Source organism: Felis catus, chromosome B2 (assembly GCF_018350175.1).
Source record: "Felis catus isolate Fca126 chromosome B2, F.catus_Fca126_mat1.0, whole genome shotgun sequence".
NCBI lineage: Eukaryota > Metazoa > Chordata > Mammalia > Carnivora > Felidae > Felis > Felis catus.
In genome coordinates, this window is record NC_058372.1 from 52,391,748 (window position 1) to 52,526,651 (window position 134,904).

A 134,904-nucleotide genomic window follows, 5' to 3' on the forward strand; every position below is an offset into this window, starting at 1 on the left:
GAACGCTTTTCAAGGTAAATCCAGGCTTGTCACAACATAAAGCACACATCAGAACAAGATATGTTTTCATTTCTCCTTATTTACACTTCTAGTAAAGAGTGATGATTAACTGCAGGTAGAAAATTTAAAAAGAGTGGATTGAAGTATAGGTGAGTTGAAATATCACACACGTAAAAACACTGAGTACTTAGAAAACAGCATCCAGGGTCCTTATTTGTGTTTTGTCAATGACAAAAAATTTGAAGATATCACAGAATATAGATTGCAACTAAAGTAGCAACAGCCTTTCCCATTTTGAAAATAATAGTACATGGGAGAGGAAAACAACATACATTAATCAGAGGGACACATTATGCCACAGAATAAAGTTAGCACATTTGTATCGGAGAACATGAATGAAACCACAGAAGGCCTGCTTGTCAAATTCACTGATGACAAGAGGTCTGGTGAAATGGCTAATTCTTTGGATAATAGCATCAGTATTTAAGATCTGGTGAAACCTCAAATTAGAAAAATTAAATTAATATGTGCATACATCATGGGAGTATCCTACTTATATGTTACTCTTCGCACAGGCCTTTTGACCATCTGTTTCTAACATGGCCTTTGGGACTCTCCACTCACCATCACTTCACTGGATTTTGTTTGAAAACATAAGATTTATCCCTTCCTAATATTCTTCTTATGTATTTATTAGTCAATTTGTTTCCTTTCCGTCTTCCCTAGAAAGTAAAGTGCATGAAAGCAGTAACCTTGTTTAACTTGTATCACTGACAATGGAATAGAAAAATTAAGTAAATATTTGTCAGACGTATCAAATGCCCATTTATTTTTCTTCTCTGAAGTGACTAGTACAGACTGGGAAAATATAATAATACTATTTCTTGTGAAATATGACATCTGTAGAATAATGGAAACCCCAAGCTGGGATCAGAAGAACAGAAAGGTCTTGCTGCAGATTAGTCACTTGACCTTTGGTAAATCGTTTAACTTCACCAGAACCGTTTCCTCGGCTGTAAAACAGGGCTAATCATAGTCAACTCCTCAGTGGTTTTAAAATAATGTGAATGAGGGACTTTTATCAGATGTAAATTAGAAAACAGATGTGAAGAGTTATGACTATGGCAGAGTCAGGAGGATTGACTTAACACTAAATGTGAACTAACAGTGTCTTGTGACATTTGAATAAACAAATTAATGATAGGCGTTGGTTGCATCCACATGATAATGTACATTTTGTACCAGCAAAACCCATCCAAATTACTGTATCTCCTAGTTTCCTATTATGCAAGGCATTGACAACTGCCTAAAGGAAGACCAAACGGCCGGAGGTTGTGGGGTAGTGTCATTTGAAAAACAGTGGAAATAATTAGAGGAAAAGTGGAGGAAAGGGAACAGGGCTGTTATACTTATTTTGAGTATGTGAAGGATTGGCATATGGGAGATTTATTCCATGTAGCACCAAGATGCAAAGTAGGAATTGAGAGTAAAAGACTAAGAAAGTTGTATATTGGTTTAAAATCTTATCTTAATGTAACGAAGAGTTCTCTAAACCTTAGAACAGCCCCACGATGGTGGAAGTCAGAAACTGAGGTGGTCCATCCAAACTAGGTGGGAGAACATCAGCAAAGTTATTAGAAGGCTAAAGTTCAGGCTAGATGCTGTCTGAGGTCCTTCCCATGTACAAAATTATAATCAAATGCAGTATTCCTATCACAGTTATTGAGAACAAAAGGGTCCTGAACTCATACTACGACAAATCCCAAAATACTATTCTTAGAGACAAAATCAGTTTCATTAGAGACTGGTAGGTGACATCAGTCCTGGGTCAATAAGAAGAAAGACCAGTGGGGTGTGGTATTAACCAGAGAGCATTTGTGTGCACACCACTACATCCTTCTAAGAAGTTCCTTTCACCCTGTTTGATCTGTAACGTTGCTTGAACAACATCAACTATGAGCACACATATGACCCTAGCGTCCTTCAAGGAATCGCTGCTGTTTTTCCTGTGACACTTGGTAGTGCAAGTACAATGCCAGCTAACTATATCCTTCGATTCAAAAATGGTCTCCTTCTCCACTTTGGAGAATGGGGAGAGGAGGTGCTATGTTCAAGATTCAGCAAGTGCTAAGCTGGCAAAGCCAAACAAACGTTACAGTGTTTGCCTGAGATGACTTTTGCATGGACCTACTTGAGGAACACAGTGCCCCCCCCATTCCTTTTATGTTTACATTAAAAAGACAAATCCTATATTAACAACAAATCCTATATTAGCCATGTGTTCACATGACTGTCATGTCAATAGACCTACACGTGTCTGTGTATGGGTCATGGGAACTGCACGTGAGAAATGGAGGAGAAAAGTAGAAAAGGGGGAGAAACAGGTTAAAAAGATTTTCAGGAATACCCCCACCCCCACCCCCACCCCCCCAGCTTGGGCTCTCCCTCAGCGCGGGCGGAGGCTGTGGGCTGCGGACTCAGTGCTGGAATGAGGAGTAATTGAGCCTGAGCCGAGCCCGAGGTAGCTGTCTCCTCCCGGTGTCATTGCTGCAGCCTCCAGTGCCGGGTCCCCAGTTCCTCAGCCGCCTCTCTTCAAAATCGTCTGCAAAGACAGCGAAGCCGCCGCAGAAGTTGCCGGGCACAAGACTCCGGAGGCATTGGCTCAGTAACTTTTCACGTCATTTTCTGCTCCGAAGCCCCTTCTCGCGTCTCCGCGCCGCCTTTCCCACCGCAAATCACAGGGCTCATGGGGCAGGGGAAGAGCGGCTTGCGGCACTGAGCGGAACCGGACTCGAGCCCGTGATGTCCGGTACCAAACTGGAGGACTCCCCCCCTTGTCGCAACTGGTCATCTGCTTCGGAGCTGAATGAAACTCAAGAGCCTTTTTTAAACCCCACCGACTATGACGACGAGGAATTCCTGCGGTACCTGTGGAGGGAATACCTACACCCGAAAGAATATGAGTGGGTCCTGATCGCCGGCTACATCATCGTGTTCGTGGTGGCTCTCATTGGGAACGTCCTGGGTGAGTCTCGTCCAGGGCAGCCCTCCAGAGGGCTGTCACGTCCCCTCCACCCCTGGCTGCAAAGGCTCAGGAGACCCCTCCCTCCCCTTGGGATGCAAACAAAGAGGTCGCTGCTCTCGGGGTGGGGTTTGGTTTTTAAAAAGAGAAAAAGAAAAAAAAAAAAAAAAGAAAAGAAAGAAAGAAAAAAAGTTTTCTGATTTTAGGAACCAGGACCCAGCCCTGGAGTCGTAATTCCTTTTTGCATCTGCAGGGAGAAGCAGGGAAGCGTGTTTCTTTTGCAAACACCTAGGTTACAAGCCCCAAGAGAGGGGCAGCGACTGGGTCTCAGGTGGATTTTGTTGAGTATGGGGAAATTAGTCATCCTTTTGTGTAACGTAGCCGGCTGTGTGGGGGCTTTCCGGAGAGGTGAAGCTGGCAAAATGCAAAGCTCTGCTCCTGAGGAGCAAGCTGTCTTTGGCCGTTGGAGTCACAAAGCATTTGTGAGCTAGGTAGAGTGCCCTTTGGCGCGGAGGCTTCGGCTCTGTCTAGAGGTGGTGATGAAAGGGCAGTGAGTGGAGACAGAGGCAAAACATAGAGATGCACTCACACGCTGAAGCTGAATTAAACAGAAACCCTGCCAGGAGCAAGCAAGAAGGAGGGGCATCTGAGAAAAGTACCAAAGAGATCGCATTCATCCACCTATCCATTCATTCATTCATCCACTCAACCTGTGTGTGTGTGTGTGTGTGTGTGTGTGTGTGTGTATGTATGTATATATATATATATATATATATATATATATATATATATTCCCCCCCCCCCCCCCAGAACATGCTTGTTGTCAGGCTTGGAAAAAAAAATGTAATTTTTTTTTTTCCCCTTCTGAGAGGAGATGGTGAGCTTAATGCTAAGCTCTATTTGCTCCTGTCTGGGTTCGTATGCAGACATAGATTTCCTCGTCCATTTCCCACCTTAGCGTAATTTCTGAATGTTGCAGGGGGAGGGCGGTGGGGTCGTGGGGGTGGGAGGTACAGTGCTGTATGAGACTGGTGGTGGAGTTTATTAGGGCAGCTGGGGAATCCACTTAAAGAAAAGGAGCTTTGGAAGGGAGGGACGACTTAACATAAATTGTGAATGGAAGGAGCATGTACCTTGATGAATGGAGAGTGGGAGGCGTTTCAAATGCAGAGGGCAGTGTGGAGGCAATCTGTGTTGAAAATGACAGGAGATGGGGGAGGCTACAAGATTGCTGCTCTTGATTTTCAGTTATAAAAAGGGAAGAAGACGGGGTGAGGTGAGATAGGTTGAGTGGCTTTGAAGTCCAAAGCAAAGAATTTGTAGCTGCAAGGGAGGATGATAAGGAACTTATCAGGCTTTTAGCATTAATCTGATTTTTACCTTCTCTCCCCAAGTGTGTCATTCTGGGTAGGAAGCATTCAAAGTAGTCTCTCATCAATTCAAAAGACAGAGTAGTTGCTAAGTATGTGGCTGAGAAGCATTCTGGAGAGAGTTGGTAAAATGTTATTTTTGAAGGGAGATAAGAATCCTCTGAAAACTTTGTAGTTGTTTTTTTTTAATGCTTACTGTGTTATTTTCAGGCTACTCTCCTTTTGTTGATTTTTAAAAAGGTAAACATGAGGGGAATCTTTGGGTGATGCAAATAAGGTGGATGAGGGTAAAAATACACACACTTGGGGTACTTTGCTATAAGGATAAGTCTGTTAATAATGATGCCTTTCTTGTTTCCCTTTTTGACATCCCTTCTTAGAGTTTACAGCTATTAAAACATCTGGCCACTAGCATAGAAACCTATCACTGTATTATGCCAATGCTTAATGAAAACTAAATAATCTGAATTGAACATCCATTGAGTACCTACCAGTATGCCAGACCTCTCTGCCTACATCCTCACTTAAACCTCAAAGTAACCCACATTTGACAGGAGGAGAAACAAGACTTAGAGAAATGAAATGGCTAATTAAAGAACACTATTCAGATTCAACTCCATTTCATCTGATCTCAGATCCAGAATTCTCCATTGATATTCCACTCTAGAGCTAGAAAGCATAGAGAGAATGAATTCTCTGCTCTTTGCTGTCTGCAAGCCTATTAAATGTACTTCCTGTTCTCTCTTGCATCTATGTCCACTGTTAATAAATTACCATGAAGGGTTAATGGCTCTGTCATTGTCTGAAGCAAAATCCTATCCAGAGAGGAATGTTATTGCATTGCAGTAAAAATTTGACCTGTTTTGCAGGAATAGCTGCAAATCATAACTAATTCCCTTCCTTAATATTTATTTCACACTTAATCTCTGTGATAAAATTTGTTTCCCTTTGCTGTTACTTCATTCTGACTTTACACAGGATGTTGATGCATAGTCTCCATATTCTAATTGCATAGTTTAGGAGTATAGGTTTGTTAGCCTGGAGAATGTTTTAGTTTCAAAAAGGAAACACCTCTACAGTAAGACTATGTGTTTCATAATACAAGGAAGAGAACACTGTCCACAGCCCCAAGTGCTGAAATGGCCAATTCCATTCAGCTTAAAAAGAAAATTTTACTCAGAGCATTAGGCTCTCAAGATACTAACAGCTATTTTCTTCAGGACTAAATAACACTGAAATCCTCTCTGGCTGAACGGAAACCCATTCTTTATGGACATATTCCCTGAAAGTTGACGAAGTTTGACATTTAAACAAATGATCAGTGTCATTACTCACAGACAACTTCCTGCTCTTTAATGTCACTGTCAAATTTGCAAAACGGATTAGATTGAGAATTACTTTTTTGCCCCTTTAGTGTAAGTAATTTTATGCATAGAGTGGCAGAACGAGGAATCACATTATTCATGTAAGATAAAGAGGTAACATTAGGCATGAAGGTGAAAGACCACAGTGTTGGCAGCAGATGTAATCCCTGACCCTTCGGGTCCATTCACCGTTTGCACTTTTATGTAACTGACTACTTGGAAAATCTCAACCTTGTTGAACTTACAAATATAATGTGATCAGTTAGAAGTCATTTCTCCCACACTGTCACTTTGTGAAGTGATGTAACAGGATATGCCCTAAGCAGAATGACAAATTCTTGATCATCTCTACCTCTTTTTCTTCTCTCCACAGCCCATCTCTTTCATTGTGTCCCTTCTCCCATATGTATCAGATATTTCTTCCCTATGATGGAAAGTAGTTTTCTGGAAAAAAAAATGCAACACAAGTCATTCAAACTAAGACAAAAGTTACTCTACATTCAATTTCATGAGTATATGCATTCTAATAAAAGACATGTGCATGTCTACTTATAGAATTTTAGGTCATAGGAAGAAAGGTAGGACAGAGTTCTTTTTGGAAGCAGTGTTTTTCCAGTATCTTCAAAATTATGCCATATATAACCTATTCCTAAGTATGTCTTGTACTATAGCCAAGTAGATGCATTCAATTATTTGACCAGTACATTTTGAGCAATGTTTTTAAAATTAATGTGTGATGAGGGGAGGGTTCTTAGGGACACTCAAAGTAATATAGTTGATGTTATACTTATTTCTTTTCTCTTGAGTTGAAACTGGGTGGAGTGATGGTGTCTGGTCAATTGAAACATTAAACATCTGGAGAAAATGAGCAAATCTCTGCCTCCCTTAATTTTGCATTCAAAGATATCATGATTTTTCACCTAGAATGTTTCTATCTTCCCTGTTGCTGTCTCCATGTGAAAGATGACGAGAACATTCAACACATGACATCATTCTAGCTGTGCTTCTTGCTTCTTGTGTGATCATTAGCAAGTTATTGAATTCTCTCTGTCTGTTTTTTCTAATCGAAAATTAAGGTTAATACTACCTGCCTTGTAGAAATTTATGAGAACATCACATATACAGGGGTATATACACACACACACGTGTGTGTGTGTGTGTGTGTGTGTGTTTTACCTGACATATAGTAGACAATAATGCCAATTTCTATCTCTTCATTCCCACTATTGAGATCTACCCCTGATGTAGTTTATAGCCATCCTCTGCTTACACAGCCAGTCTGTAGCTTACAGAGCTCTTTATGACCTCTGCTCTAGCCTTTTTATCATTCGAGAGGTTTCCTAAAAGCTATTAGTAAAATGGAGTTTGCACATGTTGTTCTCCTTTTCCATACCAGCTCCACCCACTCACCCTAACAGGTGTTTAGTGCGCTTATATTAACTACTTAACATTGCCTTCTCAACTCTCAGTGAAGGGCATTGCTAACTATTATGATAATTTTCTGTCTTTTAGTTTAAATTTGCTTGTATTGGGTCCCATTTAGTGAGGTATGGGTTGTAGTTGGGTTGTTTTGGTCTATTAATGTTTTCCATAGCATGTGTGTGTGCGTGCGTGCATGAGCGCGCATGTGCATGTGCGCGCACGCGCACACACACACACACACACACACACACAGAGGTAATATGTTGATTTAACTTAGTTGAAGCACAGTGCCTATTACAAAATTTACCCAGTAACAGTTAAGCTAATTTGGGTGGATAGATGGACGAATATCTGTAATGGGTTGCTTCTTACAGAGCTAATCATATGTCCCAGAGATGGAACTGGCAGAGTTACAAGTTCCCACTACTCTTAAGCCTAAGAAACATTTCTTTCCTGCTTCTCCTAATGCCCAGTTCACATTCATGGGTGTTTCTAAACCCACCCTTTCCTTCACAGGAGACAGAATAGGTTAGAGATAATACATTACTCATTTCTTCCAAGACCTGATAGAAGTCATGAATGATTCCTATAAAAGCTTATACTAGCCACTGAGCTTTAAACTTGTGTGTTTTTAGTTACAGAGTGTAAAATATGCTTATCTGAATATGAATTAGACAGATGCCTCCACACTTTTACTAAACTCATAACCACCTAGTTTTGTTGGGTAAAATAAATCATGTTTTTGATTTGAACAAAATCCCAGTGATGACTTTTTAAATGGCTATTTCATAGACAACAGCAACATTTATCATGTACAGAAATAATGAGATAACATGTGCTACTGATAATTTAAATGTAATGAATTCTTCCTATATTTGAAAAAAAATGAGGAAAATTAAATAATGAAAATACCCATTTTCAAAAGAGGTGAAATCTAACACTCAAATAAAAATAGAATATTCTAGTTTTTACAATTTTTATTGGTTTAATTAGGACATATATATTTTATATCTTTACACTAATTTTCATCATTTTATATTCTAGAATATATTTGCAAATCCTCATGTACTATGTTAGCAGCTATGTTAGCAGTTCAAAGTTCCTGAATTCTCATTCGGCTCCCCAGAGTATCCATTGCTTGTGTTATTTTATAGGTGAAAGAAGATTTTGCCATCTTTCTTCTTATAGCATTATGACATAGCCCACTCCCATAGGCATGCAGGTTCTGTTAAGTAGTGGCTCATTAATAGGAGTCAGTCAGTGACCTGTGTTGGGGGAAGCTGAGGATTCATCTCTAGTTCCCTTTCTCACTGCAAAGAAAAATGAAGAATATTTATTGAGTACTATATGCCAGGTTCTGAATACTAAGCTCCACAACAAATATATGTGTTTTATTGATGCCTCATAACAAACTTGTAAGGAGGAGATTAATAGCTTCACTTTACAAATGAGTAAAATGAAATTCAAAAGCTATTTTAACTTGTTCCAAAGTATATTCAGACAATAAGTGGCAGCACTAAGTTTCAAATCTGGATTGAGCAGGTCCCATGGCCCACCTGTTTTCCATTACTTCATCCTGTCTCCCTTACTTCTAATCCTGACTCAGAAACACAGACGAAAAAAGAGTGGAAATGATGCTTAGATGTGCCCTCTAGACGATTTACAGAGTTGTTCTGGCATGTTGCCATGCCATATCTCTGGTAGACTACAATTCTTCAGCTATGGGGATGAGCTCATTTGATAAGCTAATCAAGGTCAGGCTAGGGTTACTCTACAAGAGAAATTTTCAAAGTAAACTAGGTGATGACAAAAACACTTTTGCCTGTTCAGGGTGTGTGTGTGTGTGGGGGGGGGGGGTGATTCACTGGATAAATGTTAGATAATTGTGGCCAAGGATTATTTAGTTATTGGGTGTGCTGTCTTTAGACACACACACATTCGGTCTTAAGACAGAATCTAGATATTTAATGTGTCAAATAATCTAATTTTTTTTCTTTTTTGGTTTTCAAACCTACTCATGTATTTTATTTTTTCTTTTTCTGATATAACTGTTACTTTTTTAAAAATCATACATTTCTACTGATTTAACTGAATAGGTCAATCTTTATGTCAAATAATGATGTTCCTAGAGCATAATGGTGTTATATATGTCCAAAGAACATTGCCCTTCACACCAGGCATGAAATGACCTTTAAACACAGACAATAGAACACTTGGAGATGCTACTGGATAAGACACATGAAATATATGTCCAGTGTTGAATTGCTGACTCTTGGGGCTGCTTTTATTCATTTTACTTTTGTTCTCAATGAGATGTTATCTTTTAACCAAGTAAATGGATATAGGATATATATTTTAAATAGCATGAAGTTTGTTTCCAACAGAATATGTATTTTATTCTTAAAAATATTTTGAGATTATCATCACTGAGCTTTTTCTAGTAATGTTCTTTAAATATATAATATATATGAACAATGTTTAACAATTATATAGTATTTTACTCTTCAGAAGACATTGTTACATTTATATATTGTCTGATTTATTCTCCACAACATTATGAGGTATGTCTTATTTAGTGGATCAAGTACTTGAAGTGAATTATAATTACTTTAAAAGAAAAGTTTGCATACATGGAAATATCAAGGGGTTATGTGTCAGCTTGGGAAAAGCTTGCCAGTCTTGTATTCCAAGATCCCAGGATAAGACATGCTAACTAACTTTGTCTGGCTTTTAGCTATGATGTCTTTAATATCTGATTTTGTCAGTTTTCTGAATAAAGATTAGCCAAATTCATGAGCCTGGCAAAAAGAAAGAAAGGAAAGAATTCCTGTGTTTTGATTTAAAATAAGAACTTAAATTTACAAACCTTAGAATCTTTGAAGTCCTTTGAATCATCATAGTCTCTTTCAATAGTCATATATACAGAAAGAGCTTTATTGGTTGGAATAGCTAGGCTATGCCAAAGTAGCAAATAAACCCTGGATTTTCATTGGGTTATTGTCACAGAAGTTTATTTATTGTTTGTTTAGCATTTAATATGGATGGGAGCGTCTGTTTCATACAATGACTCCTGGTTGAGGGGTCCTTCATGTTTCATGCACCACTTTGACATGTGGCCTCCGTTGTGACCAGCCTCTAAAATGGTTCCCAATGTTCCCCCATCAACTGATCAACTACAACCCTGTGTAGCTCCCTTTCACACTGTGCAAGAATTGATCTGGGTGACCAACAACATACAGCAGAAGTGATTGTATATCACTTTGAATATTATAAAAGGTTGCAGCTCCTGCCTTGAGTTCCCATTCTCTCTCATTCTTGTATATTTTGCACCCTGGAGAAAATAAGCTGCCTTGTTATAAGCAACCCACATGGTGGGAAATTAAAATATCCATACAAAAACTGTACGGTAAATATGCCCTGCAAACAACCACATGAACTTGGAGACAAATCCTTCAGCCAGAGTCTGAGATAACATAATAGCATCCTCCCCCAATCCCCTAGCTTGACCAAAACTTACTGACATACTCTGAGACAGATCTCACTAAACTCTTCATAGACCCTTTAGAGGCTGTGAGATAATAAAATTACCTTGTTTAAAATTTTTCAATTCATGTATGAGTTATTAGGTGGCATATAAAGTATCTAGCACCCTCATGGTAGGAGAAGAGTGAATTGGAAAAATATATTGGCTCTAAACTACCTTTGCCTAATGTCAACACATGTCAGTTATGCCTTATGATCATTTGGCCAAAACCAATCAAATTTTGTCAACCTAACTCCAACTAGTACTGGAAAGGGTAAAGGAACACTGTCTCTGTTACAGAAACCATGCAATGGTTAAAAATATATTTAATGCACATAGACTGAGAATAAGAAAAATTAGAGGAATCAAATACCTATTGGCATAAGCCTAAGAGAAGCTGATAGGTATATCCATTTCATATTGTGGATCTCTGCCAGTGGAAATAACACAATATTGGGAGACTTTGTGCCAATTACTGTGCTAAGAATCTAGGGTACAAAGGTAATAGAAACCAAGGAACTTACACTTCAGCTAAAGACAGACCTATTAACAGATAATCTCAATATAATGTGACAAGTGCTTGATAGATGGGTTACAGGATACAGTGGAAGCATACAAGAAGGACGCTTAGTTCCATTTGGGGGATTACAGAAAGATTCAGGAGGAGATGTCACCCACACTGAGTATTAATGCATGAATTCAAGTTGCACAGGTGAAGAAAATTGGGTAAGGATGTTCTAAGCAGAGGAAACAACACGAGCAAAATCAAAGAGGCGTGAAATAGCATGGGCTATGAAAAGAATGCTAAGTAATTGAGTAACTCCAGTGTAAGTGCAGATGAGGAGAGTCTAGGGATAAAGCTGAACAGTCGATGGGGATTGTGTACCATACTGAAGATCTCAGCTAGTTTTGACACCACAGTTTAGAGGGAGCCCTTTGAAGATTTAAGGAGAGCACCATCTTAGTTGGCGTTTTTCATCAGAGTGTTGCAGGGATAATGTAAAGAATAAAACCAAAGGGGGAAATATTTGTGAAGGTTTTCACAGTGGGATTTCTGTCCTTTTTGTGTCTCATTTAATGAAGCTTCCTTTAATGAAAACAAAAATTGATAATAAAAGACGTGATCAATATTTTCTAGATAATTACTTCTAGGTGACTAGAAATGCCACTTTCAAGATCATGTTCCAAAACATTACAGCTTCTGTCTTGAGTTCCCATTCTCTCTCTTATTCTTGGATTTCTTGCTGTTATGTTGCATAAGGAAAGAAAAGGGAAAAGGAGAGAGTGAGAAACGAAGAAACAAATAAAGGGAAAAGGAAGAAGACTAAAATATAGCAACTGTTGCTATGTTTGCTTTGTAGAATATTTCAATTTGAGAAGTATTTCTCTTTAAAATAATTTTCATGTCTTTTCTGAAATCAGTACTTATGATTCTTTTTTTTTGTACCTTATGACTCTTACATGCCATAGCTCTATTAGCATTTTCCAGTATTCTGTATAGCTTTTCACTAAAATAATGTTTGTAATAACTTATTTTTGAGATTTTGGTTGGTTGCTGTACTCCTAGCTATCCATCTTTTTGGACTTTAAATCATGTTTTGACCTCACACTGAGGTCAAAAGATAAAAAATTAGGAACATAATGAAAATGTTTTATATTTTCCAACTAAAGCCTCCAAGTTTTACTCTAAGTTAGTTGCAACTTTCTTAAGATGTTCATTTGAAATTTTATCTTAAATGGGAGTTTTTGTCATTCAAATAATCAAAGATGATAATACACTGACCCCAGGGGAGCCCTTAGGGAATTACAGGGAATATTTCTCCACAAGTTGACATGGTAACACTTCAAAATTTTTAAAACTGTGGTTAGTTTAAAACCTTTTATTTGCTATTCCTAGCTCCACAATGGGAATACGGCAGTGATTATAAATTATAATATCCTTTCCTAGATTTTCAGTGAGTTTTTATTACTACTCAGTGACTATATAAGATGAATTTATAAAACACATGGGTTACAACCATGTGGGGCTTTGATTTTATCATTACATTGCTAGAAATGGGGTCAGAAAGCCATTGTCTATAATAATTTATTTTATTAATTTAGAATGAATTTAATGAGTCATCCACTTTGGTAGAGAACCATGTTCCTCATAAATATCATTTTGAAGCCAATTTGTCTTTCTTAAAATGTTCAGATTGTGCTAATCTTTCAGAGACAGAAGTAGAGAGATATGGTTAAGTGCTTATGAAACAGTTTTGTCATTGGGTGAAACTAAGAAAATTTTTGGTTATAAAAGAACAGCTAAAAATCTAGTCTCTCTGATGAAAATACTTACTATAAAAGTTTCCCAGTCTTAGAAAGCTCAAAAAAAAAATACATTAACAAATTTCACCAGCTGGTGCAGGAAAAAAAGACTTCATAATTATTGGAACATTTTATGTACTTGGGCTTGATTTATATTTTAGACATAGGAAAGCCTAGAAAGACCTTGTTCTTTGAAGTCATCAGAGATGGTGATGGTGACTCATAGATTCCTGAAAGTAAATAACAGTACCTAGTATATGAATCTATGTGTGTTTTTTTTCCCCCAGACATAATGAATTTTGCAACTGGTCACTGACAGGAAGCAAAACTATCTCAGTGGAAAAGGGGAAAATAAGAATTTAAGAACTTAAAAATACATAAAAATTAAAAAAAAACACATAAATCAAAAATAAAAACACTTGTATATACACACACAGGTATTTGCATTATATGACTAATATGATTTCAATACACCCTAGTTTTTTCATGCAGGATTAAGAAGCTACCTTTGAAATGTGAAGAATTCTAAAAACTTTGTATAAGGCCTTTACTTTGACAAAGTTAAGAGATACTTTCAACTACCCCATGAGTAATTGAACTGGCCTTTAGGGAAGCAAAAAGAATAAATACACAGACATGAGTAAGTCCTTGAATGAACATTCATGTAAGAAGGAATATCCCTTGGGTGATTGATCATTGTAGCATAATTTCTTTTCCTTGAACTGATTCAGGTTATTCTTGCTTTAGAGTCTTCACAATTTCCAGCCCCCTATGACCCTCTCACAGCTGGCTCCTGCTAAGTTCACCTGTCACATCTTCAGAGAAGCCTGTAAGAATGCCCATTCTATATCACTCTGAATCCCTCTTCATATTATGATACTGTCCCCTTTTATTTTTGTCATAGAATTTACTACTATTTGAAATTATAGTGTTGGTTTGTCAATTTTTCCATTGTCTCCCTCAAGTAACATCCAAGTTCCATGAGAGTATTTTCTTTTTTTTTTTCTTTTTTTTTTTTTGCAAGTACATGATCAGTTTCTAGAACAGTGCCAAGCATATGATTTTTGGCTACCAATTAAAGTATTAGATTTCTATCAGGAGAAACACTTTACATATAAGTGTATATATGCTTTGTAAATTAAACATTGCAGGTTTTAATTTATTTTAGATAAAATTAAAATTAAAAACCTTAATAATTTGAGTTTTCAAATATCTTAAGGAGCATACACATTAAAATAAATATATAATTATGAAATTAATGATTATGAGAGACCAGTGATAAAATTTCTCTCCAACACTGGACTCACCTTGATATCACAATGAAACTATTTTGCTCTTCCCATGAAAAGCAAATGAGATTTACAAACTGTGGCAGGTTTGTTCATTTTTTCTCAAGGTAGTTGTATCAAGATCCTTCCAAATAACATGCTATATTTCTGTGATAACTGAGAAGAACTTGTAATATACAAAATCCTTACTTAAGCTGTGTTTGTTTCAAAGTAACTTTTAGTTATTTTTATATTTAATGAAAGTCTAAGGAAACATTTGACCATTTGCACCCCAGATGAAGTAAGAGAGCTGTGACTGAATGTTATCTTGATTCCATATTTTCTGCTATTAAAAGGACCAAACATATCCCCATCTGAGCCCAGGATACTTGGGAAATGCCCATGAGGTTTCAGGTTTAGGAATCCTTTGTCATTCTCTTCCATTGCCAGTGACTTATGCCAATTCTGGTACACTCTCCTGTCCAGACAATTTAAAAAAAAAACAACAATTTATAGTTTTAGGTGGAGTGCAAAAACATTGTTGGGAATAGCTGGGTAGTTCTAGATATTTCATTTAATAGGGGAGTAAGGGCAACAATAAACCCTTTGGACCAACTTCAGTCTTCAGTTTCCTGAACTAGCCATCAAATTACACATTGTAAAAGATCGAAGTTCAGTCTTGCCCAAAGTTGGGAGGTATTGCTCTTCTAGCAAACCCTTGACCTTTTGAACTGACTTTATTAATATTTCTCATGAATGAAGTGAATTGCAGTAGAATTTACATTTTAGGCTTTTTGGAATTGTCATATTGCCCTAGTTATATAACTCTTCAACAAAATATTTGCTATCCATTCTCTTAGTTAATCCTATAACAACCTGTGTGATACGGTTACTATTTGCTCCTATTTCCCAGACAGTGAAATTTAGTATTAGAGAGCTATCATGTTAGTTGTTTGAATAGCTTTATGTATTATCGCTTGGCTTGCCCACTTCTGAACAGCAGGTAAATACAAATCTTTTCTCTATTTCTATTCCTCCTTTTATAGCACAGCTCTTCCAGTATGCATACCAAGTTGAAGATATGTGCATAATATAAGGAAAATGAAAATTCTCATGTACATTATTTTGTAAAGTCAACTGAAGTTTCAATGTCTAATCAGCACTGCCTTAGTGATCTATAACTCGTTGTCAGTACCTGGCCACAGACACTAGAGGGGAAGAAGAGCAATAGCAAGTCAAGCTTGGCATAGATTTTCTCTCCTGGTAAATAGGAGTTCATTTAGCCTCTCTAAGTGCTGAGTCACCATCGGCAACAATGGCAGTATCTACAGACTGTTAGTTTGAAGTCACGCAAATACATCTTTATGATCCAAATGGAGGTAAAAGCAGCATAGAAAATCAGTGGTCTCAGCCCAACTATAGCTGCAAAAGTTACATACACCAAAAAATAAAGCCGCCTAAGCCAACACACTGGTTTTCTAAGGCTTATCTAATTTGAAGCTATTTCCTTTTCTTATTTCATTCAGCAAATATTTATTGAACATCCACAACGTGTAATCTGTTCTATTACATTCTGTGGAGGAAATACAGAAGTGAATGAGGTATGGTCCTTACCTACAAGGAATTCCTAATCTTGTAGGAAAGACTAACATGTAAGCAATAGACTATAATATGAGTGTTACTGAAGAGGCATATGTTAAATGTTAGAACGCAGAAAATAAAAGTTGGATCTTACTTGGGATAGGAGGTACACCTTCACTGAGGAGGTAGCATTTGAGGTATTTTTGACATGTGAGCATAATTTAGAAAATTCCAAAGGATGAAAAGGAAGTTGGGGCACCTGGGTGGCTCAGTCGGTTGAGTGTCCGACTTCAGCTCAGGTCATGGTCTCACAGCTCGTGAGTTCGAGTCCTGTGTCGGGCTCTGTGCTAACAAATAGCTCAGAGCCTGGAGCCTGCTTCAGATTCTGTATCTCTGTCTCTCTCTCCATCTCCTGCTCATTCTCTGCCTCTCTCTGTCTCTCAAAAATAAATAAATGTTAAAAAAAATTTAAAAAAAAGAAAGTACACCTAAGTTGATGATGTAGTAAGAGTAAATTTATGATTGCTTATAGATATATAAATAGCTGCGCTGAAATGTCCTTCAGGGAATTCCATTAAAACACAGGGTTTCATGAACTTTTCTGGGTGGTTTCAAAAAATAGAAACTTTAAGTAATCTCCTTTGATGCTTTGCATTACTTACATGGTCTTCTTTATTTGGTAGGTATCTGCCACAGTCTTACCTGCAGTGTTATATCACGCTGAATTAGATTTAAAAGTGTGAAAGCTCCAAAGTTATTTGAAAATGAGTTCTAATATGTCAGAGCTTCCTGAAGGAAAACTAACCTGGGGCAATGGTAAGAATGGGTTGAAGATATGAAAGACCAGATACTGGGAAGATAGAAGTCTGTTGAGACTTTTCAGGAAAGTGGTTATGAGGGTAAAACCAAGGCAGTAGAATTGAATATGGGAGAAGAAGGAAACAAATCTGAAAGACATTTTGGAGATAGAAATTAGCAACTCATCAGATGCAGAGGTTGATAGGAACAAAAAAGAATCTTCTGATTAATAGAAGTTTTTAGTTAAAGAAAGTACAGTGATTGGGGCACCTGGATGACTCAGTCAGTTAAGCATCTGACTTACGCTCAGGTCACAATCTCACGGTTTGTGGGTTCGAGCCCTACCTTGGGCTCTCTGATGACACCTCATAGCCTGGAGTCTGCTTTGGATTCTGTGTCTCCCTCTCTATCTACCCCTCCCCCCACTTGCATTCTGTCTCTCACTCTCTTTATCTCAAAAATAAATAAATATTTTTAAAAAGTACACTGATTATCCTATTTGTCTTTTTCTTAACATAGAATATGTGGAAAGAAATTCAAGTGTCTTTAGTGAGAGGACATGATGAATTTGACAAAGGCAGGTCTGAGTTTGAATTGCTAGAGGAGTATTCACGAATAGCTGTTCAATAGGAAGTAGGGCTTCCTCCCCCACATGCCATTCACAATTAGTTTACTACTCTGAGTGATGTTTTTCTTTGTGCTATGCAAGCAATGTATACAGTTTATGTGAGAATTTCTTAGACAATGTCTTCTGGAATAATAAAAGTAATAATATGCTTTTAATAAAATATGATTTTAAATAAATGCTTTTAAAAATAATAGTATGGTTTTAATAAAAGCATACACAGAATATAAACTTCTCAAAGGGTACATTGAGTGATAAGACCTTTTTTGCAATACTAGTTAAATTCACTGGTTCAAAAAATATTTATTGTGTGCCTATCGCAACAAAGAAAATAGACAAAGCTGCTTCTCTTAGGAAACTTACATTCTAGTGGTGATATTTAGGGTATATATTGATAATAAAATCAACAGGATTTGCTGAGGGATTGCATATGAGAGTGAGTGAAAGAGAGGAGTCAACATTTTCATATCACGATGAAGGATGGTACTATTTATTGAGATATGGAACCCTAGGGGAAGGGGCAGTTTTGAAGCAGGGAAGGAGAATCAAAAGTTTGGTGCCACACATTCTAAGTTTGAGGTAATAAAGCTAGGTATATGATGAGCACTTGAATATGAAGTCAGGAGGTTAAGTAAGTCAAGCCAGGTGAGATAAACCTGAGATTTATAACCAATATAAGTTTTTATGCCCATATCTTTTTACATATTCCCCATAGATATGAAAGACTATGGAAGGAACTGCATTAGGGAATAAAAAAAATATGTTTTACAGATTATTTTACTCTTGGCTTCCTCTTATTTGAAATCATCACAGCTGTGTTTTCTTAAATCTTGAAAAGGATCACTTTGAATCATGTATCAAAAAACAAAGCCAACAAACAAAAATGGGTACATGGTAAAAATTTTTTATTTTAAAATCTGTGTCTGACTTATTAAGTCAGAATTTCAGGGGGTGGAGACTCTAGAATCTACATTTTAAATAGGATTCCAGTACACTGAATATGAGAATCCTTGCCATGGAAAAAGTGAAGGTAAGCTTCCTATTATTTGAGGCCTCCTATTTTTGGAAGCCAACTCGAAAGCCAGGTGCATATACAGTTGACATAAATATCTCTATAAAGAGATATCAGAGGCGAGAAGATTAAAAGACCTGCTTTGAAATGAGATTAAGCAGAAAGACAAGAAAATGTAGCTTGGTGGCCAATAAGAGGAATTAGAGGAGAAAAAGGAAGGGTTAAATGTGCCAGAGACTTCCAAATTCTGTCAGTGAAAACTTTGAAATCGTAGGGGTGAAAAACATTTCCCTTCCCCCCTTTTAAGTTCTTCAGATGTTCTAATAATTAATTTCACATAAAACAGATTAATAAGAGAAAAGCAAATTTAACTTCTTATGTATGAGAGCCCCAAATATACGTGACCCAAGGGCATGTTGGGCAATTGAGGCTTGTATGCTGTCCTGAACTAAGGAATGGGATAGAGGCCTGGGGCTTCACAGGGGAAGAGGGTGAGTCACAGGGCAATAAGAAGAACAGATGTTTGGAAATTAGATGTTTGTGCTGCCATACAGATAGGCCTTTCAAATAAAAATTTATCTCTGGTCATAGATCTCTTTCTGAGCCTAGCCCCCTATCCAAATTCTTTTAAGTAGTTAAGGAAGAGGTAAAAAGTTTTTACGAGTCTTCTGTGTCTTGATTGTCTTTAGCTCAAAAGAATCCACATGCTAGTAGTAGCCACATATTTGGGGCCACATATTCTGCTCCTCCTCAAAGTGATATTTAGTAATGTAACATTTTAAGCAGAGATATTAGTGGGTACATTGGCTTAATTTATTATTATAGTAGTTAGTATGCAATTTTTGTTATACAGCTTTTCCAAAAAAGAACATATCAGAAATCTGGCATGTTGAGCAGAATTCACTACATATAGAATTAGTAATGCAAAGTTCTGGAAAATATCTAAAGAAAGAATTAGTAATGCAAATTCTTTTTTGTAGTTTCTAATTTATGATTTTCTATATGAAGTCATTGCTTCAGGATTAAAATGAAATTTTTTTTCTCCTGCTGTGTGTCCCTTGAATCATTAAACAAAATCCTCACAAATATTGTTAAATATAAGAAAGGTAGTTAATCAATTATGTCATGGAAAGAACTGGAGGGTTGCTATGAGAATAAAAGGTGTTTGACCATGCAAATGCATTCAACAAACTGGCTCTGATTTAGATCTAGTGGTGCTGATTTTTAAATAATAAATACCAGGAATTGCTGGTCACTGAATAGATACTAGGATTATGTGAAATTCTAAAATCATCAAAAACATTTTGGCAGTAATATCAAAGATATGGAAATACTGGATGGATATGGATTAAGTCAAGGAAGAAAAACTCCCCTCCAAGGACTTGTCCATACGGTGGTTTTAGAAATACAGTTTTTCACTGAGATATCCTTAATCATCTGAATGGAGACAACGAGTAAACCTAAGACTCTAGCAAGCTCTTTGTATCCATTGTAGCCAGATGCTTCCTACCTTTTCCTACAATATTCTAGAGTTTATAGAGATCCCACCTCCAAAGAATAGGTGTCACAAATATTGGAAAAAATTTATAAGACTTGAGACATATTTGGCTATAGTAGGTTAGAAAAGAGACATTTTTTTTGCACTATAATAATTCAGATTTGGAATATGTAAGTCTAATTTTTTTCATGTAATTGTGTATATATTATATATATATACATAAAAACTTGTGTACGCTAATATGTATTTTGAAGCGTTATTGATGTCATTAGTTGCAGATAATTTGATTCTCCCTTATATTCAGGTCAAGTAACTCAATTTTAGAGCTTCCACTTTCATTTCAAGAAAATATTTTGGATCTTTTTAAAAAAAAACTATCTTGACTTTATCAAAGAAGGAGAAGGAGAAGCAGAAGAAGCAGAAACAGAAGCAGAAGAAGAAAAAAACAGATAAAAAGAGAAAATTTTCTGCAACTGGGTTCCAAGTTATTATTTTGTGGTTACTTAGAGTATTGATAAGATAAGTACAGATTGATAGAACATCTTAAATTCATTCTTTAAAAAATCTAGTTGTCCTCCTCTTTTGTAGGTAATCTCTAAGTATTATATATTCATCTATATACCCTGAATATAACACAGGAACAGGATATATGTTTTAGTATTAAGCTCATTTTTCTATTTAGAATTAAGTGCTAAAAGTTCTATTTTTAGCATTGTGTGAATATAAGAGAATATAATCTGTGCCCGTATTTAAAAAGTGAAGAATTTACTGAAGGCTTCTGGGTAATGATTGCAAGTTCATAAGGGCTAATTCCTTTGGAAGGTCATGGACTACCATTTTCTCAAAAGAAAATGTCAGTATCCTACAGCCTGGATACCCATGTTCTCCAGAGATCTAATCTGGGTGGTATGCTACTGTTGAAAGAGTTTAATTAAATCTGAATAACGAGAGAATATTCATTCATTTGGTCATGAAATAATTATTGAGCATCTGTTTGTTACCATTCTCCTTGACACTAGAAGGAAGAAAAATAAAAAAAAAATACTATTATTTTCCTCAGAGTTAATGGTCTCCTAGAAAGGACAGAAATGCAGTATATTACATAAAAACACAATGTGTTATGTCCTATTAAAGAGATATGAATAATGTACTGAAATATAGAAGCATATGCATAAAATTAACTTAATGGATAGGAAGGAAACAGTAACAGAAGATGGGGCATCAAGAAGTAAATAGCGGAATGACAAAAGATGAAGCAAAAAGTGCTATAGAGAGACAACACAAACAAGCAAACCTCTAGCAACCTTTAGCTTTTAGTGTCCTCAAAAACACCCTTGTCCTTGAGAATTTTTTAAATTAGTTTATTTAAATTCAAGTTAGTTAACATGCAGTGTAGTATTGGTTTCAGGAGTAGAACCCAGTGATTCATCACTTACATATAACACCAGGTGCTCATCCCAACAAGTGCCCTCCTTAAGACCCATCACCTATTTAGCCCATCACTCCCCACCTCTCCTCCAGCAACCCCCAGTTCTCTGTATTTACGAGTCTCATATGGTTTACCTCTCTATCTGGTTTTATCTTATTTTCCCTTCCCTTCCCCTATGTTCATCTGTTGTGTTTCTTAAATTCCATAAATCACGAATAAGTGAAATCATATGGTATTGATCTTTCTCTGACTTTTTTATTTACCATAATACCTTTCAGTTCCATCCATTTTGTGGCAAATGGCAAGATTTCATTGATTTTGGAGAATTTTTTCCCCTTCCACCCCAAGTGGTATATCCCGGGATTTAATTACCTCTCAGGCAAACCACAGACTATGGAGGAATTCACACTGCCCCTATCCTATCTTCCTGTTTACCCATGAGACTTGATCCAAGGATCAGTGTCTCCAAATTTCTCAAACTATGACTAAAATGAAATAGTTTGGTTGTTTTATTATAACTTTTTTAAAACTTGTTTTTTTTTTTTAAATAAGTCATTCAGAGTTAGTATCACTAATGTTATCAATGTAGGCCTGCAGTAGTACAAAGGTAATTCCTTTAATGGATACATTAATGCCATTTGTTTTCTGACTTTTGCATGTCCTTTCCTTCTCTATTGCTATCTTAGTATGGGTTCTCAGCTTGTTATCACATCAGCAATGGAACATAAGTGAGTGCAACATCTCAAATTGATTGTCTGCCCCTGTAACACTGGTAAAGTTTTACTTTTTTCATAACAAAATTTAAAATAGTGTCATAAAATTTTTATTTTATTTTCTAAATTCCCTTTGTTTTTCATGGTCATAGAGAGATGAGCTAAAAGGACAATATCTCCTATGTTTGTTATTAGTAACTTAACATTAGTAAAGGGAAGTAAAATCTCACAAATCTTAAAATGGGTGTCTCTATAGCTAGCTTAAATGAATAGATTTTCCTTCTTTGCAGTAACTTTAGGAATCACATGACGTTATTGGAGACATTTGCCATTTGCAAGTTCATTTAATTGAAATTCGAGTAGGAAAAATATGTTGCTAAGTTTTAAGTCACTCCGTGACTTCTCTTTAAAATCAAATAATGCTTTATATTTGAACAATAATAGTAAAAGAAGTAGAACTTGTTTTAAACATGTACTTTTATATCCTAATGCATTCTGTTTGAAAAATAATGAGTATGTCATGTGAAGACCCTACTCATGTAGTGGAATTTTGAAAATTATTCAATATATAATTAAATAGGGACGTTCATTTTCAAGTTTCAAATTATAAAATATATCTGCGATGATAACTCTACTATCAACACTATAAATCTTAAAATATTAATATTAGAATCTAATTTTATAATAACCACGTTGAACAAAGTCAGAAATAAACTTGAGATTTACTTTGGGAGATTCTGTTCTGTTCAACTTCATAATATTCAGTTTCTGAAAGTTTGGTATTTAATTATGTGTCTGTGTCACTGAGTGGGCTGAAATGTGACTTTTGGGACACCAAAACAATGAGATATTAATGACAGTTCTTTATCATTGAATCTGGGTCCTTTTTAATGAAAGAGACATTGCTCTCTTGAATTTCTATAAAACTAAAAATTTTATTGCATTTAATGAAAATGTAATCATCTGTGAAGACAAAATTAGATTAAAAACAAACATGGAGTGATTCATGTGAAATATTTTAAAATTTAATAATGCAGAGACACGTTGTTTCTAGCAGTCTTGTTTTCCAGTAAAATTATCACCAAAAGCACTGTGAAAATGGTAAGTTTGAAGTCATTAACTTTCAGAATAAATGGAAGGAAAAGAAAAGAATGAATGAAGAAGATACCCAGTAACAATATAGAACAGAAAGGGTAAATGAAGAGAAAACAAAAAATCAATAGGATATTGACTAAAAAAAAAAAAAAACAGAAACATCACAATATAAAACACCTCAGGGAGGGAAACACACACACACACACACACACACACACACACACACACACACACACACAGAAAATGAAAGGGAAAACATACCAAAATGACTTGAAGACTAGCTTAAAACTTTTAAAATGTATTTAGGTAAAGATATCATAGAAAAATGTATCAAGTTGTTCTAGGTACCTAATGAAGATGAAACAAGAGGAAATCCCTTAAATTAAAATCAGAGAGAATGAAAGTAGTGGAAATAGGCATAGAAAGAATATTGAAGTTAAAAAAGGAACACAGTCCTATGTATCTCAACAATGCCTAAAATGGCAAAATTTTTAAATTTACCATATCATAGGGATCTGTAATAGATAGCTGCTTTTTGTCTTCACAATAACCACATTTGCCCTTTATTGACATATCAATATTACTCCTTCCTTTCAGAAACTGTCCTTCTTCTGTTTCATGTAAATGTGGTGGGGAGAGGGAAGAAACTGTCAAAGTACTACCCTGCCCTCAAGATCAGAGAAGTAATGGGCTAATCATTTCTCATCCCCCAACTACAGTGCTTCGCAAAGAATGATAATTTGATCCAAATGGAAACAGAATTTGTCTGTTGGACTTTGCATGTCACTTATGAGAGATAAATGAACTTTTTTTTACCTAAGATTTTGCTACTTGGGATGATTAGACCTAGAGATGCCTAAGATCTTCCCTTTTGCCACATAGAAAAAAAAATTATCTACAGTTGGAGAGTTAGGCTATCTTCCAGGGATAGAGACCAGGAAATGGAGAGAACCCTAATGATGTTGTTGGAATTCCTAGAACTAGTGAGACCACTCCTTCCCAGGTATATGAGTTTCATTTTGTTTATATTCATTAGAATTGGATAATCAGGACTGGAAAGTACTGATTAAAACAGGAACCAACCTGCATTATATTAGTAAGTGAGAAGGAAGAAGGAGAGAGAAAATGAAAGTAAAAGGAGAAAAAAAAGGAAAAAATGGAGAAGGAAGGTGAGAAGCTGTGATGGCCTTTATTCTCTGACAGTTTATACTCCTCAGAGATTGTTCTTCTCTGAGTTTGTGTACAAGGATGAAAATGATACATGTGCTTGTAGCCTGGGTAGTCCTCCAAGGAGTCCTGACTGTGTCAAGGAGTATGTTGTTTCTTCAGGAACCTCAAATCTGCCTTTAAACCTAACCATACTGTAACATTAACAATTAATCTGAACCTTCCTGTATACCTATCTGTACCCTAGTGTTAACAATCCTACCTCTAAGTGTAACCTAGCATTAAACCCCAAACTAATGCTGATTCTGATTATAGCCATAACCCCATCCTAACTGTAACCCCAAAACCACCTGTAAAATTAAACCCAACCTTATGTCTAAAGCTAAACCTGAAAATAACCACAAATCTACCGCTGTACCCAGTCATAAAACTGGCCCCAACCATATCTCTTACCCAAACCCTAACATCACCCCCATACCTATCTCTTACCACTAACCATAACCCTCATATTAACCCCAAACCTACCTAACACAAGCTCTAACCCTAACTACAATCTTGACCCCAAACTTACCTTTGATTCTAGTTATAACTCAAACTCCAACCTTAGTTATTGGCTCAAAGAACTGTAAAATCCAGGATTGCATTTCACAGCTACCTGGATTCAGAGGTCCCAATGCTGCCATCAGGAACTGGTCTGTCTCCAACTCCAGACTCTTCTCTCTTCTCTTTGGCTTCATTTCCACGTTCCCCGTGACAAGATGGCTGCCAACAACTCCAGTCCCATAACATAGTAGGATCAACTCCAGTGGAAAAGTCTTCCTCTTCTTCTGGTTGCTCAAGCCTAAATCCCAGGATTGGTTTAGACAGAACCTAGTTGACTTTACTTGGGTCAAGGTGCAATCCTTAATTAATGAAGACTAAGTTGAAATGATGCTGTGATTGGCCAGCTCTAAATCACATGTCCACTTCCAGAGATAGGAACAGAGAGAAGCAATGCCACTGGATCCAGTTAGTTAGAGAGGGAGGAGTGTGAGGGGTTCCCCCAAAAGAAAAATCAAGTCACTGTTCATAGGAGAAGGGGAAATGGATACTGGATAGCAAAAAGCATGAATGTCCAATACAAATTTTGAGAAAAAATTTCCCTTCATTATCATTCAGCCTAACTTTCTAGTTTTAGGAATGAGGATATTGTATGTTTTACCTTTTTTTTTTTTTTTTAATGCAACATGCCACAAAGTTAGGGATGGATCAGCATCTTCCAAATGTAAAGACTGCTAACTAAAGATTTTTAGAAAGGGAAACATTGAATACATTCAGGAATGTGAACCTTCTATCTTGGGCAACACGGATGTTTGCTAGGAAAAACTGATTGATGACTTTGTTTTGTTTCTAGCTCTTGAATACTAGTTATGATTTTAAGTCTGTAAAGCTATCTCCTTTTTGTCCTAATATATCTACGCTGAGTACACATATCCAAATTAATATATTCAATTGATTTTTCTAATAATATATTGCATCTTAAAAAAGGCAATGGGAAGAAAATACAAAATGCAGTTATGCATTTAAGGATAATAGTGTTAAATGCCTCTTATGTGCAGTTTAAAATAATTACATTTGTCTTATTTTGGAAAAAAAAATTAGCGGGAGCATGTAATTTGGCTATAATTTAAACTATGAAAAAAACATTCAGAATAATTGATGATGTGGGAAAAACATTAAAATTTCAGGTTTCTCCCATTTGTGTGGATGAAGTCAAAAATTCATAAGTCAGTCAAAAATCTAAAACCATCAAAATGTTATTCACTGCATACTCTCAATGTGTTCAGGACTTGAATGAATACATTTAAAAAATCTACATTCTGAGCCATGAATGTGAATGAGTACAGCATAAGAGTTAAGGTTGGTCTTAGGTACCTGGTAAACATGGGCTCTGGCACTTACTGCTACAGGTGAGCATTTCCATCCATCTGATTTTTCCACCTGGAAGAGCCACTTTGATTGCAGCAATCAAGATGAAAATGCATATAATTTAAGATAGTTTTGTAAAAAATTTTAGCTTAATCTAGGTGTTCTTTTACTATTTATTCCTCTCTATTTAAGACGTCTTTTTCCCTAATTTTACTGTATATGTTTTTTATGCTTGTTTATTTTCTTGTTTTTTAAAAAAATTAGTGATTTTGAAAGCAGGTCTCACAAGCTTAATTCTACAATGGTTATTTTTAAGTCTATCAATCGTTGAATTAGTAAAGCCATTCACTGCTTCCTCTCCTTCTTCCCTGCTTATAATTTTTCATGATTCCGTATACTTCTTTATGATTTCCTTGATCCTGTTCTCAAAATTAAAATCTACAGAATAATTTGTGATTTTTGCCATTCATGACTAGACATGAAGTACAATTTTGATTCTTCTTGTCTGCAATTACAGGCTTACTATATCTTATACAATATTATTTTATATTCCATAAGTCTTATTTTATGCAGTAGTTTTCAGTTTCTTTTATGTATGTATTTTCATTTTTTTTAATACTTATTTTCAAGAGAGAGAGAGAGAGACAAAGTGCAAGCTGGGGAGAGGCAGAGACAAAGGGAGACACAGAATCTGAAGCAGACTCCAGGCTCTGAGCTGTCAGCACAGAGCCTGACACGGGGCTCAAACTCACGAACCGTGAGATCATGAGCTGAGTCAAAGTGTACAGTTAACCAACTGAGCCACCCAAGCACTCCTAGTTTCTTTTAAATTCTGTATACATTTTTATAAATTATTTGTTATTCTATGATATAATTGGTTTCAATATTCAGGTTTAGTTATTCATACTTTGTTTTTCCAGTGTTGATGTCTTGATTTTAATATTTGTATCAGTTTTATGAATCCAAATTCTCCTTTCCCTGCAGAGTATAATTTCACTAGCTTTGCAGATGAACATAAAAAATTGATCAGGCATAAAGTTTTAAAATCTAATTGTATATACATTTTTCCAAAGGTCTTTGCATGTTAGTTCTGTGAGGAAATAATTTTAGTCAAGTCCTAATCATTTTTCTTTTTGAGATGTAATATGTTTTCTTCCCTCCCTGGTAACCACTCATATCTGAAATCATAGGGACATATTTCATCTGATTTCATTTTTATAATTAGAAAGCGTATGTATTATTTCATATATTCTATATGTTTATTCTTGAATTTTCTTCAATAGTATATCCAATTCTTAAACTGTTTATCTGTTCTATTTATTATCTTGTCTTATATAGGTTTTGTTTTTCTTTTGAATTTTGGGATGTTTCTTTGCACCGTGTTGGTTCTAGTTTCTAGTACCTCTTGCTTTTGAAGTCTTCCACTGAATTTCAAATTTCATTGCACTATTTTATTTTTAATTCATCTACATTTTGTTCAACCTATTTGTGAGCCCTTTCTCTTCTTCCAAAGAGGCCACCGTACTTTTCCATTTTGGGAAAAATTCAAGCAAAATGTTTCTCAAGATTTTCTTCTGCTTCTTGGAATAACTCTTAACTAAGCTCTGATTTTGGTCTTCAGTCCATCTTTACTCATGTACTCCCCCCTGCCCCCACATACACCCTTGTCATTCATTTTTAATTTTGAGGAGTGATATCCAATTCCCCCCAGTGGTGAGTTCCAGAGGAGTGCTATCTCCCCTTCCTGCCCACTTGAGTGCTGGCAGCTCTTCTTTCTCAGATTCAATCTATAGTGTCAAGTTTATTAACACAGTAACCATCTAAATCTAGGCAATACATAATGCCGATTTGGGGGGGATAGTATTGAAATTTTTTCTCTACAGTCTATGACATATTCTAACTCAAGTAATTAGTTATAGTTTTTAACTCTTGAAATAAATTTGAGCCTAAAAGATAAAAGAGATTAAATCACCCAGCAAACATTGATTCTACTTTACTCTTCTTTGCTCTATACCTATTTGCAATTTTTTACTTCCGTAAATAAGATTCCTATCTTCCTTCTGCTTGCTTACATGCTGTGTGTTTGCATGGACATAGAAAGAGTTGAGCTGATGACAGGAGCAATTAAGGTAGATGTTTGGTGAGTTTTCCCAAATTTTAGAGGATGACCATCTTCATTTCCTTCTTGGTCATTGAAGCTCCTTGTATATTGGAATTAGATGCAGGCAGAACAGCCCTATCAGACTTTCTCTGTCTTCCTTGGTGTCATTTGTTCTTTGTTTCTGCTTAGGTCATACTAGTAATTATGGAAACCCTGAACAGAAAACTAGAAAGGTGCATCAAAATACACATACGTTCATTTCTAAAACACATATGTGTGAAATTCTAAAAGTAAATTTCAGTGACACAGTTCTAATTTACAATGGAAAAAATGAGATGATTTTTTGGTGCATTTCTAAATACATTTTTTAATTATAGATATAATTCATAAATTATCCTTTTTCTTTTTTAGCTGCACTGATTTATTAGTAGCAAGGAAAAAGCCACACAAAACTAATTTTTCAAGAGAATAAATAAACCCATATACAGCACATACACTGTTTAGGCAGAATTTACATAAGTCTAAGAGTTACATTTCACCTTCTACCTAACAAGAATTTAAGTTAATATCCTATACCTTGGGAAAATTTTGGGTAGAACCTAGGGTTTGCAGACTATTTAGATCCACATACCACAAACACATTTTTTAGCAAGTATTAAAAAATTAAGCTAGAAACGCCTACTAACATCTGCTTATATTGTTCAAATTTACGATATGATTACTGTTTCCATTGATTTCAAAATGTTTCTTGACTACATATCTAAATAATAAATTTATTCAAGAAGCAATTTTAAGAATCAAATATTAGAAAATAACTTGAAATAAAACAAGATTAAAAAAGTAATTGAATGTCCCTGCAATTACAACAGGGGTGAGTTCAAGGTTATATGAAAGCCCATAGGCACTCATATTTGGAAAGAAGAGTAAACTTTTCAAATCAAATAACATATTAATTAAATTTTAAAGAAAAGCTTTGATAATCTGGATACTTTTCTTTTTCATTTCTATGTTTGCTTTTAGGCAAGAAATGATAGCTACTAGATACTTAGATTGGTTTCTTTTCTTTCTACCATTGATTCTTGCTAATTCTTTTTTGCCTTTTCACAAAATTAAATATCACTGGAAATAGTTATTGAATATTCATAAGTAAGATACCTCTTTTTTGTGGAGGTGATAGACCTCATTAAAGGAACAATCAATCTGAATCCTAGACTTCATGATCTTTGCCTTATATATGTCTAACTTTGGGAGCTGATCCATCTTCCTAGACTGACTTTTTCTTTGGATTATGGCCCTGTCAAAAACATGGCGAGGAAATATAGTATGGGAGGCAACATCCCTATACACACACAAACATCAAAGTTGCTTAAAATATATTTGAATTTCTTTAAAATGTGAAAACAACTGGTTTAGAAGGAATAGTTACCTTTTATTATTCAGAATTCTCCAGGTTTTAGTGGTATGTCAAAATCAGAACCAGGAGGGGCACCTGGGTGGCTCAGTCACTTGAGCATCTGACTTTGGTTCAGGTCATGATCTCACCGTCTGTGAGTTTGAGCCCCACATAGGGCTCTGTGCCAACAACTCAGAGCCTGGATCCTGTTTCAGTTTCTGTGTCTACCCCTTCTCTTTCTTCCCCTCCCCTGCTCATGCTCTGTCTCTCTTGCTCTCAAAAATAAATAAAACATAAAATTTTTTTTAAAAAATCAGAACTAGGAAAGCAACATAATTAGATCAAGGTATGCTAAACCCTCCTCTAAAATCGTCTCTATAAATAGGGGTGCCTGGGTGGCTCAGTCAGTTGAGCATCCAACTTCAGCTCAGGTCATGATCTCGTGGTCTGTGAGTTTGAGCCCTGCGTCGGGCTCTGTGCTGACAGCTCAGGGCCTGGAGCCTGGAGCCTGCCTCATATTCTGTGTCTCCCTCTCTCTCTCTGCCCCTCCCCTGCTCATGCTCTGTCTCTCTGTCTCTGTCTCTGTCTCTGTCTCTCTCTCTCTCTGTCAAAAATAAACATTAAAAAAAGGTTTTTTTTAAAGTTGCCTCTATAAAGAGATAAACTATGTGCCCTAAGCTTTATGAAGATAATATCTATATGAGTGTATAATATAAAATTTTTCTCAAGGATGGAATTTTTCCCTGTCGTGTGTGTGCGTGTGTGTGTGTGTGTATACACAAAAACCCTTTGACAAATAACCTGCATAGTTCACACTTGAGAAATATTTCCTTTTTCTTGAATATTGGCTATCTCTCTTATTAAACAATGATATTCAATAGTATTCAATACTGTAGTCATGGTTGAGGGTTTTTGTTTTGTTTTTATTTATGTCATGGTGGATCTATTATGTGCCCAGTTGTATTAGAAGTGTGGGGAGTAGAGAAATGAGCTAGACAAAATAGTTGCTGTCCTTGTGGAACTCATTTCTTTTGAGAGTTGAGAGAACATCAACAAATGTGATAAGTAAAATATGTACATTAAAATTTTAGATGCAGTTAAGTTCTATGGAAAGAAAGAAAATGGGAGAAAGTTTAGGGAATACATAGGAAGGTATGGGCTCCCTTCAAGATTGGGTGGCCAGAAAAGTTCTCTCTGAAAAGTAAGATTTGAGCAAAGATTTTCAAAAGGGAGTGAGAACCTATGAAGATATCCTAGGAAAGAACATTACCAACAAAGGACACATCTGTTGTAAAAAGCCCTGATGTTGAATCAGGTTATAAGGGTAATATGAGGAAGACTAAGGAGTTAGTGGCAGGGAAAAGAGAGTTAGTTGGGAAACAGATGGAATATCTGATAAGAACTTACAAGGCATTGTAAAGACCTAAGATTTTTTTTTCTCCAGGTAAGATAGGAATCCGTTAGAAGAATTTGAGCAGAAAAGTGAAGGATCTTATTTACCTTTCCCAGGATCACTCTGTGGCTGGGTTGAAAATATACTTTGAGGACATGTAACAGATGCTGTATTGACTCTACTTTTGTCTGTTCAATGCTTAACTCCCAAACCTGACTTTCAGTTCCTATGATGTTTTGCATAAAGGCTTTTTCTTCGTTCTCTCATAAAGGCTGTAGGAGCCTAAACTCCCCACATATCTAGTAGATACATGATATCTTACTCCATGTCATAATTTTTAATTAATTTTCCTCTTTCCAACTCTACCTCTTTATCTCTCAACAGTTTTTCTGGGGAATATGTCCCAAATAAACTAAATTTGTTTGATTTCTTTTCTTAGAATCTTCTAGGGAAACCTGAGCTATGACTAGGGCCAGGAGTGGTAGCAGAGAAATATTTTGTAGGCTTTTGGAATGATATAGGAAAAAGCATGTTAGCTTAAACGAAGGTGGGAGCAATGGCTTGGAGATAGTGAGAATTATCATACTGGACATATTTTGAAGGCAAAGCCAACAATATTTGTTGACAAATGGATGGTAGAAAATGATTTAAAAAGAAAGAAAGAGAATTAAGAATGTTACCAAAGTTGTTGTCATAAGCAAGTGGAAGCTTGGATTTGGGAGAGCTCTGATCAAAAATACTAAAATTTTATCTTCACGTATTTGAGTTTGAGATGTGTATTAGCTATCCAACTGGAGAACCCGAGTAGGTACTTAAATGTATGAGCATGGAATGTGGTAGAGAAGTACAAGTTGAAGATATTTTTAGGGAAATATCAGCAGGCACTTGGTATTTAAAGTGGTGAGCTTGGATGATGAGATCACTAGGTGAATATAAAGCAAAGAAAACATGTCAGGACTGAGATATGAAATATTCCAAAAAATGTTAGAAAAACAAAGAAATTTTGAGAGGAGACTGAGAAGAATGGTCAGTGAAGAAGAAATCCAGGGGAACCAAGATCTTTAACTATTTTAAGGAGAGAGTGATTGGCTGTTTTAAGTGCTACTGATAAGTCAAATGAGATGGGAGAAGAGAATGAACCATGAGTTTCATTGATGACCTTCAGGAGAATGTTTTTGGTGCATTATGGGGTAAGGAGGAGGATAGGTAGAGTGGATTTAAGAGAGAATAGAAGAGAAATTAGAGGTATTGATATAGAAAATTCCTGTAAGTTTTACAATTAAAGAAAATAAAATAAGAAATAAGAGGTGCTTGCAGAGCAGAACACCCTCAAGAGTCATTTCTTGATTTGTTGTTGTTGTTGTTGTTGTTGGTGGTGGTGGTGGTTGGTTCATATGTTTGATTTTTAAGTAGGAGAAATATCATCATTTGTATTCTCATCCATGTGCTTATCCTTGCTTTGGCTGCCTGGTATAACACATCTCTATTGTTCATCTGTTGTAGTTTACTTAGCCTGAATTTTCTCATATACTTATTATTATATTTGCATTTTCAATTTTAAAAAAATATGACATTTTTATATTTGCTAAGTAAACATAGCAATATGAGTGGTGCCTAGGTGGCTCCATCGGTTAAGCATCTGGACTCTTGATTTCGGTTCAGGTCATGATCTCACAGTTTGTGAGTTCAAACCCCTCATCTGGCTCCACGCTGTCAGTGCAGAGCCTGCTTGGGATTCTCTTTCTCTCCTTCTCTTTCTGCCCCTCCCTGCTTACTCACTCTCTCAAAATAAATAGACATAAAAAAAAAAGACTTTGAGAAGTGCTTAATAAGGCTAAAAGAAGGCCAAGTATTGGTTGAAGAAAATTTCAGATATTTTGATGATAGAAAGGACTAAGTTATGGCTCACACCATTTTAATACAAAGATGGGTGCAATTATACAAATTAACAATTAGTTTTTATAAAGAAAATATTTGAATTCATAATATTTGAAACAATTTGAAAATTAGAAAGTCACTATGAATAATTATAATAATGTAAAATTGCGAGATAATTATACACAAGAAATGATCTCTTGACTGAGGTTACACCTGAACATTTTCTTCATCTTTGAAAGAAAAATATTTAATCTCCTATTTATATTTATTTTATGAGCTAAGGTAGAGTGTGGGAAAAGATACAGATTTTCAAACAGAAATTGGACGTTATGGAAACTCTGTGAAGCTATTAAGAATTTAATAAGCATTTGATATATTTTAAAAGAAAAATGAGCACAAGGAATATGCTGAAAAGTAACATCTACCTATCAGGATTTGCAAAGCCACTGATGTTTTTAAAAATAGCAACAAACTGAGAGTTAAGTTTCATGTCCTTGCCTCGTCATAATTATACTAAAAATAATGGCTGCAAAAATATGATATGTAACATTTACTGAAAACATGAAAGGTTTTATATGCATTATTATATCAGAAAGATTTTATCATTTAATTAATTTCAGAAACTTTTAACATGACCTATTCCTCTTAAAAAGATCACATCAGAAAAGGCAAAAATAATTGAATGATTATTATAAAATAAATTTTGTATGTGTGAGAATTATCATTGACTTGGGATAATATTTCAAGTTCAGGATTTGTCATGCAGTAAGAAAAAAAATCTGGTTGAAAAGACAGGAGATTTCATGGTATTCCTGTCTTTACAACTAATGGATGTGTGATCGTATATAATATGCTTCACTTTCTTGGCCTTGGTTTGCTTTTCTATAAAATGGGAGAACCGAAGATAACTTCCAAAGTTATCTCGTAAGTCAAATAACCTTTGCATTTAAATATAGAAATTTGTAGTGGCGCCTGACTGGCTTAGTTGGTTAAGTGTCAGACTCTTGATTTAGGCTCAGCTCATGATCTTACAGTTCATGGATCTAGCCCAGCATCAGGCTCTGTACTGGCAGCACAGAGCCTACTTAGCCTACTTGGGATTCTCTCTTCTCTCTCTGCCCCTTCCACATTCTCTCTCTCTCTCTCTCTCTCTCTCTCTCTCTCTCTCAATTTAAAATCTATTAAATTTAGAAATTTTTAGATTATGAATTAAGTCCTCTTACCAGATTTTATAGCAGTGTTGAAAATTAGTTCCGAATTCTCTCCAAATTACATTCGTGAATAAATAAATACATTTCACTAATAACATAGGGACAGATGATTTTACAAGGATGTGCGCCTAGTCTGTAAAATAAAAACACTCAATTTCAAAGCATTTGTTGGCATTCTTAATGAAATATATATAAAACAAAATGTTTTCTTTGCCTTGCACTCAGTTAAATGTAGAAATTAATAAGTTAAGGATTTGATTTCCATGAATTTAATGATTCTCTCTCTCTTTCTCTCTCTCTGTCTAATGTTTTCCATATCAAGTCTAAAACATATGCAGGCGATTTCTTTTAAACTTGACATTTGCGGGTGCCTGGGTGGCTCAGTCTGTTGAGTGTCTGACTTTGGCTCAGGTCATGATCTCACAGCTTGTGAGTTCGAGCCCCACGTCAGGCTCTGTGCTGACAGCTCAGAGCCTGGAGCCTGCTTCTGCTTCTGTGTGTGTGTCTCTCTCTCTCTCTGCCCCTAATCCACTGACATTCTGTCTCTGTCTCTCTCAAAAATAAATAAACATTAAAAAAATTTAAAAAATAAACTTGACATTTGAAATAAACCTAAAAGTCTTATTAGATTATGAGATGTAGGAAACAAGGACCATATTAATACTCTTGTGGAATTGTATTAGGACAAAAGGGAGAAAATTTTAGCTTCCAATAGAGAAGAACATATAAGAATTGATGATATTGATAGAAAAGTTTGAAATGATGACATCATTACCTAAACACTTAAAACGTTTAAACAATTCACTGTAATAGGACTCTTGGACTAAAGATTTTTGTCTTGAGTGGAGGTCAGACCAGGTAACCTATCAAGTTTCTTGTAACAGTAAAATAGCACAACTCACTTTTTTTTCTATCCTCTAAAAGTATCTACTATTAAGAGAGAGCATGCAATAAACTATTGCTGAATGTCTCTCTGTATTCATTTAAAAAATATGCTATAACTCCAGGTATTAAAAGAAATAGTTTGTAGTCTGTGTGATCTTAGAACAAATACAGCTTTTAAAATCATGCCACCCTTTCTTGTTTTAATGTATCTTCCTTGGATCTAGGTGAGCTTTAGTGGCATCATCTTGGGATATGGCTTAAGATTTATATTTGGAAAACCTGTGAACAACCATGGACTGCTACCTTAATGAGGTGACATTCAATCTCTTTAACAAGAGCTATTTTTTGTTTAACACCCCCCACTTAAGAATGTATTACTCATAAATTTGCCTCATTGCTGATAGATCTAATCCTGCAGAGATATGTATTTTGATGGAAACAGTAAGGTTATTCCAGGGTGTTATCCATGTCATCTCTTGATTTCTGCTCTGATTCATATGGATGAAGTTGCACCTCACATTTTAAATGGTAGCAGTCTTGCCATTTTCTGCTGTGATGTGCCTTTCAGGACCTCCAGATTAAATCTGCAATGGAATTCAGCCGTGATAAATATGTATAGGTGTTTTTAGATGGACTCAGTGATGAGCTGTGTTTTAATCAACATCAGACTTAGATGAACTACGTAAATGAAAGAATCATGCATTAAATTGTCATTTGTGCAAAAGCATTACTTGCTAGGGTCCTCAATGAGCTAAGCAGAGTACTTAGAATACAAGACTATGTTGAATTACACTGTCATTTTAATCATGTCTTTTGGGCCTTGACTCAAAGCCCCAAAACAGGTACTACTACTGAAGCATGTCTCAGCAAAAAGATGTGAAGTACTGAAAAATGTTTGTAAATTGAAAAATTGTTTTTATGTTACTCACCATGATTCTTTTATTATAGATGTATTTTTGAAGTTAACTCTTTGCATATTAAGTTTTGTGCTGTGCTAACATAATCATAACATACATCAGACTGTTTTCTAAATCTATTACAGTAGAGCCCCCCCTCAGGGAGTTCTAAACAATTATATTCTTCAATATGTCATTGGCATGCTTCATGAGATAATGATTTAATCTCTAGGCTACCTGAATTCATGTACTAATGAGTCAGATAATAAAGGATACTTCATCATGTTATTTAACTGCCAGTGAAAAAGGTTTAGTGATCAAGAAAATTGACTTAGAGAAAGATTATAGAATACCTTATTGAATGTAGCAGTTCTCCCACAAATGTCCTTTGGTTTATCTTTCAGCATGGCAACTTTCAAAACTATCTAACTCAGGATAGCTGCTCTTATTTTAACAAGTAAAATACATAGATACAGAGGATTATTAGAAATGTGTTGTATCGTAGGCAGGTATTATCATAGGTATAGTATGGCTACATAATTTAAATTATTAATATAATTAATAAAACAGTTATTAGAATATGAGAAGTCTTTAGTCTATTAATGCTATAATATAATTTTGTTTTGTTTAATTCCTAGCTCAAAATGACATATTTTGGGGGGACTTGTTCCCCAAAACTGTAGGCCCTGGATGGCCAGCAGATATCAACTCTGTAGCCCTGTAGTTCTGATCTTCACTGAATAGACCAGGGGTGAACATCTGCCGTGGTGCCACTCAGATGGTTTCTTCTTAAAATTTATCATATGAACTGAGAAGCTGTAGCTTGTCTCTGACATCAGTTATATTAGAATAAGACAGGTACTCATATTCCGTTGTTGCAGGGGGGATCTGAAAAACCCAGTCCACAGAGAGAACAAAGAGAATAAAATATTTAAGTAAGAACTGGGTAGAAAATAAGATACGCAGAGATAGCCCTGATGGTTTTCCATTTTCTGAATACAGTCCCTCTTGGTGGCCAGATATGAACATTCTCTGGATTCTGTATGACATGCTTGCATTCTTACAACACATCTCTACTTCTTTTCATATGCTAGAATTGGTTTCCTTTATTTACAACAGAAAGACCTTGACTGGTAAAACCTGATTTTGCCACATTCTTCTGCATTTGAGAGACGTCTTTAACATTGATTGACATTGTTTTTTTACTTCTTAAGAGTATTATTATCTATTTTATTTTATAGAATTTGATCAGGAAGTCATAAAAATAAATAAAAATTTTGAAGGTATTTTAAATTTCAAACTATGAATATCCTGGGCCTTCAATTTCACGAGTATCTTGCAAGTGATTATAATTCATATCACTGCTAAAATGCCTGCAAGTAATAAATACCCTGCTTGTTTCTGGAAAAGACATATTGTCTAAATATTGATAGAAAGATGGACCATTTTTTTCCTATTCCTACCATCTTCATTTGGCTCAGTGGTTCATTTAATTCAAGGCCTATGTGTTGCCTGTCCCTTTCTTTTGTAAGTGGGGACCAATTACAAGTGCCTTGTTATTTTTGAAAGCCCTTCATGATCTAGTCCCATCTTTTATGACTTTCCTTTCTAACTCTTCCATCCAGCTTTATCTGATTTCCCTCAGATCCGCGAATGCACCATTTTTCCCTGATGTTAAGCCTTTGCACGTACAACGTTCTTGATGTGGAGCTGCTTGGCCAACTCCTATTTCTTCTTTAGGTCTCAAATTGAATATAACTTACTCTGAGAAGCTTTATTTTTAATGTTTATTTATTTTTGAGAGACAGAGACATGACATGAGTGGGGGAGGGGCAGAGAGAGAGGGAGACACAGAATCTGAAGCAGGCTCCAGGCTCTGAGCTGTCAGCACAGAGCCTGACACAGGGCTCAAACTCATGAGCCATGAGATCATGACCTGAGCTGAAGTTGGACACTCAGCCAACTGAGCCACCCAGGCGCCCCTCTGGGAAGCTTTGGTAATCCCCCAAGGTACTGGGATGTGTACTCACACAGCATGCTGAACTGTGTACCACAACAACACCTACTTTTTTTATTGTTATTATTTGTTCAATGATATCACCTGGCCCATGAGTACTGTGAGAGTAGAAACCATGGCTATCTTATCTCCTTTTAGTACAAGTTCTCTCTATAAGTACTTAACAACAACAACAACAAACAACAACAACAACATGTTAAATTAATCCCTGACACAGAGAAATACCTGTCTTTACAGGTATCTCTATGCTAAATGTCCATCATTTGATCATAAATTCCTATGCCAGTACTGAGGATGGAAGATGAATATGACATGTCGTAAGAAGTTCTCAGTGCCTGCAGTTCTATCTTGATTATGAAGTTTTCTTCTAATGTGAATGGAGAAATTTTGACCCCTCAAAGCAATACATGTTTGGAAATGACACTGAGGTGGACTTGGGTAGAAAACTACTCATGTCATTCCCCATTTTTCCTTACTATAGATAGGCATCCCAACTTTGTTCAAGTAGCAGTACACTCAGTTTTGGTGATGAGTCATGAGTTTTCTAAAGTAACCATATAAATCCTGTTTCCCTTTCCCGATGATAGGTATGGAGGTGGACATGACAATAACTTTTAGCTAATGGGATTTAAATTTTGGAGATTGTATTAAAGGTTTTGCTCTCTAACAAAAAGCAAAAGCAGTACCAGGAGATGATCCCTTTTGTAATGCTCTTCTCTTTCTGGCTTGGATGCAGTTATAAGAGAATATGATACCAAGATTTGAGATAGGTATTTTATAATTATCCGATAACTAAGTTTAGGATAAAAGCCATATGCTGAAATGATAGAGTGGAAGAATAGAAAGACACTGGGTCCTTTTTACTTTACAAAGTGTTGGCCCAACCCTGAGACAGAATTTGTCTGGATTCTTGTTAAATAATAAGTGTCCTTGTGCTTTAAGCTATTCTCTCCTAACAAACATCATAACTGACACTATATTTCCTTGGCCTAGTCAAAATTACCTGAGAAAGGATTACCTAGTTTAAAAGTTCAACTATTTAGGCATCTTAAATAAAGTCAGTTCCTCAAAAAGATACTACAAACATGCTCATTTGTTCAATGGGGGTAAGTTTTCATGCTCTTTCATTGTCATTATAACTGTGAATCTTGGTTTTCATTACAGTCTGGATCAGATTATACCTGGGTGATTATCAGGGCAGAGAAGAAAATTAAAGTACAAGAAAGGAAACAGAGGTAGGAGGAGAGAGGGCAGACAAGAAAAAAGAACAGCAGAATATGGTCAGACCCTGGGTAGGAACAAGAAGGTGCCAGCATAGAACACAAAAGCCTGATATATTGGAGAACTTGGGAAGGTAGAATAGAATAAAGAAGAAAGAACATGAAATGACAACATGTGGAGTCTTGGAAGATACAAAGGGTACTGGCTGTTTATTAAAGGTCAGATTTCAATACAGTGATAATCTTATGACATCTTAAGATTTTTAACATAGAAAGAAAACACTGGTTATTAAATTTTTTGCCGAGTGTTACTACTTACTAAAAATGTGGGGAGAATTTGATATGAATGAGTAACTGTATGGTGACATCAGCAGGTTGTAAAATAGAAAGCCCCAGACCCTCCTTCTTCATCCTACAGACATACCAACTCAACAACAACACATGGACCAATTCCCTTTGTGAGAAATTCAGAGACCTGTTAAAAGACTCCTGCATCCCAGACAATCATGAAATGAGTCACATCAATACTGATAGGAAAATTTGTGGCACTCACTGACCATAGCCCATCTTCACAGTATGCCACAGAGCAATTGGAAAATAAATTTCTTGTTCAAGACTTTTCTTTAGGAGAAAAAAGGAGACTAAAATATATGTCTAACATTCATATTCAGGGGCCTGCTGAAGGGATATGTTTCTGTCTTGCCTAAATCTAAGCACTGACAGGAAATGGCACCAGGTTGAGGGCCACTGAAAAAATAGACAATGTTTGGACTAGCATCCACTTACTCACCAGAGTCCCTCCCCGTGGTTTAGTGTGGAATGAGCAGGGGAAAATTTCAAGCACCCAGTTTCTCTCTAAGGAAAGAAAGAGTTGGGGCATGTGTATAAAGTTCCAGATTCTCTGGTGACTGCTAGAGGCACTAGTTTTTGCCTCACTTGTCTCAGAGCACTGATGGAGCCCCACATACTCTAGATGCCTAGGGACCACTGAGAACAAAAGAGAGGTTGGCAGCCTGCTACTGCTCCAAAATATCCAGAGTACCATAGATAGGCTCCAGAAAGAATAAGAGATTCCAGTCACCTGAAATAAAAGCGGGTTGGATGGGGGGGCGGGGGGAGAGGGAGGCAACTATTTCTAATCAGGAATTTACACACAAAGTCCAGAGAAGACTCATACATATACAAGGTTGGAGAGGTCCCCAGAGTCTCCAGTTTGACTGATGGGTGAAGGCCATTTCCTCTACAGAGCCAGTCCATAAAGATTGGATGAGATGGATTGTTTTTTGTTTGGTTTTGGTTTTGGTTTGTTTTAATGTGTGGATGCCAACACAAATTTACAAGACATGAAGATACATGGAAACTTGGTCCAACCAAGGGTTTTAAATAAATTTCCAGAAACTGACCTTAAGGAACCAGAGGCATATGATTTATCAGAAAAAGAATTCAAAGTAACCATCAGAAAGATGCTCAATGAGCACAGGAAAACCATGCATAAAAAATTATAATATAAAAAAAAAGGTTAAACTTTTAAAAGAACCAAACAAATTCCAGAGATGAAGAAACAATAATTTAATTAAAAATTGTTAGAGGTGTTCAGTAATGAACTCAATCAAGCAGAAGAAAACGTTAGTGAACTTGAAGACAGGTCATTTGAAATTATCTAATCAGAAGAGCAAAAAGATAGAATAATGAAAAAGAGTAAAGAAAGCCTAAGGGATTTATGGGGCACCATCAGACAGATCAGTATATGAAAATGGAAGTCCTGGAGGGAGCAGAGAAAGAGACAGGCAGAAAGCTAATTTAAAAAAAAAATGATAGCTTCAAACTTCCCAAACTTCACTTTCCTCTGGGGAAGAAAATGAACGTCCATATTCATTATGCCTAAAGGATTTTAAATAGGAGAACCCAAAGAAGATAACACTGAGAAACATTAAACTGTCAAGTCAAAGGCAAAGAATTTCAAAAGGATCAAGAGAAAAGTAACTCATGTAGAAGAAAGCCCCATAAGACCATCAGTGGATTTCTCAGGAGGAATCTTGCAGACCAGAAGAGTGTGATAATGTATTCAAAGTATAGAAAGATAGAAACTACCAAGAAAAAATGTTATACCTGGCAAAACTGTTCTCCAAAAATGAAGGAGAGATAAAGACTCCCAGAGAACCAAAGACTGAGGGAGATCTTCACCACTAGACACACCTTACAAGAAATGCTAAGAGAAGTTCTACAAGTTGAAAGAGCATTAGACAACATCACAAAAGTATGTATAAACATAAAACTCACTAGAAAAGATATATAAATAGGCAAAATGAATAATTCAATACTGCAGTAGTAGATTGTAAATCATATTAATTCTAAGTTAAAAGATAAAAATAATAAATATAACTACAAAATATGTTAATGGATACATAATGTAAAAAAGATGTGTAATATCAACAACAGAAAGTGTGTGTTGGAGGGGAGAAGTAAAAATATAGAGTTTTTGCAGGCAGTTGAAGCCGTTATCAGCTTAAGATGGACTTTAATAACCATAAGCTGTTTTATGTAAGCTTTATAGTAATTGCAAAGAAAATACCTAAAGAAGATACATAAAAGAAAAGCAAAAAGGAATCACAGTATATCACTACCAAAAAAAAATCAACAAATCAAAAAGGAAGTCAGAAAGAGAAAACAGATAAATAAACCCTATAAGACAGAAAAAAATAATCATATTATAAAATAGTAGTAGTAAGTCCTTCCCTATAGCAGTTACTTTAAATATAAATGGATTAAACTCCCAACAGAAAGACTAGCTGAATGAATTAGGAAAAAAACAAGATGTCTACAAAAGACTCAATTTATATTCACAGATACACATAGAAATGAAAGTAAAGGATGGGAAAAGATATTACATGCAAATGTTAACCAAGAGATCCTGTGTAGCCATACTTATATCAGACAAGGGGCTTTCAGTCAAAAACTGAAGACAAAGGACATATAATGATAAAAGGGTGAATTCAACAGGAATATGTAACAATTATAAATATGTATAAACCCAATATCAAAAATAAAAATATATGAAAGCAAACATTGACAGAAATAAAAGGAAAAATAGATAGCAACATAATAGGGTATTTCAGTACCTCATTTCAATAGAAGTAGAACATGAATAGAACATCCATAGAGAAGATCAAATAATAAACAGAAGACTTGAACAACACTGTAGATCAAAGGCACCTAACAGACATATACAAACAATTTCCCTGACATAGCAGATCACATATTCTTCTCAAACACAATTTGGAACATTCTCCAGGAGAGAGCATGTGTTAGTCCACAAAGCATGTCTTAACAAATATGAGATTGAAATCATACCTAGTATCTTTTCTGACCATGGTGGAATAAAGCACAAAATCTAGAAGAGATATTTGTGCTCACATTTTTATTGCAGGATTATTCTCAATATTTGCAGCATTTATTCTCAATAGCCAAGAGGTAGAAGACATTTAACTGTGCATTGATGGGTGAATGAATAAATAAAATGTGAATTATATATACATTCATTCATTCAACAATGTTCGAGGAGCTGGTAATGCCAACACAGTATGTTATGATTCCATAATGCATGTATTTTTCAGATGAATGAAGAATGATGCTGTAATAAAAAAAAACTGTAAGTGCATTTAAACATTTTAGCACAATTAAATTGAAATTATAATTATTTTCTTAATCAACAGAAACTAAAATATAATTTCTCTTAAGTATAATGACTTAAGTATAACTACTATTAAATGCTTTTGACATTCTTTGCCTGATATAAGAGTTTTTATACTCAAAATGCTTGGTGAGCCCTACTTCGTCTGCTTGTCATTAACATAACATTTTCATTTGGTGCCTACCACACTGAGAGAGAGACAGGCCAGACTGTTTTGTCATTACTTAATTGTGCCTCAGTGTGTAATGAGAAGGGTAAACAAGATGATTTTAAGTTCAGGGACATTGAGTTATGGGATCCTTGGGAGATTTATAAGAGCAGCAGTTATCAAATGTCACCATGCATATATCTTCAGAGACTGTGCTGATCCTGTGCCTCCTCCCTTTATCTGGATTTTCTCCTTTCTTATTCTCCTCCTTTTTCTTTTTTCCTCTGTAGTTTCATAAGCGTCACTAAGCCCATATTACAATAAAAGATGAATTAAAGTGCTCTAAAATGCTTTCTATTTGTTCAGTATGGAGTCAGAAAGAAAAAAAAAAGATCGATATGCATAAGGGAAGTTTAAGGACACCTAAACTCGTTGTACTTATGTTGAGTCTCTGAGCTGCATGAGCGTATTGGGTGATATCAAATCCCAGAAGACTGTGTGCAGTAGCAAAGAACTCATGAAAACAGGATGTAGATATTACTGAAGCATTTTTTTTCATTAAAAAATGAGCTCTTCTTATTTCAAATTTAATGTATCTATTTTATAAAAGTGATAGAATTTAGATTTTAATTATGGGTGAAGTAAAATATGGAAAAATTATCATAATCTAATAATAATTATAATTGATGTTTACAGAGTATTTCTTTTAGATACCAGGCATTGTTCTCTTATTTGGATTTCCTCATGTAGCCCTAACAGCATTCTATGAGGTCAGTCCTATTTTTATCCCAGGGTTACCTTTAGTGCTTAAGAGATTTAAATGATATGGTAAGATTATGCACTAGTAATAAGTGGTTGATAAACACTCAGCTGGCAAATATTTATTGACTGTTTACTGGGAGTCAGGCCCATGGAGATATCAACAGGTGTTATATCCATTAATTTTTATATTAATTCTATGTGGTTGGAACTGGTGGCCCCACTAGTTTTAGCTCTTTGAAATATGTTGATTGAAGTCACAGAGATTACATATTGGAATCAGAATTGGAATTCAGTTCTGTCTGATTCTAGTTTCTCTTCCTCGTTTTTTGAGTGTGTGTGTGTGTGTGCGTGCACACACGTAAAACCCAGCCCAATTTTCTGTAACATAAAAAGCATTAATGTTCTAAGATGTGTGTTTGGATTGGGAATTTGATACTGCATGGAAAGCTGTTCTTGTACAATATATGTAGCCAGTCACACAGAATTAAATATTTGAATATTGATTGTATGTTTCTATGATTGTTTTCTATTCCTATGGAAACTGGGTTATTCTGAGGACAGGTACTGCATCATATGCATCTCTAGTTTCTCCATGGTGCATAGTACATGGTTCAAAACCCATGCTCTTAGTTATACTTGGTGACAAGACATGGAGGAATTAAAACTGGAGAGTCAATTTCTATTGTGAACAAGGAAAGGAGAAAAAGGAAAGATGAACAGAATTAAAATTAAGTTGAGATTTAGGAGGATTGATAAATCCATATAATGAAGATATCAATGTCAGACCGTGAGTTCAGAGAAGATATATAAAGGTGGACATAACAATTATTATCTATCTAAATAAGTAATAACTTGACAATTGGAAGACAGGAGGTTATTTAGTCTCTGGTTAGAGTCTGAAAGAGATTTCAGTAGGTTAGTTTGTTTGGGCCTAAGGCACTGTGGTGCAAAGAGATAGTGAGGGAGGAGTCAGTTAAGACTTAGAACAAGTACAGAAGTCATGGTTGAAATAGTGAGAGGATTACCAGGACAGTGATGAATAACAGAATTATAGCAGAAAGAGCATGTGGACATGTAGCATAAAATGAGTAATGATAGACCAGGGGAAGATAAGACAAGCAGAATGGGGGCAAAGACAAGGTTTGAAATTTGTATGTAAGAGTCCGAAGAAGTTAAAGCGTGGAAAATGAGAATTTTTTACTTTCAATTTGGAAAGAAAATAAGATAGTTTAATTGGCAAAAATCAAAATGTGGAAGTTCGATATATGTGATATTGTAGGGTTTGGCCACCCTTAGCTTGTGAATTCAGTTCGTGATGCTGTTTAAAGCATCTTTAGCTTGAGGTGTAGATTGAAATATAAGACTTCCCATGTTGTATAGTCTGTGACTGTTGACAAGTCAGGGCCATAACATTCATGACATGCATTATTTTTTCATCAAAACCTCAATGATTTCTTCAGCACACCACTAGTTATAATGTTGATAGACATTATAAGTGAACCAAAAATTTTTCCAGTAACATGTCCTGATACTCTCCTGCAAACAAATAGCCCTGAGGTCGCATCTACATTCCACTTTCCTTTTGAGATCTCATTCAATTTGCTTTATCAAGTAAAAACAAATTTATTACACACTAAGTTCATTTGTATTATTAAACCTTTTTAGATTTAATAATTTAATTTCCTTATCTTTATCCTAAAGTGACACCTTTAACTACAAAACAGCTAAAACTTTTTCAATATCTCTCCATTCCACTTTAAATTCTGTGGTATAGATCTAGATATAACAAACAACTCAGATTTGACCAATGGCCATAAATTTCATAATTTGTAAATAATATATTAGTGCAATATTATTGTAATAATAACAATGGCAACAACAAGGAAGAGTTTGAGATGACAGGATCCTAAGAGCTTCACTGCTCACAGTCTAGGTCATATAGACCAGCAGCAGTCATGACTTCATGCAGAAGTTTCAAGAATTTTTTCAAAATTCATAAAATAAAGATGAGTTTATGCATGAATTTAAAGGGAATTCATTTAAATGAACTAAAATGAATTTAACATTTACAAGATAGTTTACAGAGATGAGTTAGAGAAATTATATTAGTTTTCCTGAATTGAACTATCCCAGCATGTGCAGGGGGAAGGAAGTATTGAAGGAATGGCATTAGAACATTTTCACCAGCACCCATCATAGTGCCTAACACATAATAGTTACTCTATAAATCTTCACTTAATATGAATGTATGCACAAATACTTGAAAACAGATTAAAAGAATTCAAGCCACAGTACATGGTTTTGTATTTTCCACAAAACGAATGATCATATGGCAAAACATGTGTAGATTATTTCTGCACACTGAAGTATTATCTTTAATAAATACATGCTGAAATAATGAATTAATGAATAAGAATTCAGGCAAAAACTCCAGTATAGTGCAATCATCTGAATGCTATTACCCAGGGAAGTAGTTCAAAGACTTCCTTTCTAGTTCATTTTTAGCCAAAAGGACCAAGGCCCATACCACATATTAGCCTCTGTATCTTTTCCTTTTTCAGAACCAATCACTCCCTCTTACTCTAGCCTATGTCTGGAATGGCAGAGAATTTGCTTCAGTCCTGTGCATACCCTGAACTGGGGACTGTGAGTTGGTGAGAGAGATCAGGTAATCTCATATTTCCATGATTAGTCCAGGCAATTTCTACTTCTGCATCTAGGTTCTTTCCCATGACACTTCTAGACTATAGTGTCATTCAGATGTGGTATGGGGAAGCCCCGAGAAAAAGACACAATTTTGTTGAAAAACATAGTTTCCTCAATGGTCTACTTATAGTGTCTACACACATTTCAGTAACTAAGCAAAATGCATGAAATTATAAATAGCACTCACTTATAATAATTGGCATAGACTTAGGTGTTCTATAAGAACCCTTTTAATCTTTGACCATCAGAAATTTCAATATCCATTTTCATTTTTTAAAGTAACTGTAATGAAATTAAACATGTGTGGAGAAAATACTCTCTTGTAAGAAGAGATGCAAGAACAAAGTATCAGTATGAAATTATACACTGGATCCTTTTCTCAGTTTTAATGGAGAACAGAATTAAAAAAAACACTCACTTTAACAATTAAAAGTGTCAACGTTGTTGGTTTAACATTTAAACTATGGAACTTACATTTTTTTAAGTAAAGGAAGTAAGAATTGGTAACGACAAATGTCTATTTCGTGTCTTTTCAAATTAGAAATGTACGACCCTAACATAGCAGGTTGTTATTATGAAGTATTATTTGACCAAAAAAAAAAAAAAAAAAAGAAAAGAAAAGAAAAAAAGAAAGGAAAAGAAGAAAAAACAATAAACTCAGGCATTAAAAGGAAAAGATGGCCAAGGCGTGCAAAATTATGAGGTGGGGAATGACAAACTGTGAGACAAGACGTTGTGGGCTTATTTTGACAAGGCTTCCGTGTAATAAATGTTGTATCATCTTAGGTGACTCTATCTTCAAACACTTTTTGTTGTTGCTCTAAATTTAACTACACCACAGCACATTTCCTGATGGATGATCCTTCCGCACATCAAATTTAACATTTTCAAAATGAAACTATGATCTTCTCACCTCTACCCTGCTCCTCCTACTGTGATTGCTTTCTCCATCTTTGTTAATTGTCCGCCATCTTCCACAGAACAGATGTGTCCTAACCCATTTCACTAAACATATTTTTGTGTATCACATTATTTCCTTTCTGTATTTTCAAAGTTCCATTCTGACAGAAACATTTAGTTTCAGCATATAATTAAAAACTTAACAATACTAATAGTTGCTTCAGAGTATCCTCTCTTCGTCAGTGTGCAACTATTTACATTAATTTGCATGTAATTCACTTTCATATCCATTCACTGGGGTATGAATATTACTTAGTCAAATGAACAATTAATTAATTAATACAATCTTTACATATTCACTTATTAAAATGCACCACACAGTTCTTATTTTCGTGGGAGTTCTCCCCGAATCCATGGGATGTGAATTTGGAACAGCTGCAGGCATTTATGCCATTGTTCTTGTCTAGAGGAGCCAGGTCGACATTCTTTTTTTTTTTTTTTCTCACATTGAGTTAAAATAAAAAAGAACTTTATCTGACATGCTGTCTAAAAGTATGTCATCTCACCTTACCCAGTGTAAGCTCTAATACTAGGAAATGTTTACCGATCACTGATTACAGGTCAAGTTTTATCTCCTCAGTAGAGTAGATTCTCTAATGAAAATTTAAAAATACCCAGTGTTAGAAGTCTTTGTTTTTGGATAACAGAGATAATTTGGGGAGAATTTTATTAAGCTTCCCTCTACTGAAAACCATCTAATTTTTAGTGAACATCTATTGTGCATTTATGTTGTAAGCTCTGTGCCAAGTACATTCATGTTCATTAAAATAATCCTATGAGATAGAGAAAAGTATCTCAATCTTACATATGTCAAAACTGAAGCACAAAGAGGTTGAAAACTTGCCAAAGGTTAAAAGGCATTGAAGCTGGGATTTGAATTAGGTGTTTTAATTCTAAAATGTATGACCTTACCATCATAACAGTATTTTTGTTTGAAGAGAATAATTTCAATACAAATAGACTGATTATTTAAAAAATAGGCTATTTTCTTTCAAAAACAGTATTTTATACCACACCAGACTTTTAGCAGGGATTAGGATAATTCAGTGTCTTATGATCGAAGAAAAGTGAGATACATTTTATATAGCCAAGTGGGCAACAAAGATATATTCTTGAGTATTAATAAATCTGTTTTTTTTTTCAAAAAGTTATTATACAATATTGTCAAACTTCATCTGAATGTCATAATCTGGGACAAGCAGAAAATTAGTAATACTTGAAAAGATGCAAATAGTCCTTCTTTCCACTTCTTTGCTTAGTTATTGTGGCTATATTCAGTGGTGGCAAGTGAAATATGGTTTTAAATTATTCAGTAAAGTTAAATATATAGTAATAAGTAGCAGATCTACATATGTTTGTTAAATAAAAATTACTATAAAGTACAAATCAGTATGCTTGTAGCAGAGAATGGCCTTTTTATAATTATAATGTATCTATGCCTCAACAGAAAGATTTTCCTTCCGTCACTAGCTTAGGTGAAAACATAGTTAATGTAGTCCACCCTGTTATCCAGAAGGTCATTCTATTGTTTTCAGTCTCCATCTAAGACACTCTCAGACGCTAACTCTTCCAGGGATTTATGTGAGCAGAATGAGTGTCAAAGTAGAAGTGCCAAAGTATAAGTAGGTACTATGATTTACCTATATTGAGTTCTTTTTCTTAATATCTCTTCCATTTTCAAATAGCCAATAAACAGATAAAAATGTATTATACCTGACCCAATGGACATCTAACATGAAAAAAGACTGACAGTACCAAGTGTTGATGAACATGTAAAACAACTGAGACATTCACACCTGCTGGTAAGAGTAAAAACTGGTACTGCAACAAGTATTTGGGAGAACTCTTGGGAAATTATGTGGTAATGGTGGTTATATATATGCATATTCTATGATTGCAATTTCATCTTAGATATGTAACTGACAGAAACCCATATGTATGTCTGTCAAAAGGTATATACAAGAATGTTAATAGAAGCCTGCTTTATAATAACCCTGAATTAGAACCAACCAAAATATCCATCAATAATAGAGAAGGTAAATGATAACCTAATTATGCATTGGAATACCATACAGTAATGAAAATTATATAGCTATAGTTACACATACAATATGAATGAACTTGCAAACATAATGGTGAGTGAAAGAAGTAAGACAAAATATAACACATGCCTCTTGATTCCATTTTAATCAAGTTAAAAACAGGTAAAATTATTCTCTGGTATTACAAATCTTTTTGGTTGCAGGGGCATAGTGGTAGAGAGGAAATGTGAATAGAGCTTCTGGGATTTGAGTCTGAGTAGTAGTTACAAGGGCATGTACAATTTGTCTTGTGATATATTTACAGTTTGTTCATTTGCATATTTTAAGACGTGATAGTTCAATAAAATATATATTACAAGCAACAACAAAAACAGAAGCAACAAGAGACCTCATTAACAACAAGGAATAATGATACAAATTGACCTTTTACAATTAAATGAATTGGAAATGTCCACTCTTACTTTGTGGCTCTTTATGCTCTTTTGAGCATAAAGGGTTGTTTAGCTGGTCAAACTTTTCCTTTATGTTTAATATTTTTAAGAGAACCTTTTCAGGACATGCTTATCTATCTCAAGCTCATAATGATGGGAGATTTGTTAGTCTTCAACAAAAAATGCTGAGATTTTGATAGGAGTGCATTTCAACTATACAAGTTTAGGGAGAATTGACATCCTTATAATAGTTATTCTTCTATGAATATGGTTTTATCCTCCATTCATTTGTTTTTCAGTCATTCTCATGATATTTTATAATTTTTTTGTAGAAGTTATATGTATCTCTCACTAAATCTTTGCTAGATTTTCAATACTTTTATGCTACTATAAATGTTTTCTTTTTACATTGCATTTTCTAGTTGTGGGTGATTTATAGAAACAAAATTTATTTCTCTCTATATGTTTTGTATGTTGATTTACTATATTTTATGTATTACTTCATGCCCAAATGTGATAAATTCATTTAGTAAGATTATTAGTTTATCTTCTGATTCTTCTACCCTTTTACTTATAAAATTATGCCCTCTGTAGATAACAGTAGGCTTTATTGCATCCTTTCTAAATTGTATGCCTTTTATTTCTTTTTACTACTTTATTGTACTTGCTCCAGCACAATGCTGAATTGATATGGCCATTGGAAGGAATTATTTACTTATTCCTGATTTGGGGGAAAGCCTATGAGAATTAGTAAATTTTGTTGTTGTTTTTGATGGTATTTTTCTGATTGAGGGAGAGCCCTTCTATTCCTACTGTGCTAAGAATGTATTTATTAGTGGATGCTGAATTATAGTAAATGCTTTTCCTGCATTTATTGAAAGATCATATAAATTCTGTGCATTTTTTCTATTAATATAGTGAATTACATTGAGTGAATTTTGTTCATTAAGCCAAATTTATATTCCTGCAGTAAGCCCATAATTGGTAGTAATGGATTATTCTTCTTACACATATCACTAGATTTGTTCTGTTGGTATTATGTTCACAATCTTAAAATTTATTTTCAAAGGATTTCATGAGCTCATGACTTTCTTTCCTTGAAATATCTTTTTCAGGTATGTAGTACCAAGATTTTATTAGCCTCATAAAATATGAGGCTTTAATTTCAAAATATTTAATTTATACTTTTAATGTTTAAAAGAATTCATCAGTGAAGCCATAGGGAGTTTTCCTTATGGAAAGTTCTTTTTTTCTCATTATAGATTCAATTTTTTCAAATTGATAGGTCGCCTCAGATTTTCTTTCTTTTTGTGTCAGTTATGATGAGCTGTATTTTTAGGGAAAGTATCTAATTGATCTAAATTTTTAATGACATATTTTTCTTACATTTTCTATACTTTAATGCTCATAATAAGTATAGTAAAGTCACATTTTTTTAAACCCTGATTTTAGTATTTCTGACTTATTTCTTTTTATTCACCTTGATATGAAACTTTTAATTTTACTAGTTTCCGAAAAGAGCCACTTTTGGCTTTTGGTTCTAGTTCTTGTATATTTATTCTATAATTGATTATTTCAGTTCTTTTTTTCTACTGTCTTTGGCTTTAGTTTTCTGTTTTCCTTTCCCATTTTGAAATGGACACTTATATCATTGACTTTCAGCTTTTGTTTTCTAATAGATTAATTTAAGGTTATTAATATCCATTCCATGGATTTTGATAGTTTGTACAGTATTATTCAGTTAAAAATATTTTAATTTTATTTTGATTTAGTTTGTCTCATGCATTATGTAGAAATTCAATATCTAAAATTCAAATATCTGTTTTTTTTTCAAATTTTTGTTTTTGAGTTTTAGTTTAATTTTACTAAGTTCAAATATGATATCCGTTATGATTTTCATTCTTTGAAGTGTGTTGAGACTTACTTTATAGTCACAAATATGAAAAATTTTAGTTCAAATATAATTCATACTTTAAAATAATGCATATTCTTCAGTGTTGAGATATAGTATTACAGACAGATTGAGATTGTGATTGAAATTTATAGATATATTAAGTCAAGTTTGGTATTTATTTTTTTATTTAAAAACAATTTTTATTATTTTTTTAAATGTTTTTATTTATTTTTTAGAGAGAGAGAGAGAGAGTGTGTGTGTGACCAGGGGAGGCACAGAGAGAGAGAGAGAGGGAGACACAGAATCTGAAGCAGGCTACAGGCTCTGAGGTGGCAGTGCAGAGTCTGATGCAGGCCTCACACTCATCAACCATGAGATCATGACCTGAGCGAAAGTTGGCACTTAACAGACTGAGCCACCCAGGAATCCCCCAAGTTCAGTATTGAAATGAATCTGAAATGGATTTTGTTTTGTTCTATCAGTTACTTAGAAAGATATTTTGTAACATCCCTGAGTCCCACTTTGGCTATATTATCTTTAGTTTTTATGTATCTTTGAAGTTATGATAGTGGAAATGTTGTATCTTCCTGGTGGATTGACTCATTATTATAAAACTTTCCCTCTTTCGTAATTCTTCTTGTCTTAAAATCTATTTTGTTCAAAATTGATTTAGCTACATCACCATTATTTAAGTTAATATTTGCAAAGTAAATGCTCTCCCCCATTGCATTTCCAGTTTTGTTGCTTCCCTTTATTAAAAGTGTGTTTCTTATAAGCAGCAGATGGTTGAGTTTTCTTTTTATCCTCTTTAATAATCTTTGTCCTATAATTGGAGTTTCAGATCCATTTATATTTAGTGTAATTACTGGTATATTTGGATTCAAATCTATCATCCTATTCTTTGTTTTCTCTTTGTCCCATGTGTTCAATTTGTTTGGTTGACTTTTACCATTAAAAATTATTTTTCTCCCATTTAACTTGTTAGTTATATATTCATTTGTTACTCTTTTAGAGATTTCCTAAAGATGACAACACTGTCACTGATAATACGTTTAATATAAATTAACGTATATTTTAATATAAATATAAAATACGTTAATATAAAATAACGTACTTTTAAAAATTATTAAACACTGCAATAAACTTGGAACACTCACCTAACTTCATTTACCCCTGCTTCTTTTATCCTTTGTTATTAAAACTTCACAAAACATGATGATGATGATGTGATGTTATTATTATTTTATATAGTCAATCATGATTAATGTTTATTCACATATTTATCACTTCCGTTATTCTTAATTGCTTTCTGTGTTTTTATATCTCCACCTGAGATGATTTTTCTCCTCACTCCCTTTAGTTTTTTTCTTTGATTTCAGAATGTAGTTCACAAATTCTTTCAGCTTTTCTTTGCCTGAAAACAATTTTATTTCACCTTCATTTACCAAGTATATGTTCATTGAATATACAATTTTAGTTTTAGTTTTTTTTTTTACTTTGAACATGCTGATGATGACATTTTATTGTCTTTAGCTTCTTATTTTTTTCTTTTGAGAATTTAGCTGTTGATATCATTATAATGAATTGATGATGATGATGCATTTTTTTCCCTTGAATTAAGATTTTTCCCTTTGTTGCTGTTTTCAGCAGTGTTGCTATAACTGTGTGTACTTTAATATTTACTGTGTTTGAGCTTTGTAGTACTTCTGATATCTATGGATAGATGTCTTTAGTATTTCTTTTCTTTCTGGGAAAATATAATGTACCTAAAATGGCTTTTTGAACATAAATTCAGGACTAGTTATTTCCATGATAGCTCATATTAAGTTTTCCCCATTATTCCACCCTGACAGGAACTTTTGAGTCATGTGGAATCCAAAATATTAATTATCTCTCCCAGATTTGTGCCATCTTATGTCATTTTTTAAGTAACTGTTTAAAAGATTGAACAATAAGATAGTGTAATATTGATTCATTACTAATTTAAATCTTGAATGAGATCTCTAGTGATGTGTCCCAAAACTCTACCTTTGACTTTTAATTAGTTTTTTTTAAAAATACTGGATAATATATTTTCTTGGATAATTATTTTGTACATGCTTCACCTTACTTTTCACATATTGAAAACCCAATTACATTGTTTTAGAATTTGCCCTATGAATTACTCATACTTTCCTGTATTTTCATTTTTCTCTAGTTTTTAGTTTGGATATTTTTCTGTTAGATTTAGTTTGGATAGTCCTATTAGGTAGCTCTGTGTATCTAATCTTCTGTTAAATCCATTATCAGTTAATGTATTTTTTAAGTTCTTCAGGTCCCTTTGAACATTTTCCCAATTCCTTATTAATATTCTATACAATATCATGTAATTTCTTGAACTTATTATTTCAATTCTTTTAAAATTTCTGGAAAATTTATCATTTACTTATTTTTGTACAGACTTGGGTCAAGAGGTATTGCCTTCTTGCATGCCTGATGATTTTTTTTTTATTAAATGAGTAACATTTTATATGAAAACTTATAGAAATGATTGGATGTTATAGATACTATTTTCTTCTTCCATAGGGAATTTGCTTTTTGCTTTGGCAGGCTGTTAGTGTTGGAACAAAAAAAAAACTTCTATCTGGTCAGTAAATGAAGACATTTGAAGTTAGGCCTCATTCTTTAAGAGAGCTTATCTCCTTGAGGTTCATCCAGACTAGAGTTTGCACTTTGGGGTTGTGTCTGAAGGTCAGAGTTGTTTACCTAGTTGATAGACTGAGCTCCAATGTTGCTGTCTGTTTAGAGGACTATTCAAGTTCCTGCTCAACTTCTCTTATTATTGGTTGCTGCTTTTTCTTCTGTACTTAGCTAGTGGTTGCAAATTGCTAAAGGCTTTGAAAAGAAAAGACATGCTAAATGTAAGGGGAACATCTGTCCTCTTTTGTCTGGGATATTGTCCCTTCAACTCCTTATTGCAAAGGTAGTGTCCAAAGTCTTAAAGGCATGTTGGTTGTTTTAGAGGAGAGGTTTGGTCTACAGCGAGGTTATCTGTCATTATCAGAAATGTGAACTATTTTGTAATAGTAAAACCAGTGTTTTCTTCACTATTATATTTAGTACTTAAGAGGAGAACTGACACTTCCTGGATATTTGCCATCCAAGAATATGTGGCTAAAATTGCATAGTCTCTAGACATGACTTAGGCCCTTCCCTTCTTATTCTAGTTCAATCCTTGATTGATCTTATTTACTCATTTGGCTTTTATTGCTATCTCTATCCTGATTAATTCCAAGTATTTATAACTGAAATAGATCTCCTGAAATATAGACCCGCACATCCAAATGCAAAATGGATATTGACAATGGGATAGCTCACAAGTGTTTTAAACTCACATATATAAAAGGGAATTCCTCATGTTTTATCCATACTTCCAGGTGTATCCACCTTATTTTCCTTTATTCCATAGCTCAGCGAACAGGATGATCTCCCCCCTAACCAACCAGTGTACCTACCTGGTTATCATCCTCAGTTTTTCTCACTCCATCATCCTCATGCCTAATCCCTCATGAAGGCCTTATATTTCAACTTCATTATTGTTTCTTGAACTCATTCATTTTCTCCTCATTCTTTCACTGCCACCTTGTTTCCTTAGAATTCTAAAACAGTCTCAAAATTGGTCCCCCTGCTTCCAGTTTAAAGAGAAGAAGAAGAAAAAAAAAAGAGGTTAGAGAGGGAGAGAGCCAAAGCATAAGAGACTCTTAAAAACTGAGAACAAACTGAGGGTTGATGGGGGGGGAGGGGGGGAGGGAGGAGAGGGTGGGTGATAGGTATTGAGGAGGGCACCTGTTGGGATGAGCACTGGGTGTTGTATGGAAACCAATTTGACAATAAATTTCATAATAAAAAAAATAAAGGCATGAATAATTTCCACAATCTAAGTCATCTTTGAAAAAGATGGGTTCTTCTCTTGCACTGTTGGTGGGAATGCAAACTGGTGCAGCCACTCTGGAAAACAGTGTGGAGGTTCCTCAGAAAATTAAAAATAGACCTACCCTATGACCCAGCAATAGCACTGCTAGGAATTTACCCAAGGGATACAGGAGTGCTGATGCATAGGGCCACCTGTACCCCAATGTTTATAGCAGCACTCTCAACAATAGCCAAATTATGGAAAGAGCCTAAATGTCCATCAACTGATGAATGAATAAAGAAATTGTGGTTTATATACACAATGGAGTACTACGTGGCAATGAGACAGAACGAAATATGGCCCTTTGTAGCAATGTGGATGGAACTGGAGAGTGTGATGCTAAGTGAAATAAGCCATACAGAGAAGGACAGATACCATATGTTTTCACTCTTATGTGGATCCTGAGAAACTTAACAGAAACCCATGGCGGAGGGGAAGGAAAAAAAAAAAAAAGAGGTTAGAGTGGGAGAGAGCCAAAGCATAAGAGACCCTTAAAAACTGAGAACAAACTGAGGGTTGATGCGGGGTGGGAGGGGGGGAGGGTGGGTGATGGGTATTGAGGAGGGCACCTTTTGGGATAAGCACTGGGTGTTGTATGGAAACCAATTTGACAATAAATTTCATATATTGAAAAAAAAAGATGGGTTCTTGCCATCTTTTGCCCCCTTGATTAAAATCCTTCTGTGATCCTCCATAATCTGCAAGACAATGCCCATATGCTTTAATGTGAGGTAAAGATGGAAAAACTAGAAGATAAAAAATGTTATTAGAAATTCTAATATGAAATGCAAAAGAGAGCCAAGAACTAGAATCATAACTTTGGGAATTAGTCTCCTAGAAATGAGAATTAATCTTGTGATAGTAAATAACTACAAAAGTGGGAGGAACATGGGGAAAAACACAAGAGGGTTGAAGATATATATGATGTAAAAGAAGGAAACAGTTCTGCAAAGAAGACCCAAAAATAAGTTCACTGTAGGCATTGAGATAGACATAAGCCACATCATGGGAAGGATAGGTTGCTTGTGTGTTAAGTGGTGCAAAGGGGCCAAAGACAAGTTCTGAGGACAAGGTAGAGATCCTGATGGAATTCTCAGAGTCTGCACTGGGAACAGGAGCTTCTTCTAGTGATTTACCTGTAAAGAGTAAAAAGACATGGATAACAATGAATTTGTTATGTCCCCCGAAAAGAAATTCCACTGAAGTGAAGTTCCAGCTATCGAATATAGTCATTATTAAAAACGCAGATGCCAAGACAATGTTGTCTTCCACCCTTGTAACCTTCCTCTAGGGCAGTCATAAAGGCTAAGCAATATCTATTAATAGCAGCATTGTTTTGGTCTCTGGCACCTTCCGTACAAAGCCTTGGTGTCACTTTGTGGTTGAGCTTCTCCCTGAAAAAAAAAGTCATGTCATTCACACACAGCTGAGAAGTCAAACCTAGTTTCCTACTTTCCTCTCTGTTCCTCTCTGAAGAATTTCTTTTGGACTTGATTCCTGTAAATTATTATGTCCTTTGTCTTTCTGTTTTATAACATTCTCCTATATACAGTTCCTTTCTGCAATTTTGTGTTTGCGAAGATACAGTCTTTCTAAATCTCTTCCCAAGCAAATTATTAATTGTGGTTTCTTAATTATTTCCCACACTGCCTCACTGGTATCAGCACCACAGTGACATCATCAGTATCCATGAGAATTACGCTGCCTGTGTTAACATAGTGAGCAGGTGCCAGTGAGAACCTATTTGTCAACTTACAGACTTTTATATTTTCTTGAGTAAAGAAAAAAAGAAATACATTTTAAACATATTGTTATATATGCATATATATAGTAACTTTTTTTTGAAAATTTGCTCCTGATTAATATTAGATAACCTTTTGGGTGGCACATTTCATACCACAGATGTACTTCTTGGCAGTCTCCCGTCTGTCAGACTTGCAGAAAAAGAAGTGGCACATTTGCATCCTGGTCTTCTGAGTACAGACAAAGAGATTTATAGACAACCTGGCCAAGGTGTGGAGGTGGAGAATGGGAGACTGAGGTAGGTATATTGACACATGGGCCCAGGAAGAGAAGAAGGCAAAACTAACAGTAGGAAGGAGGGTCATTACCAGAGTGGTGAAGTGCAGTGAAGGTGAGATAAACCTCAGGATTTCATGGATTTTTTTTTTTTTTTTTTTTTTTTTTTTTTTTTTTTTTTTTTTTTTTTCCCTCATAGGATCATACCAATGATCAGTGTCCCTGCTTCTTAAATTTACACTCTGTAATGATTCTGGATGACCCTATTCCATGGCCTGCTTTCATGATAGATTCCTTATGGAAATTAAATATTGACTATCTTCCATGTGTATTCAATTCCTTTTTTTGTTTTTGTTTTCGTTTAGAAAAATGGTTTTATTTCACCTAACACGTTTATTTGTATGTTGTTTAAAAGATGTTGGGTATTTTATCCTTTCTTAAAAATTCTTTTTGGACTAGGAAATCCCAGTTGAAATAAATATATATGTATATCTACATGATAAATAATTTTGTAGAGATCTTAACGTTTAAAAACCCCAAGTAATAGGGCAAGCCACTTCAAGGGCTTTCACTGACACTTTGTGGCAAAGAGTGGAACTACAATATTTTTTAAGGTTTTCTGAAATGCTTACAATCTTCTATGTATTTAATGTAGTCAAGGAATTGTCTTCTTACATACCCATGTATATTAAATAAATAAACTACCAAGAAACTAACAGTATTTCATTAAGATAGTATCTAAATTATAATATCACAACTCCTATAAATAATACTTTGGTTTTACAAACAAATAATAAAAAATCTTACATAAAACCATTTGATTATAGTCTTTAACACTGCCATTAATATATTAGAACTACAATATTTGTGAATAATTGTGTTTTCGCTATTGAGCTCTTCGTTTTAAAAATGTATAAAATGAATAACCAAGATTGTTCCCTGGCATTTTCTTTCTGTGTTCAAGAATTTTTTTAAGTTTTTTTAAGAGAACGGGAGAGAGATAATCTCAAGCAGGCCCTGCGTTGTCAGTGCAGAGATCATGAAGCTGGATCCCAAGAACCGGGAGATCATGACAAGCTGAAATCAAGAGCCGGACGCTTAACGGGCTGAGTCACCCAAGCACCCTGTGTTTAAGATTTTTGACGGACATCATTATGGTTCAAAAGTTTATTTTACATTTTATGGCCTCCTTTATCATGGAAAATTTTTAAATTTTGGTAAATTATACATAACTTAAAGTTGACCATTTGAGTCAGTTTTACGTATGCAGTTCAGTGGCATTAAGTATATTTACACTGTTGTACAATAATCATCACCATCTCCAGAATATTTACATCTTGCAAACAGAAACTCTCTTCCCCTTAAAAATAATACTCTATTCTCCCTTCTTCCCAGCATCTGGAAATCACCATTCTACTTTCTGTCTCAATAAATTTGACTACTTTATGTACTTCCTATTAGGAGGAATCATACAATTACTGGCCTTTTGTGTCTGGCTTATTTCAATTAACATAATGTCTATACCTTGTTTTAATGTTACAAAAATTAAAATTGAAAATGCTTAAAGGGAAGTTGCTCTAAGTTGTACAGGTCTTTGCAAGGTCCTCAGTAACACACTATTATACATTATGCACAGTCACCTCTTAATATCATAATACCAGCTGTTGATATTTCAAGGCCCAAGTGTATGTTCAATTAGAGATGTGATCTAATTTATATGGTTTACATATTCTTAATCAGGTCATATCAACAGCAAATTAACAGTGTATCAATTCAGTTTAATATTTTTCAAGTGTAAGTACTGATGTACAAGAGAAAATAACTTTGTCCATGTATGTGCCTGATCAAGATATTGAAAGCCAGTTTATTACGAGTGCAGATTAAAATGGCAAAGTCCTTATTTAAACTAATATTTTATTTTCTCATTTGAAAGTCAGTTTAATTTTGGCCCATATAATAGCATGCAAATATCTCAGGTTATTTCTAAAGACTATATATTATTTTAAAAATTCATCTAGCATCACAAGCTGCAGATGTCCCATACAGCTTGAATCACTTTCCATCCGTCCATCCTGTAGACAATAATTGGGAGCCATATATCATCAGATTCTTACAGAGGTGGAGTTTCACTGAATCCTCATTCTTGCTTTCTGTTATTCCTTCTATTTTATTCCTCTATGCTCAACTCTTACTCACTTGTTCCTGGTTAATGGAGACAAACATATAACTGCAAACTAGCTATAATGGACTTTAATATTGGTGTATCATGATCATTCAGGGAACTGATCTAAAAAATAGTACCAAGTTCATGTCTAGGGACCTACCAAAGTTAATAAGAAGGTAATGGATCAAGAGAATACATTATTCTGCTATTGGGTCCCCCCCTTTTAAGGGGGCTTATTGGTAAATGTACCATACCAATGGCAGCCACGTACTATAAATTTATGAACAACTCAGTTATATGAATATTTATTCTTTGTAAAATATGTTTTAGGAAATATTTGTGTTAGAAGAAAAGCTATAAAAAACAAGGAGAGTAAGAGAAAGTAAAAGTCCAGTTCAAATTGATAAAGAGCCTTTGTACCGGTAGACGGAAATAAAAAAAAATATAAATACCCACCGTAATGCATAATAATTTTAGAATGTGATTTACAACAGGAAAAGAAAATGTGTGATAGGGTTTCAAAAATGAAAGAAAGAAAGAATGTTGAGCTAGGTTAATTATGAGAGACTTTGTGAAACAGAAATTTTTGTGTGGTTGGTTTTGAGTAGAATTTAGTGATTTGAAAAAGGGATTCGAATGCAATATGGGCATTTTTCAGACAGAGGAATGGTATGAGCAATGGGGTAGGGGGTTGGGTATAGATATAAAATGAGATACCAAACTTATCCTGGAACTATGAGTATTTGATATGCAACATTACAAAATATAGAGGGGGGATGTTCAACTGGAAGTCAATGGTAAAATAGCCTTCTGAGGATTTTCTACTTAATCTAGATGAAAAGAAGAGCTCCTATTGAAATGAAAGACTTAATATAACTGGAGTGAATGAAGGGTTGATGGATAAAATGTATAGAAGTAAAGATAGGCAGGTGAACTATTACAAAGTTACTGCAACACTCTAGCTAATGTTTTCTACAGTATGACATCAGGCATTTGCAATAGGGATAGAAAGAAAATGATAGAGGTAGGGCATATTTGGGGAGTTTCAAACACAAGTTACTGGAGATATAAAGGAAGGATATTATACTTCAGAGAAATATAAAGTCCAGAATGAAAATATAAGAAAAGATAGTGAGTGTAACTTTGCATAAATTTGATGCACTATCAGAAGATGGTGTTTACTTTATGCTTTTAATACTTTCAGTGGGTGAATGAATGAATAAATATATATTTGTTCAACACAAATTTAGAAGACATGCACTTAAAGATGCGTAGGCAGTTCCGGATAGCTCCTTTGGAGATATGTACTGATAATCTGCAACACTTTCAGAGTAAAGAGACCACGGTGATCATAGGGAAAGTCCTGCTCTTACATATGGTTGCTCTGGTGGTGTTCAGCCCAGAGAAGTAAAGTCTTGGGAAATAGACATAACCACAGTCGTTATTATTTGAATGTACATAATGTGAGCACCATACTTAAGGTGTTTTAAAATGACAAAGTAACATTATATAACATAAAGCCCAAATCCAGATTTATCCAGTTGTCTTAATAGTAAATTGGATTAATTTCTTTTTTTTTCCTTTTTTCCTTCCCAAGATTCAAATGTAAAGATTTAATCTAATATCCACACAAGAGAACACGTTTCCAGTAATTATGCACCTGTATAATCCAAAAAAGTGACATGGCTGTTAAGAAAGCTAACAAAGTTTAGGCTTTCTAAGTAATGGCCCAGCCAATCATCCTGTTTTTTGCTGCCTTGGTTAGACTGCACCTGGGAACATGTGAGCAGTTACAGACGGCTCATTTAGAGCCATTGCTGATAATCCTGGAGAATGTTCAGAATAAGGGATCAGGCGGATATGAGATGCAAAACCCTGCAGTTGCATATGAGGTTCTAGAGATTTTAGATTGTGTAAGAAGGGCTTGGGGAATGGTTAGAGCAAAAGTCTTCAAATATTTGAATGAGTACTGTTATGGGTTGAACCGCATCCTCACAAAAAGATACAATAAAGTCCTAACCCTGGAACCTCAGAATTTCAATGTATTTGGAAATAGTACAATTGCAGATATAATTAGTTAACATAAAGTCATACAGGGGTAGGTTGGGTCACTAATCCAATGTGACTGATGTTCTTATAATATAGCTATTCGAAGATATAGATCCAGGGTAACGCCATGTGATGATGAAGGCAGAGATTGGTGTTGTGTAGTTGCAAACCAAGGGACACGAAAGATTGCTAGAAAACCAGAGAAGCTGGGAAGAGGCAAGGAAAGATTTCCCTGCAGGTTTAGAGAGAAGGGCCAGCACCTGGGGTTGGTTGACTGGTTGGAACTACCATCCTCCTAAGCTGGGAGACAGAGCATCAGGCCACAGAGAATTGTTCTTTAGTCTTAAAACCTAATGGAATTTGCCCTGCTCAATTGCAAACTTGCCTTAGCCGAGTGACCCTTTTCTTGTTTCCAATTTCTCCCTTTTAGGATGGGACTATTTAACCTATGCCTGTCCCATCATTACATTTTGGAAGTACATAACCTGTATTCTAGGTTTCACTGGTCCACAGATGGAGAAATTAGCCTCAGCAAGGAACATACCCTGAATCTCACCCATAGTTGATTTAGATGAAATGTAGAAGGGATTTTGAATTTAGAGTTGATGCTGGAATGGGTTAAGAATTTGTGGCATGTAGTGATGGAGTGAATATGTTTTGCATGTGGGAAAGACATGAAGTTTTAGGGGCCAGAGGGCAGATTACTATGGGTGGAATTATGTCTTCCTCAAAAAAGATGTTGAAGTTCCTTGGAATTTTATTTCATTTGGAAATAGGGTAATGGCAGATTTAATTAGTTAAGGTGAATCATACTGGAGTAGAATGGAGCCCTACTCAAACATGACTGGTCTCCTCATAAGAAGACAGCCATGTGAAGACAGAGACACAAAAGAACACAATGCGATAATGAAGGCAGAGATAGGAGTTATGCAGCTGCAAACAAAGGATTGTCAAAGTTTACCAGCACACCGCCAGAAGCTAGGCAACAATCAAGGAAGGATTACTCTACAGGTTTCAGAGGGAGCTTGGCCCTGTTGATTCCTTGATTTTGGAACTTTAGAATCCAGAACTGTGGAACAGCAAATTTAGGTTGCATTAAGATATACAATTTGTGGGGCGCCTGGGTGGTGCAGTCGGTTAAGCGTCCGATTTCAGCTCAGGTCACGATCTCGCGGTCGGTGAGTTCAAGCCCCGCGTCAGGTTCTGGGCTGATGGCTCAGAGCCTGGAGCCTGTTTCCGATTCTGTGTCTCCCTCTCTCTCTGGCCCTCCGCCGTTCATGCTCTGTCTCTCTCTGTCCCAAAAATAAATAAACGTTGAAAAAAAAAAGATACACAATTTGTAGTACTTTGCTACACCAGCCCTAGGAAACAAATACAGGTACAATGTAGAAAAAAATAGATAAGGTTTATTTCTTGAGTTCTAGGAAAGAATTATGAAACCATGAAAATGAAACAGAATCAGATATCAACTTAACATGAGCAAGAACTTCCTATAGCTAAAACCATCACAAAAAGAGCTCAAGGGCTACAGCAAGCCGTGAATTCCCCACTATTAAAAATGTTCAAGTGGAATGGGTGCAGAGGTGATTTATCCATCAGATGTCAAGTTAGACTGAATGATCTCCAACTCCAAAATTTCATGGACCTTTGTTAAAACCCTATCAGTGATGTGACAGCTTCCTTTTCAACTTCTGTTTCAAAGATATATTAAGATGGTTGCTTCCATATCTTGCTACTGCTAATAATGCTGCAGTAAACATAGGGGTGTGTATATCTTTTTTGAGTTAGTGTTTTCATTTTATTTGGGAAATACCCAATAGTGGAATTGTTGGATCATATGGTGTTTCTATTTTAAGTTTTTGGAGAAACCCCCATACTATTTTTAATTGTGGCTGTACCAATTTACATTTTCACTAACCATGCATGAGGATTCCTTTATCTCTGAATCCTCGCCAACACAAATGTCTTGCTTTTTTTTCTTTTGGCTTAAGTTTTTATTTTAATTCCAATTGGTTACCATATCATGTTATATAAGTTCCAAGTATACAATGTAGTTATTAACACTTACATCACCCAGGGCTCATCACAAGTGCACTCTTTAATCCTCATCACCTATTTCACCCATTCTCCCACCACCCTCCCCTCTGGTCATCATCAGTTTGTTCTCTATAATTAAGAGTGTGTTTCTTGATTTGTCTCTCCTTTTTTTGCCTTTGCTCATTTGTTTTGTTTCTTAAATTCCACAGATGAGTGAAATCATATGGTATTTGTCTTTCTCTGACTTTTTTCACTTAGCATTATACTCTCTAGCTCCATCCATGTCATTGAAAATGGCAAGATTTCATTCTTCTTTATGGCTGAATAATATTCACACACACACACACACACACACACACACACACACACACCACATCTTCTTTATCTATTAATCAATGGGAACCTGGGTTGCTTCAACAATTTGGCTCTTATAAATAATTCTGCTATAAACATAGATGTGCATGTATCTCTTTGAATTAGCGTTTTTGTGTTCTTTGGGTTAATACCCAGTAGTGTGATTGCTGGATCATAGTTCTATTTTTAACTTTTTGAGCAACCTAAATACTGTTTTCCCCAGTGGCAACACTAGTTTGCATTCCCACCAATGCCCGAATGATCCTTTTTCTCCAAATTATCACTAACATCTGTTGTTTCTTGTGTTGTTGATTTTAGTTGTTCTGGCAAATGTGAGGTGAAATCTTATTGTAGTTTTGATTTTCATTTTCCCTGATGGGAAATGATGATAATCATTTTTTCATGTGTTTCTTGGCCATCTGTATATCTTCTTTGCGTAAATGTCTGTTCATGTCTTCTGCCCATTTGTTAATTAAATTATTTGTTTTGGGGATATTGAGTTTGATAAATTAATTGAAACTTGTTTTTAAGTTCACTTATTTACTTTTTAGAGAGAGAAAGAGCTAATGGGAGAGGGAGGAGAGAATCCCAAGCAGGCTCTGCCCTGCCAGCATGGAGCCTGGTGTGGAGCTCGAACTCCTCCAACACATGAACCATGAGATCATGATCTGAACGCAAACCAAGAGTCAGAGACTTAATTGATTGAGCCACCAAAATGCCTGAGTTTGACAAGTTCTTTATAGATTTTGTATACTGTTTGTTATATATTCATTTGCATATATCCACACCCATTCTGTAGGTTGCTTCTTAGTTTTGTTGATTGTTTCCTTCACTGTGCAGAAGCTTTTGATTTTGATGTAGTCCCCAATAGTTTTTGTTTGTTTGTTTTTGCTTTTGTTTCTCTTGCCTCAAGAGGTATACCTAGAAAAAAGTTGCTACAGCTGATGTCAAAGAAGTTACTGCCCGTATTCTCTTCTAGGATTTTTTATGGTTGCAGGTCTCATATTTAGGTCTTTAATCCATTTTGATTTATTTTTGTATATGTTGTAGAAAGTGGTCTAATTTCTTTCTTTTTGCTGTTGCTGTCCAGTTTTCCCAGAAACATTTGTTGAAGAGACTTTTTTCCCATTGGACATTGTTTTCTGTTTGTTAAAGACTAATTGATCATATAGTTGTGGGTTCATTTCTAGATTTTCTAGTCTGTTCTATTGATCTTTGTTTATTTTTGTGCCAGTGCCATACTGTTTTGATTACTACAATTTCGTAACTTGAAGTCCAGAATTGTGATGCCTCCAGCTTTGTTTTTCTTTTCACAATTACTTTGCCTACTCAGATTCTTTTGTGGTTCCATACAAATTTTAGATTTGTTTATTCTAGTTCTGTGAAAAATGCTATTGGTATTTTGATAGGGTTGCATTAAATGCGTTGATTGCTTTGGGTAGTATAGACATTTTAGCAATATATGTTCTTCCCGTCTATGGAACGTCTTTCCATTTCTTTATGCTGTCTTCACTTTCTTTCATCAATGTTTTATACTTTTCAGACTATAGGTCCTATCTCTTTGGTTAGGTTTCTTCCTAGGTATCCTATTATTTTTGGTGCAATTTTGAATGGGATTGTTTTCTTAATTTCTCTTTTAACTGATTAATTATTGTTGTAGAAATGCAACTGATTTCTGTACATTGATATTGTATCCAGTGACTTTACTGAATTTATCTATCACTTCTATCAATTTGGGGGTCGTATCTTTTGGGTTTCTATTTTTGTATCATGTCATCTGCAAATAGTGAAAGTTTGACATTTTCCTTGCTGATTTGGATGCCTTTGATTTCTTTTTGTTGTCTTATTGCTGAGGCTGGGACTACAAGTACTATGTTTGATAAGATTGATTAGAATGGGCATCCTTGTCTTGTTCCTGACCTTAGGGGAAAGGCTGTCAGTTTTTCCCCATTGAGGATAATGTTTGCTGTGGGGTTTTCATATATGGCCTTTATTATGTTGAGGTATGTTCCCTCTAAACCTACTTTGTTGAGGGGTTTAATCATAATGGAGCTTATAATTTATTAAATGTTTTTTCTACATCTAGTGAAATGATCATATGGTTCTTATTCTTTCTCTTACTGATGTGGTGTATCACGTTGATTGACTTGTGAATATTGAAACACCCTTGCAACCCAGGAGAAATTCTACTTGGGGCATCTAGGTGGTTCAGACAGTGAAATATCCAACTCTGGGTTTTGGCTCAGGCCATGATCTCATGGTTCATGAGATCAAGCCCTGCACTGGGCTCTGTGCTGACAGCAAAAAGCCTGGTTGGGATTCTCCATCTCCCTCTCTCTGCCCCTTTCCTGCTTGTGCATGCACTCTCTCAAAATATAATAAACTTTTAAAAAAATGTCAGTTGATCATGGTGCATGACTTTTTAAATGTATTGTTGGACTCAGTTTGCTAGTATTTTGTTAAAGATTTTTGCATCTATGTTTACCAGGGATATTGGCCTGTAGTTCTCTTTTTTAATGGTGTCTTTATCCGATTTCGGTATCAGGATAATGCTAGCCTCATAGAATGAATTGGGAAGTTTTCCTTCATTTTCTGTTTTTTTAGAATAGTTTGAGAAGAATAGGTATTAACTTGTATTTAAATGTGTGATAGAATTTTCCTGTGAAACCATCTGGTCCCAGATTATAGTTTGCTGGGAGTTTTTTGATTACTGATTCAATACAAAAAAAAATTAATGTTTATTATTTTTGAGACAGAGAGACAGAGAGAAAGCAGGGAATGGGAAGAGAGAGGGAGACACAGAATCAGAAGCAGGCTCCAGGCTCTGAGTTCTCAGCACAGAGCCCTATGCAAGGCTTGAACTCACAAACCAACAGATCGTGACCTAAGCATAAGTCAGAAGCCCAACCAACTGAACCACCCAGGTGCCCTGGTAATTGGTCTTTTCAATTTTCTATTTCTTAACGTTTCATTTTGGTAGTTTATATGTTTCTGGGAATTTATCCATTTCTTCTTGTTGTACAATTTGTTGGCATACAGTTTCTCATAATATTTTCTTATATTTATTTATATTTCCCTGGTGTTGGTTGTTATTTCTCTTCTTCAATTTGTGATTTTGTTTATTTGGGTCCTTTCCATTTTTTTTCTTGATAGGTCTGGCTAGAGGTGTATCAATTTTATTGATTTTTTTCAAAGAACCAGCTCCTGATTTCATCGATCTGCTCTGTTGTGTGTGTGTGTGTGTGTGTTTTTAAGCTTCTATATCCTTTATTTCTGCTGTTATCTTTATTAGTTCTTTCCTTTTGATGGTTTTAGGTTTTGTGTGTTGTTGTTTTTCTAGTTCCTTTAAATGTAAGGTCATGTTGTTTACTGGAAATTTTTCTTACTTCTTGAGGCAGGCCTGTGTGACTATAAACTTCCCTCTTAAAACCACTTTTGCTACATCCCAAAGGTTTTGGACCATTGTGTTTTCATTTTAATTTGTTTCTATGTACATTCCTATTTCTTCTTTTATTTCCTGGTTGACTCATTCATTGTTTAGTAACATGTTATTTAACCTCCATCTATTTGTGGTCTCTTCAGATCTTCTCTTGTGATTGACTTTTAGTTTCATAGCATTGTGGTCAGAAAAGATGCATGGTATGACTGTGATCTTTTTGAATTTGTGGAGGCTTGTTTTGTGGGCTACTATGTGATCTATTCTGGAGAATGTTCCATTAGAACTTGAAAAGAATGTGTATTCTGCTGTTTTAGCATGGAATGTTCTGAATATATCTATTATATCCATATGTTCCAGTGTGTCATTCAAAGCCAATGTTTCCTTGTTGATGTTCTGTTTAGAAGACCTGTCCATTGATCTAAGTATGGTGTTAAAGTCTCTTACTATTATAAGTATTATTATAAATTAGTTCTTTTATGTTTGTTATTGTTTAATGTATTTGGGTTCTCCTATGTTTGGTACTTACATTGTTACATATTTACAATTGTGATATCTTCTTCTTGGATTGTACCCTTTGTTATTATATACCGACCTTCTTTGTCTCTTATTACAGTCTTTGTTTCAAAGTCTATTTTGACTGATGTAAGTATTGCTACTCTGGCTTTATTTTGACAACCATTTGCATGGTAGATGTTTCTCTATCTCCTCACTTTGAATCTGCAGGTGTCTTTAGGTCTAAAACGAGTCTCTTGTATACATATTTTATTACTTGTTTGTGGTTGTTTCTGAAGATTTTCTCTGATTCTTTTTTGTCTTTTTTCATGGTTTGCTGATTTTCTTCGGTGATATATTTGGATTTATTTCTCTTTATTCTACGTATGTTTATTACTGGTTTTTGATATATGGTTACCTTTAGGTTTGTATCTCCTGCATAGAAGAGTCTATATTAAGTTGATGTTCATTTAAGTTTAAGTCCATTCTTTACTCTTGCCCTCCCCATGTTTTAGATATATAATTTTATGTTTTACATCCTTTAGTTTTGTGAGTTATTTGATTTTTTAGAGAAATATTTATTTTAACTGTTTTGTGTTTCCTTCCCTTGTACTTTCACTCTTGGTCTGTCCTTTCCACTCAAAGAGTCCCCTTTAATATTTCTTGCAGGACTGGTTAATTGGTCATGAACTACTTTAGTTTTTGCCTGTCTGGGATTCTCCTTCTTTCTCCTTCTATTCTGGATGGTAACCTTGCTGGATAGAATATTCTTGGATGCAGATTTTTCCCATTCAGCACTTTGAATATATCATGCCACTCCCCTCTGGCTTGGATAGTTGCACTTGTACCCCAATGTTTATAGCAGCACTTTCAACAATAGTCAAATTATGGAAAGAGCCAATGTCCATCAACTGACAAATGGATACGGAAGATGTGATTTATATATACAATGGAATACTACTTGGCAATGAGAAAGAATGAAATCTGGCCATTTGTAGCAACATAGATATAAGTGGAGAGTATTATGCCAAGTGAAATAAGTCAGGCAAAGAAATACAGATACCATATGTTTTCACTCATATGTGGATCCTGAGAAACTTATCAGAAGACCATGGGGGAGGGGAAGGGGGAAAAATAGTTACAGAGAAGGAAGGAGGCAAACCATAAGAGACTCTTAAATACTGAGAACAAACTGAGGGTTGATGGGAGGTGGGGGAAAGGGGAAAGTGGTTGGTGGGCACTGAGGAGGGCACCTGTTGGGATGAGCACTGGGTGCTGTATGGAAACCAATTTGACAAAAAAAAAAAAAATATATATATATATATATATATATATATATATATATATATATATATATATATATATAGTGAGTTAAGCTTAAAAATAAAAAAAGAGAAAATCCTCTGCTAGCCTTCTGGGTTTTCTCTTGAAAGTTGCTGACTTCTTTTTGTCTTGCTGCTTTGAAATTTTTTATCACTGTATTTTGCCAATTTAATTGCCATCTGTCTTGGTGTGGATCTGCTCTTGTTGGTTTTGATGGGAGTTCTTTGTGCCTCCCAGATATGGATATCTATTCTTCCCCAAAATTAGGGAAGTTTTCAGCTATTCAATGAGTTCAATGAGCATCCTGTGATCATTAGTTTATGTTCTCTATCAGGCAGTTACTTGTTTCTGTTTTGCTAAGATCTCCAGCTGTGGCCTTGTCCTATTCTTTAATTTGGGATACACTTCTCTGTATTCCCATTTTGTATAAGTCTCTGTGCCTTTTTCTCCATGTTAGAAAAGTCAGCTACATCTCCAATTCTTGAAGGTAATGCCCTTATGAAAAAGAGATCATGTGGTGCCATGCTGTGTAATGTCCCCTGTTCTCTAAGGCCTAGTACTTCCAGGAGTGTCTCCATTCTGTGCTGCTTGTGCTCTGCTATTTTGTCCTGGCTGCCTGATCCTTCAGGCCTGTCATCTGCAAAGGTTCTCTTTGCCCATTAAGGACAGGGCTTGGTACCTGGCCTGAATGTGGCATGTTTTAACCAGGTGTGCTCTGGTCTGTTTGTGAAATGAGACCTATCACTGTGGCATCTGGAACTGAGGCTCTGCAAAACTCCTACATTGGGAGATGTAGTGTGAGCCAGTCTTCTGGGGGAGGAGAACTACTACAATGGGTCTGAGGCAAGCATGATTGGGAGGGGCATTTCCACTAGAGTGTGGTGGGTCTTAGCATAAGCAAGTTAGGTAGTGAGTGTAGACATTGCACTGGTTCCCTGTAAAGTCAGCGTAACCCTGTACTTTTGCTGAGGTATGGGTAAGGGAAAGGCCCTGGCCAGTTCCTCTGTTCCAAGAGAGGTCTTTCCATTAACACTGCCTCTCTGGGACATGCTCTGAGGTGAGTGAATGACCTCCCCAATATGTGTCCCAGACACTCTTCAGATTGCTCTTTCCATGCTGTATGTCCACAGGCTATTTGCCCTTGCTTTTCTCCAAGAGCAGCCCCAATGTCCTCTTGGCTGTATCTTAGTCAAATGTCCTGCCCTTAAAACTTCAGACTTTAAGCCCTGTTGTTTGCAAGAACTAACAAAATCCAGTTTCTCTTGCTTTCCAACCCAATTTCTGTGGGAGATTGTTTTCCACATACACTCCCCTGTGTGCTAGTTTGTCTGTAGCCCTTCGTGACTGTGGCTCTCTCCCCAGCACAACTACCATGATCTATTTCTCTCCGAAACTGCATCTCTGCATTTCCTATCTTCTTTGATGTGGCCTCTTCCCTACCTTTAGTTATGGAGTTTGTTCCTCCAGTCTTTAGGTTGATTTATGGGATATGTAGGATGATTTGATAATTATCTAGTTGTATTTGTGGGACAAAGTGAGCCTAGGATTCTCCTACTCCACTGTCATCTTCCAACCTCTACCTCTTGCATTTTTTACGTTAGCCATTCTAACAGGTATAAGACAATATCTCACTGTGGTTGTTCTTTTTATTTCACTGACAATTAGTGATGTTGAGAATGTTTTCATGTGTCTTTTGACCATTTGTATGTCTTCTTTGTAAAAATATCTATTCAGGTATTCTGCCCATTTTTTAATCAGATTGTTTATTGTTTTGGTGATGAGTTGTATAAGTTCTTTATATATTTTAGATATTAACCCCTTATAAGATATAACAGGCCTCCAGTTATGGAATGAGTAAGTCATGGGAATAAAAGGAAAAGCATAAGGAATATTCAATGGCTGAAAAATGATACCAGCTGAAAGTATACTTTTCTCATATTGGCTAGTCATAATTCATCAATACTGTCTTTCCATCTTTGTCTCACCTTCAAAATATAGATACTTGGGAGTAAATCTAGAACTGGTTGTATTTTTTTAAGTCTTATTTTCTTTCCTAGATCCAAAATTGCACCATTTGAGTCATTTCTTGACCAAGTTTTAACAGTGTGATACTTATATCAATTTCCTTGTAACAAGTTATGATAACATGTTACTCAAATACTAGTGTGCCTTTGTGTATGTGTGTGTATGTTTGTATGTCTTCAAGTGTTTCTGGGGAAAAATCATTCAGTTGTATCACTTTCAAATAATAATGATTACAGTTTACCTTAATAAAATTCATCTGGATTTTTGGATACTAGTATACTGGAATTAGAGAAAGATGTGAAGTTTTGAAAATTCAGTCCTCAGGAATTCAGGTATTTTATTAACTTAGCATCTGTTGGTGACTTAAAGGTAATTTAAGCTTCAGGAGTGACTGAAAACATTTTCAGCATATGAAACTCTTAATAAATGGTATAAAATTGTCCAAAAGAAATCCTTATTTAGTGACTTAAGTTTAACAAAATGTGCTTTTATTTATTCACTACATAAGGTTACTAATCACTGCATCATTTGGGTGCATAGGTGACAGCTCTGACAGTTTAATGATACCCAAGGCAAATTCAGTTACTTTTAGTGAAGCAAACCGTCAATAGATGTGGGTAGCAGTGCTTACACCTATATAGTTCTTGAGTCAGTGGTTATGTAACTTTTGGATACACCACACAGAGGAGGACAGAGAATTGAGGAACTGGATGTTCTTTTCATAAAGAGCAACTGAATAATATAAGAACAGCTTTTAAAAATGAAGATACACTGAAAAGCAATGAGGAAGGCTCGACTCTGAGAGTATTGAAAAATGTGTTTGATAGGAGGTGATGTTTAGAAGCCATCAAGAGTAACAGCAAGGAAAGAGGATTGAGTCTCTGGAAGTTATACGTACTTTGCTATAACCCATTCATTTTTACAAATAAAGAAAAAGGCATGGTGAAAGGCCAAGATTCCTCACTTGGTGTTGAATCCCAGCTGCAGTTGTAGTTCTGTGCTTTATGATCCATTTGTCCCTAACCGAGCTCCACAAATTCCCTATGTCTCAATTGCTTCATGTAAAAAATGATGGTAACAATGTCTTCCCTTGTGATTGTCAAGATTAAATGACCTAAGCCTTTTACATATGAACCATATAGCTCGTTGTTTGCCAATAATAGGGGTTGAATAATTGTTGGCTTTTGTCTTTTAAACCTCTTCATCTATTAAAAGTTCTAAATGCAGAGTTTGGGAGCAGATAGGATAAATGTCATGGCTGAGGCAAACACTATAGTTCATTGAAAATAGCTAGCTCCTAACTCATCTCACTTCGGTAAATATTTCTTGAGTCTCTACTACATGCTGAGCACTAAGGGAATAGAAAGAAGAATCAAAGATTGTTCTTTAACTTCTGGGAATCGTGATTCAAAATCAAATAAGAATGAATCTAGTATTATGATCCATTGAGAAACAAATGAACTGATTTTAAGCATGGATTCAGAATTCACATTAAGTTGACTGATTCAATGAAAATAGTACATTCCCTTTTCAATGTTTATTTGTGGACCTTACAGGAGTATTAATTAGCTTGACAGTATTTCCTCATCAGTACCTGTTTTCTTTGTATTATTACTGTCTTAGTCTTTTTGGGCTGCTGTAACAGAATACCATAAACTAGATGGCTTATGAACCACATACATTTATTTCTCACAGTTCTGAAATCTGAGAAGTCCAAGATCAAAGCTGTAGCAGATTTAATGTCTGGTAAGGGCCAATCTCCTGGTTCATAGAAAACAGCTTTTCACTGTGTCCTCATATGGTGGTAGGGGCAAGGAATGTCTCTGGGGTCCCTTTGATAAGGCACTAATCCCATTATTGAGGGATCTGCCACCATGATCTATTCATCTCCTGAAGGCCCATTTCCTAACACCATCACACAATGTGTTAGGATTTCAATGTAGGAATTTTGTGGGGACAAAAATATTTAGTCCTTAACAGTAACTATTCTTTTTTTTTTTTTTTTTTTCCAAATTAGTTTGTGTGGCAGTGTGGAAAAACCACCACATGAGGACAGTAACCAACTACTTTATAGTCAACCTTTCTCTGGCTGATGTGCTCGTGACCATTACCTGCCTCCCAGCCACATTGGTTGTGGATATCACCGAGACCTGGTTCTTTGGACAGTCCCTCTGTAAAGTTATTCCTTATTTACAGGTAATTTTTTTTCCATAATTCTATCTATTCAAACACAGAAGCTACTGAAAAAGTATTTTCAGTTAAGTATTGGAAGTATTTTCAGTTATGGTCTTCTGGTAAATTAACTAGTGAGCTAAGAGAAATATACTTGCTTAAGAAATTAACAAACTTAAAAAAATAATACTTGATACTTTCTGGGTAAATAAGTTCTGGGTGAAAAATAAAACAGTAGAATCCTCAAGTCATCATTAGATGCTGAGAAAACCTCTTATTTCTTTGATCTCTAATTTTCCCTTTGTAAAATAAGGAAATTGAACAAATTAATGATTGAGCCTCTCCTAGCTCAAATAAGCAAGGTCTGTTTATTTTTATTTTTGTTAAGTGATTTTGTTTCACAATGAGAAATTAAAGTTATGTGATCAAATTAGTACAGTGAATATATTTCAGTGTTGGTTCTGAATCAAACTACCAGGTTTGGAATCTCTATTCTGCTATTTACTTAGTGTATGCTCTTGATCCAAATACATAAGCTCTTTGTGATTCACTTATTATAGAAGGATAATAATTTTTATTATAGCTCACTCCTATGGTTGTGATGAAATTTTACTAAGATAATTTGTATAAATTACATGGAATAGTGATTGCCCTCTGGAAGAGAATGATCTTACAAAAATATAATATGTTCTCAATAAACATCAGTTATCATCATCATCATCATCATCATCATTAGACATTTTATTGTTCTGTGTGGAAGTAGTTTTTTCTACAATGAATTGCCCTAGAATAAATTGAGAATAAACACTTTCAGAGAATAATTTTGTGATGGGTATTCTGACAGTTCTAAAAATATGGCCACAGCCACAGCCCTTAAAGAGGTGGATTCCCTTTAGCAATCGGAAAGTGAATGAGATCACGGCAATTCTCCGCTTATCTTCTTGTAACCCTCCCTTACTCCTCAGTCCCTACTCCATCCAGTCTCCCAGATGGTGATCACATTATTTGGAAGGGATGAAAATATACTCCCAGTAATGAAATATTGGTGCAGGTAGGACAATTGGACATGCAAAAAAAAAAATCTAGACACTTCACAAAAATTAACTCAGAATGGATTATAGACCTGAATATAACATGTAAACGTATAAAACTCCTAGAAGATAAGATAGAAAAAAGCCTAGATGATCTTGAGTATGTTGATGAGTTTTTAGGTGCAATACCAAAGGTATGATCCTGAAAGGAATAATTGATAAGTTGACTTCACTAATATTAAAAACTTATGCTCTGTGAAAGACAATGACAAGAGAAAGGGAAGGCAAGCCACAGACCTGGAGAAAATATTTTCAAAAAGATGCTTATAATAAAGGATTGATACCCAAAATATACACAGAACTCTGAAAACTCAACAGTAAGGAAACAAATAACCCAATTAAAAAATGGGCCAGAAACACCTCACTAATTATGATATACAGGTGGCAAAGAAGCTATGACAAGATGCTCTTTATCCTATATCATCGGCAAAATGCAAATTAAAACAACAATGAAATACCACTATACACCTCTTAGTATGGCCAAATTCTGGAACACTGACAGCACCAAATGCTGGTGAGGATGTGGAACAATAGGAATTCTCATTTACAGTCGATGTACAGGCACTTTGAAACACACTCTGCTTGTTTATTGTAAAACTAAACATCTGTTCATATGACCCAGCAGTTGCATTCCTTGGTATTTACCCAAAGGAGTTGAAAACTTATGTCTACCCAAAAACTTGCATGCAGATGTTTATAGCAGCTTTCTTCATAATCACCAAAACTTGGATGCAACCAAGATGTCCTTCAGTAGGTAAATGGATAAACTGTGGTACATCCAGACAATAGAATATTACGTAGTACTACAATGAAATGAACTATTAAGCCATGCAAAGACATGGAAGAAAGAAGAAACTTAAATGCTTATTATTAAGTGAAAGAAGCCAATCTGAGAAGGCTATACATTGTATGATTTCAATAATATGACATTCTGGAAAAGGCAAAACTAGAGAGACGATAAAAAGATAAATGGTTGCCAGAGGTGGGAAGGAATGAGCACAGAAAATAATGATAATAAAATGGTGGATATATGCCATTATACATATTTCCAAACACATAGAATGTATAGCACCAAGATTGAACCATAATGTAAACTATGGACTTTCAGTGATTATGATGTGTCAGTGTAGGTTCATCAATTGTAACAGATGTACCATTCTGGTGGGGGGATGGTGATATTGAGAGAGACAGGGAGTAAATGGGAAATCTCTGTAACTTCTCCTCAATTTTCATGTGATCTTAAAAGTATCCCAAGAATAAAGTTTTAATAAGAACAAAAGTTGGGGGAGATCACAAACAGCCCATTGCTAGAAAATATATTGATAAGGCTTTTAGATGTTAAGTGTTAGGAAGAGATATTTAGCTCAATAGTTCTACAGTAAACTTATAAGAAGTGATAATTTCTTAAATTAGACACCACTGATAGAATAGTAAGTGTAAAATGCCATGGACATTATAAACTTTACTGCAAATTAGCTATAAGGTTAGTTTGTGTCTGTCAGATGAAAACCATGAATGGGTTACAAAAATAAAATTCAGTATTTTTTGTTTGCTTGTTTTGAGATTAATAGTACATTGAGCAACAGAGAAAAATATCCTCATTGGGAGAAGAAAACAGTAATAAAGGGGTCATATGGTTTTGCATGAAGACACTGGGGAGATTATAAATAGCACAGAATTATAATATTTTACCATCTCTTGGTTTTATAAACCACGCAGGGAAAAATTTGAGGGATTCTCTTAAGTTTCAAGATGGCTTCACTGGTCCAGAATCTTCTTTTGGCTGAGTGAGAAAATTTCATGCTTTCTCTGCAAACCAGAAGATTCCTGAGCGAACACTGGAATGATAAGAGAGGGATATGTCACCCTGTAGTTGGTACAGTCCTTCTCTAATACACAGTGATAACTTCTTATAGACCAGGTATTTCAGACTCTTCTGTGAACATGAAAGAACAAATTGGATGCAGTGTGTACCCAGTGAGTGATGCAGGGCATGGGTCTCTTATAAAGTTATTGACAGTACTATTTCATACAGCACAATTTATTAGCAAATCCTACAGGGATGGAACATTTTCATTTCCTGAGAGAATCTGTCTGCTTCTCTATCAACACTGCCCAGTCTAGTCAAGACCTCAGCTTATTCTCTCCTCTATAGGCCAAGGGAAAATCGCTGGGTAACCACAAACTCTGAATCAGGTAAAAAAAAAAAAAAAAAAAAAAAAAAATATATATATATATATATATATATATATATATCCATTTATTACCTCATTCAGCATTGGTTCTTTATGAAAAGTTATAAATGCACAAAAATATTGGTGTACTGGTAAAACTACTATCTCCAAATTTTCTCAGCATTTATTTCCCATTTTCCATAGAATTTCCCCAAATGGTATGAATAGTATCAATGGGCAATAAGCCATTCATTCAGTCTTGAGTAGTTGTTTTTCCTTAGTTGTGATATACTGAAACTGGTGGCTTTGTCCTTTATATGAAACTTGCATCGTACTTAAAGTTTAAAAACATATTACAAAAAACATCCAGCCAGATTTTAAGGTTATTCAGTCATTCAGTTTAAGATTCTTTGGATATATATATACACTAATTTTCTATGACTTACATGTTATTTTTCTTCTAATTAGAATAGAGTATAATACAATACAACCTTTAGGCTTATGACCAATAAACAATAACACTTTGGAAAATGCACAAAAATCTTAAAAAGCTCACAAATGTAATAAACCTTAGCTGAATAATTCAAGTGACCCTTTTGTATCTTTAATAATTCTATAAATCCAAGACCATTAACATTTACTGGGCTATTTAGTGAATAATTAACATAGATTTCTTAGAGAATTAAAACATATTTAATTCTCATACTTATAGGAGCAGTTGACTACTTTTTCAGAGTGACTTTTTTTTTAACTGCAGAAGAAGGTCTGCACAGGACGTGTCAGGAAAAGAACAAAGCCAACTGAAATGGAAGTGGTGGTGGGATAGTCTCCCCCAATCTCTTTGTCACACTTTTCTACTTTCCAGTCTATTAGCTCCTGTATCCAAATATGCAGTGTGGCAAAATTTCCAAGTCTTTTTTTTTTAATTTTTAAAAATTTTAAAGTAATCTCTATACCCAATATGGGGCTCGAATCACAACCTTGAGATCAAGAGTCACATGCTCTATCGACTGAACCAGCCAGGCGTCCCCAAATTTCCACTTCTACTTGCCATGGTTCTCTGATGTCTTTTTGTCATATCCATATGCTAGCATGGAACAGATTCATCATCTACGAAAGCAAGTCTCCAGCATTGCCCTGACCACAGGGTACCCATAGTATGGGTGAAAGATCAAGCACTTAACAGCGGAAGTTCACATCATCTTATCTCACTTCCTTTCCAACATTTATAATCTTCACTGGATTCATTCTCAAGTGATTTGCTATCAGGTTGATTTAAGCTAATATCAAAGTCTAAATTAAAAAGGTACCCAGATGTGCCCTCCTAGAAGTGAAAGCAGTAACACAACTCTCATTTGTAATCACTTACGATAAGATGCTATTTTATACCTCCCGCCAAGAAAGTGTTGTTAATGGGATGCCAGTGTGTATTATGCACCAATAAATACAGTACTCTGTGCTGATGGAGTCTGCTTTGGGTTGTGACTCTGCACCTCCCCACTCTGTCTCTCTGTCTCTCAAAATGAGACAAGACTCTCTGTCTCTCAAAAATGAATAAATGTTAAAAAATTTTTTTTTTAAGCATCACTTGTGGTGGTGTTAATTATACGGAAATCTGGACTAGGTGAACCTATTTGAGTTTGAGAGGCCGGTTGCTCATACCACCAATAAGAGAACTATGGTGAGGAGTCCCACACAGGATTCTCTTCTAACATAACTCTTGCCTTTGCATGCAACATGCTAGAAATGAACCGATGCACAAATAGCCTTTGTTATTTGAAAATATGTACCACAGCATCCATAATTTAAAAAATCCTAGTTAAATGCAATTACAATCAGATTTCTATATATTTTAAAAGCTAAACATGTCATTGTCTCTATAAGTGAGAGTTTTCTAGTTCAAACTAAACATATATGTTCTATTTTGTTTTTCAAAAGTATTTTTCCCCTGCCAATGCAAAGTTGCAAGATAAAATGATGACAGTAATTACTCAAAGAAAGCCATATTACAAATTAAAATATTTAGCATAAAATGATTGCAGCCTTTTCATATCACCTTTTTCATGTTTCACAGGAAATATGTTTTTTTTTCTCTGATACATTTTAAATAGTACTATTATATTTTTTAGGGAAAAAACTAGCATGAAATGTTTTGTCACCACTTTGAGTCTGATTATCTGCATGGCCCTTTGTAATGTGATAAGGATACAAAGAATGGATCCATTTAACACCAAGTGCTTTTCTTGTCCTATGTTCTTTCTCTCTCTAGACCGTGTCAGTGTCTGTGTCTGTTCTCACACTGAGCTGCATTGCCTTGGATCGATGGTATGCAATCTGTCACCCTTTGATGTTTAAGAGCACAGCCAAGAGGGCCAGGAATAGCATTGTCATCATCTGGATTGTCTCCTGCATTATAATGATTCCTCAGGCCATAGTCATGGAATGCAGCACCATGCTCCCTGGCTTAGCCAATAAAACCACTCTCTTTACTGTGTGTGATGAGCGCTGGGGCGGTAAGTACATTATGGGCCAGAGGCTGACATTTATATGACAGCTGAAAACTAAAATTTTGATTTGCATAGTCATTGTGAAGCTGACCTTGTATGTTTTATTGGCATCTGTTAATAAAGTATTGCAAAAGCACGAAACCCAAGTAGGAACCCAAAACAGTTTCACAGAATAGCTCCACCTACCTCTGTCTTTTGGAAACGTTGATGCACGGTTATCTAGTTTTCATATTTTACAGGTAGAGAATGAATGGAAGGACTTTCCCTAAAGTTTATATTTAATTATGCCAGCTTTTCAGGGGCGCCTGGGTGGCGCAGTCGGTTAAGCGTCCGACTTCAGCCAGGTCACGATCTCGCGGTCCGTGAGTTCGAGCCCCGCGTCAGGCTCTGGGCTGATGGCTCAGAGCCTGGAGCCTGTTTCTGATTCTGTGTCTCCCTCTCTCTCTGCCCCTCCCCCGTTCATGCTATGTCTCTCTCTGTCCCAAAAATAAATAAACGTTGAAAAAAAAATTTTAATTATGCCAGCTTTTCTTAAATTCTCTAAAACAATAAAAAACTCATTTATACAATCCAAATACATATTCCAGAGTGATTAACATTTTACAAGATAGTACAATGTTATATTGCCTCAAGTGCTAAGTTCTCTAATGGGCTTCAGATACAACTGGGAATTTTCATTTTAAAACCATGTCCTGCCTGGAAACGTGACTGGAGTTGAGTATGTAGACTTATGCTCTTCTCTAAGTCAAATTATCTAAATTTGCTGTGTTTATTCATAAAATATTAAACTGATAAATTATCACATAATTTTTTCTGATTTAAGAATTATATTAATTATGTGGGCACCTGGGTAACTCGGTTAAGCGTTCGTTTCTTGATTTTAGCTCAGATCATGATCTCACAGTTTGAGGTATTGAGTCCTGCGTGGAGCTCTGTGCTGACAGTGCAGAGCTTGCTTGGGATTCTCTCCCTCCCTCTCTCTGTGCCCCTCCCCTGTTTGTGTGCACACATGCACATGTGCACAATCCCTTTCTCTCTCAAAAGAAACATTTTAAAAAAAAGAATTAATTATGACTCCTTTTGGTTTCCAATCTGATATATATATATATGGCAGTTAAATTTATAATTTTTTAAAAATTTTTATTAATTTTTGACAGAAACAGAGCATGAGCAGGGGAGGGGCAGAGAGAGAAGGAGACACAGAATCTGAAACAGGTTCCAGGCTCTGAGCTGTCAGCACAGAGCCTACCCCGGGGCTCAAACCCGTGAACTGTGAGATCATGACCTGAGCGAAAGTCGGATGCTTAACTGACTGAGCCACCCGGGCACCCCAATCTGATATGTGTGGCAGTTAACTTTAAACAAGCAGAAGTTTGAAGGCCTTATACTCTTTTGGTTCAAAACTCTCAGTGAGAGCCTTTAAGGTTTTTCTGTAATAGTGGAAACACTTCTATCAATACCTGATGATGGCACAAACCTGGACACAGCAAGGAAATCAAACAATACTGCGTTTTAGTATAGCATGTACTAGTTACAAAATTATTACATTAAATTTGAGGAAAACAATCTGTTATCTTCTGGGTAAGTATATAACAATGGCCCATACTTAGGAAGTTTAAACATTAGGAAGGAATTTGTTTACTAGACAGATGTACATTTATGTATATTAGAAAATGTATCAACGAAAACAGTGTACCCCATGGATTGCTTATGGGTCTGGTATTTTAAAATATTTGAATCTTTGAATTTACATTATTTCCTACCTTAATACTTTGATTGGAACACTGAAAAGAAAAAAGTCAGGAACTAAAAATTTAGGCATATGCTTTCACTCTAACAGGATAAAAATTAAAAGGCACTGGGATTACTTTTCATACATTATCCAAAGACCCATAGTAACTAAAATTGCACAGTCCGTGGTGTCTATTGTCCTAAATATTAACTAGCCATTTTTGAAATTGAGGTTTTCCCTTCCTTTCTAACATTATAATTCATTTGCTATATTTTCTCTGGATCATCTTCATTTTCCCCCAAATTTCCTTATTAACGATGCAGACAAAAACAAAATGAATGGAAAATTCCAAAAGGGTAAGTCTATTTCTTTAGAGTCTTAAGTCCCATTTATTTAATGTTCAAACAACATCTTGAGTACTTAGGATATGCCAGGAATTATGCCAACCTGGAGAGAAATACATTGCCTATGGGAACACATTACAGGGAGTGAGACTGAAAACCAAACAAACAAATGTTTATAATGTAATTAGTATTTCAGTATACTTGTATACAAAGTGCTAGGAACACAAATGAGAGAAAAGACTCAGCCCTGGCCATTTGAACAAATGTTTACAAAGGAGCCGCTAACATTTCAAGTGAAGAATTGGAGGAGAGATTCTCCAAACAGGGAAAATGGGAAAAGGTGTCCCAGAAGGGAGAAAACCCACACAATGAGAACTATCCCTGAAAGAAGAAAACAGGGTACTGGACCTGTAGTTTCTGCAGTGGAAGGATATACAGTCTAAAGAACTGTGTTTGGAAAGACTGGTTTGGCGACCAATTGTGACATGTCTCTTAGGCAATTTTTATACAATGCGTTATATTTGGAAATCAGTCTAAGATCTCTTGATCGGAATGCTTTTGTTAATTAATGAAGAAATTGAGCCATAAATTATTTGCAGATTATGAAGCAAAGAAGTACATGTAAATTTAAGCTTCCAACTCAAAAATTGGATTCTTTAAGCTTGTGAAAATGGCACAAAGATTAAAATACCTACCTTTAATCTAATGTGTCAGTAGTATTTTCTCTAAAATATTTTAGTAATTAGTTTATACATTTGTAGACTGCTTTGATAATATTTTATTTCTTTTTTTAATGTTGCCCTGAATAATCAAGCAGCATTCACTTTCATTGACAAAAAGATTCTGGAGCTAGGGAATCCTGTCATTAATTCTGATTAAATAAATAGCCACATCACTTTATAATTACTTTGAGTAAAAAATATAAATATCTAAAACTCATTTCAACCTTTAGTGTTTATTATCTAGCTGTAGCAGAGACATTTTACTAAAAAACAGCAACTGCTATTGAATATTTAAAATTCTCAAAGCCTTCAGAAGTAATTTAGGGAAACTATTTGAAAAATGATTTTATATTAGTCCACAATTACTTAACATGATTATAAAGGCTTAAGTTAAGCCATACAAAATTGAGTTTACCATCCACAAAATCAAAAAATAAAATTTATGAAATTAACCTTTTGAATATTAAATGAAATTTTAAATCACTTAGTGTTTTCAAGAATATGAAAGAATCAAAGTGAGCTCTTATCATTTTGATCATTAGACATCTCTTTCACTATAATAATTTCTACATAGCATGACCTCTTTATATAGGCTCTTTAGAAGTCCATGGTCAACTTAAAATGTTAAAACTCAGACACGTGTGTGATAATAGCCGGCTAAAAAGACCATAGGAAATTATATTTTATAGTGTTGGCTCTCTAAAGTTCAAACATCTTTAAAGTCTGAAAACATTTAGTCCAATTTAAAAAAAATTGTTATGAAATATCTTCTATTTTAGATTAATTCATGAACTGTGTTTCTTTTTTTTATCCAAAGTTTAATCAATAACATAGGTATAAAAGCAGACAGTGATATCATAATTGTCCTACACCCAATATATTACAGCATAGAAAAAACCAGTGAACAGTGTGATCACTTGATCCATATCTATCAAATCACTTTTAGGAAAGTCTTGCAAATGCTATGTCACTCGTGGTGCAGAATAACTGAGAACTCTCTGTCTCAGTCTTACTGAAAATATTACCATAAATATTTAATATTTTGTGGATAAGTTATTTCTGCAACTCATTATATGTATTATTGCCGATGGCTTGTACCAAAAAAACAAAACAAAACAAAACCAATAACCCACAAGCCATAACTTCTGGAAGGCACACTCAGTACTCAAAACAAATATATTAATATTTATTTAAATAATCTTTAAAATATGTCTTTGTATATGTTACATTCATTCACACTTCTAAAATTATTCCAGAATTATATACATCGTTTCTTGATTGCTTGATTTGTAAATGCAGTTTCACAGAACATATTCTATTGGAAGGAAACTAACTTCTTTTGTGCACTCAAAGATATAATTGTCTCACCATTCATCCAACACTTAATGAGTATGTCTTGTTTGCCAAACATTTTGTAGACCTTGGGGGATTCATAATTTCTCTTTTCTTGGATCTCACTGCCAAATTCTTGTTTGGTGGTCTGAAAGAAAATAATAATGGAGTCCTTCTTTACAGTCAAATTAATGATAGCACCTTGCCTATTGTAAGATTTTGAAAAAAAAATATATATATATTGAATTTCAGTGTACATATATGTTCTCTCTCTTTTTCTCTCTCTCTCTCTCTCTCTCTATACATATATGTGTATATGTATCTCTCTCTATATATATACATATACATATATATAAATATATGTGTATATGTATCTCTCTATATATACATATACATATATATACATATATACATATACATATATACACACATATATATACATATATATACATATATACATACATATATACATATATACATACATATATATACATATATACACACATACATATAACATTTTATTAGAGAGAAGATAATAAAATAAAGATTCAAGTAAACTTTATTGGATTCATAAACTTTGAAAAGACAGTCTATATGGAATATTTGGGAACTTTAATTTATTGGTCCATTGAGTCCCTGATAGGTATAACATGAAGGACAAAGTGTTTGTAGATTATAGATAATTAGATTAGCATGTTGGCTCAATAATACACCTTAACTCACTGAGATTAAGTCTTGCCTTGTTAACATAGGTCATTATTCTTTGATCTCTGATTTTGGGGACTAAATAAAGATCCACATTTGCTCCGTAATTATTGGTTTGATATATATGCAAGAATTTATTCAGATTGTACCTATTTATTATTTAAGGAGAGACACTAATTTTGAATGGTTGCCAATCTTTAAGATGTTGTTTTATAATATGAGTGCTTGAGTGCAACAAATTTCATGTACATTCTAGGTTATATATAAATGTCTTGAATACATAGAAGACATTGTTCATCAAGTGCAGAGAGACTTCAGAGAAAGTTTCAACCCATTCAACTTAAAACTCCAATGGCATTTATAAGTTTTCAATTAGCTTAGACTCTAAGTACGGAATGAAGAATGTTAAGACTACCATGTTTCTCCAGTTATCTATAATAATATTTTTATTAAAACAATCACTCCCAGCTGGCAAGTGTAATTTCACCTGATCAACTTTTCTCTGTGTGGGTGTTCATTATCATACTATGCATTTACCAGCCAATTACATATTTTACCAACTATTTATAAATATACCCACTACAGAATGAGCTTTCTCTCCCATCTATTTAAAACCCAAACTGTTATCACAGTGATGGTATCCATAGCTGCAATTAAAAAAGAAAAATAGTACCTCTCAAATCTACTCTTCTTCACTCAGGTTAGCCGGAGGTAGACCTCAAACGTCTGTCAGCTTCAAAGCTGGGAGCCCATGTGACACCTTCAAAACAAATAAAAGTTCAAAGGCACTCAGGTGCCTGGGAAGTGTCCAGGTCATCCTCCACTCCTCTGAAATGGGCTTACCAAATACTGTGCTGGTTGTGGCACTTCAAAGGGCATGGCTGTTATTCCTCCAGTCACTGCTCAGATTCTATCACTTTTTATGTAACTGGCCTGTTTTATGGGATAAACTTAAAAGGAAGTTAGAAACACATGAGTAGGTGTGAGCCAGTTGGGCCACAGAAGAGCTAAAAATGACACCCCAAATCAGTCTCTTGATTGCTCTCTACCAGAAGCACAGGCACCCCGCTGTCCCCTGTGAAGATTACAGTGAAGAAAAACATCTACCTGAGAAGATGGAGTTTAGAAAGAAAAATAAGGAGACTGTTAAACTCAGCCAACTCTAGAAGACAAGGTGATGGACTCAAGATTGTGGAGAATAGTCAACTCATAGATATATTTAAAACATATTCAGTAACAATGAAATGAATGATTGTTCAATGAATATTATCAATTATTGTGTTCATCTTCATAGTTACTGTTGGTTAATCCTGACTGTAAATTGTCCTTAACACATTTGATCACAGAACTGACTCTTCATGCTTCTACGTGCCCTTTCTGAAGCTATGGGGAAAAAAAATGCATAGAGGTGATAGCATTATCCCTCAATAATAGTATGGAACTAACCTCATTGCCAGTATCAAACCCAAATAAAGCTGCTTAATTTTTAGAAATGAAAAAAAAATTAAATTTGTATTTTGTTAGCGTTCAATTAGAATTATATCTAATTACTGCATTTAGTATCCATGGAATCCATGTAGGATGCATTCTATTTCCTGTTTTCCATTTAAGTAAAAGTAACTGGATCACTGTGATATATTCAAATACAAGTATGGGAAAAATATCCTTCAAAGCATTTAAAAAGTCAGTAGGGACTCCTGGCTGGCTCCGTTGGTGCAGCATGTGACTCCTGATCTCGGGGTTGTGATTTCGAGCCCCATGTTGGGTGTAGAGATTAAAAATCAAATCTTTAAAAAAATAAAGAAAACAATTAAAAGTCAGTAATAAATATATTTAGAAAAGCTAAAAATATATATTAAAGCACAATGTTATTTATTATTTGAATAATTGACTCTTTAATAAAGGCCCAATCTGTGATATGTATCACCTGTGTACCTAGACTTAATGGCAAGAAATTGCTACAATCCTAGAGGTGCTCATGACTAAATCAATGAGATAAATATTAAAAAAATGTTTAAAGATTAAGTAAAAAACCTTAAGAATATCATTTTTATTAAAAGTGCATTGCATACATATATATACATACAAACAAAATACTCAGAGAAATTTTATATTGTTCTGATAATCAACAAAAAGAATCATTAAATGATTGCTGTGTTTATTTTTCCAAAAAAATTCCACATTCGTACGTGGGGGTACAACTGGAATAGCTTCCCATTTCTCCAGAAACTTATAATGAGAAAGAATCACTTGTCTTGTTTCCTATTGAGAATTTAAGTATAGCGCATTCCAAGTTAATTTTCATTAATTAGCCTAGATAACTTATTTTTGATAAATGAATGCTTGACTTTGGATAGCCAGTGTTAACACACAGTAAGAAATGGTTAGTTGTTATTCCTTTCTGAGTACATTAAATGAAATCAAGACTTCACATTGTGTGTGTGTGTGTGTGTGTGTGTGTGTGTGTGTGTGTGTGTGTGACATGCCTGTGAAGTCATATAGAAGTTAAATGTGTACTTGGAAGGCAAAACATTGACAGACATACCTTTAAAAAAATATGTGAATTATAAAACCAGATTTCATTATTTTGGCTTTCATTTCAGGTGAAATTTACCCCAAGATGTATCACATCTGTTTCTTCCTGGTCACGTATATGGCACCACTGTGCCTTATGGTGTTGGCCTATCTGCAAATATTTCGTAAACTCTGGTGTCGACAGGTACGTGATTTCAAATGATTTCTTTATGCTTTGCATAGGATGTGCTCAAAAGTAAAAGTGAAGAGTACACTGAACCAACATAATATGCCTACTGAAAGACTGTATTCTAAAATGTTGAGGCCCTAACCATGGAAATATGCCTAGGCAATTTTTTAGGTTGATATTTAGGGAATGTGTTTATGAACTGCCTTAATGACTTTAAATTTTAAAGCACTGTGATGAATTGATTTGATTTTTGTCTAGGATTCATATAAGTTTTACTTTGTCAAATAAATAACGAAAAATTGTTTAAAGTTTCCTGAGACTGTATGTAAATAATGTTGTCGTCTTTATGAGATTTATGTAGTACATTTTTATTATATGGGTTAAATCTCCAACTTCAAAGATCTTATTATTATTAATATTATTTTAGCACAGTAGAGAGTCAGGCAGAATTTAGAATTTTAGAAACTGTTTATAATACTGATTGGGGATTATTGTAATTTGTTAGGTAATTTTGCTCTCCCAGTGAGTATATTCATTCTCTGTCGCTCATTCATCATTTATTGTGTCATATTTATTTTGCACACATATCTGATAAAAAGCTAAAAGCCCCTGTCCACATCACCGATGAATTCATAGACTAGAGGAGGGAAAGAGTCAGATGCAGAGTGAAAATCATCTTCATAAAGATAAGCCAGATGATCAGAGGAAGGCTTGGTGGATGGGTATGGTATCTAATTCAGAGCAGGAAACGCTTAAGCGGAACCTTGATGATTCAAAGTAAATCAGCAACAGATACATGTAATGGTTTATAAAAGTTTCGACAATGGGTATAGCTTATCCTCTTATACATTTTACCTTAAAATGCCACACCTCTTGGAAATGTATCTCTCTCTTTCTCTAAACTTATTGCCAGCACTGAGAGCTCATCAGGCTTGTGGAAAGCCATGCTGTTAGTCTGTTTGCTCTTATGTATTTTATCCACTGGGAAGAATTTACTGGACCACACTAATTCATTAAAAGGATTCCACAAAGCTTTTCTTTGGTCTTTGAGGGTGAGTCTTAATTTGAGTCTCCTTCAAATTTTGTTAGTCAAAGCAATTTTTCAAGATATCTTTTACTGGTTGAATATGAGTCATGGTTGCATTTTTCCACCCTGTGTCTTATAATTCCAACTTTTTTTTTCTTTTCCTCTATTTGTGCAAAGAAACAATTTCTTTTATAATCTTAAAAAATGTAGCTGTTAACAATATTTACAATCATTCTGACCTCTAATTTTTCAACTAATGTAACAAATGTGTACCCCTGTATAACATGAGTGTTGTTTTATAGGTCCCAGTGATGGTTTCCTCAACACTCTCCACCTGGCCGTGATATCACACATTTTAGGGTGCTTGTGGTATCGTGCCCACTTCTTGGTAACTGTTATTATACTAGTCAGTATTTGCTACATTATTCTGCTGTTAAAAAACAACCTTAAAATATGTGGCTTTGCAGCAAGTTTGTCTCACTGACGTTCCATGGCAATAGTGAGGATGGGCTATGGCTGTGTTCTCCTTGTCGTCTCATTTCGGAACTCAGTCTAAAGGAACAGCACTTCCTGGGACATGCCATTCTGGAACTGAGGGAAAGGGCAAGGAATCTGGAAGAAATATGTACTGTGTCTTAAATCTTTGCTTTGAACTGGCATGTGTTAAGTCTCCTCATATTTCATTTGCCAAAACAAGTCTTGTGATTAACTGGACCAATGGAGAAGGGAAGTATCCTACTCTCACAGAAACACACTGCAAGTGAAAAGGCAGTAGGAATCTTCTTACAAGCTGAGTGAATAATTGGAATGATACAGTACAGAGAATTCAAAACCACAGACTCAGGGTCGGGACTACATGAGTTTAAATCCTGAGTCTGCAACTTAATACATGCATGCGTTTTGTCAATTTTTTAAAATTTCTCTGCCTCTCTTTCATGATCTTTAGAGTGGGGTTGCATAGCATCTGCCTCTCAGAGTTGTTACACTTATTTGATGAGTTAATTCAAGTGCCTAGAGCACAGAAAGTGCTCATCAATTAAAATGCCTTAATGGTATATACTGTTAATCGTCCTTTCAACGGAATCTGCTTATATATCTAAAATAACAAGCATGTGTTGAATCCATGTATATGATGACTTTCTTAAATAGATCTCTTTCACAGTGCTTTTAAATAACATTAGAATGACATTTTTTTTGTCTATCTGCTCTACTCTACAGATGAAGATAGTACACTCTAGTCTTTGTCTTATATCCCACCAATTTGTAATATACATAGAACGTATCTGTTGCTGAATAAATACTTTGTAAGAAAAAAGTGAGTAGAAAAATAAGAGGAAGTTCTGGGAATATTTAGAAAGAAGAGAACATTGGGGAATTCATTGCCCAGTTGTTCATAGAACAATTCATCGAAAAATTGGAATTTGAAATTTTTCTTGAAAGAGAAAACGCTTTTAATGAGTATGTAGGAGTAAAGATATTTTAGATTTCCATTGAGATTCTTGACTAGAAATATTCAGTGTTAAGAGCATTCCCTACTTCCATATTTTTTCTAGTAATGTGCATTACATATAATAGATGTTTATATTGACTTATTCATTTATTTCCAGATTGACATGACTTTAAAACTCCGTGGGGTACCTAAATCGGTATTGTTCATCATTGAATCCCAAACACTTAATGGTATGGTATCTTGCACAAAGAAAGTAATCCAAAAAATGTTGAATAGATAACTACCAAACTCCAACCAGTTTATTTCTCCATTATTAAAGCTTATAGTTCTTCATTTCTCAAACTCTAAAGTAAGTTCAAAATTGTATTGCAGGTTTAGAAATAACCTACATTCTTTTGATGAATTGTTCTGGTTAGCACAAACCACATGATCTAGGAGATTTGCAGTAAAATGCTTGGGCTGTGAAACTAAAAACATTTACAAAACAGATTGGAATGGAAAATGACAAGTTCAGCTGAGCTCACTTTAGGAGCCACAATAAAGTAAATTAACCCCAAATGGGTGATTATGTAGAATTCTGCTTGAGCAACTCTGAGTTTCCAACTGTTAATGTCTATAAACTGAGTTCCAAGGCATTATGTGTGCCATAGGCTACATCAAGTGAGCCATCAAATGGAGGGCCTATCTTATTTGCTTAACATTACAGATGCATGGAATCTGTTACATACTTTGGGATTTCTAAGTGTAAGATTATTAATGAGTAAAGCATGCGACCTTGTCTGACTTTCTCAAGAACTTCAATCTTCATTAAATGAATTAACTAATGCTTTGCTATAATCAATGACTTAAATTCTTTCTTGATAATGTGACTCAGGAAATTCATTCAGTCTGGAGATTCTACAGAGGCTTCTCTAAGCCTCTTCTTTCTAAGACCTGTTTAATCTTAGCTTATATGACTCTATCAGTGTTCTTACTAGTTCTAGGCTGCGATAATTCAACACTTAAATTATAATCATCATGTGAACTCATGTTAACTCATTCCAAAAATATTTATTAAGCACCCACTATGTTACTGGTACTGTGGGATGAACTGGGGATGAATCATACCTGATCTTTGAGTCTGAACTGAATTTCAACTTACCAAGGAATGTAACTTTGAAAAAATTTTCCTGTCCTAATTTTTATCACAGTCTTTTCTACTACTCTTTGTTATTCAACATTCGTCTAAGAAAACTTAAAATAATTAATATTAGGGGATGATAACTCAGTCCTGTGTGAGAAAATAGACAGCAAATTGTACTTGAGGCGGCAGAATCAAAAGGTGATACCTCAAGTCCACACAGAGAAATAAAGAGCACTAATGAAAGTAACCACATAGGTAAATACAAAAGAAAGTATAAATATTTCTGTTTGTAATACTTTTATTCTCCTACTTGACTTAAGACACAATAGCATAAAGCAATAATTATAAAACTGTATAGATTCAGCTTATAATGTAAAGTATAATTCAAAGGAAAGAGAAGGGAATGAAGCTAGATTGGATCAAAGTTTTTATACACTATTGAAATCAAATTTCCATTAATCCAAATATTGTTTAGGTTGCTAATTGTAACTCTCAGGGCAACAACTAAGAAAATAACTCAGAAGACTATTGTGAAAAAAAGGAAGCAAGAGCATTAAAATGGTATACTAGAAAATATCTATTTAACATAAAGCAGCAATGGAGGAATAGAGGAACAAAATAGACTTGATACATACAGAAACAAACAGCAAACTGATGGATACAAATTATTCCTTTTCAATAACTAAGTTAATGTAAATGAATAAAACATGCCAGAGATTGACAGAATAAAAAAACAAACATAAAACGATACAACTCCATGCTATCTACAAAAGACACATCTCATACTCAAAGACACAAATAGTTAAATATAAAATAGTAGGAAAAAACATACTATGGAAACAGTAACCAAAATAAAGCTGAAGTAGCTGTAGTAATATTAAAGGAAACTTTAACAAAAACTGTGACTATAGGGATGCCTGGCTGGCTGTCAGTAAAGCATGTGATTCTTGACCTCGAGTTTGTGAGTTTGTGCCTCAAACTGGGTGTAGAGATAACTTAAAAATAAAAATCTTCCAAAAAAAATTGTGACTGGGGTGGCTGGGTGGCTCAGTCAGCTGAGTGTCTGGCTCTTGATCTTGGCTCAGGTTGTGATCCCAGGGTCATGAGAGTGAGCCCCACATTGAGCTCCACACTCTGGAGATTCTCTCCATGCTAAGATTCTCTCTCTCTCTCTCTCTCTCTCTCTCTCTCTCTCTCTCTCTCTCTCTCTCTCCCCCTCTCCCTCTCCCTCTCCCTCTCTCTCTCCCTCTCCCTCTCTCTCCCTCTCCCTCTCTCTTTGTGTGTGTGTGTCCCCCTGCTCTGTCCCTCTCTCCTGCTCTTGCTCTCTGTCTCTAAAGTTAAAAAAATTAACTGTAGATAAATAAGGATATTTCAAAATAATAAGTCGATCTATCAGGAAGTTATGAAAATTATAAACTTGGGGTGCCTGGGTGGCTCAGTTGGTTTTGCATTTGACTCTTGATTTTGGCTCAGGTCATCACCTCATGGTTCATGAATTCAAGCCTTGCCTCAGGCTCTGCTTGGAATTCTGTCTCCCCTGCCTCTGTCTCTCCCCCACTCACACACATTTTCTCTCTCTCTCTCTCTCTCTCTCTCTCTCTCAAAAATAAATAAGTAAAATTTAAAAATTTTTCTAAAAGAATTATAAACTTAGCAAATGAAATCCACAATACATGAGGCAAAAACAGAATTGAAAGGAGAATTCCACAATGCAACAGTAATAGTTGAAAACTTTAGTACTCCTCTTTCAGTAATGGATAGAAAATCTAGGCAGAATATTAACAAGGAAATAGAAGACTGGTACAAAACTATCAACCAACTAGACCTAACAAGTGTCTACAGAACATTCCTTCAAAAACAGCAGAATGTGCATTCATCAAAAGTGCACATGGACTCTTCTCCAGACTAGATCCAATGATAAGCCATAAAGCAAGTCTCAGAACACTTAAAATAATGGAAGTCATAAAAAGTGCATTCTTCTACTATAATTGAATTATATTGGACATTAACCAAAGACAGAAAATGGGAAATTCATTCACAAGTATATGGAATTTAAACCTTTCACTTTTAAATAACCAAAAGGTAGGGGCGCCTGGGTGGCTGAGTCAGGCTTCTGATTTCGGCTCAGGTCATGATCTCATGGTTCATGAGTTCGAGCCCTGTGTCAGTCTCTGTGCTGACAGCTCAGAGCCTGAAGCCTGCTTTGGATTCTGTGTCTCCCTCTCTCTCTACCCCTCCCCTGCTTATGCTCTGTCTCTCTCTGTCTCTCAAAAATGAATAAATGTTAAAAAAAATAAGTTTTCTGACCATTAAAAATAAATAAATAAATAATCAAATGGTAAAAGAAGAAATTACAAAAGAGCTTAAAATACTTTGAAATAAATAAAAATGAAAACAATACATCAAAACTTACGGAATTCAGCAAAAGAACTGTTTGGAGAGAAATTGATAGTTATATCACCTATGTTCAAAAGAAGAAAGATCTCATATCAGTAAACCAACATTCCACTTTTAGAAGTTAGAAATAGAAGAAAACATTAAAGACCAAAGCAAATAGTAGGAAGGAAATAATAAAGCGTAGAGTGTAAGGAAATAGAATATGGAAAATAATAGATAAAAGTCAATTAAACTGAAAATCGGTTCTTTGAAAGATACTGACAAAAAAAAACAAGAAAAGATTCAGATCACTAAAATCACAAGTAAAAGAGGAACATCACCACAAATGTTACAGAAATAGAAAGGGTAAGGGAATGCTATGAATAATTGCATGCCAGAAAAGATAGTAAAGAGATAGATAGCATAAAGTGGACAAATTCATAAAAAGACACAAACTACTAAAATCATCTAAAGGAGAATTAGAAAATCTGAATAGACCTATTATAAATCAAGAGATTAAATTAGTAATAAGAAATTTCCCACAGAAAAAGCCCACTGGCTTCACTGTTGAATTCTACCAAATATTTAAAGGACCATTAATACCAAACTTCCACAAACTCTTCCAAAAAGTAGAGGAGAGAACACACCCCACATCATTCCATAAGGCCAGAATTACACTGCTATTAAAAGTAGACAAAGATATCACAAGAAAACTACAGACTAATATACTTAAGAATACAGAGTAGTATACTCAACAAAATACTAGCAAACCATACCCGATATGTAAAAAAGGTAATACAGGATGATGAAGCAGGATTTGAAAATCAATCAGTGTAATACTACATTAACAGAAGACAAAATCCACATGATCATTTCAGTAAATGCAACAAAGCATTTGACCGAAAAATACCCTTTCAAGATAAAAGCACTCAATCAACTAGGAAAAAAAATAGACTTCAATTTGATAAAAGGTATCTATAAAATCCTACAGCTAACATTATATCTTACAGTGAAAGACTGAATATTCCCCTGCTAAGATCAGGAACATGACAAGGATATCTGATCTTAGCAGTTCTATTTAATCTATTCAATATTGAATAGAACTATATTCTACCCAGGTCAGTTAGTCAAGAAATAATAATAATAATAATAAAAGTCATCAAGATTGAAAAGTAAGAAGTAAGCTCTCTTTCTTCATAGAGTACATGAACTTGTACATAGAAAATCCTAAAGAATCCACCTGCAAAAAATTAATAAACAAGTTCAGTAAGTTTTGAAAATAATAGATCAGTAAATAAAAATTAGTTTCATGTCTATAAACTAGTAAAGAACAACCTAAAACTGGAATTAACAAAATAATTCCACATAAAATAGCACCAAAAAAGTAAAACAGTTATAAATTTAATAGAATAAATGAATAATATATAAAAATATGCAGGATCATTTAAAAATTAAAGAAGGACTACATAAACTACATAAATGAAATGACATTCCATATTCATGGAATGGAATACTTAATATTGGTAAGATAGAAAAATTCTTCAAACCAATCCACGGATTCATCACAATCCCTATCATACACCCAGCTGCCTTGTGGATTTTTGTTAGTTTTTTTGTTTTTGCACAAATTGGCAAACTGTACTAAAATCAACGTGGAAATGAAAGAGACCAGGAATGGCCAAAATAATCTTCAAAAAGACAAAGTTGGAAAAGTCACCTTTCAATGTCCAATCTTATAAAACTTAAGTAATCAAGATAGTGTAGTATTTGCATACAGATAGTCATATAGGTCAGTGAAATAGAATTCAAAGTCTGCAAAAAACCTTATGTATTTTGTTTTGTTTTAATATGAAATTTATTGTCAAATTGGTTTCCATACAACACCCAGTGCTCATCCCAACAGGGGCCCTCCTCAATGCCCATCACCCACCCTCCCCTCCCTCCCACCCTCCATCAACCCTCAGTTTATTCTCAGTTTTTAAGAGTCTCTTATGGTTTGGCTCTCTCCCTCTCTAACTTTTTTTTTTTCCCTTCCCCTCCCCCATGGTGTTCTGTTAAGTTTCTCAGTTTCTACATAAGAGTGAAAACATATGGTATCTGTCTTTCTCTGTATGACTTATTTCACTTAGCAGCACACTCTCCAGTTCCATCCACGTTGCTATAAAGGGCCATATTTTGTTCTTTCTCATTGCCCTGTAGTACTCCATTGTGTATATAAACCACAATTTCTTTATCCATTCATCAGTTGATGGACATTTAGGCTCTTTCCATAATTTGGCTATTGTTGAAAGTGCTGCTACAAACATTGGGGTACAAGTGCCCCTATGCATCAGTACCCCTGTATCCCTTGGGTAAGTTCCTAGCAGTGCTATTGCTGGGTCATAGGGTAGGTCTATTTTTAATTTTTTGAGGAACCTCCACACTGTTTTCCAGAGCGACTGCACCAGTTTGCATTCCCACCAACAGTGCAAGAGGGTTCCCATTTCTCCACATCCTCTACAGCATCTATAGTCTCCTGATTTGTTCATTTTAGCCAGTCTGACTGGCATGAGGTGAGATCTCAGTGTGGTTTTGATTTGTATTTCCCTGATGAGGAGTGACATTGAGCATCTTTTCATATGCCTGTTGGCCATCTGGATGTCTTTAGAGAAGTGTCTATTCATGTCTTTTGCCCATTTCTTCACTGGATTATCTGTTTTTTGGGTGTGGAGTTTGGTGAATTCTTTATAGGTTTTGGACACTAGCCTTTGGTCCAATATGTCATTTGCAAATATCTTTTCCAATTCTGTCGGTTGCCTTTTAGTTTTGTTGATGGTTTCCTTTTCAGTGCAGAAGCTTTTTATCTTGATGAGGTCCCAATAGTTCATTTTTGCTTTTAATTCCCTTGCCTTTGGAGATGTGCCAAGTAAGAAATTGCTGCAGCTGACGTCAGAGAGGTTTTTTCCTGCTTTCACCTCTAGGGTTTTGATGGTTTCCTGTCTCACATTCAGGTCGTTTATCCATTTTGAGTTTATTTTTGTGAATGATGTAAGAAAGTGGTCTAGTTTCATTCTTCTGCATGTTGTTCTCCAGTTCTCCCAGCACCACTTGTTACAGAGACTGCCTTCTTTCCATTGGATATTCTTTTCTGCTTTGTCAAAGATTAGTTGGCCATACTTTTGTGGGTCCAATTCTGTAGTTGTATTCTATTCCATTGGTCTATGTGTCTATTTTTGTGCCAATACCATGCTGTCTTGATGATTACAGCTTTGTAGTAGAGGCTAAAGTCTGGGATTGTGATGCCTCCCTCTTTGGTCTTCTTCTTCAAAATTACTTTGACTATTCGGGGCCTTTTGTGGTTCCATATGAATTTTAGGATAGCTTGTTCTAGCTTCGAGAAGAATGCTGGTGCAATTTTGACTGAAAAAACCCTTATGTTTATGGTTAATTAATTATTAACAAAAGTGTCTCACAATTCAATGGGGAAAATCATAGTCTTGTCAGCAAATCCTGCTGGGGCGACTTTATATACTCAAAATAATGGAATTAACATCACCTTTCACCATATATAAAATTTAACTCAGAGTAGATTCTAGACTTAAATATGAGAGTTAATACAGATCTTCCTCAATGTACAGTGGGGTTACAACCCAATAAAGCCATCATAAGTTGAAAATAACCTAGGTCAAAAATTCATTTAATACACCTGACCTGTGTAAAATATCATCACTTAGCCTACCCTAATTTAAATGTGTGAAGAACACATATATTAACCTACATTTGGGCAAAATAATCTAACATAAAACCTATTCTATAGTAAAGTGTTGGCAGGCGCCGGGGTGGTTCAGTCAGTTAAGCACCCGACTCTTGATCTCAGCTCAGGTCATCATCTCACGGTTGGTGGGATGGAGACTTATGGGCTCTTAGCTAACAGAGTAGAACCTGCTTGGGATTCTCTCTCTCTCTCTCTCTCTCTGCCCTTAGCCTGCTGGCTCATGCAGACACGCTCTCTCTCAAAATAAATTGAAAAAAATAAAGTGTTGAATATTTCATGCATTTATTAAATACTGTACTGAAAGTAAAACACAGAATAGGTTTAAATGTAACAATTGTTTACCTTCATGACTGTATGGCTGACTGGGTGCTCACTGCCACTTCCTGGAATCACGAGAGAATATTTTACCACATATTAATAGCCCAGGGAAATATCAAATTTCAAATTTCAAAGAACAATTTCTACTGAATGTGTATTACTTTTGTACCATTATAAAGTTAAAAAAATCATAGGCCAAACCATTGTAAGTCAGGGGCCATCTCAAAATCTTAGAGGACAACACATTCATTATAAGACTGAGGTCAGGCATCATTATGACTTTGTTTTAGACTAATGATTTAAATTACGCCTAACCACAAGCAAAAAAATTTTAAAAATAGATAAACTGGATGCTATTGGAATAAAAACATTCGCACTTCAGAGTATACCATGAGGAGAGTGAAGAGGTGACCCACAGAATCGGAGAAAATGTTTGCAAATCAAATATATGATAAAAGACATATCAAAAATATATAAAGAACTCTTATGATTCAACAATAAAAAGAAATAACACATTAAAAGTGGGCAATGATTTTAATAACATTTTCTTCAAAGAAAATAAAGAAATGGCCAATAAGCACATCAAAAGATGCTCAACAATGTTAGTTATTAGGAAAATGCAAATCAAAGCCACAGTAAGAGATCTCTTCACACTCAATATGGTGGCTAAAATAATTTTTTTAAGATAACAATTATTGGTGAGAATGCAGAGAAATTAGTACTCTCATTATACGGCTGGTAAAAATGGAAACTGATGCAGCTACTTTGGAAAATGGTTTGGCCATTCCTCAAAATCTTAAAGGATTACCATGTGGTAGCAATTTAATCCCTAACTATATACCCAAGAGAATTGAAAACATGTCCACATAAAAACTTATACATTGTTGTGCATAGCAACAGCATCAATAGCAGTCCAAAAGTGGAAACAAATCAATGTCCATCAATGGATGAATTAATAAACTAATTGTGGTATAGGTGTACAATAGAATATTATTTAGCTATAAAAAATAATGAAATATTGAAATACTACAATATGGGTGAATCTTGAAATTATTATTAAGTGAAAATAGCCTGACCCAAAAAACTACATATTGTATGATTCTGTTTACATGAAATGTAGAGAATAGGAAATTTTATAAAGCCAGAATGGTTTGTGTTTGCAGCGGGTAGTAGGATGGGGAGATAGGAAGTGACTGCTAAAGGGTTTGGAGTTTTATTTCACGGTGATGGAAATACTCTGGAAGTAGACAGTGATGGGGTGATAATTGCACAACTTTGCGAATACACTAAAACCTACTTAACTGTACCCCTTAAAAGGGAATTTATGACATATAAATTATGTCTCAATAAATACGTTAAAAAAAAACAAACAAAAAAACAAGAGTTTGTGAATTCGAGCTCCGTGTCAGGCAGGCTCTGTGCTGACAGCTCAGAGCCTGGAGCATGCTTCAGATTCTGTGTCTCCCCCCTCTCTCTGCCCCCACCCCCTGCTCACACTCTCTCTCTCTCTCTCTCTCTCTCTCTCTCTCAAAAATAAATAAACATTAAAAAATAAAAATAACAAAAAGGGATTTTTTTAAAAAAGTAACTAAAGATGGAGGGAATTCTTTTACGAATTCTTCTGCTCAACCTCTGGAGAAGGAAAAAAGGTTAAACACACAACTCAACATGTTGATGCAATGAGAATATGTAATGGGAATTATCCAAAGGTTGTTTGTGACTAAGATTTTAAGGTCCATAGAAGTATGGAAGCGTGAGAGGACCTATTCAGTGAAAACCATTTGTTGGATTCCAGGAAGGGAAGGGGAAGCCAGTTTCTACAAAGAGCTAATTGGGTGATGGAGTCATGTTGAGAGACAACACATCTGGGGATGGACAAAGGACAAGAGCCTTGAGTTCGAGGGTTGGGTGAATCAGGGACAACAATTATAGCTGCTGTTGTCTGTAGCAGGGTCATCTGTAGAATCTGCAAGTAGAGCTATTTATTGCAAGATTGAGAATGAAGTCAAGAGAGGGACAGATTCTTATGAGGAATTAGCATATACATCTAATCTCTAGAAAGGCTGTGCTTTGGGCAGCCTGGGTAGCTCAGTCAGTTAAGCTTTCAACTTCAGCTCATGTCATGATCTCATGGTTTGTGGGTTCGGGCCCTGCATTGGGCTATGTGGAGCCTGGAGCCTACTTCAGATTCTGTGCCTCCCTTCTCTGCCACTCCTCTGCTTGTTCTCTCTCTCTCTCTCTCTCTCAAAAATAAATAAACATTTAAAAATAAATAAAAGAGCTGTAGCAGGATTAAAAAAAAAAGTCATGGAGTTGTATGGAAAAAATGTCTGTGGGTCTTAGAGCCAAATCATTTTCAAATGGTAATGTAAAAAATAAGAAAAAGTTCCATTGTTTTTGCCAGACACACAGAGGAAGATAGAGATTATTGCTTTATATGAGATAGCATCTACCAAGCATCAGTTGTACTCTATTATGATAAAATGGGTAATGAGCTAAAGGATAGAGGAAAGGTAAAGAAGAGTGTCCTCCTGGAGTGGGCATTTTTAAGGACTCTCATCCTAACTCTCAGACTCTTCCAGATGTTAACTTAACCCTTTGCTCCTCCTGCTAGCTAAAATGCATGACATTTTTATTTGTTGACTCCTTTTTCTCACCACCTTCCACTCCCACTGATCTCTCAGCCCACTTTATTCTTATTCAAATCCTATCCCTCCACTGAAACATCTCTCAATGAAGCACCAATGATTTCCAAAAAACGTTTCCCTAAGGATTTCTTGCTTGAGCATTTGCCAGCATTGAGCGGTGTTGTTCGTGGCCTGTTTATGTACCACCATTTCATGGCCCTCCTCTCTGCCTTTTCCTTCTCTGCTTTGAGTAGTTATACTCCCTTTCCTGGCCATTAAGTGACTCTGTACTGGGTTCCTTCATAACTGCACAGCATTTCATAAACATTTTGCAAATCTGTGTTTCACCTTTCTGAAGAAAATTGCTGCTTTTTTGAATGGGATTGATTGCATTTAATCTATGGATGACTTGGAGGAAAATTGACATATTAATAACTTTAAGTTCCAATTCATTGACATGGTATATCTCCCCATTTATTTGTCTTTTTTGATAGCTCTTAACAACTTATATAATCTTATGTATACATATTTTGTCCATGTATTGTTAAAGAATAAGATTACTTGTTCTTTCCATTGAAACTCACGTTATTTTGTAATCGAATTTTCCAGTTGTTTATTACTGGTTTATAGAAGTTCTTTTAGGTTTCCCAGACCTAATTCTAATGTTTAGGGTGTGGTGTTCTGGTACACACAACACCAATGTCAGCAATTCTGACACTATCTACTTGAAGATAGATTCCACGTGTTTTAGGGTTCAGTCCTACAAGACTGCTCTCCCACTTATCACTTTAATTTTTTTAAGTTTATTTATTTATTTTGAGAGACAGAAACTGAGTGAGCAGCAGCAGAGAGAGAGGGAGAGAGAGAATCCCAAGCAGGCTCCGTGCTGTCAGCATGGAGCCCAATGAGGGGCTTGAACCCACAAACCATGAGATCATGACCTGAGCCAAAACCAAGAGGCGGATGCTTAACTGACTGAGCCACCCAGGCACCTCTGCCCCACTTCCCACTTTAGGTGCCAGTCACAAGCCCCAGGCTGTGACCTGTGCTTCTGACTGACAGACCAACCACAGATTGGGGATTCCAATGACCTCCTCCTCAGATTGTTTTAATTTGCTAAAGTGGCTCATTTTTGAAACACTTGTGTTTACTAGTTTATTAAAGTATATGCTAAAGGATACAAATCAACAGGCAGATGAAGAGATACACAGGGTAAGGAGCTTCCAGGCTCCCTCCTGGTAAACCTCTCACCCCGCATCTCCTTACATTCACCAGCCGGGAAGCTCTCTGAAACCCATTGTCCTTTTGGGTTTTTATAGAGGTTTCATTATGTAGTCATGATTGAGTAAGTCATTGGCTTTGGCTGATTCAAACTCCAGCCCTCTTTCTTACCCAGAGGTCAGGGAGTGGGACTGAAAGTTACAACCCTTTAATGGTTGGTCCTCCTGGCAACTAGCTTTTGACTTTAGGTTCCCTTGTTTAAAACAAGATACCATCTCACCTTTATGGCACTGAAGTACTTACAGGAATGGTAGATGAAGATCTAGTATATTTTGGTCATCTGAATGATACAATGTGTGTGTGTGTGTATATATATATATATATATATATATATATATATATATATATATATATATATAATTTATAGATTTCTATAGTAAATCATATCAAAGAAATACAACTGATTGTTTTTTGATTTTGGATCCTGCATATTGCTAATTTCATGTAACAATTCTAGTGGAGTTTTGGAGATTCCCTAGGATTTACTTCGTAAGCAATAATGTCCTCAATAAAATCAATCTATATACCTTTTATATATTTTTCTTGTCTTCTTGTACTGGTTGGGACCTCCAGTATAATGTTGAGTAGAAGTAGTGAGAAAAGACTTATTACTGCTGTCAGCACAGAGGCTGCTTCAGATCCTCTGTCCCCTCTCTTTCTACCCCTCCCCACTTGTACTCTCTCTCTCTCTCAAAAAATACTTACAAAAATTTTAATGGTTTTTTAAAATTTATTTTTGAGAAGGAGAGAGACAGAGTATGAGTGAGGGAGGGGCAGAGAGAGAGGGAGGCACAGAATCAGAAGCAGGCTCCAGGCTCCAAGCCATCAGCAGAGTCCCACTTGGGGGGGCTTGAACCCATGAGCCATGAAATCATGACTGAGCTGAAGTCTGATGCTCAACTGAGCCACCCAGGAGCCCCATCAAAAATAAATATTTAAAAAAAAAAGCATTCATCTTTTTCCATTAGGTAAGAAGCCCTTTATCAGGTTGATTAGGTCTCTTTATATTACTAGTTTACAAGTTTACTGAGACTTGTATCATGAAAATGTGTTGAATTTTTCAAATGCTTTTCCTTTATTTTTTGAAATGTCATTTCTCTTATTCTGTTAATATGAAAATTACATTGATTAACCTTTGAATGTTTAATCAACACTGCATTGCTGGAATCAGTCTGATTTATTGAGTGAATTTTATTATCCTTTTTGTATATTGCTGAGTGCAATTTGATAATATATTTTCAGGAATTTTTCATCTCTACTCATGAGAGATATTTTGTCAACTGTTTTCTTTTGTTGTCATGTTTTTTACTTTTAGGATAACTGTGGTCTTATAAAATTAGTCAGAAAGTATAATTGTTTCTTTGAATTCAGAAAGAGTCTGAATCAGATTGGTAGTGTTTATTTTTACTGTTCAATCGAATTGATCGATCAGGAACAATGATCCTATCTGGGTCTGGAAGGTTTTTTTTTTTTTTTTTTTTTTTTGTAGCAAGGTTTGGAATTATAGTGTCAGTAATCTTTATTTTTTTAAAGGTATTTATCCATCTCATTTAAGATTGCAAATGTATTGGTTGTTCATAATATTCTCTATTCTTTTAATGTATGCCACGCATTTGCCTTTTCTTGTGACTTAATCCTAATCACAAATACTTTAAGAAAGGGCAGGGTTCAAGGTCCATCATTTACATGATATTTCCAATTCATAATTGTGATAATATCTCTTCCAGGATGTATTTTCATATCAAAGATGATTTTAAAGTTTATTGAAAATAATGGAATAAATGTGTGTGTGTGTGTGTGTGTGTGTGTGTGTGTGTGTCCAGGAACTTTCCACAGTCAGATGGTTGAGCCTTTCCTAAGATGGCAGGGGAAGACCTTCCTCCATGGACAGCCTACCAGGCTGGATTTCTCAATTGCCCTTTTGTATGATTATTTATTCCACGTAACTAGGCATAAAAATTTACTGACTTCCATAATACATTGTGTTGAAGCTTATAAATGGAAACGATGGGAAAAAAGGTAGACTCTGTAGTGAGACAGGACTGAATGCTAATTCTGACTTGTTAGATGGAGACATGGGTATTTTATTCAACCCATCTCAATGTCTGCTTGATCACGTATAAGTGGGATTTGGAATTATCTGCTTTTAGGAACGCATTAATGATTACTCAAGACGATACATAGTTTGTGATGCTCAGTTATTATAGGCATTTTCTAATATTGTTACGTGGACTTTCTCTAGACAGACGACTTATCAGTGGAGACATTTGCAGGTGTCCTCAAGATGAGTTCAGGATTAAACATCTTCTATCCTTATTCAGATCATCAGCTAACAGAGAGCATTATCACTGGTTTTGTTTGTTTTTAATTCTGATGGCAGAGACCATAGCCATTTTCCCTGTGGCAGTTTCTCTTTATGGGAAATATGTTTCTGACGGTTGAGGAAGTTATCAGCTGCAGGATATTGTTTCTTTCCTTCAGGGAAGCACTTAATAATAGAATTGCTAAAGTTTAAATGATCTCTAAGAGATCACTTAGAAAACAGTTCAAGATCATTTAGCAGACATTTATAGGGTTACTCATGCTAGAGTTTTTCTGGAACTTTCCAATATCCATTGCACTTTCTCCTCAATTATTTAAAAGAAAGACTGTTTAAAAAGAGACTCACAGAGGAGAAAGGATTCTCAGTGCCTACCCCCGCAACCAATAATATAGATAAGAAGATTTTTAGGACCACCACTGTGTGAAAAGGTCAAGTCTACATGACAGAACATACAGAGCCAGAAGAGAAATAATTTATCAAATGTATTTCTATTTAAGGGCAATTTTTCATTAACTTCATGTGTTTCTTTTTGAGAGGGAATAGTTATTGTTCAACAGAAGCTCTGTGTGGAAATCAAAAAATTTCAACTGTGTTGAAAACAGTAAAATTCTGCTTTCAACGATTATCTAACACACTTGGATCTTGTGATGTATAAAAACAGAGTCCATACGATGTCCATTCTGATAGAGCACAGGGACACATTGGTCTGTCTTGGCTTGCAGCACAGAGATAAAAGCAACAATTGAATAATCTTAACAGAACTAAGGTGACCGAAGAGTGAGTCTTTGTGAGAATGAGAACACGGCTATGGTGTGTTAGCGCATTTTCCTCTTAAAAAATTATGCATGCTGAATTTTATTGTTTTGCTCACTAAACCCTATCAATCTTCATGAGTTTGTAATTAAGAAAATATTATACTTGGAAGGACTCCCTGCCATTATCAAATAACTTTGAAAAGAAATGGAAAAGTACAAGTTGTATAATTATTGTTACAAATTCCAGCTATTTGAAATGTTAATATAAGACCACAAGGGATTCTCACTATTTTTGTGTGCATTTTAAAGAACCAGACTGGAGCATGAAATTGGTTTCAAGCAATTTCATAACAATACGTACTAAACAATGGAGAACAGTTTATTTTTTTCGTCCCTTCATTCAAGGTTTGCACTGGCCAAACCTGAAAAACAAAGTCTAATAAAAAGCACTAGGTAGTTAAGTCCTATCTGTCCATCTGACAGCAGATGGCAGTAGTGACACATGAAAAAAAGTCCATTCAGGTTTCTTTTGCAATTACCTGTTAGGTTTTCCCTGTCTTTACACTGAGGTATCTGAACAGAACTGGGAATTCCTAATAAGAGAATATGGTTGTCATCCTTTTACATCTCTTTTTTTTTGCCAGTTTTTATTTCTCTTGCATTTTAATTAAGACTTGTTTGCTGGTTTTGTTTTTAAGAGCAGTTTCAGGTTCACAGCAAAATTGTGTTGGAAGATACAGAGGTTTCTCTGCCTCCTACCTTCACTCATAAAGTACCTCCCTGTTATCCATATCCCTCATTTAAGTGATATATATATATATATATATATATATATATATATATATATATGTATATATATATATATATATATATATATATATATATATATATATATAAAACAACTGATAAACCTACACTGATCTACTAAACCCAAAGTCCAGAATTTACCTAAGAGTTCACCTTTGATATTGTACATTCTATGGGTTTGGACTGTGTATCCAAATACATTGTATAATGTATATTGTATAATGACATGTATCCATCATTATGGCATCATATAGAGTATTTTTACTGCTCCAAGAATCCTCTGTTCTCTGCTTAGTAACCCCCCATCCCACCCCACCTCCAGCCCCTGGGAACCATTGATCTTTTTGCTGTCTCTCTGATTTTACCATTTCTAAGATGTCGTATAGTTGTAGCCTTTTCAGATTGGATTCTTTTACTTAGTAATACGCAATTAAGTTCCCTATGATTTTTCATGGCTTAATATCTCACTTCTTTTTAGCCCTGAATGATATTCCATTATCTGGATATACAACTTCTCTGTTTATAAAGAGATAGCTTTTCCATTTGAGCTCTCTTTAGACCTTAATAAAAATGGGATGTTTCAGGGGCATCTGAGTGGCTCAGTCTGTTAAGTGTCCGGCATGGGCTCAGATCGTGATCTCACAGTCTGTGGGTATGGAACCCGTGTCGGACTGTAGGCTGACAGCTCAGAGCCTAGAGCCTGCTTCCCATTCTGTCTCCCTCTCTCTGCCATTCACCACCTCCTCCCCTTTCTCTCTCTCAAAAATAAACATTAAAAATTTATTTTTAAAAATGGGATGTTTCAATTTTCTTTTCCACCACAAATCCTATTTGACACTCCACTGTATTACTCAAGAACATACTCAACTCAGCAAACATTCTGGGGGAAACAGGCCTTTAACCCCCCTGGATCACAGGCATCCAGAATACTCTCCTTCTTATATCTTTGGGTTACTTCTCCAAAGTGGAACATCCCTGAGTCAGATGGCAATAAAGAGTTTTTGCTCCTTTCAGATCCCTGGAACATCATCTGTAGTTCAGAGAAAATGGAAGCCCCTGCAGCCTACTTCACAGCCTCGAGGGTCGGGACAGCAGACCAAGTCCAGGATTAGTGCTGTGGCCGCTGAAATAAAGCAGATCCGAGCCAGACGGAAAACAGCCCGGATGCTAATGGTTGTGCTTTTGGTGTTTGCAATTTGCTATCTACCGATTAGCATCCTCAACGTGCTAAAGAGGTAAAGTTCACCCATTATTTCAAAACAAAGTGGCTGTCATTTCTTGGTTCTTAATTAAGTTCTTTTTTTTTCTTTCCTCTTAAGCCAGAGAAAAATCTAAGCCCTTTGCCTAGATAGTTGTCAGGCCAGATAACTGAATGTGTTGTGACTATCAGGTAAGGCAGACAGCCTTTTTAGTATGCTCAGACTCTATAAGCTCTTGTCCATGGAAATTCTCTGTTGAGTGGCAGACATAAAACAGGGGTTCCCCTGACCTCTTTGAGCTAATTGCTGAGCCTTAGATGCAAAAAAAGTTCTAATGCAAAAAACAAAACAAAACAAAACAAACAAAAGAAACAAAACAAAACCAAAAAAAAAAAAAAGCAACAACAACCAATATTGACAGCTTGGAGTTCTTTTTTGATCAGAACAAATGGGCTTTCCAGAACTTGGTTCTCATACGTAGGGAATTATGACAGGATTCTATCGAAAAGATAAAAGGAGATAAGAATGTTTTGTTAGCATCCTAATTATACTTAAAAGTGCATTTGTGAGCACCCACAAAAAAATGGAATCAGGACTCATACTGTGTTTTAAATGTTTAAATGAAGAAAAAAAAAAGAAAGAAAATGTATTTGCTGAAGTCACTGAATTAAGCTCAAGGTGACTATTAATAAAAACACACAACTTTTCAGCGAGAGAAAGTATGTTATTTGTTAGGCCGCAGATACACTGTTAAGTGAAAACAATTGACCAACATGAACAGCCAGTACAGGGGCCATGGTACACATGAACTTCACAGCCAGCCAACTTTATTGGGAATTATCATAACTGTTGCAAACGGACTGGCCCCAAGGTAATAGTAATTTTGTTTATAATAGGCTTCGAACTTAAACTGGGGTCGCTCCTCTCAGTTTTCCCTGATTCAGAGTCCATATCATATTCCTCACAGCTGGAGACTCTGGAGAACGGCAACTTTGGCTGGAGTCACACACACTGAAGGTGGTAGAGCCAGCTGCAGAAATTTCTCATTCTCCTTGGCCCTTGTTTTTAAGGGCTTAATAACTTTTTCGATGGAAAGTGAACTTTTTGCTCAGTAATACTATTTAGTATAGATGCAGCCTTAAGGCGTAAGCTTTTTGGTAGCATGGAACGTATACTGACTCATGAGAAGACAAAAGCAACTTTGCCTTCCATAGCTTTTCATAATGCCTCTCTTACTTTTCTTGACCACAGAAATCCCAAACAAATTTATTCTGATCTCTGGATAGATGATCTTTTCTATTCCTAAGAGCTTTATAAACACGATATGCTACTGAATGATTTTCTCCTTTTTAAAAAAATTTTTTTTGGACTTTGTCGACTGTCTAAATTCGATGAAAATGGCATTTACTGCTCTCTGGATTGCTTGTTTGGATTTCCTGAATCTTAGCATCTGTACCTGTCTTTTAGCTAGTTCCAAATATCTACTTGTCTGTCATATTTTTTTTCTTATTTTTCTACCTTTAACATCTCCCTTTCCAAGGAAAAATGGCTAAGAAGAAAGTCTATGTAAAATTTAAAATATTTTTGATTTTTTGAGCATTCTTCTCTTTTCTATAAAATTTGAAAAAAAAAAAAAAAAACCAAACACTTCAAGTAACCCTGAAGATTGTTTTCCTCTTTACTACACACATTTTCTTCAAATGCTTATCTCTTTGTTTGTTCTCGTGAGATCATGCTTGTGTTTTCTTTCTCTCACCAATGAATTTCTAAATCCTTTTTCCTGGAAACAATTTTTGCCCAACTAGTCGAAACCTGCTTCTTTAAAGTAGTTCTAGTTTGTCTAGGATTTCAAAGATATATTATGGTAGAGGGTCATAACAGACCATTAATTCCATAACAGACCATTAATTGTCCATGTTATTTCACTCCATATTGTATTTTTGTAAAACTCGAGTACTCCACAGCACATCACTTTATTGCAGAAAGGCATTTCTATCATGGGCACCATCATGTGTAATCAAATTACACAATCAATGATGGAGTCTCTGGCAGGGAATGAATTATCTTCAGCCTATAAAATTAATTATTGGGTAGTTACAAGTTACCTACTGTTGGCTAGTGAATACAATTTGATAGATGAGATATTTCTGAATATGAAACAAATCTTAAGAATGATGTTTAAGGATAAAATAAATATTTTTCAGAGTTTAAAATAATGAAGATTTTTCTTTTTCTTTTTTTTTTTTACTTATTTTGACAGAGAGAAAGAGAGAGAGAGAGAGAGAGAGAGAGAGAGAGAGAGAGAATCCCAAGCAGGCTCAGCACTGTTACTGCAGAGCCAGATAAGGGGCTCAAACTCACGAACTGTGAAATCATGACCTGAGCCGAGATCAAGAGATGTTCAACTGACTGAGCCACCTGGCACCCCCCAGAGTTTAAAATAATAAATAAAACACTAAAACTCATGAATTTTAAGAAGTTACCAGAATTTTGCCTATTGAAAACTAGTTCCTCTCTGGCCATAATGAATTCCCAGAAGACAAATTTCAACAAGGCTGGGGAGATTGTAGTTGAAAAATGGTGAAACTTTGATCAGTGCACAAATGTAGAAAGGAAGAAGTACTCAGAGACTACAGTTTAGGAGTGCTTTTTAAATGATGCCTCAAATGGAATATTAGCAAACATTGATCAATTGTATTTAGAAACAATATGAAAGAAGGAACATAGATATATATTTGACTTCTGTATACTTACCCACCAGAAAGAGTATTGCATTACTATCTATGGGAGAGAAAGATCCTTCTCTGATCCGACTTGGCTTTTGATTTACTAATTGTGCCATGGAGATTTTGTTCAGGTTCTGAGGTTTTTCTAAACTCACGATGGTAGCATAAACCAATGCCCACTGCAGAGGAGAACAGGGGTTAAGCAGCTTCTATCAAGGGCTATGTTCACACTTGAATTTCATTATTTGAAAGGTACTTTTCAAAATCACATTGGATTTTCTGTCACTGTTTTTTGGTGTGGTTTGTTTTTCCTACAGAGTATTTGGGATGTTTACCCACACAGAAGACAGAGAGACTGTATATGCCTGGTTTACATTTTCACACTGGCTTGTATATGCCAATAGTGCTGCGAACCCAATTATTTACAATTTTCTCAGTGGTGAGTTTTCAACTGTTTCTTCCATGCAAACCACAATTCTAACCAAGGGCAAGGGATCAATGACCAGCAGGGTGTTGAACACTCTTGAAATGTGTAAAGAGCTTAAGTGCCATATAATGAGAATTTTTTTCCCCCGATGTAATTTGTCTTGAGTTTTTCTTCCCCTTATGAGAAGGAGCACGTCTTACCTAACTCATCAGAGGAAATCACGTAAGCAATTTTCCCCATAAAATTTAAAAGAAATGTTGAAATAGGAAAGTGAAAATTGTAAGAACTGAATAACACAGAATCTTGCTTGCCATACATTGAACTTATGATTTACCAAAATGTAAAACAAATTTATCTGAAAGTAAAACAGGCTTGCTATACTATTTCCTTTGACAACACTGAGATTGCCTAATTGAGGTTGAATTAGAACCCTTCCACTTTTAAGTAGGTTTCTGTATTTGCATTTCTCTTATCAGTAACATCTCTTGGGTTCATCTCAAGATTTCTCAATGACCACCAAAAAATGATATTACTCCTAAATAACGCACAAACTAAATCACACATGCACACACACACACACCCCCACACACACATCTGTAACTGATTTAATCTGTCTCTGTTTATGGAACCAACATAATTATAAAAATCAATTAACTAATTGTTTTATTTACAAGCATTTTTCCTGGCTGACTTCTAAAACTGTGTTTTAATTAGTTACATCTTTACACTGTCTTCTTCTCTATCCAGTTGGTTATTTCTTTCTCATTGCTATCCCTAAATATATGATCACTTTATGTGGAAGAAAAAGCAATTCATTTTATGACATACTTAATAAAAAATGTGTATTTTCCAACTTCATCTTTAGCCTTGTGGGTTGTATGGGTTATTAAAAAAAAGACAATCAATTAGATTTTTTTCAGCAACTTTTCTTGTTGTTTTTTTCTTGATCATGGCATATACCGTATATAAACCTGCTTTATTTCATCTTTCAGAGAATCAGGTGGTGTATATGTGAGCTTTATTTTGTATTCGGTTGTCCCTTTTCATGCTTTCCCCTGCTACATCCAACCCCCGTCTCTAAAATAAAGATGGCATTAGGTCTTAGATAACCAGATACAACTCACTGCTCATGTGCTGTGTTTGAAGAGCTAAGGGGCCACGTGGAGCTCTGTCTTGGAAAGCAGTGAAGAAGCCACTGCCTTGAGGTTAGGAAATGACTAAGGGCCTGACCCTTGCACTAAGCAGATAAAACCCACTAAGAGGTTGTAAGGAGAAGTATTTGAAGACAAGGCCACAGAACCAAGTCAAAGTCAGAGGGTTGAGTGAGGCAGGGGAGGTGCTGATAACCACTGGGGACTTGGCTGGTGCTTCCTATTTTGCTACACCCTTGAACCTTCCCTTCTTGTGTTGTCACTCAATCGCCCAGTTTGGTAATTGAGGCTCAGAGAGAACACTGATGACTCCCAGTGCTGTTCATTTTTCCTTTAAAAAGATGATTATTTCATTTTCATACTTCTCCAGTTTCATGTCAGTAATTTAAAGGCAAGAAATAACTTCCTTCAGTTTTTTGTTCTGCTTTATGCCGAATTATAAAGCTTTAGAAATTTTCTACGTATTTTAAGAATTTTTTTATAGATTCTTTGTTGAACTCAGTGTGCCAGTAGAACAGTTTCTTCAGAGGACAATGAAGGGATAATTTCTGTATAGTCATGGCTGTATATAATACAGCTTTCATCATTTTTGAAGTTATTAAATAACTCTGGACATCCTAGTAATGATCACTTTTATTATAGTTAATCTAAATAACCCCCACTCACAAATACAGAAGGTTTAACCCTGAAGGAATAAATCAAACTCCAAGCATCACACATGAAAAGCAGTTACATTATTTTAGGGAAATACCTTATTGTTTCAGGAGTCTACCCAGCTTCTAATAACACAATTTCCTCTTCCTATTTCCCACTTTTCCCAAAATGTTGCACCTCATTGTTAGTTTGCCTCAAGGCAGCAGCTTATTTGTACCCTACTCATGGATTTGTTGAAACATGTTTATGCTTACTTCTTTTCCTTTCATTCTCCCCGATTTGGCAGGAAAGTTTCGAGAGGAATTTAAAGCTGCATTTTCTTGCTGTTGCCTTGGAGTTCACCATCGCCAGGAGGACCGGCTCACCCGGGGCCGGACCAGCACAGAGAGCCGGAAGTCTTTGACCACCCAGATCAGCAACTTTGACAACATATCAAAACTCTCCGAGCAAGTTGTCCTCACCAGCATAAGCACACTCCCAACAGCCAATGGAGCGGGGCCACTTCAAAACTGGTAGAATCTTCTTTCATATGACAGGGATATCTGAGTAAAACTATTCTTTTTTAAAAATGTCTGTACACACAGATTTTATTATCCCAACGATCTGAAGCTAAAATTACTTTGTGGCTCTTTCTTTCTTTCTTTCTTTCTTTCTTTCTTTCTTTCTTTCTTTCTTTCTTTCATTTTCATCTATTGCTCTTTGGAAATAAAAAACAAAGTCAGTTTAAAATAATTTCTCCACTTTTGATTTAAACATGGTAGAAGTCTGACCTTCAACTGAATTTATTTCAGGCTATTTCAGTTTTAGTTTCATGTATTATGATTTATGTCAATTAAATGTTTGAATATTTTTAATTCTAATTGTTATTTTAATCTCTCACCTTCAGATCGATTGCAAAAAATTACCAAAAGTTATCCAATGATTTTCTTTGGTTTACTAAAAGAAGTAGCAATTACTAACTCTGCATTAACAACAGACATGTTAGTTGATTTCATAGTTTTAAAAAAAATCACAAAAGACTCATTATGATGTGCCATCTGAGAGAATATTTATATACAAAATAGCATATTATATTAGATAACTCTCAAAAGCTATCTTTCAAAACTATCTAAAAATATATACTATTAAACTTTATTTTCCATGAATCTTATCACCCATTTACACACTTTTCTCAGGTCTGTAACCTTACCATTGCTAACGTTTGTCATCTCAACATATGGCCAGTAAGACTGTATTAAAATAACAATTTTGGAGTAACTACAGATACATAATGATCTCCGTATCTAAGAAAAGACTTCAGCATTTGAGAATCAGATAGGATTCTTCTAACCAATGAAAATGATATAGTTGGCCTTGCAGGATTAGATTAAGAATACAATTTACAAAGGAAAGGGGTAGAGGCTACCAAGCCACAGCTGGGTCCCATATGGGAGAGTTACTACTGCCATGGAGATTCCTTGGTAAATATTTGCATTTATTTACATTTCATAAACACTTATCAAATATTTATGGAAGTGCACCCACTGTGCTAGGTGCTAGGGAATGAGGTAGGGGTGGATGTACACGTGCCTTCAAAATTGCTCTAGGTTACTGAGGGGGACATGCTGATAGAGTTTGCAGGGCAGCCAACTTCTCTGGGGGACAGATTTGAACATGGGTGGAGCAGCGGAGCAACCCACGTGGGACATAAACAGTAGAGTTGCGCTGTTTCCCATTCATTCAGTGACACAGTCTATGTCTGCAGACTCCATGTAGACCAACAGGTGGACAGAATATAAGTGCTGGCTCTTAGCTGGCACCCAAATGAGGAGCCGCCCAGCATATTTTGTACAAATGTGAGATCTGCAATTCAAAGCACTGGATATTTTAAACTTGTCCCTCTTCAAAATCTCTCTCATTCAAATATTCACTTTAAAATTGAATTAAAAGTAAAAGATATTCATGAAAGCTGCTCTTCTCCTCATGTGATAGCAGCAGGTGTCCTTATTTTACTGAAATACAAGATGTGGAGAACAATATTTAAGAAAGATTTTTCTAGAAGGTAACAAATAATCTTGTTCATCTCTATTTCCCAACTCATCGCTTTCTGAAAGAAGTAACACAGCCAGATTATCCACAAGTTGTTTTACTGTTTTAGAATGTGTGACGACCGTGTGCTTTTTGCTGCTCAAAGCCAAAACGACTCTCACGTACAAGGTTTATTGAAATTCACTTGTTAATTATGAGAAAGATATCAACAAAAGCGAAATGTTATAACTCTCTCCTTTCTTCCCTTTGTACATTGGAGAACTTTCTTAATTATGCTGCATGAAAGGAGGGTTGTAATTTTCAGATTGTCATAGGAGCTAGCATTTTAAATAGTTTGAGGGTACTTCAAGTAATACTGATAATATGCCTTAATGCCTAAGTAGTGTCTCAGAATAAGAGCTAAGTTATTTAGATTGTAATATATCTAGTTTATCATTTAAGAAAGAGAGGGATTGGGAGAGGGAGAGCAAGCCAGAGGGAGTGGGAAATGGAGAAAGAAAGAGGCTCAGAGAAGCAGCAGTTGTATGATCGCCTATTAAGGACAAACTCAGAAGTCAAGATTCCTTTGCTGTAAATCAGTGATTCTCAAAATGTGGTTTCTGAACCATCAACATCAGCATCACCTAAGAACTTACTAGGCATGCACATTTCCACCCTATCTCAGATCTGCTGAATCAGAAACTTTGGAGGTGGCAGCCAGAAATCCGCGTGTTAACAAGCCCTACAGGTGATTCTGAAACACCTTAACATTTGAGAACCACTGCTCCAATTCCCACCTGACACCTGCTAAATAGCCCACATGAAGTATTTTACTGCACAGCTGTCTACAACGGGCACGATCGTCATCACTACTGTCAGCCTGGCCAAAGGTCTGAAAGAAGAGGTTGAGTATCAATGATGAATGTCACTCACTGTCATCCTACTCAAAGAAATAGTGGTTTACAAAACAGTGGCCTCTGTGTTATAAGCGCAGGGTCAAAGAAGGCTGGTTTTAAAGCACTTGTGTACTTTATGGATACCTGGATGACTTGAGTTCCTAACTAAAACTTTTTAAATCTCCACCGTCACTTACGCTTACTAAAGGCTGTTTTGTGGAAGCAGACAGTTTCTAAGAATGATCATTGCCTGGAAGGAAAACAAGCAAAAAACCACCAGTACCTACCAGAAACCGTGGTAATGGAGTAGCTGACTGTGCAGGTTGCTTCCAATGTGTTGATACAGGAATCCTTCTAAGAGGTCTGGATTTAGAGTGGTTACCTTACTAGGACAAATGGTAAAGAAAGAGGTGTTCCCCAAACCTGCCAATTTTATGGAACAAAGGGTCAACTACTCACCTCATTATGTGCTAAATAACACAAATGAGAGACTTCTTATGAAAAGAATGTGTTGCAACTGTTTTATGCTATACATAGACTATCGCTCTTTTTTGCTATGTTTCAAGATTTAATGTAAAATGTCATTAGTGTTACTGAAATTTTGTTATCAACAAGGATGTGATGATTTTGTCTAGCACAGAATGCATTTGAACTTCATTATTTCTGAATTTCTACAAACCCATGATATTTGATATTTGAATTCGTTCATTCTTGGGAAAGGACAGCTCCCAGTTTCTGAGGAAAATGATGTATATTCTCCAAGTCTTAGACTGTTTCTTGGATATTAAATGTTACAAACTATTGATGAGTTAATTGCAAAAGTGTTAGGCATAATGATATTGAATTTCACTCCCAGTGTCCATTATTTTAGCAAAGATACAGCTAAATATGCTTATAAAATGTAGCCTGAATATACATAAGCCTGAAATATCAGAATGACAAACACCCAAACATGCTTGTGGACACAGATTGTGAGGAGGGCTATCATTGTTTTAATACCAGTGTAATAATAATAAAATCTTTCACACTTGATATAAATCACAATCATAATCAACTGCATTTCAAAACAAATCTGGTTAGTCATTGCAATTTAGAAAGTTTTTCAATTCCAGTTAATTTTACAACAACTTTTCTACTTTCTACAAGTTGCAAGTCAAAAAAAAAAGGAAATTCCATTAGTTATGTACAATTAGTTTTCAAATGGCATGAAGCAAAATAATTGACTTTTTAGAGATAATATGTAAACAAAAAATATTGTTGAAGCCTATTCTACTACTTTATGTACCTCAGAAAATGAAGTGCAAAGGCATGGAAAACACTGTTATCTTCCCAAATTCAAAGAGGATTGTTTTCTAGAATACTGCTGCAATTAAAGTGGGAGCAAAAAAAACTCCCTCCCATTTGCCACGTATTTCTATTCTCTTAAATTTTCTTTCTCAGCTTTGGGGTTAGAATGTCTTTGAAGTTTTTCATGAAATGTATTTCTATAACTGTTGTATCCCATGTGTGTGAAATCATGTCACTTGTTTAACAATTATCTTATACATTTAAAGTTCTTTATGTCTGATTTACTGTGTCTTCATGAAGAAATTTCTTATCAAATCCATTGAGATTACATACCAACTATGAAAGATGCTCACTATGCAGTTTTTCTTAAATTTTTTTTTGATGTTTATTTTTGAGAGAGACAGAGACAGAGACAGAGACAGAATGTGAGCAAGGGAGGAGGGGCAGAGAGAGAGGAAGACACAGAATTCGAAGCAGGCTCCAGGCTCCGAGCTGTCAGCACAGAGCTCAACACGGGGCTTGAACTCATGAACTGTGAGATCATGACCATGACCGCTTAACCAACTGAGCCATCCAGGTGCCCCTCATTATGCAGTTTTTCAGTAAAAACTATATTGAGAGTTGTATAATCACATTCACACTGACCTCTCTATTGTATGAAAAATCTTGTTGTCGGTTGGATATGCTGGATATTCACTCATAACTAGTGTCAAATCTTTGCAGTTAAGGATTAAATTAAGCCCTCTGGTGCAGTGCTTAATGATCCAAATATTTTTCCCAATAAGTTTACATAACCGGGGATAATCATGATAGAAAAGGTGTTTAATGTTGTTTTGGAGAGCAGGTACTAAAATAAGGATGGTTAAGATTCAAACAGAAATGTTTCATAAAAATTATTGAAAACTATTTACAAATATCATTAAATTTTGGAACTTTTATCAGAGTCAAGAGATTGAATCTTGTTTTGATTGAGAGAAAATGATGCCCTTGTGATTTTCAATTTATCATGAGACTAGTAAGTATGGCTTGCCCATCATTAAGAAATTTTTTTATTGGTCATTATATCTAGAACTTTTAGGGCTCTTTTAAGTTAGTGATACATTTTAAAATGTATATTTTCTGTTTTTCACTTCCTAAATGATTCTGATAGATGACAGAATCAACTGCCAAGGACTTTTATTTAAAAATCCGTTTCTACTCAGCACTGTTTATTCTAACCGGCATCGAAATGCAGCCGCGGTAAGTGGACAAGATAAGTCATTGGCTCCATCTAGGCACATGCGATTTGAGTATGAGGTGGTTTCTAAAGACCAAGTGAAACTCTCAGCGTAGAATCTCAAGACTAGTTACCTCAGGGGTAAGGGTGTTTTGCTTTGAGTAATCCGTTATTACAGCCTAGGTACTTGGCCACTCCTCTCAGAGTCAGCCCTGAAGAGAGGTTAACTCATCCCTGCTTTCGTCCAGGCCAGTGGCCATGAAGGGGAAATGGGTAACAGAGGAAAGTTTCTTGAAGCACCCCTTTGTTCTCCCTCTGCTTTTACTATTTCTTCGCTCCCCAGCTGTGGCCCTTATCCCAGCCTCCCCAAAGCTAAGCATGAGCACACCTCCCCCTACAGCCTGCCTTGCTCTACACAGTTCCCTGTCCTTTGTACCGCCCAGCCCCTGAGGTTCTTGGTATCTCTGGAGGTGAACCTTGGCAAATGGTTAAGTTCAGACCAAATGAAGCGGAGCACCAGGAAAAAGAAAAAAGAAATTGTGCTTTTATGTCCAAAAATTATACTTTTACATCCTCCCAAAGCAAGCCCTTTCTTTTCTTTCCAGAATATCTATGTTTCTCGGTGGCCTTTAGGAGCCGTGTCAGCTTCCACTGCCTAAGCTTGCTGCCTCAGCTTGGAAGGGAACCCAGCTTTGGAACACTCAGGCCAAGGGAAGGGCATGGCAGGTCACCAAGGATATATGCCTGAGGAGGCAGTGCTTGTGTCGTCTTTGGAAACAAGACATCTGTTTCATCCTTTGGCTTTTTATAAGTCCAGCTGCTATGCAATAGCAGAAAGATAATACTCAACTAAAAAGAAACTATTGTTTATTATGTCATCAGTTTATTTTTTTTTAAAAAAATATTTATTTTGAGGGAGGGAGAGAGTGAGCGCAAGCAGGGGAGGGGCAGAGAGAGAAAGGGAGTCAGAGAATCCCAAGCCATCAGCACAAAGCCCAATGTGGGGACCGAACTCATAAACTGTGAGATCATATCTGAGCTGAAACCATAAGTTGGACACTGAACTGACTGAGCCACCCAGGCACCCCTGTAATCAGTTTCTAATTAATTTCACAGCATTGGAGTTAACATGATAATTTCCAAAGGGAGAAGGGTATAAACAAAATGTTTGTGGGACAGGGAAATCTTAACAGTGTGTGGCATCATAAAGCTTAATTTGTTGCAGATGTGATAATAAGATCATGTCTGGAAAGAAGTGATGCTCTCTCACAGGGACACAGATTAAAAAGTTCTCTTTATATGGTTCAGGAAGATGCAGTGGAGAACTGGCTTATAAAGCCATTTCTAGATCATGCAGAATATCCCCTAAAGAATGGGAAAAGATGTCATTTTAGAGTATTACCAACACATCAACACATATATATGTATGTACGTATGTGTGTATAACAGTGATTATATATTTACACATATGTATATGTGTATGTGTGTGTATAGATAGATATTTAATGTGAGAATATCCCCCCAAAGTGTGCTAATTTCATACCACAGCCTTTTAAAGATTTCCCATCATCTTCCTTCATCTGGTTTACTCCTCTCTTAGATTGTATCCTTTAGACTGGTGGCTAGGCTAGTTTTCCTCTCTTATACAAATAACTAGCTTTCGTATTTCTGCTATTATGGACAGCATTTTACCTAAAAAGCATTTCTTTCTCTTTCTTTCTTTCTTTCTTTCTTTCTTTCTTTCTTTCTTTCTTTCTTTCTTTCTTTCCTCCTTCTTTCCTTCCTTCCGTCATTCCTTTCTTCATCTATTTATTTAACTCGTATTTATACAGTTATAACAATTAGGGACAAGTAAAAAATAAGTCTATAAACTGCCTATCTCCTCCAAAGTTCCATATAAATAATCAGTAAGAATTTAGATTCTTGATGCCCCAAGACCTTCTCTGTCATTTACTGCTATATCCCTGGTGCCTAGAATGATGCCTGGCAATAGAAGTTACTTGTTAAATACCTCTTGAATTAATGAATTAATAATCACATGGCAATTCTTTCCCTAACTCATCTTTTTGTTTCAGTTTTGCGCAATTCTTTCCATGTGCTTTCTGAAACCCCTTTTCCGCTGAGAACAAAATGCCCTATATTCCCAGAGTGTACACTGCTCAGAACCTTTTGTGTTTTCTTTAAGCCAAAATTAAATCATATTTTGAGAACACTGATTTCCAGTCTCTATCAAATTGGAACATAGCACCAGCATTCTCCTAGTCACCTATCCTAGGTCCAGAAGACGACTTTCCCATTTTTGAGTAAAACCGGACCCTTCCGAGGGCTTTATCATCACTGACCTCTCTCTTTCACTGGCATTATCAGCCTCTCGATGTCTCCTCTTCCCATTTCAAATGTATTAGCTACTGGCTTGAAGTCACACTTTCCAGCCCCAGGTCCCTGTAGATGATGCACCCAGCGTCCAGCTCTACACTGCCTTGGGTTCCTTAATGTGAAATACGGATTTCTGCTGTTCTGCACCAAACCACTCCTAGTTTTGCTTAGTGCAGCTCATAGGTTGTACCTTGGGCCTTAGGATTCCATATGACAACATACCCTCCTCTGAAATGCAAAACTCTGACAGCTTATTCTGAGCCAACGATTTATTGTGCTTTTGGCTCATACTCGTGTCCCTACTATAACTTCCCTCAAACCCAAAGGGACTACTGGATTCTTCACCCTTTTATTTTATCCCAGTGTATTAGTCACATCTTGGAGTTACCTTCTTTGCCATCCAGAGAAAAACAAGATCATCAGACACTGTTGCACTCATTACTTGACATTATTGACTTAGAAAAGAATTCTTACCTTTTGCTTTAATGAAAATCACGACATTTCTCATACAACAGTGTGCCTGCTCACCTATAGTATTGAAAATAGATAATTCGAGCAAGGCATAAAAGCCTTACCGAGTTAAATTGCCAGGACATCACAGCCAGACACTCTTCTCTGATTTGAGATTACACACCAGAGACTCACATCTCTGGATGGGAAGTCACCCTTGGTAGTAACGACATTATTTACTTCACCCAATCTCTGCTACTGGGAGTCCTTATTATTTCTTCTCCTGTGTCAGAAGTTGTTCTGAAAATAATTTCATTATTTACACATTATCCTTAAGACTTTACACATTTGCTTAATTTGATCTTGTAGATCCTCTACAATTCTTATTGTCCAGTCGTCTCTCTTAAATTTTTTTTATGTTTATTTATTTTTGAGAGAGAGACAGAATGCGAGTGGGTTAGGGGCAGAAAGAGAGAGAGACACAGAAGCAGAAGCAGGCTCCAGGCTCTGAGCTGTCAGCACAGAGCACTGAGCTGTCGAACTCATGAGCTGTGACATCATGACCTGAGCTGAAGTCGGACACTCAACTGACTGAGCCACACCCCGCCCCAAGTCTTCTCTCTTAACTGCCCTCCTGTTTGGGGGCAGGAATAGGACTTCTCACTTTTTTTTTTTTCTTGGCTAGCTATTAATGATTTTCTTATTTAAAACAAGTGTTTTAGGGGCGCCTGGGTGGCTCAGTCGGTTAAGCGTCCAACTTCAGCTCAGGTCACGATCTCACAGTCTGTGAGTTCGAGCCCTGCGTCGGGCTCTGGGCTGAGGTCCCAGAGCCTGGAGCCTGCTTCCGATTCTGTGTCTCCCTCTCTCTCTCCCCCTCCCCCGTTCATGCTCTGTCTCTCTCTGTCTCAAAAATAAATAAACGTTAAAAACAATTGTTTTAGTGTTTATTCTTGAGAGAGAGAGAGAGAACACAAGCGGGGTAGGGGAAGAGAGAGAGGGAGACACAAAATCTGAAACAGGCTTCAGACTCAGAACTGTCAGCCCAGAGCCCAATGTGGGCTCAAACCCACGAACTGTGAGATCGTGACCTGAGCTGAAGTTGGCAGCTTAACCCACTGAGCCTCACTGGCACCCCAATAATTTTCTTATTGATTAATCTTTTAAAAATGGTAAGTTATCCATTTTGAATATATATGCAGGTGAGAGGCCCTTTTACTTTATAGTTCCTATGGGTTATCTTTCTGTTAAGAGCTGTTACAATAGAACTCCCCTTCCCACAGGCTGGCACCATGAAAAGGCGGCTGAGCTCCCCGACTGGATTATAAAACTAACCACATTGCTTTCCTACTCTGAGAGGAAAATTCCCTCTCTGTCAAACATTTTGGCTCTTAAGAATTGGCTTAACTGGGGTGCCTGTGTGGCTCAGTCTAGCATCTGACTCTTGATTTCAGCTCAGGTGATGTCACAGTTTGCGAGGGCATGGGACACTTCTCTGACTGCTAAGCCTCCTTGGGATTTTCTTTCTCTCTCTCTTTCTCTCTTTTCCCCTCCCCTGCTCTTGCTCTCTCTCAAAATAAATAAATAGACTTAAAAAAGAAAAAAAAAAGAATTGACAACTAATTTAAATATTTCTTATTAGAAAACAGTACTTCTCTTTATAAAGTATGTATCCTCCCTTGCATCTGTGTTTTATCACATTTATTTAAAAATGCCAAATATGTTTAAATCCTTTTCCAACTGGTAGGTTTTAACTCCTCATGAACATCTTAGCTATGATTTTCTTAATACTGAAAACATGGACTTTAAAAAAAAATTAACATTTATTCATTTTTGAATAAGAGACAGAGCATGAGTGGGGGAGGGGCAGAGAGAGAGGGAGACGCAGAATCCGATGCAGGCTCCAGGCTCCGAACTGTCAGCACAGAGCCCAACCTGGGGCTCCAACTCACTGAGCTGGAGATCGTGACCTGAACAGAAGTCGGATGCTCAACCAACTGAGTCACCCAAGTGCCCCAAAAGGTAAACATTTTTAAAGAAGTATAAACTGTCCTTTCAGAAATTATTAATTCAGTAATGTACTCAAAATTCTTTCCAAATCGTGCAGTACCAGTTATTCTCTCAATAAATTACAAATTTGGATCTTTTGATTTGGGCATTTTCTTCCCTGTTAGCACATAAATTATTGGAGGGCAGGAACTAGGCTGTATTCATAAGATTTTTGTGTCAGCCCCTGGGCCTAGCACAGTGTGCCTCATAAGATATAAGCACTCAATGAAACTTTGTTGACTAAATTAATAAATGAGGATACCCCCCGCCCCATCTGATACTGCATTTTATTTCACTCAATTCTGAAAAGTGTTAGGAGCAAGATGAGACATTGTTCAGGAAGAAAATATATTGAGTGTTTAGGACTTACCTGAACACTATATTAAGAAGGGTTATGCAGATGAAAAAAAACTCAAACCCTGCCCACATTAAGCTAACCTTTTTGTAAGGAGGAATGTCAACAAAGTAAAAAAAAAAAATCAGTTGTTAGGTGAGAAACATTAGAGGAGATGAAATTTGTTGGCTCTGCCTAAGAAAGGTAGCTTTGGAAGAAAAAGGCTTTGCTTGAATTTGAAGGCAGAGATGAGGAGGAGCTTCTGGGCAGAGAGGATAGATCCACAATGTCATAGGGCAAGTGGGGAAGTGCAAAGGCATGACCCCTTCAGGATGTGTACCCAGTTTAAAGGGAAAATGGGGGTCAGTGGTTAAAAAATGACATTAAACGTTAGGAAGGGGTAGATGGTAAAAAAATTTTATAATATTTAAGGAAATTTAAAACTTGTGTTATGTAATGGAGAATAACTTAGGCATTCTACCCAGAGGAGTGATGTGATTACATTTGGGTTCTGGAGAGTAGATTAATGGCTCTGTAGCTGGTGAATTTGAGAGCTGGACATTGTAAGTTTAGATCTCAGATAAGTTTTTATGGAACTATTCATCCTCAAGAATAACGGCTGGATCCAAGCCAAGGCAGTGGCAATGAGGCTGGAAAATAAACATTAGATTTAACATCTAGATGAAGATTTGGGGAATCAGTGAAGTCACATTAACGTCTAATTCTGTTTACAATGGAGCTAAGCCACCATCCACTTTAACAGAGGGAGTGCTGTTCTGTAGCTGAGGTGCTTGTCTTTCTCTTGTTAACATGTTTTTTTTCTGACTGTGTGTGTTTATGGGAGAGGCAAAGTTGGATAGATGTTCACTCGGTGAGCTGTCCTCTTTCTCTTTTACTTCAAACCGATGACGCCTACCCCTCCTTCTGGCATATGTTGCCTCAGGCACCCAAACACTGCTGCCAGTTTGCTAGTCTTAGAGCCAAGAATCTGTCACCACCTTGAACACCACAGCTTGCTCTGCTAGCTGCTCCCCTGCTTATGGTGGCCTTGGGGTACAAGCATGGGTATTGGAGATTCTCTTCTCTCTCCCTCTACCTTTGAGTGCCTGTTTGTGATTGTGTGTTTGAGAGCATGGGTGTGTCTACTGTGAGTAGAAGAGAGCAGGCCACATTTTCTCCTCTTGTGTTATGAACGTCAAAATCTGTCCCAGGTCCAAGTCTTAGAGGCTCTTTCGTGGCACAACTTTTGGGCTGCTATTTCTCAAGGTTGCCACCTGCTGTCAAATGAATTTGAAAATCCCATTTCAGTGCCCCCAGCCTGTAGTCCTCAGAAATTCTTGAGTTCTTTGCATGGGCAGGAGCTGAAGTTAGCAAACATGGTAGTCAATGGTGAAAGGTTGAAAGCTTTTCCTGTAAGATCAGGAACAAGACAAAGGTGTCCACTCCCACTGCTCCTATTCAATATAGTACTGGAAGTCCTAGTTAGACCAATCAGGCAAAACAAAGAAATAAAAGGCATCCAAATTGAAAAGGGTGAAGTAAAATTGTTGTTAGCAGCTGATGGCATAATCTTACAGATAGAAAATCTTAAAGCTCCACAAAAACAAGTGTTGAGACTCATCGATCAATTCAGTAAAACTGCAGGAAATAAAATCAATGTACAGAAATCAGTTGCATTTCTATGTGCTAACAATGCAAATTCAAAAAAGAAAGAAATGAAACTATTCCATTCACAATAGCATCAAAAAATTAAAATATTAAAATTAAATTTAACCAAAAAATGAAAGATCTGTATTACGAAAACTATGAGACCCTAATGAAAGGCATTGAAGAAGACACAAATAAATGGGAAGACATATCATGTTCATGGATCAGGATTATTGTTCAAATGTCCATACCTACCCAAAGCCATGTATATGTTCAACACAATCCCTATCAATGTTCCATTGACATTTTTCACATAAAAAAGAGAAAAAAAGAAAGTCCTAAAGTTTGTATGGAGCTACATCAAACCTCAAATAGCCAATGAAACCCTGAGAAAGAAGAAAAACGCTGGAGGCATCACATTTCCTAATTTCAAACTGTATTAATGTATTGTAATAATCAGTATAGTATGACACAAAAACAGACACATAGATCATTGGAACAAAATAGGGAGCCCGGAAATAAACCCACACATATATGATCAACTAAAAAGGATAAGGGAGCCAAGAATACTCAATGGAAAATAGTCTCTTCAACAAATAGTGTCAGGAAAACTGGATAGCCACATGCAGAAAAATGAAATTAGATTTCTTTCTTACACCATCCCCAAATTAACTTGGAATGAATTAAAGGCTAAGTATAAGACCTACTACCATAAAATTCCTAGAAGAAAATTGGGAAAGAAGTTTCTTGACATTGTATGTAGCAATGGTTTCTCAGATAGAACACCAAAGCACAAGCAACAAAAAGAAAAAATCAACAACTGGGATTACACCAAACTAAAAAGCTTCTGCACAACAAACGAAACAAAGAAAAAAAAAAAGAAAGAAAGAAAAGAAAAGGCAACCTATGGAATAGGAAAAAAAAATATTTGCAAACCACATATTGGATAAGGGGTTAATATCCAAACTATTTAAGGCACTATTACAACTTAATAAAACAAAGCCAGAAACAAAACAAAACAAAGACAAAACAAAACAAAAAACTATGCACCCGGATTTAAAAAAAAAACGGGGGGGGGGTGCAGAGTAACTGAATGGCATTTTTCCAAAGAAGTTATCCAAATGGCTGACTGATACAGCATCTGGGAAATGTAAATCAAAACCTCAAAACCACTGTGAGATATCACCTCACACCTATTAGAATGGCTAGACAAGAGATGAATGCTGGCGAGAATATGGAGAAAAGGGAGTGCTTGTGCACGATTGGTACGAATGTAAATTGGTGCAACCACTATGGAAAACATTACAGAAGTTCGTCAAAAAATTAAAAATAGAGGGGCCCCTGGGTGACTCAGTAAATTAAGCACCCTGTTCTTTTTTTTTTTAACTTTATTTATTTATTTTTGAGAGAGAGAGAGAAAGAGAGCACACAAGTGAGGGAGAGGCAGAATCCAAAGCAGGCTCCAGCTCTGAGGTTTCAGCACAGTCCAATGTGGGGCTGAACCCACAAACTGTGAGATCATGACCTGAGCTGAAGTCAGATGCTCAACTGACTGAGCCACCCAGGCATCCCACATTATCTGCCTGATTTCAGCTCATGTCATGATCTCACAGTTGTGAGATCGAGCCCTGCGTCAGGCTCTGTGTACTGAGCATGGAGCCTGCTTAAGATTCTCTCTCTCCCTCTTTCTATGCCCCCCCTTAAAAAAATTTTAAAAAGTTAAAAAATAGAACTATCATATGATCCAGCAATTCCATCGTTTGCTATATCCAAAGAAAATGAAAATAGGATATCAGATTTCTGCATTCCCATGTTTATTGAAATAATGTTATAATAACCGAGATATAATGTCACTGTAACTAAGATTTGAAAACAACCTAAATGTCCATCAAAAAAAATGAATGGATAAAGAAGATGTGGCATATATATATATATATATATATATATATATATATATATATATATAATGGAATATTATTCTTCATGCATGAGAAAGAAGGAAAATCTGCTATTTACAACATGGTTGGGTCTTGAAGGCTAAATGGAAATAACATCATTCAGGAAAAGACAAATACTGTATGATGTCACTAATACGTGGAAACTAAAAAAGCTGAACTCTCAGAAACTCTCTAGAATGGTAGTTACCAGGAGCTGAGAGGTGGGGCAATTGGGAAGATAGTGATCAAAGTATACAAAATTGCAAATAGAAGACCAATGAGTTCAGGAGATCCAATGCACAGCATAGGATTGTAGTCAGCAATACTGTATTATACATTTCAATGTGTGTAAGAGACTAGAACTTTTATGTTCTCACCATAAAAAAATGATAATTATGTGAAAGAATAGAGGTGTTAGCTAATGCTACAGTGGCAATTGTATTACAATATATAAATGTGTCAAATCAACACATTGTATACCATAAACTTACACAATTTACATGCCAATTATAATTCAAAACTATATATGAGCAAAATACAGACAGTATAAAAATTAAAAATGATAAGATTCAGTTTATCAGGTAATATTAATATATTTATTGCAGGAAGTATTATATCAAACAAAAATAAAAATACAGTGAGTACATATATTTAAAGCATACATCTTATACTCTTTGTATTCTGAAAAATATGAATATAAATTAAGACACTAGAACATTTGAAATAATTGAAAATGTAAAAAAAAAAAAAAGAAGAAACAATTGAAAATGTATTTGGCCATACAGAAAACCTTTTTTTTTTTTTTTAATGTTTAGTGATTTTTATTTTGAGGGAGAGAGACAGAGAGTAAAATCTGGGGAGGAGAGAGAGAAAGAGGGAGGGACAGAATCCCAAGCAGGCTCTGTACTGTCAGCGCAGAACCCAAAGTGGGGCTCCATCTCACAAACCACGAGATCGTGATCTGAGCCAAAATCGAGTCAGAGGTTCAACTGACTGAGTCACCCAAGCGCCCTATCGCCACTCAGAAAACTGTAATAAACATAGGAGTGTAGAGGTACCATAAGATAATCTAATAATAATTTGATAACATTAGGCATGAATTGAAGGAATGTTCTATAGTGGTTGTAAATAAAAAGTGGACAGTTAGCCTAGACTTGTGGCAGAAAACTTGGAAAGTTACTTCTCTTTACCTCAGTTTAATTATCATAATGTTAGGTTAATAATAGTCTCTACAGTTTAGGGTTCTTTTGAGGATCAAATGATTCATCATGTATAAAACACTTAAAATCATTATTGGCATCTGTATATGCTAAATATATATTAGCACACAAAATTAAGAAACATACACTTATTTAATACTTGATTTAAAATAAAACTAAAACTTAAATGATATTATTAACTCAAAAATATTAAAGAGAACACTTAAAAACAGTAGATGTGAAACAGCTGTATCTTTTTTTTAATTTTTTTAAACATTTATTTATTATTGAGAGACAGAGAGACACAGAGCATGAGCAGGGTAGGGGTAGAGAGAGGGGGAGACACAGAATCTGAAGCAGGCTCCAGGCTGCGAGCTGTCAGCACAGAGCACGATGAGGGGCTCGAACTCACAAACTGCAAGATCATGACCTGAGCCGAAGTCATTGGCCCAACCAACTGAGCCACCCAGGGGCCCCATCAGCTGTATCTTTAAAAAAAGAAAAAAAAAAAATAGAGTATTACATGTTATTTTTCACAACAAAAATAAATGAACTAATTTTCAATTTTTAGAAATTAAATGTTAAGGAATTAAAATAGAAAATAAGAGAAATTTTTGGAGTATACCAAAATTTCTGCTGATAGGAAATAGTTGTAAAAGGGTACATTTTATAAACATGGTAAATGTTTGCCACAGCCATCTCTGAGAGTGGGGGATATTTTTCGATAGTTGGCAGAATGCCGCTTGCCACTGTAAAGTATTTCAGTTGAGGATGGAAAATAATGATGACAATGATACCTCCAAGAAAAATAGTAATACAGTTTTCTCCAGTGTCAGTCAGCGAAGGCAGAACTCATTTATTTGATTTGGGGATTGACAGCTGTTGTGTCTCTAAGGCTCATAAGTAGAAGCATCTGAGGGCATTAAAGAGTGTGAAGAAATTTCTTAACAGGTTTCTGGATAGGAGGCAAGGGAGTGAAGCCAGGAGAGTAATGAGAGAATAAAAAAATAAATTGTGCAACACTGGAGATTATGTTGAGGTATCAGAACATCTTGTTGGAAGAGAAACAAGATTGGAAAAGGAAAGAGACTGGCGTGCTTGAGAGGTGTGGAGATTGTAATCTTTCAGACTGCACCCATGTATATCCAATCCCACATGCTAGTTTTACAACGCTAGCTTGATATTCCTCCATTAGGAGATGACGGTTCTATTTCTCCTTCCCTTGAAACCAACAAACACTTTGTAATGCCTGGACCGATAGCACGCAGTGGAAGTGATGCTGCATAAACTCAGAAACTCACAAAAGGTATTAATGGCTTCCATTTGACTTTCCCTTGAGACATACCCTGTGGGAGCCCTGAACTGACACATAGGAAGCTCAGCTATCACGAAGTTACCATGCTGGAGTGACCACGTGGAGAAACTGCATAAAGACAAGAGACTTGTCCAAGGAGTCCAGCTGTTCAAGGCTTGCCAGTTCAGGTGCCAGATAAGTGATGAAGACGCTTTCGAGTTTTTCCTTCTGAAAAAGCTTTGACTACAAACTGAGGAAAATCCTGAGCCAGAACCACACAGCCAAGCCTCTCCCAAATTCCAGACCCACAGAAACAGTGATTATTAAACGAATAAATTAATTAAACAGCGATTAAAGAAATAATTACTGTTTAAAGACACTGATTTGGGGATAATTTTTACATTGCATAGATAAAACAAAACAGATGAATTGGAAAGGTGGAGAACAAAAAAGCAAAGTAAGAGAAAATGGGGAGAAATAAAAGAGGAAAATAATACTCTGCAGGAAAAGCCAATTCAATGACCATTAAAAGGAAAATTTGTTCTGAGCATCTCAGTGACGAAAAGCTCAGATTACATGGACAGCTTCAGGTTCAGTTACCATTTATCTCAGGCTCTATTTGTAGTAATTCGCCTATTAGGAAAATATGAGTTGGAAGTGAGCTCTACTTCAACAGAGAAGTTGAATTTATTTAGAAATTTATAATAGGATGGAACGAATAAAAGCTGTTGGAAACGATTTTATGATAATTCCATTAAGTTGACTAAGTCCTTTCCAGGATGAATTAAAGGGAAGTAAACATATGATAATCTGTTTAAAACCTACTAACAGTTCCAGTGAAGCAGCAGACAGATATGGAATACAGAGCAATAGCATCACAGCAGGGGAAGAGAAAGCTAATTCAGGTGGGTGCTTCCAGTTTAGAGACAGAAGCTAGAGGAAACAGCCAGAATTATATTATAGATGTGACTCAAACACTCATTTCATTTTTATTTGCCGTCAGTATAAGTGTTTAAGATGTAGAATAAACATCATCTAATATCTCCAATCTCTCCCTTGATCACACATCCCTCTCCAAATCCTTCTCTGATTCTCTGCTTCTCTTTATAGGAAATTTCCTTGAAAGAGGAAATACTTACTATTATCAGATTTTTTCCTGCTTCTCTTTTATCCTGAATGCACCCCGTCTAGGTTTTGGCTCCCCAGATCCCACAAATACTTCTCTCATTATCATCACCAGTAATCTCCACATTGCTAAATCAATACTCTGTCCTAATTTTACTGAAACTGTTAGTAGTGGATTACTCCTTTACCACATATATCTTTGGCTTCAGGGATGCCCTGTTCTCATGGATTTCCTTTCACTTAATTCACCATTTCTTCCTACTTCCTCATCATCTTCCCAGCCTCACAGTTCGGTGTTCCTAGGGCATAAACCTAGCCTCCCACATAGGCTTCACGCTTTCATTTTGATTCCCCATAGGCTATTATCCACACCGCAGCAGTTGGGATCCGTTTCAACAAAGAAAACCAACTCAATACATTCCAACAACTCCTTATTTTATTCAAGCAAAAAAATAAATAAATAAATAAATAAAAAATCTAAGTTCATACAGTAAGCCTACAAAGTCCCACCATCTGTCTGACCCCATGTCCTATCACTTTCCCCCTTGCTCACTCTGCCCCAGCTACAGTAACCTAATAGCTGATTTGTGAACATACCAAGCCCTTACCTATCTCCCTCTGCTTGAAATGTCTCTCCACTTTTTCTGCTGTGGGTCTTGTCCTTTCACTTACTTATCCTATATAAAGTAGTGATTCTCCCTACAACTCTGGCATTTTGTATCTCCTTTCTCCTGCTTTTTCTTCCTAGACTTACAGGTACCTGGTGTAGATGTACTTATTATTTTGTTTTTGTGTTTGTTTGCACTTGTATTCCCCAACTAGAAAATAAGCACCTTGAAGATAAGATCTATGTCTATTTGCCTGTCTATAAAAACAGGAGCTGTGTTTAGAATGTAGTATGCGTAAAAGAAATATTTGTTGAATAAATAGAAGAATATTAGACTAAGTAAAGTTTAATTTTTTTTTACATTTTTATTTATTTTTGAGAGAGAGATATTGAGAGAGAGACAGAGCACAGTGGGGGAGGGGCAGAGAGAGGGAGACACAGAATCCGAAACAGTCTCCAGGCTCCAAGCTGTCAGCACAGAGCCTGATGCGGGGCTCAAACCCACGAACCATGAGATCATGCCCTGAGCAGAAGTCAGTTGCTTAACCGACTGAGCCACCCAGGCACCCCTAAATAAAGTTTAAATAATCAACTACTACATAGACATCAATTGACAGTCTTGATATTTACATATGGACATGGACAGTTGTTCATGGTGCATTGTTTTTGTGTTTTTTTTTTTAATTTTTTTTTTTTTTTTTGAGAGAGACAGAGACAGAGTACAAGTGGGGGACGGAGACAGAGAGGGAGAAACAGAATCTGAAGCAGGCTCCAGGCTCGGAGCTGTCAGCACAGAGCCCCACATGGGGCTCAAACTCATGAATCGTGAGATCATGATCAGAACTGAAGTTGGTCGCTTAACCAACTGAGCCACCCAGGCACCCCCATGGTGCATTGTTAAAGGAACAAACCAAATTGTAGAACACTATGCAGCATATAATCTTAACATTTATATGGTGTATATTTATACATATGTCTGAAAAAATTTAATGTTTATTTAGTTTGAGAGAGAGAGCAAGAGTGAGAGTGAGCATGGGCAGGGGAGGGGCAGAGAGAGAGAGGGAGAAAGAGAATCCCAAGCAGTTTCCACACTGTCTGTGCAAAGCCTGATGTGGGGCTCCATCCCATGAACCGTGAGATCACGACCCTAGCCGAAGTCAGATGCTTAACCTGTTGAGCAATCCACGTGCCCCTATGCCTGAAAAATTTTTGAAAGTTGTACATCAAATCTCAACACCATTTATCTCTGAGAATTAAATTATACATTATTTTTATTTCTTACTTAGAGTTTTCTATATTTTCTGAATTTTTACCAATAATTGTAGGTTACTTGTATAATTACCAAAGACAACTGAGTAGTTTCCACATGAAAAAAAAAAGGCATTACATGGAAAACATTTATTTTATATGCTATCATATCATTTGAGTTATTTTTCTATTTTAAAATTTAGGGTTTGAAAAGCTTGATTTAAAAAACATGCATTAAGGGGCGCTGGGTGGCTCAGTCGCTTAAGTGGCCGACTTTGGCTCAGGCCATGATCTCACGGTCCGTGAGTTCTAGCCCCGCATCGGGCTCTGTGCTGACAGCTCAGAGCTTGGAGCCTGCTTCAGATTCTGTGTCTCCCTCTCTCTGACCCTCCCCTGTTCATGCTCTGTCTCTCCCTGTCTCAAAAATAAATAAATGTTTAAAAATAAATAAATAAATAAATAAACAAATAAATAAATAAAATATTAAAAAATAAAAACCATACATTAATACTTTAAATCCAAGATGTGAATGTAGAGTTTTAGTGGAAATAGCTGAAAATTTAAAATAGATGCTTTAACCACCTTTTTCATATTACTTCAATCTATAACTTAGTAATATTTCTGTGCTATCTATGCTTAAAAAGTGACATATAGGGCACATATGGATGTATGTACATATGTAAAAAGGTCTAAGAAATATAACCAATATAACCAAATATTTGCATTAGTTATCCATAGGTGGTAAAATCATTGATTTTTTTCCTTGACATTTGCAATCAGAAAAAACAGGTGCTATTAACATTTTTTGTACAAATGTATATACAAATATAACAATGATACCTTAAGAATAATAAATAAATATAAGTAAAACAATTGAAACAAAATACACCAAATCAGTGAATATCTCTTGGTGACCTAAATATAGATGTTTTTATTTGTTGCTTTCAAATACTAAACATAAGTACTAAATATTTCACAGTGGGGAAAAAATTGCCTTGAGAAGGAAAAGAAGGTAATTTAAACAATATAAGTCTGTTTCCAGTAGACTGTTAACATAATAAAAATAATATGTCCCTATATGTTATTATGAGACATCTCTCCCATGAGATGTCCATAGCCTGTCTTCAATTTCCCTAGGAGAATGAGTCTTACAAAAACTGTCCAGTCTATATTTCAGCAAAAAGCATCCATCCACTACCCTAATCATTCATGTCTCTGGAGGACAATGACCGCACTGTGGATGAACTCATTTCAAAAGCCACTGTATCCTATAATAAAAGGAAGAACTATATTAAATTTAAATATGAATATATGGTGCTTTGAGGTGATCTGGTAACAAGTGGTCCCCTTTCCACTTAATAATAATAAATTTGCCAAATCAGAAGGCACATAATATCTTTCCACCATGATGATCAGAATGTACAACAGGCTCTAATATTAACATGAGCTGGAAGCAGAGAGCAGATATGAAGGTAGGAAAAGAAAATTTAAAGAAATTAAGGATATTTTCAACAGTTGGCCTTGATTATGTTTTTAAAGGTCACAAATTCCTGAAAATCAGACCCAACTAATAGAAGTTATGGAACAGTTCAAAGCCAGCTACAGAACTACTGTTTTCATATAGTAATATTAGCTGCTGTATAAGCAAAACTTTCCATGTCATACATGTGACTCTTACGATTAGCCCAATTATATGTGACCTTTTACGATAAAATTTTAAAATTATTTGTGTCAAAATCAATAAAACCCAAGCATAGAGAAATGTCCAATTTTAGCTGAAAAAGCTAGCACTGTGACCAGATTGGGCTGTTATGATTATATAGATTAATTTACCCAAAGAAAGCAAAAATATGGCATATACCTCATTTTTACAAACTACAATATCTGGGGACTCTCCTAACCTGATGCCATTAAATATTCATGTAATATCGAATTAATTATAGAACTAATCCCCTTAATCCAAAGCTTTCATCTACTCACTTTCCCTGATTGGCATGCCTACGTGAAGTAAATATCCTGGCTATGAGTGGAGCTTCTTTCTGTGAATGAATAAATTGGCAATATGATTAATGATTCTATGATATTTTTTCATGTTAGTGGACTCTTAAAAGCTGAATCCATTCTTGATCCTATTAGATTGAGAGCCAGACCTTGTACAGCAAGAATTCCCCAAGACAGTGCTGTCTTGTAGAGCTGTTTTGGTCCTCCTGGAGACAGTCAACTTATCTTCCTCAGTGACACATAGACTACAGGAACTGTTCCTTCCTTCTAATGTTTAACTTCTTCAGTTGATAGAATTATATTTATAGGCATCTGTGAGACAAGTGCCTCAGTAAGTGACTCATCCTGTACTTTTCCTTCTCCCCATCGCCTCCGCCATCTCAAACGGTCACCAAATCCTGTAAATTTCAAATCCTTCACATATGTTGGATCTACCATTTCTTCTCCATTGTCACTACTTTTTAGATTGTTACCATTTCCCTTCTGAACTACTGAAATAGCCTCACAACTGGTAATTATCCTTGTTCCAAACCATCCTCCATAACATTTCTCAAGCAATTTTTAAAAACACCAAATTGGTTGCTTCCTGTTTAAAATTCACCACCAGTCTCCGTTTTCTTTTTGAATATCCTCTAGTCTCCTTGCAGACTATAATCTGGCCACTTATCTTTTCCTCTTCAGCCACCATGAGTTTCAAAGATAATAGTGCATCTGAAGTCCCCCAAACATACCTCAGGCGACGGGGAGACTACTCATCTTGAGGCTGCTGGAGACATTCCTCAGGGTGTCTCTGCTGTTTCTCAGTTTCTTTTCCCAATCCTGGTTGCCCTGTCCCCTGACTCATGGCCAACTCCTATCAGTTTGTTCATAGGAGACCAGTAGGCAATTTGTGGTGAGATGATTAAGTATGCCATCATGTTGACTTAATTTTTCTTTTTGGTGAGGATCTCCAGTAAAAGACAATATGAATCTCTTATTACCTCCCAAAGTACTGTCTACTGTCTTCCTTTATTACCAAGTGTCTTAGAGCCTTATTTATAGGCTTTATAATCAAGGAAGTCATCACCAGAAATATATATTCTTTTCAGATTGTGAATTTTAGGTTGACTCTAAATCTAAGGCTGATCAGATTTTCTCCCTTCCAGATATGAGCATCTTACAAAATATTAAGTGGACAAATACAGAAACAATGCAGGACTGCTTGAGGGGAAGTCAAATACCATTAGACAGAAAGTTCCAAAAATAATGTCTTCTAATAAACGTAGTATATAGATGTTTCACTGATGTATTATGTTTTTATTTTTTCAACAATTTTTCTTTCTTTTTTATATGTATTTTAGCTAATCTGTGAAACTAGGGACCATTCCTTATTTTTGGTTTTGCACAGCGCTTTGGATATAGTAGGCTTTCAGTAAATGTTGAATAGAAATCCTTGTATCTTTTGTCCAGTGACAACGTGCAAGGCCTAGAGTATTTCATTTAACTGTTATAAGAAGGGATTCTTTATGTGAAAACAAATGAATAATAAATGAGATCGATGAATTTTGAATAGGAGTTCTGGAATCTTTTGATGTCTCAGTGGCAGCTGTGGATGGTGATGGCAAAGGCCAATTAACAGAGCTTGGGGCTTCCAACCTGAAGTTCAACTAGAGCACCTCTACTTTCGTCTATTTCTTTTATTTATTGATAGCATTTAGTTTAAAACATAGGACACATTTTAAAATCTCACACCCATTACCACTGTAATCTACTGAAAGTGATGATTTTATCATTTCCTCTCACCTACAAAATGTTCTGATTCAATAGCCAGTTTCCAAGCAATTAATGGATTCTTGAAAGTACTGAGGATTTTTGTTGTTTTGTTTTTAACATTTAAGGTTTATTAATCTGGGGTGTCTATAAATTTGCCAAGAGCAAAGCTGTATTCTATTTTTACTAACCTCTAATTCATACTCAGTACGTCCTGTGTTGTCTTTATCACCAGTAGAAAATTATAAATCTTTTTAATATGACACTGCATTAGTAGAAAATACCTCAAATCAGCATTTGTGGTCATCAATACACTGAAATGACAGTATTATCGGACCTCTCTGGATTTTGGTAGGTACTCTGGTAATAAAGAAGCATATATATATATTACTTTCTCACAAATTTGTTTTAAAAAATATTTTG

At 35.6% G+C, this 134,904-nt stretch overlaps 1 protein-coding gene across 3 annotated transcripts; it reads left to right on the forward strand.

Annotated features, from left to right (window-relative positions):
* The first annotated feature begins 2,462 nt into the window (after positions 1-2,462).
* Positions 2,463-115,532, forward strand: HCRTR2 (hypocretin receptor 2). 3 transcript variants are annotated; one of them, XM_019830741.2, is made up of 8 exons: positions 2,463-3,025; positions 73,599-73,777; positions 79,288-79,531; positions 86,964-87,079; positions 105,920-106,140; positions 109,148-109,269; positions 111,349-111,574; positions 113,755-115,532. In XM_019830741.2, coding segments are annotated over exons 1-8 (1,332 nt in total). In that variant the 5' UTR covers positions 2,463-2,802; the 3' UTR covers positions 113,756-115,532. The 3 variants fall into 3 exon arrangements, with proteins under 3 accessions (XP_019686300.2, XP_003986299.2, XP_044913603.1); XM_003986250.5 differs by having other exon boundaries at positions 2,464-3,025; positions 111,349-115,532; XM_045057668.1 differs by lacking the exon at positions 2,463-3,025 and adding an exon at positions 73,177-73,327 and having other exon boundaries at positions 111,349-115,532.
* Positions 115,533-134,904: the final 19,372 nt, after the last annotated feature.

Bases quoted from the DNA above. Each gene is read 5' to 3' on its own strand.
- HCRTR2 (XM_003986250.5), top strand. From the start codon at position 2,803: ATGTCCGGTACCAAACTGGAGGACTCCCCCCCTTGTCGCAACTGGTCA. The intron at 3,026-73,598 runs GTGAGTCTCGTC...TTTCCAAATTAG, and splicing joins TCTCATTGGGAACGTCCTGG to TTTGTGTGGCAGTGTGGAAA. The intron at 79,532-86,963 runs GTAAGTACATTA...CTTTCATTTCAG, and splicing joins GTGTGATGAGCGCTGGGGCG to GTGAAATTTACCCCAAGATG.